The 128,724-nt window shown below is 39.5% G+C and overlaps 3 protein-coding genes across 13 annotated transcripts in view; 2 read left to right on the top strand and 1 right to left on the bottom strand.

Annotated features, from left to right (window-relative positions):
• The first annotated feature begins 25,020 nt into the window (after window positions 1-25,020).
• Window positions 25,021-44,372, top strand: znf618 (zinc finger protein 618). 10 transcript variants are annotated; one of them, XM_056746058.1, is made up of 13 exons: window positions 25,021-25,462; window positions 27,730-27,815; window positions 32,489-32,658; window positions 33,745-33,822; window positions 33,946-33,993; window positions 34,119-34,208; window positions 34,303-34,374; window positions 34,573-34,662; window positions 35,985-36,077; window positions 37,906-37,950; window positions 38,250-38,327; window positions 38,952-39,074; window positions 40,803-44,372. In XM_056746058.1, exons 3-13 carry the CDS (start codon window positions 32,514-32,516, stop codon window positions 42,335-42,337), a joined length of 2,397 nt encoding a protein of 798 aa, XP_056602036.1. In that variant the 5' UTR covers window positions 25,021-25,462; window positions 27,730-27,815; window positions 32,489-32,513; the 3' UTR covers window positions 42,338-44,372. The 10 variants fall into 10 exon arrangements, with proteins under 10 accessions (XP_056602036.1, XP_056602027.1, XP_056602031.1 ...); XM_056746049.1 differs by having other exon boundaries at window positions 25,022-25,351; window positions 32,489-32,754; XM_056746053.1 differs by having other exon boundaries at window positions 25,022-25,462; window positions 32,489-32,754; window positions 38,955-39,074.
• Window positions 44,373-53,063: 8,691 nt separating this feature from the next.
• Window positions 53,064-118,967, top strand: pappaa (pregnancy-associated plasma protein A, pappalysin 1a). Of its 2 annotated transcripts, XM_056747136.1 has the most exons (23): window positions 53,064-54,075; window positions 58,286-58,578; window positions 60,041-60,810; window positions 65,384-65,529; window positions 65,736-66,029; window positions 67,622-67,814; window positions 69,301-69,422; window positions 74,237-74,735; window positions 82,789-82,917; window positions 83,076-83,167; window positions 86,542-86,738; window positions 91,948-92,055; window positions 92,615-92,750; window positions 92,872-93,085; window positions 94,837-95,005; window positions 101,456-101,639; window positions 102,401-102,602; window positions 102,745-102,940; window positions 103,152-103,299; window positions 103,384-103,499; window positions 107,605-107,676; window positions 108,909-109,007; window positions 114,410-118,967. In XM_056747136.1, the coding sequence occupies exons 1-23, from the start codon at window positions 53,688-53,690 to the stop codon at window positions 114,512-114,514; spliced, it is 4,872 nt and encodes a 1,623-aa protein (XP_056603114.1). In that variant the 5' UTR covers window positions 53,064-53,687; the 3' UTR covers window positions 114,515-118,967. The 2 variants fall into 2 exon arrangements, with proteins under 2 accessions (XP_056603114.1, XP_056603115.1); XM_056747137.1 differs by lacking the exons at window positions 107,605-107,676; window positions 108,909-109,007.
• Window positions 118,968-121,150: 2,183 nt separating this feature from the next.
• LOC130418786 (astrotactin-2-like) overlaps window positions 121,151-128,724 on the bottom strand; it is a 238,938-nt gene continuing 231,364 nt past the window's right edge. Inside the window, exons 21-23 of the mRNA XM_056744877.1 lie at window positions 123,533-123,633; window positions 122,479-122,662; window positions 121,151-122,128 (exon numbers count right to left, since the gene is read on the bottom strand). Coding sequence (XP_056600855.1) covers window positions 121,891-122,128; window positions 122,479-122,662; window positions 123,533-123,633 — 523 coding nt within the window. The 3' untranslated portion in view covers window positions 121,151-121,890. The remainder of the gene's footprint in view (window positions 122,129-122,478; window positions 122,663-123,532; window positions 123,634-128,724) is intronic.

Below are 128,724 nucleotides of genomic sequence, written 5' to 3'. Positions count from 1 at the left end.
TTTGAAGCTGCACTGAAACTGTAACTTTGACCTTCAAACGTTTGGAGTCCATTGAAGTCATTATATGGAGAAAAATCCTGGAATGTTTTCATCAAAAACCTTTATTTCTTTTCCAGTAAAGAAACAAATACATAAACATTTTGGAAGACAACAGGGGTGAGTAAATCATCATGAAAAACTATTCTGAAGGTGAACTACTCCTTTAGTGAGTAAGAGTGCTCGACCGTCTCATGTCCAAAAAGTAGAAAGATTTTTGAGAGAAAACACTTTACATTAAGGTTCCCTTATGAAGCATTTATAAATGTGTTCATTAACAAAAAATAAGTCGTTTACAAATGCATTTTAAAACAGTTATAAAAGCGTGAATAAAAAGAGGGATTCTATCAAAATACCTGCCAAACAGTGAGCAGGAAATATAACACAACACTCTTCAGTCTCCCGTCTGACAGCCTATTTTGCAAACAACATTAAGATAATAAAGAAACTGCTTTCGAGTCAAATAAATAATGAATAAATACATTTCTTAGGCAGTTATAACATGTGAGGTACAATTTGGCAGGTATTCGTTAGAATCCCTCTTTTTATTCATACTTTTATAACTGCTTTATAATGCATTTGTAAATGACTTCTTAATCATAAATGAACACATTTATAAATGCTTTACACAGGGAACAGTAATGTTCAGTGTATCCAATCTTTTTATCAGTGAACTGACACACATTACTATTTCTGGAAAAATGTAATAGTAAATTATTGATCAAATACACTGAATAATGTAAACAGAGACCCGCAGGCCACAACTCATCTGAACTTTGATGTTTTGTTTTTAGGTCACAGACAGAATGATGGTGTACTGAGATGTTAAACAGAAGATCTAGCGTCCGGCCCGTTCACCAGCTGTGCTGTCTGATCTCTCCTCAAGCGTTATATCAGCCGCGGGTGAATAATGTGTAAACCGCACATGAGCAGAATGACTTTACTGCTAGACACTAAAAGAACACTTCTGCACTTCATACTTCTATTGATAACAAACATGAATGATTATATATTTATTGGTAAAGGCCTTGTGGACAGTGCTCCAACACATCACACGATGTTATTATTATTATTATCTTTTTTAAATATATAAGCCATTTAATACAATGTACTCTATAGTGTAGGGATCCTTGGACCCCCCGGGGGTCTTCAGAACAGCTCAGAGAAATAAACAACATTCTCAAGTCTACTGAACATTATTACTGTTAATGAAAATCCCTACAGGACAAATAGATTTGAATGGAAAATGTTTTTGTTCAGATTCATACATCCAACATTACACTTTTTTCAGCCAATTATATGTTTTGTCTTTATAATACATATAATATAAAAAATGTCTTTGTAATATCACACTTATTATTTAACTAACACAGCTTAAATGTTTTTTTAGACAAAAAATATACGGATGTAGAGAAAGATGGATGTGTAATTTACGAAGGGGGTCCTCACATATGGGGGTCCCTGGCATGTTAAAGTTTGAAAACCCCTGCTGAAGTGTATGAACTGTATGGTATTTTACAGTAGTTGACATGTTTTGTCCATCCCAAAAACATTCAATTTAAACTTAACAAAACATCAAGTTATACATTTACAAGTCCCTTAAATTCTATTTTAACAGACCACCGAGTATATTTACATATTCATTTATAATCATAAGAAGGATTGGAAATACATTTTAAATATAATACTCGTGATGACTGTAAAGAATCAAGCTGGAGTTCATTGTGCAGTCAATGGAAGTTAGTAAGACGGGACATTTGTCATGTTTAATACGGCCTATAATTAACTTTATTAGTCTGGCCACATATGTTCAGGGAGGATCTGAATATGGCCTCAATTGTGTTCTTGTAAAGAATTTACAAAGAAATGAATCTTACTCGTCCCTTCAGACTGTATTTACACTGCAGTTTTTCCCTCTCAAGGGCAATTTTTATCTTAAAATGAAACAACCGACATTCACACACACGGTTAATGAGAACACAGAATGTCATTGGAATGTGAACTAGATTTAGTTCTGTGATAAAAAGTTGCTGTTGTTGAGTTATCTGATCTCACATGAACTTGAAGGTTTCCTGTAAAATTACTTTTACATACGCTAATTTATTTTAACTTGTGTATCATCATTTAAATGAGCATTTTTCATTCTAAAGTATAAAAGATAAATCATTTAATAATAATAATAATAAATAAACGGTGTCTTTAAAGTTTGTAAATCTGGCGTGTTTTTAGCAGAATCTATTTTTGAATAAAAAATCAAATTTAGGAACGGGTGCTTGCGTCACGAGGAAGCTGTAATAGAGACTGTCTTCATTAAACCATATTTGACTTCACTTAATTCCATTAACCAGCCAGATGACATCAGCGTGAGTCATCGACTGCAAACTCAACACTTTGTAAAGAAAGCATATAGACAGAAATATCCCGTGTAAGGCACATGTCAACATCTGCAATAAACAAAACAAAGTGTTTAAAGACTGCGCATTGGAAAAACTTGGCAGATTATAAAATAAAATATTTAACATCTAAGAAATCCACATTTGTACTGTCTGTACGTCATACAATCTTCTGTTTAAATACTGGATTCTGATTGGCTGGAAGGTGTGCATTACAACCGTTTAATGCACAGCTAGTTCCAGTCAGGCTAGCCGTGCATTAATGGGCTTTAATGCACAATGTGTAGGCGAAGAACCACCCGACGCGAAGTGGAGTTGCCTCGGCTAGCTGTGGATTATGATTGGAGCTACCTGTGCTTTAATGGCTTTTAATGCACACCTTCCAGCCAATCAGAATCCTGTATTCAAACAGACCATTGTATAAAGAATTTGAATGCACTTCGCGTCTGGTGGTTCTTGGCCTCCACGTCGTGCTTTAAAATCATCTAACGCATGGCTAGCCGTGGATTAGTCCTTACGTATTTAATTTATGGGCATTCATACAAAAACATATTTACAGGGAAGCATGGTTTGTCTCAATAAAAACTACTTTTTAAGATCTGGATTAAATTTAGAGATGATCTTTTTATATCCTCATCTGTAAAAACATCACAGTTGTGTTGTGTTTTGTCTTTCATGTCATATTCATCGGTTTGTGCTTCTTTTTCTCCGTGCTGTGTGTCTTTTAATTGGTCAAGATGATTAATATTCTGTTATTCATTAGTTAATTTGCATGAGTTATTTGCCTTTTTGTTGATCAGTCCTAATATCTTTCCATGTATAGCCTCATGTTTCTTGCATACTCAAAAAAATCCTTCTCTACTTGTTTAATATAAGTGTTTTAACTATTTTCCATACACATAAATGAAATGAATTGGAGTGTAAATGAAAACTCATGTCTATCATGTCAGATGTTTCTCCTGAGAAAAAGAGTCAGAAATGTGTCTGTCATGAGAGTTTGAGAAGAGATGTCAACGATGTGTCAAACTGAGCTCAGATTCGTCAAGTCTTGAATCAAAAGTCAATACTATGAAGATCCTCAAACATATTTCATCCAATTTACCCCAATCCACATTATTTCACCTCCACAATCTACATTCATTTACACCTCCAGACTCTTCATGTGTTTACACAATCACACTCTCATTTCACTCTCTTTTTTATTTTAGTAGAAATATATAAGCTACGAACATCTGAGTTATAATATTGTCCTCTGGTTTTTTTCTAGAATCTATGATTGGTGAAATGGGTTTGAGGAAGCAGGAGGGGTTGTGGGTGTTATATTGCTGAAAATAAGAGGACATTTCCAACCGGTTGATGTGGGATGTTTCATTTAGTTTTAGACTATAGGAGGATGTTTTTATAACACAATGACTTCATACACACTCAGTACTGTATATGTGTGACTCAAGAGCTGAAGATGTTATGATGGATCTTAGCAACTAACTTCACAAACATTGTATTCTGAGTTACTTTATGGGCTTAGATGGTCTCATGCGTCATAGAAAATGAGTATGAGCATCATGATGTCATTTTATGCCACTTTCCATGAGTCACTATTGCGGATCTGTTCATCATACTGAATATGGAGCAGGAATCGCCTGCAGGAGAGCCCGAGGGTAGAATGTTGTCTTTAACACATACACACGAAAAAATACTATAGTAAACTACAGGGTAAACTGCACTATACTATAGGCTTAACTGTAGTAAACAGATGGACTGTTCAGTATTGTAGTGTGGTAAGGTTCAAAAATACTATAGTCTCTAGAAATGATACTACAGTTATCTGTAGATAGTACAATAGGACTAGTTTGTTCTGTATCACAGCGAGGACTTTTCTATTGACGTCTTTATCTTTAAACTGATATTTTTTTCTCCTCCAGATCTGACACTTACCAAATGCATTTTAGATTATTTATCGTGGTTATTAAAATGGTTCTTAACTAATGGACAGTGTTGGGTAAGATACTATGAAAAAGTGATTCATTACTAGTTATTAATGACATATTCAATAGTGTCATTTGATTACTGTACAAATAACTCTCTCCAAAAATTATTTAATTACTGATTACTAATGACTTTTTATATGCCATTACCACCTTAATTAGTTCAGTGATTCAAGGATAGACATGAAACGACTCTTTTCATTCATTCAAATAAATAATATAAAACTGCATCTGCCGTATTATTAACTGACCAGAGTATTACAAATATGAGAATTGTACATTAAAGCATGGATTTGCATACACATATATTACACAAAGTATTTAGTTTAATTACATCAAAAGTAACTAATTCAATTAAAGAAAAAATAAGAGTAATCCCTTACTTTACTTTTTCAAGGGAAAAGTAATTAAATGACAGTAATTAATTACTTAGTAAGTTACACCTAACACTGGGTAATATTCATATTGTGCTGCTGACCTCAGAGATCACATGGACAGATACTCCTGCCACACTTTGTTATTATATTTGGGAACTGCTTCTACACATTGATTTGATAATGCTGTATCGATTGTTCATGGTAATGTCTAACCTCAGTGGTACTTTGCAGGTCCTGCTCCATGTCTCCTCCCAATGTCTTCTTGTCTACTTGACACTGTACTATGTCATTAATTTAGTACAGTGTAAAGTATAACTTAAAAAAAGGATTGTATTGCAATAATGCATTAAACATTTCTTGATCATTGCATTCATTAACTCTGTACAGGACATTTCTGTAAAGCTGCAGATTCCTCACAGATTTTCCCCAGTTCACTCCATGTTGTTACGTTTTGACAGAAAAAACACAACGCAGGCATTTTAAAAGCTGTTGTACATGTGCAGGTTTAAATATAGCCTAGCTCTTTGGCATAAAACTAAAGACGCTGCCCACAAACACAAAACATCTGCTCGTGATAAACCAATCCGGTTCTGGAGAATACACTACCAGATGTGCTCAAAATCATCTGAAGTTTATCCTCTTCTCCTGCAACCCAGAGACTCTTTAAGCTGTCAGCGTGAGACTTATACATGAAACCTTGTGTTCACTGCCAATAAGCATTTAGTGCAAATGGGCTAAAAGATTTTCATTTCCAGTGAGCAGAAATAGTCGGATGACATTCATCACAAACAGTCTCCATGGTTCATGTGATGGGGTAAATTGAAAAAAAAAAACAATTGATATTAAGCTGAATTCAATAGACATCTGCAGAAATGACTGATGCGTGCTGTTGACATCAATTGTAATATTTGGTTATATATCAGGACAAAAGTCACAGAAACAAAAAACATTTCACTGTTTTCAACCGGTGTCATATTTTCCCCACTATTTTGACATCTATATACCCTCAACTGTGTGCAGGGAACTAGGGCACTCACTGGAGAACTGAGACTTAACAGACGATTCATGTCAGCTCTTTGACACATTCAGATCCTTATATACTTGATCTTTGATAGTTTGTACAATGTACAATGATCTACAACAATCTATAGTGATCCATAGTGATCTACAATGATCCATAGTGATCTACAATGATCGTCAGTGATCTATAATAATCCATAATGATATATAGTGATCCATAGTGATCTACAATGATCCATAGGGATCTACAGTTATCTAAAGTGATCCATAGTGATCTACAATGAGCCATAGTGATCTACAGTTATCTAATGTGATCCATAGTGATCTATAGAGATTCTTTCAGTGATCTATGGTGATCCATAGTGATCTACAATCATCCATAGTGATCTTCATTGATCTACAGTATAGTATTCTATAGTGATCTATAGTGATCTACTGTGATCCATAGTGATCTACAGTGATCCATGGTGATCCATAGTGATCTTCATTGATCTACAGTATAGTATTCTATAGTGATCTATAGTGATCTACAGTGATCCATAGTGATCTACAGTGATCCATGGTGATCCATAGTGATCTTCATTGATCTACAGTATAGTATTCTATAGTGATCTATAGTGATCTACAGTGATCCATAGTGATCTACAGTGATCCATGGTGATCCATAGTGATCTTCATTGATCTACAGTATAGTATTCTATAGTGATCTATAGTGATCTACAGTGATCCATAGTGATCTACAGTGATCCATGGTGATCCATAGTGATCTTCATTGATCTACAGTATATTATTCTATAGTGATCTATAGTGATCTACTGTGATCCATAGTGATCTACAGTGATCCATGGTGATCTATAATGATCTTCATTGATCTACAGTATAGTGATCTATAACGATCTATAGTGATCTACAGTATAGTGATCTATAGCGATCCTGTCAGGATTCCATCACCATCTCACTCTACTCATTCCCTCACTCCGCCCACTCAGTCATTCACACGCTCATTGTCACCCGATTACTAATCACTATCACCTGGACCTCATCAGCAGTGCACCCATTTATACCACAGACCAACATTCACTCATTGTCTGATCTCGTCTACACATGACACAGACTCTATACCATACATACCTGAATTCCTACCTACTATCCCGATCTTCTCTGCGAATCTTCTTCCCGCCTGCAAAGGAATTCATCATCAGCTTTATCATCAAGATAAAGAGAGAGACTTGGTTACACTACGGATAAGTTTCCATCTGTTTTGTCATCTTACCGGATATTCACCTATTTCGTTGTACCGATCCATTCTGCAAATTAAACTTATAAACTTACCATTCTGGGGGCACGGTGGCTTAGTGGTTAGCACGTTCGCCTCACACCTCCAGGGTTGTGGGTTCGATTCCAGCTTCCGACTTGTGTGTGTGGAGTTTGCATGTTCTCCCCGTGCCCCTTTCCTCCGGGTACTCCGGTTTCCTCCCCTGGTCCAAAGACATGCATGGTAGATTGATTGGCATCTCTGGAAAAATTGTCCGTAGAGTGTGAGTGAGTGCGTGAGTGAATGAGTGAGTGTGTGTGCCCTGCGATGGGTTGGCACTCCATCCAGGGTGTATCCTGCCTTGATGCCCGATGACTCCTGAGATAGGAGTCATCTACTACCTCCCCGTGACCCGAGGTAGTTCGGATAAGCGGTAGAAAATGGATGGATGGATGGACTTACCATTCTGTCTGTTTCGTCTCTGCCAAAACCTGACAGATCCATAGTGATCTATAGTGATCTCCAGCGATCTATAGGGAGCTACAGTGATCTATAGTTATATACAGTGATCTATAGTTATCCACAGCGATCTATAAGGATCTACAGTGATCCATAGTTATCTATAGTGAGCTACCGTTATCTACAATTATCTATAGTGATATACATTGATCTACAGTGATCTGTAGCTACCTGTAGGGATCTACAGAGATCAATAGTGATCTACAGTGATCTATAGTGACACACATAGGGATAACATGTATGCATGAATGCATTAAGGGTGCTTTGGTTAAATCTACATTAAAAACAGATACTCACTTTCTTTGTTGCAGATGAAGTGTATTACTTTAATAAACCTGCGATTCACTATTTTGCTCTTCTGATAAAATCTGTCTCCACCATCCATCTTTGGTTGAATAATGAGAGATATATGATTAAATTCAGACCTTGAGTCACCATAATGGAAAGATTAAAAAATCACATCTCCAAGAATAGATTAAAGTGAATGATGGAGAAATGTTTTGTAAAGTTGATGGTTAAGCTTAATGGACTCGTTATCTTTTCAAAAAAGTTCAGTTTGGTTCGTGTGCATTTGTGTGTGTTGTACAACAGCAGTCTCATGGGGGTTCTCATCTGCAGAGGAGAAAGAGCAAACAAAGCCATCTGATGAACAATTTCTCCAGAGTCCCCAAACCAGACGCTCTTGGCAGAAGCCTGACAGAGCAGAAACCCTCCATTATTTCATCCTCTGAGGGCATAACATTACTCTTTACATAATTCCGAATCACATATCTCAACTATGACCGTCTACTATCTGTGTGACTAAATAAAAGATAAAAAAATAAAAGATGATCTGAAAGGGAAACATAGAACAACTATGGGAGCGACAGACGTCTGTTGTTTGCCCTAGTTATATATCTCTTCTTTATTGGTGATATCCATTCAATCTCTCCAAAACACGATCTTATGTTTTGGATGGAATAATCATTGCTGTCTTTCCAGAGCTTCCGATCGGCCTAATTCTAGTGAAATTGTGCTAAAAACGTAAACAAAATCCTCTCCATCAGTGACAAAAATTGTTTTAAATCATCCAAAAGGAACCAGCCATCAAAACAAACTCACCAGAATATTCTACATTTTAAAGTCTGATGTGTTATACAATATATTCAGACAATCAAGAAAATACTATGAAATATAATTTATTATGAAAAATAAAATGCAAGTTTATATGAATTGAATGGTTCTGTCAGCTGAACACAATGTTGCACTGGAAGTCTCTGAGATTTTAATGAAAGAGGTTTCAGGGCTTTGTTCTTTCTACATCAGCAGACCATTCTTTTAATCTTTTCACCATGAATTTTTTATTTTAAAATCTTTTAAATTCTTCTATACATTTTTACATTATTTTCAAATATTATTTGTGCGTGGCATTATTCAGACACTATATAGTATAGAGTATCCAAGAGTATAGTATATAGTATATAGTATAGTATAGTATCCAAGCAACTTTCATTTGTATCATACAAAATGTAAAAAATATATATAAAAAATAGAGAAACACACTTTGTTTTCTGTCTTTCTTTGAGTTTCAGCCAAATGGCACTGTGTCGTTTCGTCATAAGTGAGAACTCCTCTGAGGTTTGCTTCTGCGTTCATTTCCAGGTTTCTTTTGTAACTTGTTGTAAAAAATTTGTAAAGTTCAAAGAGTGAACTGATATTAGTAATTCCCAGCGGTCTGGCTGGTGAATTGAGGTTTGTGTGGATGCCACTTCTGCACAAGGAGAAACACTTGCATAATGAAGAAGTGGGTCAGCAGTCATCCAACCGCCCTAGGAAGTAAACTTCCATTAGCATTGATAAAAACTCTGTGGCTCTGTCATTCATTTAAATTCATTCATCACAGGATCTGCAGACACTGAGAGACTTTAGAGTCAGACTGCTGATCTGTTTCACCAATAGATCCTTCAAAACCAAAGAGTCTTTCATCTCGCTGTATAAATACACATTTCAGTCTTTACACTTGAATAAATGACAGAAGTTGATTCTGGAGAGGATTATTTCTCACGTTACTGCCTCTTTAAATGAAACGCCTTTAAATGAACGAATGCAAATATTCAAGGATGTGCTAAGGAATAGAATTCATCAGATGGTTGGAAACAGATCAGGTTCTGTAGGTTTTGTTCTCTTTCAAGGTCTCTCTGAGATTATCAGAGTCCCGGTGGGCAAAGAGTGCATTCTTCTGACACCCTCGTGCTCTTTTCCTTCTGGCCGTCCTATTAAAATAAACCTACATTCCTCCATGGGTTCATGCGGTCAGAGAAGGAGCAAACCGTCAGACGCGTCAGAGCTAAATATAGCCACTTGTTCATGATTGTGGTCTTGTTCTTCATCCCTAGACGTTTGTCAGCAGACCGATGACATCACAGACCAGACAATAATCAGCGGCTTTGTTTCTCTCTTGTTTTAATCAAATGGTATAACCTCCCTAAGCTTTAAACAATAATAATCTCTGTATTCACCACTTGACATATAAACACTCGTTGTTAATGAAAACGTTCGATATATATCACTATACAGTTGTATATTTACATCACTATTTGTGTACTGTTTATATAATACAGTGAGCAGAAAATGTCCATGTTAGGATGATATAAACCTTAGAGAAAAGGTCTTCTAAGGAGATTTTGTGTTTCTTAGATTCCTTCTTTAGTCCAACCTGTCACTGAAACCTTTCTGTTTCTAACACAATTTTGTTGTTAAAATAAACGTTTTTAAATATAGAGCACACATGGCGTCCTTTATAAAACAATCAGCGAATCCAAGAATCTTCAGACGGGAAAGTAACGGTCACATATCTTCACTTATCATTCACTGAACCGCAAATGAGTGAACGGAACAATGTTTATTATATTTAAGTGTTTAAGTGCTGCTACTCATTGTCCACTTAAGATCATGTTCGATGTTCAACATACAGAGGCACAGATGTACAAAGCACTTACTTATAAATCACCTAAAACAGACTAAACATGAAACACGTCATATTTTAGCTGATCTGTATGTTGCCATGGATACACAACATACCCTGATAGCACACTCCATCTGGTTTAATTCTATTTGACAATCATCTGCAATACGTCTCAGAGACGTCAGACATCATGTAGACATCCATAAGATTTCTGTAAGATGTTTATGACTTAGAACGGATATAAAACTGCTCTTTCTAAGATGTTTAGCAGATGTTTTTACACAGCAGATGTTTTCCAGATCTTTAGCAGACGTATTACAGACGTCTCCGAGACGTGAGCCAGATGAAGTGTTCTATCTGGTTAGCGGTTGCTGAATCAGCTCATTTCACTTCAGTAAACGTTTGGCAACCCTTGGAGTCATCTGGATTACTGTAGTGATGGATCTTTGTGTTTTAAGAGTATAATAAGAGAACAGTTGAATACGAAATGATTCATTTGTGTTCAGCTGAGGTAGAAAAAAACAAAAACCTGACATGACATCAGAGTTAATAATCGGGTGAACTGTTCCTTTAATATTAAATATGAGAATGTGTGAAGTGCCCTGAACTTTCCTTCATCAGAATCTGGCCGTATAGAGATTCCCATCGACTGATTTAAAGCTCTAACAGTGTCAACACAGATGGGATGGATACAGGATTTAAAGCAAATGTGTTTTTCTGTTAATCCTGCAGACTCGAATGAATGAAGCTTAAAGAAACTGATAATCAAACAACACTGAACCCCATTGACCTTCTCCAAATATCTCTTGCGTGTTCCGCTGAAGAATCGAGCCGTGGATTGGAAACATGTTAATGATAATTTGAAGAAATGACTTCACCACATATTGAGTTCATTTTAAATTTTTAATCTAATCTTGTTATAGTCATTGAATCCCATGAGCAACTCAATGATGTATGAAAGCGTTCATTAATGTGTTGTGTGTTGCTGGTCGGCAGACTCGGCGCAGAACGCCGGCTCTGTGTTCTGCGGCAGGATGACTCATCTCACTTCAGCATTCTCTACACACACATCCGATGAGACCGCTCTGCACAACAAGACCGCAGAAAATCCACAAGACTCCATGCTGCTATAAATAGATTCCGTATAACACACACACACTCCAGTCTGGAGGTGTAAAATGAATGTATTGTTACGTATTGAATGTATGTAAAATCTTCTGGATTTGAGTAATTATGTTTAGAAATGTTTCAGTTGATTTTGAGATCTTCAATAATATTGACTTCATATGCAGACTAGACAAATTTGAGCTCATTTTGACACATTGAGATCTCTCCTCAGAGTCTAATGACAGACACATTTGTGACATTTCTGACAGATTTTCTCAGGAGAAATAATGAGACGAAGATGATGACGCAAGTTTCCATTGCCCTTCATGCCTTCTGATGTCTCGGAGAAATCCTTTTCATCTGTGATCTTCGTGTTGTCTACGTATAAATGTGTTTACCGAGCTGTGTAGATTGTGTACATTAGAGATTTGTCACGTAACACGTTCACTCTATAATCTCCGTCTCTGACATCCCAGCTCTCTCATCTTCACTTTAGATGATGGTTTTCAAACAGCGTGCCGATGGCGAGGGTGATTAAGCCGATGCTTTCTGTGTGATTATTTGGACTCACAGATAGATTAATGATCTTTCACCAGGATTTTAGAGCTAAATATAGTCTGACATTTTGAAATAGCGCAAAATATACAATCCTTACTCTTTTTAGTGCATCATAGCTAAACTACAAATAGAAATGCAAATTCTGTTATCTTGATTCACTTTCATGTCCTGTCAAAGCTGCGTGAGTTTCTTTTTTCTGCAGAACACGAAACAAGTTAGTTTGTAGAATGTCGATAACCAAACAACACTGACTCTATTGACTTCCGTTGTATGAACACAAAACCACTGAGACATTTCTCAAACTATCTTCTTTTGTTTTCCGCTGAAGCAGCAGTCACGGGTTTACAAAAACACATGAGCGAGAATAACAATTTCAGAATTGATATGTTGGGATGAACTGTCCCGTTCCTCTCCGAGACACAACACAGCTGAAGTCCCAGGAACCTGTCTGACCTTGACACAACACAAGTGAGAAATGAGAGCAGAGAGTCTTTGTGCTCACATGTTTCAGTCTCTCCTTCAAGCCCTGAAAGCATCGTCGCTCGCCGTCGAGGGGTAAATATAGTCTGTGAGTGTTTGGGGGTCTCTGCAGTGCAGGGCTTTATTTAGATGTAAGTAGGGCAGTTTCACATCTTGGAAAGATAAATGAAGGTGTGCTACATTACACGTGTTAGTCACTCCAGGTGCAGTTTGTCAGAGGTTATTGGTCCAGACGGACGAACGTTTAGGACTCTGAGATGAAGACACACAGACATAAAAATCGACAAATAAAGCATGTCTTTTATTGGATAACAAGATTTTAAGTCTAAGAGCTCGTTCACACCGGATGATAATCGCATGCGCTTACCACCATCGTTTTTCGAGATGTTTTTCGGCATTCGTACCCAAAGGATTTTCACTTGCGATGAGCCGAGTGAACGTGCAAATTCACTCCCTGACATAGATGGTCTTTAAAGGCGGGGGGTCCGATTTCCAAATTACGCTTGTTTAGACAAAGTCGGGCCGTGAACCAAAACAACCTTGTAGCCAATCAACAGTGAGGTGCACAGTGCATAGGATGGACATTAGTCAAGCCGAGCGCTGACGAAAGTGAAAGATGGGGGTAGTGGTGTGTCTGTTTTGGTGATTTAAACATCAACAACAGCTATGAGAAATCGGACATCCTGCCTTTAATGAAAAAACAGAAACATCCCGGTACACAAGGTGGCGCTGCGCAACTTTATGCTTCTGACACTCACTTCTTACACAGAAGAAGAATTTATCTTGCTTTCTCTTCGTCAATGTGTGCTTGAGCGCCACCAAGTGGTGTTTTACTGTAACTTCAGCAGCTCCAGGCACGTAAACAAAAGCGTCGATCTCATTGGTTGGCCAGATTTTAACCCAAAAAACAAGCCCCAAGGCGTTTAAATAAAATACGCCTGCCATTTTGCGCGTCTGTGTGCACTCTCACATTGGCGCCCTTTGTTTACTCACAAGGCGTTAAATGTTGCTGATAAACGCGTGCCATTATGGTCCCAGTGTGGATAAGCCCTAAGTTTGATAGACATCGTGGGTGTAAATTACAGAAACATCACATGAGACAGAGTGATGTTATGTCCGATCCCTGCACCATCAAAATCATAGAAAGCAGAAATTCTAATGGATTTAATGTGTCAAATGGGAATTATGGTTTAGATGAAAATTGTTGGTCAAAAATGACTTTGTATAAGTGTCAGATGTTCACTCGCCTGAAGTAACACAAATGTTCAGTTGCTGTTAGCTTTACATTCTCCAGCCAAAGCTCGAGAAACACACGCTTACGTAACCCCTCCGTGTAAATAACACAAACGCTCCATCCTTTCATTGTCATCTTTCAGGACTATTCATACCTCAAGACGTGGAAGACTTTAAAGGTGGATGTTCTTCTCAGAGTGACCCGTGGAAGCAAATGTGCGGTCAGTATTGATGGAAAACTATAAGGTCTCAGTATTAATGGTTTTGAGTCAACAGTGATGTATAAGCACGGTTCACTCCAGCTCTACCCCTGTGAACTCTTACAAATTATTTTTTCTTTTTCTATTATAGCCTACATCATGAATCAGGTCACCAGGTTTCTTAAATTGTCACTGTGGAAGGGTTAGAGATTTAAATCAACCCAAAACCTGAAGTATTGAGGTCGGTGACAACACAATCATTCCTAAAAAGAGAGAGTGAGTAAAAGAGCGGCTTGCGTGTTGTTTATGTCTTGACTTTATTTGTGATGTTCAGGTAGATAAGATAAAACTTCACTTCATGCATTCAGGGAGAGCATGTTGTGTGTTAAATATTCTGTGCATGGAGAGCACACGCACAACACATGATCTCATGAAGTTCTGCTACACACTCCATTATTCCTTTGATGTTGATGATTATTCAATCATTTACCAGAAGACTTTACATTTTATACCTACTCTTGAGATCCTTCGGGAATATTGAACAAACAAAAGGTCTTAAACAGAGAATAAAAGTAAAGCACTCTCCTTTTAAGATTGAAGATTTTATTTGTCACACACAAAACAAATTGCACACAGTCTCAATATATAACTGTGTTTGTGAATCTTGAATCCTGAAAGTAGATTGCATGTAGTGCAATAGATTTATTTAGATTGTTTCATGTATTATAATAATTCATTTGAAACTTTTTAAGTCATTAAAACTAAATTAAATAAACAAATGTGTGATTCTCTGTACTTCTGTTTGAGTCCATAAGTGTCCTTCATGTGTTTAGAGACAGAATCAAGTTTTCATGTGTTTTGAGTGGAAGTAGAGCATATTCCTCATTTATCCCCTCCAAGCCAGGATATCATTTCACTGACTACTGGATGACGCACATCCCGAGCAGAATTCCGTTCTGCACCCCCACCCTTTAAATCCAATAGAGATGATATTTTTCCAAAGAGAATGTGGCTGTCTGTCGACTGGCTCTTCACCGTGACTTCTCTCTCACAAAGGACCTTTACCATGAGATGTTGTTTGTTTTAAATATAGCTTCTCACCACTCAGTTTTCTTCTTCCATGTTCAGCGCTTCTCTCCTAATTCTTCGTGTCATGGCAGTAATGCATTAAAGAGTGGCTTGCGTCACTGGCGGGCTAAAAAAGGAAAAAGGATTTGATGTGCGGCCATGGACCCATCCTAAATCCTATTAAACGCATTCAGCACATTTGCTCTTGATATGTGTGATGTGTCGAGCGTGAACATTGAGAAAATACTTTTACACGCCGAGCTTCTATACCTGCAGACGGTTACAACCTAAAATACTAGAATGAATAGAAAAAAAATTATGCATTATGGATAAAAAACGTCTGTCAAACGTGTAAACGCACAGGTTCTTTTACAGGTCAGGTAAAGAAATCACCGAAAGCCTGATGAAATCACATTTCAAAGTCAACATTCCTCGGCTTGAATATCTGTATTTGATCTTAATGTTAAACTCTCTCTCCCTGTCTACACTGAAACAAATTACTTGTGGATTTCACTTATTAAAATCCTCTTAACAATTTGCATGATTCTTTTTTTATTACATTTTTTAAGCAGAATTAAGTAACTTAAATACATTTTGTTTTTGTTAAAATATCAAGTAACTGTTACTACAAGTAACGACAAAAATGACACTGAACAAAAACATGTATCTAATTCAAACTTCATTGATCACTTACCTTCATATTGAAATATATATTTTTTTTTCAAGATACTGTTCAGAAAGTGAAATCACATACTTCATGAAATCACATACTAACATTGTGCCTCCCTCAGCCGAGGCACAAGCACCGCTCTTCTGAACAACGGTAACAACTTAAAAAACCCAATACCAAAACAGTCAAAGATAAATCAACAAAAAACAGGAACAAGTCTTTCTTTTAACTGAAAAACACTTAAAATGACAGTTAATCTTGAAAATGAATCTCCTAATGCAGTCAGATGCAAAGCATGCTGGGAACTACAGATAAACTGCCAAGGTAGTTATATCTACAAAAATGATTTATGTAGTCTCAACACAAAATAAATAAGTAATCTTAATTTGACCAATTTAAATGGGTTTAACATAATACAATTTTGTTTGATTTACTTCATAATTTTTACAATTAAAATTACTCAAAGAAAATAATTAACCTAACAACCAAAATTAGTAAAGTTATTTTTACTTAATTTTTTGTTAAAAACAGGAAAATACTTATATTAAGTATATTTTAATAAAAAAATTCATTAAATCTACCAAGGCACATAATCTTTTTTTTCACAGACTCCTGAAGACGTTGACGGTCATTAATAATGTTCAAAGGGCATCTGTCCGTGAAGATTCAACGTGAGACACATATTTGATGACAAAACATCATCTCTCATTCTGTGTACTTGAGTAGTTTTACTGAATGATTCAGTTTCCTGTGAATCCTCCTCTGCTAAGTATGATGTTTTTGCTTTGTTTTCATTATTTTTGTGTTTCGGGCTCTTTTATCAGAAGTGATGATGACTCACGATGCTGCGGCCGTAAGAGCTGTTACCTCTGTGGTTTAAATTAGAAAGATTACACATCTCTTCTATTGATGATCAAAACTCTAAAGCCCGCTGACTTTCTCCTGACACACAGGGATATAAAGGTGCAGTTTGTAAAACCACTAGGCCAGTGTTATATAGTTTGTTCAGTTTAGCACTTACACTATCTCAAATGTTTCCACCTATTTGGAAATCATGAGCAAATGGTCATTTTAACGTGCCGTGTCTGACAGTCGATGGCGTCATATACACGTTACCAATGACACTAGATGGAAAGCCTGCAACCTTCAGCTGAATGCTGGAAAGCCGTCTAGATGCTGTTATATGATTGGCTGTTTTTTATGAATCTAATTCCTTATGTAAGGTATAATATACAGACAGCCAGTTTGTTAACACAGAGACAATCCCTGACATTGTGATTCATCACACTGGGTGGGTTTATTTCGCGATAACAGCCGACTGCTTGTACATTATTCTGCTTATTACACGAATACTTGCCACATGAGAAAAAACTGGACATGAAATGTGAATCTGAAATATTTTATTAGCTCTTTTTTACCGAACGCAGACCTTCCGCGAGGGAAAGCCGTTTACTTTCTGTTTTAAGGTATAAGAGACGATGTCACAAACAGGCAATTTGGTTTAATCATTTGTAAATATAAATATGTGTTAAAAAATATAAAAATAAATGTTATGGAAAGATTTATATTTCCTTTTTTTTTTTTACTCAAGCTACGCTGTTGTTGTAGTTTTGAACATATCTGTTTTGAAACTGCGCCTTTAAGTCTGCTCACTGGAAAATCATGCAGATGTAAATATGCATTATACACACCTTAAACAGCGTGTGCAGCATGCAATTGCGAACTTGTCATTAAATTATCACCTTTAGCGATATAATTAATAGACAAAGATTGTTTTAATCGTATATTTATCAATTTATATTTTTTATCAATATTTAGTATTTATATGGCACAAGACAAAGAGTTTCAGAAGGAGAAATGAACGGATACTTAAATCCCACATGATAAAAAATACTATTGATGATTTCATTGGACGCACGCGTTGGTCCAAATCACAGTCTGTGTTTGGTAAAAAAATAACAATTTATTTTAGATTTGATTCAAAATATTATTAATTTACAGGAATATTTTTTGTATATTAATTTAATTTAATTCAATTAAAACTACTCAACAGTTTTGATTGTTTGCAGACGTTTGTTTATGTCGTTGCCATTGAAACCATATATAGTGTGCTATTTACTATAATTAACTATATATTATAGGAATTACTATACAGTACTGTATATTATTATTGTCTAGAGTAATTTCATAAACTGTATTCAATACTGTAGTCGTGTACAATAGTATTTACTATAGTAAAGTTTAAAAACTCTGTAGTATCTATAGGATCTTCTAAAGAAAAATTCAGTACTAAAGTATTTTATAAAAGGGTTTGTTCTGGCCCTTGATTCCGGTAACCCGCTGCTTCGTGGGGTTTATTGCTTTATTTTATTTGGGATAAAATAACATAGTTACATGATTAATGAATCCAATTGACATCAATAGAAATTAAAAAGGATCTGATGTCTGTATAAAAGATCTTTGAAATGAAAATACTGTACACTTTATTATTTCTCTTTACAAAAACGTGTCACACTACAAATGCTTTTTCAGTTTTTAATTGAAACAAGTTAAATACACACCTTTAGACGCATAACACAACTTGACTTTTGAATTAGCATTTATTTTTTAGCACAACAATATGAAAAAATATAGTCTGTCAAACAAGCTACTTTGAAATCAGACTGTGTGACGGATGCTTAGTTATATTTACATCTTAAAGCTTGCCTGAAGTGTACGGCAGCCGGCAGGTCAGACAGATGGGAAAGTGTGTGTTTTTATGCGTGTCGTGTGTCTGCAGGTGCTTGTAGAGATGAAAGTGAGTGAAACAGCTGAATGCAGATGTGTGTTGCTCTTCAGAGACTGTGAATAATGATGAACTGCAGTGTTTCAACAACACACACACACATAAAGCTGACATGGATTATTCAGACAATCAAATCGAATCGAAGACCGGCATCAGAAAACTGTCCACATGCTATTTAGTACACTTTAAAGTAAACTTCATATAAAGTATACATTTCTCTCATTCTTTGAGGTAACTGGCTTTACGTCGCTGAAGTCACAGGGGTCACGTTCTTCTGTACATTCCGCTAATGGGATTCCAATTATAGTTCCATCATTTGGAATATGTCAACGTTCCATTTCTTTGTCAACCCTCGCAGGAGTCAATTCCTGACGGATGAATTAAATTCACTCTCACCTGATGAGACTTGCTTTTAATCAGACCAATCCCAGCACTTTCTTCATGGGGTTTCTTCGACCCAGAAACTAAACATCGTGACATTGAAGGACTTTTATGTACTTTTTACTTGAGAAAAATCTGAAATAGCTCAATCAGGTCAAAGCAGCATAACATTATTCATGGCAGGTGGCAGACGGAACTATAGGACCCATTCAACAAATTGTTTATTTAATAAAATGAACATAAAACAAAATTAAAAAACATTCATTTAATACAACTATCATACAATAAAAAAATAATATCAATGAATATGAACACAAATTAAATAACATATAAATAGTTATGTAATTCGAAACTAGCCAAACACAGACCGGAAGTATACCGCAGTCCCGGTGCGCGCGTCCGATAAAACGGTTTAGATTTTACTACATCAATATTAAAATGATCTATAACTGAGTTTGTTTGAACTGTTTTCTGAAAGGAGGCAGAACATTTAAATATTGTTTCAGTTTGCAAACATGATGTGATTGATGATGTGCACTGTGTGCTTTATGATGCCTGAAACAGAAAACAGGACTTCTGATGTTATACTGTAATGAAGAGACAGATTTACTTTAAAGATGATGTAACACACACAACTCAAGTTGACCATGTTGAGCATGAGAAGACAGCACGTTTAACAGTGTAAAGAAGTCAAAATGCATGAAATAGCATGTGACACCACCTTTAATGAGATTTTGTTTCGTCGCAAGATACAAGAACACCTTGATGATTTTCTATTAGATCGATTCCAGAAGTTGTTTCCTTACATAACTGCATCTCTCTCTCTCTCTCTCTCTCTCTCTCTCTCTCTCTGTGTGCATATACAGACATGGCCATTAAATGCCATTAAATGCTTAATCTATGATAAGAAGTCATGCTTTATGTGAGCAGTATTCTGTTTCCCTCTAGTGGTCTGGTTTTGTTACTGCAGGCAGAACTATTACAGAAATAGTTTACACAAAAATAAAGATTCTGTCATTTCCTCCCTCCACCTGCTAAAATAAAGCCATGAGTTATTGAGATTCTTTTGGCTATGTTTAACTAAAGAATCTGTGGGAGTCAAAATAAACCGAGGGCAAATCTCACACTTGTAAGACGAAATGAACACACAGTCAGATGTGACAGCTTCTCACCGCCATACTGACACACAGACTATTCTCTTTACACAACCTTTCACACAATTTAAACATTGTGAGTTCAGTTACTCAAGAGTTGCAAACATTTTGGAATGATAATGTTCTTTTAACAAAGGAATTCTGTCACAAGTTTCTCTTGTTCTAAACTCATATAAATCAACTTTCCTGACGTCACTCCTTCAGCCCAATGCCACCTCATATCTAGTCATTTCTGCTTTTAAAGTGACAGTACACCCAAAATAACAATTCTGTCATAGTTTATTTATCATCACATCATTTCAAACCTGCAGAACACAAAAGAAGGTATTTTGAAGAATGTTGGCTGTCATAAACAAGAAAATTAAAAACATTATTATAAAAAAATAATAGAAAATGAATCACATTATCAGAGATGGTTTAATGGCAATTGAACATGCTGCCATAGTTTTGGAGAGGTGTGTTATTCTATTTATATGTGGTTCTATTCATATACATTTTATTAAAATAATTCTTGTATTCCATGGTTGGTTTAGATAATTCGATGATAAGCAGGTTATATCTGGTTAGATGTTTTGGAGGAATCTTTCTTCCAAAAAAGTTACATGTATTCTATTTTTAAACAGGTGCTTACAGTCTTTAACTGCTGATTTTGTCTCGAGAACATGAACGTCTCTCTCTAAGAACACGGTACAGACCACATAAACACCTGATGATGATGATGATGATGATGGGCCCAATTGACTCTCATTTGTAAAGAACACAGGGTTCTCATGGGACACAGAACACAAAAGATTTTAGCTCTACTGACAGATCACAAAGGATCGAGGAACAAGACAAAATGTTCTGAAACCCTTCTATTCTGGACAGACACCCGTGAAAAAGAGTCTTTTTAAAGATTTATAATAGGACACAATATGGGACATTACAGGTCATTTTAATTTGACAATAAAGTCAAGGAAGAATTGAAAACCATTGTGAGAAGTGCTGTGTGTGTTTTATACGGATGTTAAGAGGTGTTCATGTTTTATCTTTATATTCAAGTTATTAGAAGTTAATTCATCGTCATTGCAATTAAAGTGTGAAATTGCCAGCTTCTATGACTTTTGTTTTAGTATTTTAATCTGGTAAGCATCACTTCTGTATTTTATTGGTGAATGTATTTGCAAATACACTTAATATGTAGATTTGGAATGAAAAAATACTTCTTCTTTGTCTTTAAAATAGGGGGTATTAAGAAGTTTCTGGTCTACTGACAGAAGTCAAACAAACATTATAGGAGTGTTAATAAAATTCTGTATTGAATGGTCATGCTTGAACAGATATCGAGGTGCCGGTTGTTCAAAAAGATGAATCTGGATAAGAATTATCTGGATTTTTAAGTCCCATATTTTGCTTTCCAGGATCAGACAATCCATTTGACTTTTGTGCAGTTTCTAAAAGCAAAACTGGATTGGATAACCCTGATCCAGATACACACTTTTCAGATTACCAAACTGGTTTACTAGTGCTCTACGGAAGCCCTAAAGGGACATGGCGATGGAAAAAATATGAGATGGGAAACAAGAAATATTTGTATATGTCAATTGTGTTTTTTGAAGAGAAAATGTCATTGTGTTCACCCAAGAGACTTTGCACTCACCCACAGGGAATTCATTTTGGTTTGTTCATCACTAATGTTTACAAACAGTGATAAAAATATTTTAAATTGGGATTATTTTATCATACCAAAATCTTTTCTTTACTTTCGGCTACTGAAAAGCTTAATAGGGAGCCTAATGTATATTTTTCATTTTTACTTTAACAGTCACACTTATCAAGAAAATAATTAAAATATAATGTCTGTGTTTACATTACATGATAGAAATGTTGTATTTATGTCCAGTTTTTAACGGGATTTTTTACATTTTTTTGAACGTGAAATCCACCCTTCTGCTGGGATCAGTATAATCCTGTTTTTTCAATCAAAGGTATCCCGATCTTACTGAAAGATTTTATAGAACACAAACTGACAATTTCATCCAGATCAAAACCTAGATTTTGATTTTGTGATCAAATCAAATTCTTGATCCATATTTTGCTTTTGAACCCATTTTTTATGATTTGATCCAATCCGATAGCTGAAGTCCAATCGGTTTACTTTTGAACAACCGGCCACTGATGATGCTTTCCTTCTCAGACCAAGATTAAATAAATAAATAAAATAAATAATTAAATAATCCTTTGTCCCTGAGTATTTCCAAATATTCTAATAACTAAAATAAAGTAATTTGCTTATGCAAAAAATTCATAGGAACATCTTTATGAATCCATAATCTTACTCCAATTCAAGATCTTCGCTCATTTTGAGTTATTTTAATTTCAAAAGGAAAAAAAGAAACTCAATAAAATAGAAACAAATGTTGAGTGAGCACTTGTTTAAGTGTTTATATGCTTGAGATATAACTCTTTAGCTTCAATGAGATGCCTCAAAACTCTATCCAAACTTTATTGTTCCAGTTTATATTGACACATAAATTCACAGGGAACAAGTTTTTTCTTTTTCTGAACTGGAAAAGTCTCTCGACTAAAGCATGACTGAATGAGCTATTCTTGATATCATTTTGCTTTCTGTCAACACCCAGTGGACAGAGATGCTGAAGCGGTAAACTTCTCTTTCTCTGTGTATCTCATCTGTGGGTCGGTGTGGAGGAGGCTGATGTCATCATCATCACTCACCACAGCAGTCCAATAATCTGACAGACAAAAACAACTCAACATGAAGACTCAGAACAACCGGAAATACCAACTTGGAGCCTTTTTTGGAAAACAAGTTTTTTTGAAAACTTGGTAAACTTGATCTTCCCATACTTCTTGTTATTCTTTATATCACCTTATTTAACAATACAATAACATAATGATTCGCCCAAATCACAACACACGATACAATAATATCACAATCTTTTCAACAACATCTAAATAAAGAAAATGAAATTCCAAAAATGGTTAACATCATTTTTGTTGAATATACAACTTTAAATAGACAACATTTATGTTTTTAATTGAATCTTCTTTATGTGAATGATGATTTAATATATAATCAATTGATAACAGCTGCGTAAAAAAATTGCAAGACAAAGGTTATCTTTCGCAGCTCAGCTGGATATATTATTCGGCTTCACATTTTGTGAGAAAACACCTGCTATTCATATCTCTGAGACATTTGATGTTCATGTGTTCATATACTGTCCTCTGCTGGACTTCATGTGAACAGCAGGTCATCTTCTGGAATATTTACAGCTACACCGCATGCTGTTTCAAGACACCATATCTTCCAGCTCGTAAACTCTGATTGAAAAAAATAGACCTGATAGCTCAAGATCTCACTGTCTATAACTGAAGCATAAAGATAAAAACAGCCTTGGCACTGTGGAATAAACAGTTTCCATATCTGACACAACAGCATGACAGGTTAATACATCTTGTTAAACTGAAGGTCCAGATTTATTAGTACATAAACTCTCTCACCAGGTGCAGTATGTAAGGATATTTGTCTCCAAACACTAGACACAAATCAGTTTGTCTTTTGTCCCGTTTCAAACAAACAATCAGAAGCATAAATAAATAGGGAATCCCTGGTTAACACTGCCATCTTTTTGCTGCCTTAAATCTTGAATCATAATCAAAAGCTGCTTTACAAATACTTATTTTTTTACATTTCTAGATGTTTTAAATAACTTGAATGTTAACTCACTTTAAGATACTTTTATAAAACTTTAAATTGTTTTTACAGTGAGGCCGTTGCACTTGCATTTAATGCAATTTATTAATACATAAATGCACTTTAATGTAAAATTATAAGGAATATATTCATAATGTGAATTCCCTGCTAATCAAAGCTATGATAATGGCATTGCTAATGTAATACTAGGAAAATGATTATTTGTAATTGCCATCATCTTTTAAATATGATTTAAATGGAATGTATAATGTTTTGCCATGTTGTCATTTTCAGTTGTGTTCCCCATGAAACACACACACTGTTTGTAAATGTATACCTTGTCACTCGTGATATAAAGGTGTCTGTATATGTGTAAGTGTAAATTAGACAAATCTGCCTATAAACAAAAAGTTAATTCATTAAATGGAACTTCTAAATACAATGTTTACATTTTTTTACAAATAAAGACCCGTGTCTGTAGCCAGCAGGTAAACGTTTGCTATCAAGTTGTTTTAAGACCTGTATCTTGCATTTGTTTAGGCAATAATGGAGTTAATGTTTAATAGATGTGTGTGTAAAGGTTTTTGCCATACAGAACTTGATAAGATACATTCACAAATGTTCAACAAAAAAAATCTAATCACAATTCAATAAGAATACAGCACAATATATTGCGTGAAACGTAGATACGTTCGGATTATCGTGCTTGTTTTGAAATTCGAATTTTAATTTCAAGTCAAATTTCATGAATTGCACTTTTTTGCATATAAAAAACACAAGTGGCCGCTAGAGGCGCGCGTGAGACGGAACACACGTGTACAGAGAACACATGACGGTAAATATAAAAGTCCTTGGATTGAAGAAAATTCACTTGAAATTTGTAATTTAAAATCGGTGGAACACAAATTTACTGCTAATATACCAAACATTTCCCCCTAAATTTAGATATGTATATGTTTGACATATGTTTGTGCTGTTATCCCTGTCTGTATGTTATGAGAATAAACCAAAGAATCTTCCTTCTGTAAAGAATTTCAGATTTTTGTACCCCTTTTTTATTTACAGAGCGAGTGAAACTTCTCTGTTTAGCAAAATAGTTTCCTCCGTGTAAGCATAAATGCAAACCTGCTGTTCTGCATGGGCACGTTTTCTATTGCACGACAGGCTGCAGTGCACTGCTTTTACACATGTAACCTACACGAGGGACCAGCCGACGTGAAATGAGCTCCATATAGAGGCATTGAGTGAAATTAATGCATTTGCAAATTGAGAAGCTGCCCTCGCATGATGGCGGATAAACGTGTCCGTGGGGCAGATCGCGACATTCACAAAACCCACCGACGGTGATGCTTCGGGAGGAGAGAAAATACAAATTCAGTGAAATCACATCAGGAACTCTGTTTCTGGAAAGTATGCCCCGGAAAGAGCCGCTCGTTTCGTCATTTTGAGATACGGAGGGGAGGAAAATTTCTCCGCATCATTTTGGGAGGTAACAAAGTAGCTTTGCTCGCGCGCAAACGACACAATGTAACAGCTTCGAGCCGCGGCGCTTTTATCTCGATCATCCGGAGCTCGTGCGTGCGCGGTAACATCACACCCGGTAAGATCACAGCCGAAATCTCTCCGATGTGTGTTGAACGTGTCGTGCAGATCTGTTGAATTTCTGCGGATGTGTTTTCAGAATAAAGTTTTGCGGCGAGTTTTTGTTGCGGTTGTTGCGTTCGCTCTCTGCGCGCGTTTGGATGTGTAAAGGACCCGAAGCTTTGGTGGGAAATTCTGAGCGGACTTGAATTCAGACGGGTCGAGTACAATCTGAAAACAAAAAGCACCAGCAGCAGCAGCCATGTTTGCCGAATTTTCTTCTGAATTTCACTCTTGCGTGGCGATGGGAAGCATGTTTGGACTCGATGCGCTCGCTGATTTATCAGACAACTTTGTGAGTCTGTGTGAGTTTAAGTGCAAATGTGATGAAACTGCGATTACAGACAGATGAGTTTATATTCGATTAAATTAGACCGCAAATGTCGTTTGAGGTTTTCGGAGAGAAATTGGCGCCCCCTGTCGGCAGATATTTAAAAAAAATTAGGAAATTACAATTTATTTTGCTTCTAGGGATGTTTTTCTTTCAGATGAGCTCGTTTTCCAGTTTATGCGTTTGCGTGCTTTTAAATATATGGCTTTTGTGTGATTTAGATTTGTGAATCTGATGAAAATAAAAGACCATTTAGAATTCTGACATTATGACAGTCGTTTATTGAGATTTTCAGCTCAACCTCAGATATTATACTGATCAATCACAGCTGACAGCTCGGGGAAAATAAATGCTGTTTTGTGTGTTTTGGACAGAAATTGAAGCAGTCATCATGTGTAAATGTGTCTGAATGAGGGAAGTGAGATGAGGTTCTTCCCAAATAACTGTAAATCATCTCTAGTGCTGTTGCATACTAACATACTACTCTTTTCTGTTCCTGCAGTGGCTAGTGTGTACTGTGCCCAGTAAGCAAATGTTGTGTATGTGAAGCTACCCGGATGACATTTTCTTAAGTGTGCAGTGTATAACAGAGCTCACTGCATGAAACTCTTCCTCCGTTTAATTTCAAGTGTGATAAATTCACGGCAAGTAAATACAGCTGGATTATTTCAGCCGAACGCCAACTGTTCACACATTTTCTCCCAATGAGAAAGAACTATTACAGAAATCATAACAACTGGATTTTACATACGTGAAGTGGGATGAGGTGATATAGTCTGCTATGCATTAATTTTTTTTAGCACATACACTAGTGCTTTACCTCGCATATAAAATCTGACAGTGTTTGTTATTCAATAAGTAGATAAAAGGGACTGAGAATATTTTGTGATGAAAGAAAAGATAAAAGCAGAGTGATCTCATCTGTTTACCTTCAGTCTTGTTTAGCTCCTCTGGGCAGGCGGAGGTGCATCAGCACAGAGACGATGACCGCTTTTGCAATTTTTATGCTGACCTTTACATTTATCTGAATTTCAGTGGCCGAAAATTTGACGACAGCTCTTTTTAATCTGATCAAGTCCAGCGAGGTCTGGAAAATCAATTCGGTGCTGTGAATAAATGTTTATGTATGGTTGTGTAAACGCCTGAGAGCAAGAATTATATTCGCTATAGATGCTTTGACATTAATTATTAGAAATTGCCAATCGCAGTCATTTACTTCTTGTGTAATTGTGTTTGAAAACCGTGTTTCTCATGCCCTACACACAGTGTTTCATTAGCAATGATATCATCAGCACAGCAAATTGAATGGAAAGGTCAATTGAAGCGTTTACGAATTTCAGAGTGTTTTCTGTATTTTGCTGTGATGACAGGAGCACTCGAGTAGAGTTAGCATGAACCTGATGACCCGTGCTATCCCAGCATGCTTTGAGAAAATAAAGCATTTGGTGCGCTTCAGTGGAGGCAAGAAAATCTGACCTTTCAGAATAGAAGTGATCGCTGACCGCTTCATTAGTGACTTAAAAAATGCTGCAGAATCTTAAATATGAAGTGTTTTTTTATATCTTAAAACAGAAAAGCTGTTCTCTTCATGATGAGCATCACTGAGATTTTGTCAAAGCAGTAGCTCAAATATGTTTTTGATGTTGGCAGTTTCACATTTAGATCTTTTTCTCGGTCAGGGCTGTTCTGTCCAAACACAACCCCCTCAGTGTTCCTGTCTATAATCCAAAAGTAGAATTTTCATGGAAATTTTCAAAAGCTCACCTTTTGTGTAATAAATTTGGGGATTTTCCATGCGAGGGGTCCGGATCGGGTCTGTAATTTTCCACTGCATTTCATAGTCAGCCGATTTAACAGGAGGCTAATTTTTAACCCGTTGACCTTCTTGGTTTCAGGACGGACTCTTGTTCGGCTGTTTTTAGAGAAGGATTCGGGGAGGGAGAGAAGATTTGAAGACAGCGGTTGAGCTCTGCACCGGGAGGTAAAACTGCTTTAAAATCTCACACCACGTGAACTGAAGTGGTATAGTTAACCAAATGAAAATTCTGTCATTCGCGCTCATGAAGCCGCAAAAAATACATATTTCTATTACAAGAATATTCTTGTTTATTAATAATGTATGTATGTGTATTACTTTTCCTTTGCATAACTTGGTTTATAGATTTTTGCATTTCAGATGATTCAAGTCATTTATTTGTGTCTGCCGTGCTCAGACTGTGTGTTTGTTCTGGCATGAGTGTGAATAGACCGACAGAATTTTCAGTTTTGTGTGAACTGATCCTTTGAATTCTTCTTAAAAGTGGGACAAACAAACTGCAACATTAGCTTAAATTAGCACAGATGTTGTTTGCCAGATGCAGTGTTCTCCTTTAAACCTCTTGAAAATGACATCAATGTCCCAACAAGCAGTGAATACAAATACGAAGATGGACTTTATCCCAGTACCGTGTGATGTGGTACTGAACCAAATTTCTGACACTGGTTGTACTTTTCAAACTCTCTAAGAGCCCAGATTTCATATCGTGCAACTTTGACTTCATACAAAACCGAACCCGAGTTGTGATTTTGCTTCAGTCTGAGGGTATTCTGATATTGAAACTACTTTAAAACGTTATCTTGAAAAAACAGAGTATTCATGGCTCATTGTGCTGCTTTGCGCCCGTGTGACTAGTTGGAATCTGGTATTTTAATGTGGTTGTTAGGAATTCTGTTATTAAAGGTCAAGTGTGCTTGAGAAAGCTGATAAATCACCTGCTGACCTCTTCACATGTGACTTTATTGTAGTTGCTCTTCTTTCTGTTTGGAACTTGAAAAAGCAGTAAAAACATGACAGTGTGATCACAAAGTGGATGATTCAGTTGATTATAGAACAGAAATGTTACTCTATATCAGCAAATATTACTTCACTGCAAGTGAGAAATGAGTTGATTTTAGTTGATATCATTCTTGATTTTTAAACAAAATACGAAAACTTACAGTAAAACATTTGAAGATTTCATTGAGTAAGCCATATTTGAATATGTGAAATGGACAGAGGACGTTGTGCACATGTCAAAGTTTTATATGAAGCAGCACACTTTAAAACCCACTGAGTGATTTAAGAGGCATTAACCTAAAATGAAAACTCCAAACCTCAAACTCAGTCCATTTGTTCAATGACTTAATTGAAGTTCATTGATTGCACATTTTTTGCTGTTTTGGTCTTTTTGAGCATAAGCTTTTTAAAAACACACATTTAAAAAAAAACGAGTCATTTGGTGTAAACTAAACTAACATCTAAAAAATTTCAAGCTAAAACTGATAATGAAACTCAAAATATTTAACGTCATGGTTGTGTATTTTATGAGTTATCCAGTAAAGCTTAACATGACAATTTTCACCTAAAATAAAACAGAGGGTAAAAATGACTTTTTTTGCGGAAACTGATGGCATTCTGTTTCTTGTTGAATAAATTGTCTATGTTGACAGCAGTGAGGGACCCTATTGGTCCGCTTCACATGTTTTCAGCAAAATAGGTCCCAAAAAGGACATTAACATGCCGGAAAACTCATGAACGTTTGCACACGTGTCAAAAGTTGAGAAAATGCATGTGGGTTTTAGAAATAGGGAAGTCTGGCAATGTTGCTCCATAGCCCTCATGCTACCTTTCATGCACATGTATGAAATTCTGTAGGTTCATGTAATATTCCATCAGTCTCTGCCAGGCCCTGAACTCAGCCGATCTTTAATTTCCTCTACAGTTTTCTGAGTTTCTGCCATGTCGAGGCATTGTGCTTTAATGAACTTCTATAATCAAGTTTTAGGCGGATCAACATTATATTTGGTGCATCTAATCTAGACCCCTCTGCAATCCAAATGAAATGAATATACTGCTCCAGCAAACTGCAATGTTGCTTTTATTCTTAAGAAAGGTACATAAAACACATTTTTGGATTTTTCTTTAATTACAGTAAATATCAGGTTTATGCAAAGTGATCCACATTTTGTTGTTGACCTATGAAAATGGGCACAGCTGTCCAATTTGCATATGGAGCCATATTGAGATTCTCATATCGTGGGATTGTGCCATAAAGGACCTCATAAATGTCAATGACTAAAGACAAGTTTATTAAGAACCAGAATCTAAAAGGATATTAACATGTCTTTAAAAAAAGCCCCTTTTATGTTCTTTTTCCAACGTTTGAACTGTTGTCATTGACATGCAATGCATCAAGAACGATTTAAGACAACAGATCTACAGATTTCTGTGTAAAATGAAAATAATGATGCTGTCATCTTTATAAAGTTATTTTCATCCCCTGTTATTTGGCTCCAAACATAAGGTGAAATTGACAAACAGTGGATAATTCAGTAAAGATTCATCCATGACATTTCATATTTTGGCGAATGTTTTAATTTTAGCGCTTTGTTGAATTTCATGTCTCTCTTTATTATTGTCACGTACTTGTTCAAACTCTCAAAACTGATGTGTTATTTTAGTGTATTTCTTTTATTTAAGTGATGTCAGACAATCCATCACATTTGTCAGTGTTAGATCACATTCGTCTTGAATAATAAAGTCTTTTTCATTGGGAATCTGACCTTTCATACAATTATCACGCTCAGTGTCACACATTTACTTGGAGACCTTGAATCTAAAATAAGTTTTGTGTTGGCCTTGAGATGATCTACGTTAGGCATGTGACCGAATTATTTTGTAATCAAGTTTGTTGCTTTTTTCCCTGGATACGTTGAATTAAAAATATCTCCTTAAAGCCTGTTTTTTTTTAACTAGTTGTGAGTGCGTGTGTCCTATTTATATTTTATACAGAATTTAAATTGACGCATTAGTAGACGCTTTCATTCAAAGTGACTTAAAAGTGCATCACAAGCATTCAAGTAATTTATGCGCACCAAACCCAACTGCATACTTCAATGTAGTGTGTCATCCAGACTTCACATAATATACGTTTAAACACAGGCTGTCCACAGTTTGTGTGATTGGATTGTGTTTTGTGTGTTTGTATGGATTTTGCTTTGTGTTGATGTATGCGCTTTAACTAGAATTGATTTCATAGGTTTATAATGGTTTTTGTGCGAGTAGATGTATTCACGTTTTAAGAGAAACCTCGCTGTAGTTTGTTTCCTTGTTGAAACGGGTTCAGTCTCTTCATCTCCAGCTCGCGGTGCAATTTTGATTTCCATCAGAAAATGCAATCTGGAGTGTTTAAGGGCTCAGTGCTGGCCTGAATTTCTAATTTTAGTCCATTCTTTCAGGATTTATTTTTTGCGTAATTCAAGTATGCTTTGCAATATCTCCCAGTTATTAAATTTTAATTCAGGCGTCATTAGCATATAAATTGAAAAGGCTTTATTGAGTTGCCCACTCGTTCGGATGAAATTTAAGAGGTGATATTTCTGTTTTTACTGCTTTCTCCTAAATGTGAAAAAGGAAAAAAAAACACTAGAAAGAGAGTGGTTTTTCAGAATTAAAACGCCGTTTTGTTGTTCCGTGTGTCCTGTTCGGAGAGACCGTGCCTGTCAGCCTAATCTTTTCCAGTCATCTCCTGAAATAGCCCAACAGTGATAAATTCTCATTACATGACCGAGTTGAAATAAATGCTTCTGTCCTCACAGTTTCCGTCCCTGCAAATCTGATGCTTTTCAAAACGCATGTGTGTAGATTTGACCTGTGCCGTGAGAAATCCTCCTGGTGGACGTAATGATGAAGATGTTGTGACATCATCCTTAAAATCCTCATTCACACCAACGGCTGCATAATTGATCTGTTTTTGGTCGTACATGGAGAAATATGCCCAAATTTAAGAATGCTGCTCTGCAATGTTCCTTCCCAGATATATCAGGTCACCATATGGAATATTTGGAATACAGTTAAAGTATCTTTCTTCAGAACACAAAAGAAGATATTTAAAAGAATGTTGATAATCGAACAACACCGAACTCCATTGCACGAACGCAAAACCACCGAGACATTTCTCAAAATACCTACTTTTTGTGTTCCAAAGAGTCATACAGGATTTCAACTACATGAAGGTGAATACATGATAACGGAACATTTTATGGTGAACTATCCCTTTAAGGGAGTAACACAGCAATAAAGTGTTGAAAAATACAACTAAAATACAATTACAGACTTGTGTATTAAAAAAACTCATAATAACTCCGAATCATGAATTTGAACTGATTTGTTTAAAAAAGGATTCCAGTTATGCAAATATATTCTTGTAAGTTTGGGGTCTTGGAGTATTACTGTAGATGTTTCCACACAAAATCATACACGATCTATACGTAAGAGAAATCTCATCTGTTCTCGTGTTATATAAGCATCTCTCACACATGAATCTTGGAAACTTCTGCATTACAGTATTCAAAGTTAAATCGCATTAGGCTGTTGTATAGAGTTTCCGGTTTTGTTTTGATTGTTCCAGTTCTTGTAACATTGTTCTTATTGTTCTTTAATGGTTTGCAAGACATGAATTGCCCTAAATTGGTTGTAGGAGCTTTGGAGCAGAAAAAGTGGCCTACATTCAGAGAAGCCAGATAGCACCACGTGCAGGGTACACAACATTTGTGCTTTTCCCCCTTAAGGGCCGACAGCACCTCTATTACTTATTTTCCTGAAATTTACCCGCTTGGTGTTTTTGTGTCTTGTAGTTGATTTTGCTCTTGCCGAGCAGTCATGAGCTGTCAGGAGGTGCCCAACCCGAGTCAGGAGCCGAAGGATGCGCCCGTGGCGTCCACAGAGGCGGGAGCCACACAAGCTGTGCCAACGACCTCCCCAAAACCTCAGACGGTGACGGTGAAGACTGAGGTGGTGTCTCCCGGTGAGTCCCTGGCCAGTAATGGCAAAGCCAGTGACGGAAACCTGCCTGCTGAAATCTGTGTGGTTTTAGGAAGCTCGCGCAACTCGCAAACTCAAGGTACAACTTTCTCTGTGGAAACTCTGCCCATCAATCCGTGATTCTGATTTCCAACTGTGTTGATATAGAGACTTTCAAGAACCTGATATTCAGTGATGGGTGTGACTAGTTACAAAGTTATTAGTTACTGTAATTTTATTACTTTCCCCTTGAAAATGTTAAGTAAGGGATAACTCGTATTTTCTTCTGTAATTAAATGACAGTTACTTCTGATATAATTGAATTAAAACTTTAAAATGTATGCTCTTATCCATCCTCACATTTGTATAGTTTGGTCAGTTAATAGGAGTAACTTATGTTGTCATTTATTATTTATTTGAATGAATTAAAAGAGCCGTTTTAAGTCTGTCCTTGAATCAATTCTAATCAAGGTTGATGTAGGATATAGAATGTACTTCGTTGTAAGTCACTAAAAACTTTTTGGAGAGAGTAATTTATAGAGTAATCTAATTACTCCATTAAATATGTAATTAGTAACTAGTAATCAAATACTTTTTCAGAGTAACTTACCCAACACTGCTGATATGGATGTGCATTTTTGGCCTGTCTTCAACCCTGTTTCTAACTTCCTCTGTAGATTTGTGTTAGCATTCTTAAAAAGGTCCTATGACTCTAGGTTGTCTGTAAACCCTGTTAAATGTATGGTTTTTAAATGAAATTAATTATGTTTAAACATTGTCAGCAACTGACATCATTCTTTCTGGAAGTGAGCTGTTCAAGGACTCAGTTAAAGTCTCAGTTTTCAGTACAAATATATTTGTTATATTTTGCAAAAATGTCCACACTGTTACCATGTTTTGTTCTCTTAAATATATTTTTCTGGACAAATAAGGTCATTAACTTGAGCCTGAGCCAAAATATAAAATTGTCAACCCTGTTACCTTTCTATAATATATAAAACTGCGACTGTTTCATAGAGTGAGACAAAATATATTTGCTGTAAGTCTATTCCTGATGTCAGCCGGTCTAACTGTCTTGTTCCTCTTGTAGGTTCTTATATTTGTGGAGTCTGTGGAAAGAAGTACAAATACTACAACTGCTTTCAGACGCATGTACGAGCTCACTCAGGTGCCTGTTCTTTCATTGGCTGTAAACCAAAAACTGTGTGGGACTCATTACCGATGCTGTTTATTTCACAACATGTCGTCAGTGTGTGTTCATGTATATCTGGTTTTGTTTCTTGCTGTTTAGAGACGGAGGGGACGGCGTCAGGCGAGGGAGTGCCAATAGGGATCAATAGTGAGTAAATCTTCTAAATAAACTTGGCAACATTTAAAAGATCATTCGACTAGAGATCTTAAAAAAGGTAGAATACAGTGATGTGTCACATATGTGTTCAGAGGTGTCTCGGTTTTGTCATCCAGGTTCTTTTCGCTATACGTGTGATGTATGTGGGAAAAAATACAAGTACTACAGCTGTTTTCAAGAGCACAGAGACCTCCACGCTGTTGATGGTGAGTGATTTGGAGTTCTAGATGTTCTTCACCGTGAGAAGACAAACCTTCTCTGTCTCCTAACTTTGTGTCCTCCTCTCGTTATCTTGACCAGATCCATACGATCATGTCATCCCCGTGGAAGATCTTAAAGAGGAGACGGAAACTTTCCAGAAAATGGGACCAAGTAAGAAAGTTCCTGCTGGTTCTTCTGGTGATGAAACGAGATGCTGTAGTTATTTTAAAGAGAATGTAAATGTGGGATGATGCTTGTGAAATCACAGTCGATGTGATACTAACAGACTATCTTCAAGAAAAGAAATGAATATCAGTGTTTGTTTGTCAGTGATGTTTATGTCTAATATCTGTGTTTTGTGCTCTACAGAAACGGGAAGTTATACATGCGAGTATTGTGGAAAACAGTACAAGTACTTCAACCCGTATCAGGAACACGTGGCTCTTCACGCTCCCATGAGTGAGTCCTGGCATCATTACCGACCGTTTGTATTGACTCGAGAGATTCTCTGAGATTTTACATTCAGACGTGAATGCTCATTTTTTGATAGCGTGTTATTAGCTGAAACTAACAGTAATGTGTCTGCAGTGTACCATACATTCTCACTTTGATATTTCACTTCTGTAACCTGCAGACGTGTTCGCTGTTAAATGGCTTTTGTTATCTTTGTCCTTCGGATCTCCTCTGGTTTATCTCTTTAGTCCTGGATATGCACAGGACTTTGACATTGAAAGCTATTTAAAGTGTGCTGGAAATATAGAAATGGGTCAGAGAGTGTAGCGATGCTAACAGAATTAAATTTCAATTTGCTTGAAAATGACAGATTGTTCCTTATGAGCTTTTGAAATCTGGAGTTGTTGTGCTGGGAGATTGTAAAGTGTGTTTGTGATTGGTTGATCATGTGTTTATGTTGGTAATGACATTCATTTCAATGACAAACATATAAGGCAAGCGATTGATTTTTTATCTCTGCTGTTGGCTAAGATGACTGTTTTGGCGATATAATTTTTAAAAAGCAAAATGTATAAAAAAATGCTACCCTGTTTTCCACTCCTAAATCTATGGCAGCTCGTAGAAGCGCTTGCAAAATACTCATTCAATTTGGCAAGAAGATAGAGGCCAGATGGAACTGTTATCGTAGTAAATTTTGAGTGTTTATCGTAAACCTTCTAGCGCCAACAGTTCCAACTTTCACTTATGTTTAACTTTTTCAAAATTAAATTGACGTGGGCCGATTCGAATGGTTGCGTCCCGCGCATGAACGATGTGAATGAAGCAAATCGGGAGGTGCGGTTGCCACGGACGCAAGAGTTGAACAACTTCAACTCAAGCGAGAAATTCGAGGTCTTTGATATTTTCTGCAAAAATAACAAACCTTTCCCGCAAGTAATAATGAGAAAGGAACCCCATTGTTCGCGTGTGAACCCAGCATTAGAAATCACAACGGTGACTTGAGGGTACAGGCACAGTTTCACCACAGTGCCATCTACAGGTCAAAAGATATGACAATTTTGCCATTCTGGGCATCAACCTTTATGAATTTAATGTAAAATCCTGTATATCCTGAGTGTGACACCCTTTGGCGTGTTGTGTTAAATTAATGAAAGTACTTTAATTTCCTGTATTATATTATGTCTCCTTGGCTTACGAATGAACACTCAACCTCGCTGAATGAAAGTAAATTTCCTCCCTTTTCTCTAATTTTGTTAGCAGCTATGCAGATGTTTTTTGTCAGAATAAATGGCTACTATTAAAACTTGATATCATTTTTGCCTTTGCAGAGGGAACTTTTGGCCTTAAACTGGAAGGGAAGTTATCTGGACAGTCCGGCCAATCTAGTCGTGCAGACATCAACAATTCTCAGAACTCTAGTGGTAAGTGACATTGATATGGGATCTGAAGTAGGCTTTGGGATTTTGCAACGTGAAATTGTTTAACTTTGGCATATTTGAACTGAAAGAATGCGGCCTTTGCTTTCGGTAATATTTTACTGTCATGGTCAAAGGTTTGTAGAACCTTAGCATGAGTTAGTATAGTTTACTTAAGTCATTTGTGTTCATTGAAATCAGACAAGATAAAGGCCTTAATATTATTCAAACATTTTTTTAAGAATGATAAATTGTAAATAAATAAATAATAAATTACAAATACACAGTATGTATAAAAGAAATAAAAAAATTAATGGTGGGCATAGATTATTATTTTTTAATATAGATTAATCTAGATTAAAATGGCTCATTTGAATTCTGACGAAGGCTTTCAGAATATGTGTGCTACCCAAATAATGACTAAAAGTAAGTCTTTGAGAACGGGTTTCTCAAGCCAGGTGGCGCATTAGACCAGGGGCTCATCTCCTGTTTCCAAAATGCATCACAAACTGCTTGAGAAAGCTGTTCTACTATGATAATTGGTGATGAAAATAAATTATGTTCAATAAGATGTACTTGTGTTTACTTCCGCATTAGCTAAGGGATGATTTGCGTTTAGGTGGTACTTGAGACTGGAAGAGCTCCTACAGTACATTTACATTTAGTCATTTAGCAGACGCTTTTATCCAAAGCGACTTACAAAGAGTGAGGGAGCAACAAGCGATATGTCATACAGGAGCCATAATACATTAGATCTCAATACAAAGTTACTGGTTTCAACTAAAGTTAGACCACTACCTGTTGAGAGAAAGTGTTTTTTTTAAACCAATTCCGCATTGCACAAGGTGCCAACAACCTTAGTCTTGTCGATGTTTCCATTGGGAAGCTTATTAAAAATAAATTTTCCCTGAAGCAACCCGGCGGCTTCATAGCTGCATCCATGTTAGCACGTCACGTTTGATGTGGTAATTTCACAGTAACGTTATGTTGTGTTCAGACCAAACGCGAATGGCGCGTCAAGCGCGAGTGATTTACATGTTAAGTCAATGCAAAGAGGCGAATGAAGCCCTGGTCATGAGATGATGAGGCGGCGCGACTGACGCGAATTGCGCGAATCACGCGAGTTGAAAAATCTCGTTCTCGCCCCGTACAGTGCAGTTAAGCTGGTATACATCCGCGCTAAAATATCAAGGTGAAAGTCATCATAGCTTGCGTAGTATAGACCCAGCTCCCAACCCAACTTTGAGAATAGATTAACGGCGACATTTTTTTTATCGCGCGATAAAACGCGAGTCTCACGTTAACGCAGCACGTTAACGCCGTTAACGGCCCACCAATAAAAAAAAGGCAAACGTAACTCAGGAGTGGAGTCATTTATTTTCTTTGCTTGAGGTGTTTTTGACAAAATATGAATTTAAAATGAAATGAAGAGTTTGGTCCCAATTTAGTTTTTCTTTTTTCAAAAATCATGTCGTGTTTTTATTGTGTTAGTAAGCTGTATTTTATTTATTTATTGTGGCTAAAATCTAAACAAACCAACTGCAGTTTGATGGATATTAATTGAATGAACATGATGAAAAAAACATGATCTTTGAATATTTTTTAAAGCAGATCTCATTTTGGACTCCATTTTTGCAATTCTGTGCTGAAATGAAATGCTTCACTTTAAAATTATTTTATTTACACTTTATAAAACGATTGGTAACTTTCAAATCAGCGATGGGTTTGAATGGGGTTTTAAAAAAAATATATAAAGTTTTCTTATACATGTTGAAATGAGTTTTGTCTAAATTGAAGTCTGCACATGATGGACAAACGATTATTTGTCTTTCAGATACTCCAACCAGCCGGGTGTACAGCTCACTATCCAGCCCTCAGAGTATGTGCTTTTGGAAATCCAGCGGTTTTCTCTTTTCATTTGATATCATTCTTCATTTCATGTTGATTTGACTCACGACAGACCTCACTCATTGCCCATCTGTGTGCCATTGCATGACGTTCCATCATTACCGATTGATAATCTTTAAGTTATAAAGCGTTTGCCTGTGCCTGAGCTGAAGTGTGAGCAGTGCAGTATGTGTACTGAAAGCGTGTAATGTGGAGGGCTCGCTAGCTCTCGGCATTCTGCTTTGAGAACATTACTGTGTTCTGAGAGAGAAACTGGACCTTTTGTTCCAGAAACCTACACGTGTGGAGCCTGTGGAATTCAGTTCCAGTTCTACAACAACCTTCTGGAGCACATGCAGTCCCACGCCGGTGAGTGAGCCCCCAAACCCCCAAAAACCTTCGAGCTTTTGCAAATCCGGACTCGCTAGTCTCTGTTTTGTTTACATCGTATCTTTACATCAGCACGTGGCTGAGCGTTTCACGCACAGATGGGCGAGATGTGAGCGCCGCGTATCAACTTTCTTTTTTCCATCTATGCTCTTCTGATCAGTAAATGATTTTCACATCTTTGCTGCTTGTTTATTTTTAGGCCTTCATGTCATCTGCACTGGACTGTATTTTAGAATTGAATTGGCCGCCGTTTCGTTCCGGTTCTTCCTGTCGCCCGCGCGGGAAATCTTCAAATTGTGTTGTCCATGACTAATAAAAAAACTGAAGTCAATGTTACGTTTTCTTATTATTTTTATTGGTCTCTCTAAAAATAAAGTCATTTTATTTAAACCAAATCATCTGGGAAAAGTGTTTTTTACGCTTCGCTCTGTTTAATACATTTCCCGCAGAAAACATGTGCAGATTTCATGAAGGTCTTTTGATTCATACATCTCATTTGTCATATTCCTCATGTGTCTGTGCAGTTGTTTTCTTTTTTTTTAAGCAATTGTCCATTGACCGTAGATAAAAGGGATTTTATTTCATTTGTGTTTTTTCTTGTAGCAGACAATGAGAACCATGTCAAAGAAGATTCTCCTAAACCCTGCCAGACATCCACAGTCACACAAGAGCAGATGTGGAAATCTCCTCCGCCGGCACAGCCCAGAAACCACGTCCCCTCATTCCGTGAGTCATCCAGACGTCTCGGGCTAAAATGTTACTTTTGTTGGTTCTTTTCTGGAGAATGAAATTTGGTTCAAGAATTTACTCCTGAGTTTTGTTGCGGAAATTAAAGATCGAAAATTTGAGACAAATAACTAGATGAAAAATAAAAGATCTGCAAGATCGAAAAGTTTGTTCTTTCCCCAGTTTGCCTGCCTGTATCTTGCGTGTAAGGAGTATATCTTAATATCCTTTTCGATTGTGGGTTTTAATGACCTTCTCTTTTGCTTTCTACACGTATAAGGCCCTGAATTGTACAATTCGAGAGAAATGAGGATCTAAGTGCGGTTCAAGGTGTGCAAATTGTAGAATTTTTAATAGTTGAAAAGCAAATGTGGGTCACTGGTGACATTTATTGTATTGAAGGAAGAATGTGTGAAGAATAAATAATGTTGAAATGTTCCTTCATTTATTCACATAAAAGCAATATTGGTAATATCTGGGTTTTATACTTTTATTAGGAATATGAAAAACATTGGTGTTTAACTGGAGCAGTACATTTATTTCACTTTCCGGCCTTTAGAAATATACACCTACAAAGCACTGAAAGGTTTCATTTGTCATTTTAATGTCATCGTCGTTTTCAAAGTGAATCTGTCTGGCTGTGATACTTAAAGGCACAGAAATATGACAACCAATCACCACATCCTGACCACTTGGACAATTTAGATGAATCAAGTGTTACAAATATGAGACTCTGTGAAAATGAGACTCAAAGTCTTAAAATCTAAATTTGAGATGACCAGCATCAACGTTTGATTTCAAGCATCTATTTCAACATAATTTTGATCTTTGACATGGTCTTATTTAATATTGGTATCATAATTTAAGGTATCATGATTATATTTTCACAGAATATTTTTTACATTATGTAGGATGATTTTATGTAGAAAATGGTCAAAAAAAATTGTCTTGAAATCTAAGGTTAAGTCATTGGATATATATCTATATATATTAATAGTTTCGTTCCAAAATGAGAATGAAATCTTTTTTTAAAATTCCAAAAAATCCTGTTTTTTTGTGTCATTATGGCTTAAATAAAAACAAAACAACTGCAGTTTTATTGATATTAATTAAAATGCACAGTAAAAAACATGATTTATTGAAACAAACTCTTAATATATATATAAAAGATATATTAGTTCTTGAGTTACAGACTGGCAAACTTTGCTTTTTCTCATTTTTATTTGGCTCCAAATTCTAGGGGAAAATTGTAATTTTAACCCTACTGTTAGAAAACTGTTTACACAGTAAATATAAATTTGTCATTTTAAATTTTACCTTTCATTAATCTATTCTATTATTCTAAGTTTCAAGTTGACTCTATTTACTGGAGGACAATGAAGTTATCTGTAAATGTTAAAACTCTACATGTGATGTAACATGTCACCTAAATAGTTGACAACTGACCCCTGACCAGCCTTACGAAAAGTTTCATCAAAATGATTTGCCGATTTTCAGGGTTTTACTCAAACGTGGTCATGAAGAGTTTAAACTCGAATTTATATAAATTGAAAATGGAAGACATAAAAAATTGCACCGTAGCGTGTGAAATTAATTGAATATAGGCTTCAACAGGGACCATCCATACAACCATGAAAAGACTGAAAGCTTGTGTCATGCTTTGTCATTTTAATGAACGAATATTTTGCAAACATACCTTGTTGATTCATGACTCTTCATGTCTTTCAGCAGAAACCAGATTAATCCCAGAAAAAGAGAGGCAACAGGTGGCAGAGCGCTTGCTTAGAGTCATGTGCGTGGACCTCGGACTGCTTGGTGTTCTCAGCAGTAAAGACTTCCTCAAACTGGCTCAGACCCTGGTGGACACCGGATCCCGCAACGGCGCCTACTCCATCCGCGAAGCCCTGGGAGACATGAGCTCGCTGGCTCTAAAGCAGCTTCCCCGTATGTACAATCAGGTCAAAGTGAAAGTCACCTGTGCCCTGGGCTCCAACTCTTCGCTGGGCATCGCTGTAACCTGTCATTCGCAGACCGTAGGACCCGACTGTTGCTATCTGCTAACGGCGTATCAAGTGGAGGGTGTGCGACTGCGGCGCTACGTGCTGGGACTGAAAGAGGCCTCTCTGAGGGAGGGTCCCGAGCAGATACACCACTGGGTCCAGAACGTTCTGTCCGAGTTCGTCATGTCGGAAATTCGCACAGTCTACGTTACGGAGCCGCGCCTGTCTTCGCTAGCCTTCTGCAGTCGCAGCGGAGTGAGCCTCCGGTGCACGGGTTGCTCTCTGACGGTCACGGTTCAGGCCGTTCTTGGCCGCCGAAGCCTGCAAGCGCGAGGGCTCCACGAACTAGGTGAGCTGCTGGCTACGTGCCGCGACATCGCCGCGACTACCAGCTTTACCCGCGAGGGGAAACCCGCAGAGGAAGCGTCTGCTCCGCCCTGCTGGGATCCGGTCGCAGAGGCCCTGCTCAAGGTTCACGAAAACTTTGAGGCCACCTGCGAAGCGTATGGCCGGTCCAAGAGCACGGTGCTGCTCCTGCAGGGCCTCAACAAGCACCTCCTCGGCACGCTCGCGTGTCTGCTCGCGCCGCTACGACAGGCGGCTCTAGAGCTCAGTGCGGAACGCTGCCCCACGCTGCAGCTCGTACTTCCCGTCTACCTCCGTCTAGAAAAACTTTTCACCTCGAAAGCCGGCGAAGCCGGCGCCGGCAGTAAGCTGTGTCACTACTTCCTTGAGGCCCTGAAGGAGAACTTCAAAGTGGAGCGTGTCCATCAAGTGGCTATGATTCTGGACCCTCAACTGAAGCTTCGGTCGGTCCCGGCGTATCAGCACGAGGACATCATCTCGCGGGTGTGCGACATGGCCGCCAATATGAGGGAAGCAGGAGGCGGCGGATCTGGAGGGGCGGCCGTGGACGAACGGGACTCCGACGGACCTTCGGCGCCTAAGCGCGGACGCGTGGACTGCGGGTTGGAGAGGCCGTCGTGCAGCCCCGAAGAGCCTCAGGTACGAAAAGAGCTTTTCCAGTACCTCGGCGAACCACTGTTCAATGGCACGGGTGACCTGCTGCAGTACTGGAGTTCGGTCATGGACCGGTACCCGAGGCTGTCGAAGCTGGCGCTGTGGCTGCTGGCCGTACCGGCTGTGGCCGTGCACGGAGAATGCATGAACATCTGCGAGCAGACCTTAGCCATGAAGAGGAAGCAGCAGGTCAGCGCGGAGGAGATGAACAAACTGGTCTTCCTCAAGAGTAACTTTGCTTGAGGCGACTCAGGGCTTTCCGTTATTGGCACCATAGACTGTTTGAAATGAAATCCGGTTCCGTTTTAAACCGGACGGTCATTCATCCCTTCCAAAAATCCTACCGATGGGTCACACGATAGACGTTCACGAAGAAAGACACGGTGACAATTGATCGACAAATGTCTAGCTTGGCATGGTGACACCATGAAAAATCTCTCTGCTCCCACAGATGCAGACCTGTGGTGTTAACGTGTCCACGTACATGAAAGAAAGCCAATAGTTTGCTGTTCGTCCATCCCTCATAAATTGCAGTCATTGAATTGTTTATCAATGAAAACTTCATTAAGCCAAGGTAAAAATGGGGCACATCGAAAAAGCCATTTTTTTCGTTCGGTTTTGCAACTACGCCTTTACGAAAATCACAAAAACAGTGCTTGTTGTGACAGCTGGAATACCTCTCGTCAGCGGTTTAGCAGCGGGCAGACTGTATGTGAGCCCCTTGCGCCCTGATCCACTGATCTCAGTTAACCTCTTTCATTGTGGTGAACCTTCAGAAGAACTCTGCTTTCCAATAATTTATTATACAGTACGTTTCTTTCGTCTTCACAATAGCGTTGCAATAACGTGTTGCGTAGCACAGGTTACACTTTCAAGAAAAAACACCTCACACCTTTTGTAGCAGCCCGTGTTTTACATTTCAGCTCCTTCTGCAATACCTATCAGCTACTGGTTTTGATCTTCATTAATATTGGCTTTGAGAAGTGTACTGATTTCTGAAGGTGTGCGGAGTTCGGGTCATGTTGATATGAAAATGATCTCATGTCTCTCTTTCTGAAAAAGTGGCAATAGGCTCTGAAGTGTTGAAGTGGTCTCTCACTGTACAAACCTCGGTGAACAGAGGAAGCTTACTGCAGAGTTGAACTTTGAGAATCTACTATTTCATTATTTATGCACTGGATTTCTCTTATCAGTATTTTCCTCATTTATCAGCAGCTGTTTGTTCCATTAGAGTTTAGGACCAAAGTGTCTTGTGAATAATCGGCAGATTTGTAAAGTTATTACACGCTATTCCTGCTTCTTCATGAATGTTTGGGCCACGTGTGTTCCCTCCGCCCTCAAACAACGGACATTTCCCATCTTCTCCTCCGCTATCCAAGAAGTGATCTATTTTCCAGTAGTTTTTCTGAGGAAAGATGTGATTAGTATTATATAGTTTGTCTTGTAATGCCTTGAACATCGTTGTGTGATTATACCGATATGCATGCAGACAATATAAGAGTTTATATCTTTACTGAAGCGAGATGCTGACAGGAATCTACGGAAGAAACTGCTGAAGAACTCGACGCAGAAGCTGTCTTGAGGACGCATGAGGTCGGATGTGCTTTCTCACAGCCGGGAAAATAATAAAACCGATGACGACGATCCCGGTTAGCATGTGCAGAAATGTTCGTATGTAAAAAAAGGCGTTGCTAAATCAGGCTCAGAGACAGCTACTGTTGAATATTGTTGTATTTCTTTCAAACCACAAGAGGGCAGAAGTATCTCAGAAATCTCCAAACATCTTACCTCTGTTTTCTATTCAGGCATTTCAGATATTTTGATAAACTCAGTCTATGAATATGACAGACTTCACGAAGGCTTTGACTTTATTTTCCTTTCCTGGACGAACGCGCATTTGTCTTTCGCAGAACGCAAATGCAGCAGTTTGTGTCGACAAATACTAATCTGAAAGTATAAAACACTGTTTCAATCGCAATTATTTATGGATACAACACGGTTGTTAATATTCCTCCTTCTGTTCGGTTGAGATGGGTTTTTTTCTTCCTGTTTCCGTCTTGTCTGTGTTTGTCTTTGACAGGCATTTTTCTGATTTTGTGTATTGAGTTGTTTCAGCTGTAGGTCTAATTTATACTTTTTTAACGACACTATTTTTATAAACATATGACTGATGATAGAGTTTTCTCTGCTTATCAACTGTCAGTAGGACACTGCGCTCTTCTGAGAATCTATTTACTCCTGTAGTATGTGCTGTGAGAATAAAGATCTTCAAACATGACTTTGTCTCTTCGTGCTTCATATTGCACTTATATGGATGGGTAAATCATGACTATAACTATTAATAGACTTATTGACTCAAAAGAAAGAGTTTATCTTATAACTGAAAATTCTGACGTTACGCCATCAAGTTTGGTTCAGAAAACCCCAAAACAATGAAATCAAATGATTATGATTATTGATGTTTAATATATGGGTCCCATACAATGCCTTAAGACCAGGCTCTTCATCTGTGAGGACTCCTGTTACTACTGGGCCCTGTGAATACACTGTAAAAATGATATGATCAAGTCATGGCAACATGTGTTACTTTAACTTATTAAATTAAGGTAGACATGTTTCCAATTTTATTTTTCAAATACAATAATCAACATGATGTTTTAAGCCACTACAATGTAGAGCAAATTGAAATTACTTGTAAATTTGAGTCCTTGTAAGGCAGCAACTTATTTTTGCAAGTATTCTTGCGCACACACGCAAGTGTCAAATCTTACACCCTTTAATACAGTTAGCTGTAAGTCTATAAAAAACCCTCTTCAAAGATAAACGCATAGCCATTTCAATTGTTTTTTTATTCATGTGAATATTTGACAGTTAATTAAGGATGTGCTTCTCATATGCCTTAATTCACCTCATTGTTGATTTTGAGAAAACAATATATAATAAAAAATATTCGAAAATGTTATTTCTATAGCTTGATTCTGTCAACATTGTACAGATTATTTTGGCAACACTTTAGTATAGGGACCAATTCTCACTATTAACTAGTTGCTTATTAGATGTCTATTTTTTAGCATATTGGCTGTTATATTAGTATTTAAAAAGCACATATTCAACATGACCATATTCTACTTCCATAATCCTATCTATAACCTAAACCTAACAACTACCTTACTAACTATTAATAAGTTACAAATTAGAAGTTTACAGAGGCAAAAGTCTTAGTTAATGGTTTATTAATACTGAGAATTAGACCTTAAAATAAAGTGTGACCATTATTTTATGCATAAAGTGCATGCATTTGACGCAGAGCGATAATGCTTTGAATATTTACGATCATCTTCACTTTCTATAACTGTGAATGTGCAGCTAAGGGAAAGAACAGGAAAAACAGTTGAAGGGGGGCCCCTTTGAGGTAACTGGCCCCGGGGCCCTTTGAAGTCATAATCCATCTCTTGTTCTTAAGAGCAAGACATGAGTAAGAATGAAGCTTGTAGAAACACACAATAAAAGTTAACATTCAACGGAAATTAGAATCATGAGAAAAACAATATAGAAATTAAACTAATTATTGACAAAACCGGAAAATTCTAAAATAGAATGACAGAATTTTCAAATGATCTAATTTAATATTTGTCAATTTGTCAATTTATTGTGTGTGTGTTCCTGGTTTAGCTATTTGTGAGTTCCCAATGGTCATAATACAGGTCCTCATTAAATAAAAAGGCTCATTAATCATGTTTTTTTCACATGTTTGTGTGATGTTTAGGGTTAGTAAATAAAATATATCCTTGGCCTGATATTAAATCAATTGAAGTAATGTAATGTCCTCACAAGTACAGTAAAACATGTTCATTAACACGTGTGTGTTTGTTCCAAGATAAAAGCAGAAAGTCATATAAAATGTATAAACAAATAGAATAAATACAAATAAACAGAGTAAGATGTAAAGGGAGAAAATCACAAATTTAACTTTGCATTCGTGTTTAGTTCCAGTGCACTTGTGTATTTTATACTATGTCTAATCTTTCTGCAAAACATGCACAGACACAAACGGGCGACCGTCAGTCGGTTCTCGCTTCGACATATCACATATCACGATCTGGGCGGGGACGATCTGTGGTAAAAACCCAATCAATAAATCTACCAACATGCCGATGAGCTCAGAATACAAACCAAACATACCATTACCCAGTTTTACAGCACGTTTTGAGGGAAGATGCGAATCAATCCCACAATGCACATCGACGCTGGAGTTCCGTTGATATAAAGCGCGCACGCTCACCTCATGAAAACGCGTTTGTGTGTGACGACACTCTGTATGGTAAGCCACGGTTAACGTTTTCGTTAGAATCGTTTTAATTGGGTGATAAAAGTCAAACGCTTTCATCATGTGTTTGACCTTAGCTTGTTTGTTGACAGAGTTGATTCTTTACAGTGAATGCTTTTACTATCATTATAAAAGTTTGAAGAATTTAAAAAATATGTTTAATGACAGTGGCTCGTGTCATAACGTTGTGGAGGAACTCGTTCTTATTATTTCGAGACGGTCCTCACTGCAGAACACGACATCCAGGATGCGTGATTGGATCCAGATCCGACTCCTCCCACTTTATATACTCATAGCCGCAATTTGGAGAGTTAAATTGAGTTTGCTCTTAAGTCTTATCAATCGAACAATATTTTAGTGAAACCCTAAACCTAAAATAAAATACGTTATTAAAAGTACCCTAAATCTAATAAAATATGTTATTCAAAACACGTTTATAAATAAAGTTGGTCTTCAGCAAGTTTGGTTTTCTGTCAAATTAATAACCTTGGTTACGACTTAATGCGGAAACGTCAGAGCAAACATGAGTATCACGTGTGTTGTGGCATAACTGCTCTCAGAAATCTGTCGACCAATCCAGGCGCAGTGGGGAGGAGACTGGATCCATTGTCAACTAATCACAATGCAATGGGAGGAGACTGGATTTGGATCAAACCCTGCCCCTGTGTTTCGCGATCTGCAGTGTGGAGCTACTGATTATTTCAAAACGTCAAAATTGTTTAAAAACGTCCCGGTGTTCTGTCCATTAATGCCGCCCATCAGAACACCGGCCTCGTTATAAAGGAAATGTGATTAGTTAATTGGTCTGCAAAACATAGGTTATCAACTGATTGGCTGGAGTAGACGGTGGGTGGAGTCCACCTGAATGTGAAACTGTGCATTTAATGCAGCTAAAAAAATAATAAAGTTTACAAGTAACCTTTTAAAATGGCTTAACATGAGTGAAGTGAACGTTTCAGGTCCAGTTTCTTGAAAACGAACATTACATCGTCTAATCACTATAAGCATTTTGTACTTTTAATGTAATGTACTTTTCAAAGGTTGCTGGTTCGATCCCAGCAGCCACCACCAGTGTGTCCTTGAGCAAGACACTTTACTCCATGTTGCTCCAGAGGGATTGTCCCTGTAATAAGTGCACTGTAAGTCACTTTGGATAAAAGCGTCTGCCAAATGACTAAATGTAAATGTAATGCCGATAATGGTATTTGTAATTTTTTGGTCAATAAAATCCTAAGGCACGGGCAGCAGAAGAGAGAAGACCGGATGTGCATTTAATGCAGTAAGCTCAGTAGACAGCAGGTGGCAGTCGAATCTTTGTAGTTGATCTCTCTCATGAGCTGTCAAACATGTGTTTCAATTTTTCTCTGTCCAGCTGTTTGTTGAAAACAGGAAACAGAAGACTAGCCGTCTTTATTGCTTCTTCTCTTTTTCAGTCTGATTCTGCACCGAAAAGGAATGTGGATATATCGTGACGGTTATTTTCAGCTCCTATTTTAAAAGAAAATGTGTGTTTGTACCATACAAAATTGTAAATATTCTGCTATGATTTTATACTTTCATGTATTATACTCCACCAGGACAATAAGATAAACGTGATGTTTGGCTGTCGGGCTGAATTCAGCCCTGTGTTTTGGTTCACATTGTACAAACAGAGTTGACTTAAAATGAGCATACTGGGCGGGAGACGCCCAGTGAAGATTACACACAGTTTTGTGTACTTTTTGGAGTTCAGTATTGCCCATTAGTGATAAAAACAGCACTTTTATACAACTGATGAACGCTTGCTAATTGTATTTAATGGGGATTCTGGATGAGTTGCATCATGCTTGTAGAAATCAGCTGTTGTGATCGTGATGTCTTTAATAAACTGTGCAGGATTGAGATGTCCAACCACCCTCGGCTGTCAAGACTGTTTAACTCATACCCATAAGCTCAAAAACAACACACACGACAAACACCGGCCTGATTATTTCTGTCTTTGGAGGTCAACATGAAGGAAGCATTCTTTGGAAAGGTCGAATGGTTCATGAATGTAGCCGGGATGGAGATCACATTGTGTGTTGGCAAGGTACTGAGAAAGTGGCAGGAGATCACAGGACATTTGTTTTCTCTGACATCATTTGTAAAGCAGGAGTGGAATGAAGTATTGGAAACGTCTCGCTTCTGAATTTTTCACCTGTCATCACTGTCGTTTCAGAATGGAAGAAATTTCATGTGTTTTCAGTATGATGGACTTTTGTCTGCAGGCGTTTAAATCTGTTGCTCTGTTCTTTGGGCCAGAAGTTATTTGTGATTTACGGAGGTAATGTTTGGTCTTAATGTAAATTTGAAGAGTTTGGTTCCAAAATGTTGAAAATCATGTCTTTTTATTGTGGGTTCCAATTAAAAGCAATGAAGCAGCGGTTGGTTTGTTTTGATTGAAGCCATAAGAATACAACAAACGAAAAACATTATAACATAATAAAAAACATGATTTATCTCATTTTGGAACCAAACTCTTCATATGTTTTCGAAAACATGGTTTTGAGAGCGGTTTCATAATTCAGAGCGGCTCGTGACCTGTTACATCACCAAAACATATCATCTCACAACCTCAGCCCCAGAAAGTCATTCAGAAGATTTTGTGTGAAATCAAATTTATTTGAAGCCAAACTAACTTCACTTATAATTCGCCACAGCTCTCAGGACAGATATGCCGCTTTGGACATCACAGCCTGTAGACATCCAGCTCGATTTTGCTTTCGTTCTCCCAGTTTGTTTATGAGACAAGTGTTACTAGACGGAAGTTGACGGCACTTGTAATCTTTATTGACTCCTGTTAGATATTTTGAAGAATGTCAATACCCAAACAACACTGAACCCCATTGACTTCCATTGTATGAACACAAAACCCCTGACACATTTCTCAAAATATCTTCTTTCGTGTTCCACTGTAAAAAAAACTCACATACGGATTTACAAGCACATGAGAAGAATAAATGTCAGATCAAATACACTTATTAAGCCATTATTTTGCCTTCGTTTTACTTATCAGAAAACTGCTCTGCAGCTATTAAAAACATCTGTAATGTTTTAAAGGCATTCTGTTTTTGATCCTTTTCCACAGACTGTAAGCTTTCTGCTCCTTGAAGCGTTCGTATTAGTGTTAAGGGCAGACGTAAAATTGACATTAAAGTTGTGCTGTGTTACAACGCTTGAGATTTACAAGGATATAAGACACTTTGGTGACCCTTTTACCCAACATGGAGGTTTATTGCAAAAATTGAATGTGCGTCTGAATTGGACGGCACAATTGCTTTTCATTGGCTCCAATGCATTACAGGTGTGGTGTCTGGGATTTTGTACATTTTACAGCTCCACATAACAGAAAGTTGAACCTGCCGCCACATTAAAGGAAGTGACATCACACCGAGGTTAAATAAAGGTTTCATTTAAATACTCAAGTGCATCAGACTTCTCAGGGGTGTTTGTGTTACTGTCCTGAGACAGCAGATCTGCAGTGTAGCCGCAGGGTGATGCTATAAAGCTTTTGGTTCTGCCAATTCATCACTGCGTGTCTTTATAGTAGCACATCACTGTAAGTGCTTAACACAAACCGGCTAATGAGACCTTTAACCACCTCCATATGCACAAGAGCAAACCGCCATTACATCACGTGTTATCTTTGACCGCCGTCACGGCGTGTGGTGGTGCTTCAGGTTGCCAAATTTCATTCATCTCTCGCTAAAGAGGTCAAGAGAGTGGGGTTCAGTTTAGATACAAGATGGATAGAGACACCGAGAGAGATTGGGAAAACCTTTCTAACTTCAGTGTTATTTGAAGGTCTGTCGAAGACTTCACGTTGAGATCTTGGCCGGATTGGAGGATGACATCATGCTCAGAGGACACGGACGGGCTTCGCATCATCTCTGTGTCGTGCTGGAGATTAGACTGAATGTCGAGACACCAACTGCTCGCGCTTGTGATTCTAATAAAGCGCCTGTTCGTGACGTCAGGGGGTTTATGAAGGGCTTTCGGCCCGAATGACACATCACTTTCATGTCTGGAGATGACAAGAAAAACCCATCCGGTGGCACGTATATGAGAGGGGGAAAACTGTGATGTCACGTTCTAGTCACATTGACCAAACATTCTAGATTATTTTAGAAAAAAAAATATTTAAAGGGATAGCTCACCAAGTCAGATAGTTCTATCAACATTTACATTTACAAACCTGAGTTCAATGATATTTGGAAAATGTTTGCAAGCAAACAAATCTCATTTTTGGGTGAACTATCCCTTTAAAGCTTTAAATTCTGATGTGAAGCTTCTAAAGGTTGAGCGTCAACTTTTAAAATATAAAAATCTAGAAATCTGAAAAAATGTAGTACATTCCAGTCAGAAAACATGGCAAAACTTGATCAGTGAACCTGGAGGACATGATATTTTCACATCAAAATCTTGATTTAAGAAAATCTTCAAGTGCCATTACGCTGCAAAAAATCTGCCAATGTGGTAAGAAAAATAGTCTTGAATTGAGTGACTAAAAAAAAGGTAAACCTTAATTTAAGATTATTTTTCTTGCCTCATTGGCAGATTTTTTTGCTGGTTTTAAGCACAAAATTACAGAAATCTCATATTTTTACTGGAAAACAAGACGGAAAGACTAAGTAAGAAGACATTTTTTGCAGTGTAATGGCACTTGAACATTTTGTTGTGTAATATTTTTCTCTCTCTTCAGTGGCTCATCCTCAGATCCTCAGATCTTCAGTTGGAGAGCTGTGCATTTAGGGTTTAGCCGCTCCAAAGTGACAGATTAATGTGCATTAATGGATTAAACTCCAGTGTTTCGCCGTCTCAGAAATCAGCACAGAGAGTGACGTCCGGAGGATTATCATGTAATTCTCCTCTGAATGTTATTCTCTGAGTTTCGCTTCACTTGTTGTTGGCACAGGTTTGATGATGAATTCAAGACTCTTTTTAAGGGTTATGGAGTTTTGCCCAATCAGTGTTTAATGTTCTTGTATATGGCCATGCGCATCCGTTTTGAACCCCTCTGATATCTGAAAAAAACAGAATTTGTGTGGCGTTAGAGTTTAAAGTGGCTTGAATTGAAGTGAAGAATAACTGGTTGTAAATGTTTTCAAGCACGCTGCGACAGTTGAGATTGACTCGAGCAATTCAGAGTGTTTGATGTAAGTGAAAACGTTGAAAGTGCTTCACCCTCACGTTGTTACGTAAGGAGACGGGATGTGACGGGGGTGTAAATGATGAGAGGAAGTTTCATTTTTGGGGAAGTTTAAAGCAAAACGGCCATTAGGAAGCTGCTCTTGACTTAATTATTACTTGTTCTTAATGAAGTTAATTCTGCTGCAGTGTGACTCATCTCGGACGTCGGCTTTCAAGCGCTTCACAAAGCAATCTGCTGTCTGTCGTATCATTTAGCATCTCTCTGAAGGATGCGGCTGTCATGAATACCAGCACAGCCGAGGGTCCTAATGGAATCGGCTGCAACGAATCCTGAGAATCAAACGTACGACATCTGGACCGATTACGGTAATGAATATTCGCAAATAATGAATAGAATTTAACATCGCACAAACAGTAATGGTCCTCTTGGTAATACCAACAGACTTCCTTTACTTTATTTATCCAGACATCAATGGGACAGTTTACGCAAAAGTACAAAATGATTTCATCATGTCAAACCTTTACAACAGGCAGAACGCGGAAGAAGATATTTTGAGGAATGTTGATAAGCAAACAACACTGAACCCAAAAAAAAGACTGTGACATTTCTCGAAATATCTTCTTTTGTGTTCCACTGAAGAAACACTCGCACACAGGTTTACTACCACAATTAATTGATAAATAGTGACACCAGTGACACCTTAATGAATCCAATAATGAAGTGTCACACATTCTGAGAGTTTCCTCCGAGAGCCTGTCTTTCAGTCAGTCGGGGTGACGTGACCGCTGTGACCCGTGTCATTCCTCCGTGCTGTCTGGACAAAGGGAAAAATGTGCCCTCGCCACTGCAATGTGACAAAGCCGAGACAAATATTTAACTCGGTTTGGCCCTGGTTTATGGTAGGTAGCAATTTTCTGCTGTCTGCGTGTTCGTTTACACCAAACAAACAGAGAACAAAAGATCCTGTGGCATTCCACAGCGGCTCTGTCTCCACGCTCCACACAGATGGTCTGCCATACAAAGGTGGACCACCTCAAAGAACTGAGGAAATAAACTCTCGGACAATTTAATGGAGAATAGCACAGATTCCAGGTCTTTCCCTGTTCGAGCGGGACACATGCCGGCCGAGGGCCAGTGTGAAGTTCTAAATTGCTTGTAAGTAGAACGTAATGTTTCATTGTTTTGTGTCACGGTTTTCTCTTGAGTATGTGTATTATACGTTATGAGCATAGAGAAACATTTCTTGTGTTTTATTGTGTAATGTATGAGTTTGGAGGTTTTTACATTAAAGATAAGGAAAACACACAAACACGCACAACCGTGCAGAGCTCTCCGCCTGAAAACTTTCAAATGATTGAGATTATTTGAATTGTAGCCACTAGAGGGATACGCAAACACGGACACATACACATACACACACAGCAGTTTTCAACTCTGGAAACACTATCCGGCACTTGGAGGAGTGTGCGTGGAAATGTGCGTGCGCGCTTTACCTGTGACTTCAGCTCAGCACAATAGGAGGATCGCAGGGAAACTCTTGTAGGACTGAAACATGGGCTGTTCTGCTCTCGTGCGAGGATCACTCTCACTCATATAGGACTAAAGGATCTCCTCCAGCGCTCATACAGCACATCCATGACGAGACGCGATGCTCTGGACACCTCCGAACCTCCTGCAGACCATCTCATCCAACTTCAGCACACGCACTGATACTGTGCCATCCTCACATGTGACAGCTCGGCATGTTTGGACGGGACGTCTTTCTTAAACATTGTTTCGCGAGTTGAACAGAAGACGGGAGCGCATTCGTTGTGAATGAAGAACATTATCGATTAGCGATCGATCGGCGGATCGCGTCAATGAGCCAAACCTGACGATTCGCTTTTACCTTCGGAAACGTAGGCTACTTTAGAAACAGAAGAAAGCCTTTTTGTGTTCGTGTATCTAGAACTTTCGTGCTTGACAAGCGATTGTGAAATAAGACGACAAACAACAACAACAAGTGGGGGGACTTTGGAGTGCAAGAGCGCGTACGTGCGCATTTCTCCTGGACATTATTCTATCCATCGGCATCATCATCTCTAGTGTTGAATAAAATGAAAGTTTGGACTTTTCTTCAGTGTCTGGCCGTCCTGCTCATCCTGTGTGTGGGATCAGACTGCGGGACTGTCCGGAGAAAGGCACGCTCCAAGCGCGAACTGGTGAAGATGAGGGAAGCCAAAGCGGTCTTCCCGGGGGCTTGTGCCACCCGGCTGCCCCGGGGCAAGCGCTCTCTCCCCACGATGGACCGCCGGCTTCCCCGCCAGCGCCGCCGCTCATCTCCGGTGGAGGACGCGAGCTCCCATCGGGGTAAAGCAGTTTATTTCACGGGCAGAGGGGATCAGCTGAGACTCAAACCCGGCGTGGAGATACCGAGGGGGAACTTTACTCTCCAGATGTGGGTCAAGCCGGAGGGTGGTCAGCGCTCCCCCACCGTTATAGCTGGTATGGATAGATTTATGTTCAAGTTTTATGCATGAATGCATGTTTTGTGCCATAATAGTGCATGTAAATTACGCATTTAAACTGGGTGGTGTTGACAACACGAGAATCGTGCATAACTTGTACAAAATCGATTATCTCGATCAATGAAGTTTAAATGTCATGACATTGATCCCGAAGCAATCGAAACGATTAAACGAAACGCGCTGCATGTAATGTGGAGACGCGGCGCGTAAAATTGATGACGGAAACGCACGTTGCTGCATTTCTGCTTAAAGCTTTAGGCAGTACAGAGTTGCACTTACACATCACGTTTGCATTGGGCAGTTTATTGATTCAGTCGCACATAAAACTCTGGTTTGTTGTACTATGCACCTTTATTTTCCCAAAAGTCTTCTACTGTCAGAACGGCGTGAACTGATCCGCTCACATAGATATAAAACAGGCGGACAGCACTGTTGACTTTTCTAGGGTTTTCCCTCCCCGCGCCTTTGCGCGTCTGGAGAGCCACACGAACCCGCCCCTCTCTAAAACCACACGACCCTCAAATCCCCGAAAGACCCTAAATCCCACACGCACCACATCTCCGTCCGGGCAGGAGGAGAAAAGGGGGGAAAGTGAGGCAGCTTCCATATTGCAGATGTTCGAAGCGTACGCATCGACTCCGCGGAGCACCATATATCGCGCGTTGCGTTTGCGTTCTGTCAGCAAGCACCGAATCTGAGTTTGCAATTATACCCGTGCGCACGTTGGTTTTTGAATGAGCAAGCATTACACCATCTCCGACAGAGAGCGCAAACGGCACGAAATATTCCGCCTGTGAGACGTTTGCTTTTTACGCAGTCACGCAGAACTTCCACTACTGATTTACATCCGATGCCAGTGCACCCCCATCCAGCTTCCCACCACAGCGATGACATCATCTGTTTCAGGCTTGCAGTGGGTTAGCTGGTGAGTTTGCATGAATGCCTGAAAAAAAGGCTTTTACATCTCATGCAGTAGATCTATAAATCCCTGCGTAATGAGAGAATTTATACAGCATCAACATGTGCAGTGGAGTCCAAAAGTCATGATGTCAAGCTGAGAATACATGCTTGTAATTTAATAATATTTTGCTGAGATTAGAAAATTGCAAATCATGTCTGACGTTTGAACCCCACTTTAATGAAATATCAGAATCTCTTAAAAATCATGTGTGATGTGAAATTTGATTAGATCATTGATAGTGTGCTTGTGGTACAGTATGGCTTTTAAGTGCATTGGGTTCTCCTGAGGCAATTCCTTTAAAATATATTGACGTTTGCATCATTTTCCGAGACATCTGTATAAACTTTGGCTCCAGATATTTGCCCCCTGTCTGAATTCTGTGGATTTGATCTGTAGTGTTTGCTCTGCTGTGTGGTATTAAAAACATTCTGAAGTGATTGAAGGGCACTTTGGCAGATGTGCTCATGCTTAATCTTTTAAATCTAAGAATGGAAACATACGGCAGTTGTGTTGTTTTGAGGGAGGCCGGTGTTTATTTTCCAGCATTTGTTTGTCATCAACATTGTTGTTTTTGCACGGCAAATGATGTTTTTGTCTTGGTGTGGTGTCATGTTTTCATTCCATAATACCGTGGGGTTATATAGTATGGTTTAAAACGTATATCGGATTATATTGCCTTTGACAAAAGAGGGAAAACACAAAGAAAATGTAACATGTCCTGCCAGTGAGAGTAAATTCAGCACCCTGAACAGCGCAGTCTCAGACGGCCGGATTTGGACGAGCGCTCTATAGTTTATGAATATTATTTCGAGCGATGATTTCATCGGTGTTGCTGTAGATTGTTGACTTCGAGCATTGGAAACGATACAGGAAAAACCACATTGTCTTGTGATTTCGAGCAAACCTGATGAGATGATTTGCACTTTCCATCTGCTCGTGCGTCTGGAGCAGCAGAAAGTGCTTATCTGACACTCGTCTTCCATAACGCTGAGATAGGAACCCACTGAGACAGCAGATCTGATGTCTGATACTATGCCAGTTTGACCTGTTATGAAACATCAAAGCGTGTTTGGGTTTAAGGAGGCACTTAAAGTAGAGGCCAGAAAAAAAGGATTTATCCAACAAATCCTGACAAAACATGAGCAACTGCCTGTCTGCCTGACTGTTTGTGTTTCTGTGAGTGTAGGTGTCTGTCTATAAACAACTCTATTTGCGTCTGAATGTCTGTTTGCATGTCTCTCTCTCTTTATCTGTCTGTCTGTCAATCTACGTGTCTGTCTGTCCGTTCGTCCGACTGTCTGCTTTTGTCTGCATGTGTCTGTCTGGATGCATGTCTCACTCTCTCTATCTGTCTGTCTATCGCGTGTCTGTATGTCTGTCCGTCCATCAGTCAGTCCATCTGTCTGTCTGTCTGTCCGTCCGTCCGTCCGTCTCTCTGCATGTGTCTGTCTCCCTCTGTCTGTCTGTCTGTCTGTCTGTCTGTCTGTCTGTCTGTCTCTCTGCATGTGTCTGTCTGAATGCATGTCTTACTCTCTCTATCTGTCGCTCTTTCCGTGTGTCTGTTTGTCTGTCCGTCTGTTTGCATTTTTGTTTGCATGCATATCTCCTGCTATCTGTCTTCCTGTCTGCTTCTGTCTGTCTGCATGTCTCCCTCTGTCTGTCTGCATGTGTTTGTCTGTCTCCCTCTGTCTGTCTGTTTGTTTGCAGGTGTCTGTCTGTCTGTCTGTCTGCATGTATGTCTTCCTGTGTCTGTCTGTCTGTCTATCTGCATGTCTCCCTCTGTCTGTCTGCATGTGTTTGTCTGTCTCCCTCTTTCTGTCCTTCTGTCTGCATGTATGTCTTCCTGTGTCTGTCTGTCTGTCTGTCTATCTGCATGTGTCTGTCTACATGTCTGTCCCCCTCTCTCTGTATGCATGCACGTCTTCTCCTGTCTGTCTTTATGTCTGCATCTGTCTATCTTTCTTTCTGCATACATGTCTCCCCGTGTCTGACTGCCCGTCCGTCTGTCTGCATGCATGTCTCCCTGTGTCTGTCTGTCTGTCGCATATATCTGTCTGTCTACATCTGTCTGTCTGTCTGTCTGTCTGTCTATCTGCATATGTCTGTTTGTCTGTCTGTCTATCTGCATGCATATCTCCCTCTGTCTGTCTTTCAGTCAGTCTGTCCGTCTGCCTGTCTATCAGCATGTCTGTCTATCAGTTTGTCTGTCTTCCCGTCTGTCTGTATGTGTCTTTCTCTATGTGTGCATCTCTCATCTCTGTCTCCCTGTCTATCTGCAAGTGTCATTCTGTGTGTGTGTGTGTGTTTGTCTCTCTGTCTTTCTGTCTGTAAGGTCTGTAGACACTTTGAAAGGTTTTAAAACAAACAGACAGTTCTAACTCCACGTACGACGCTGCTTGTGTTTCTCTGTGTATTGATGTAATTAATATTTTTTCATAGAGGAATTAACTTCATGGATTTTAAGTCATGTGCAGTATCATTGAACATGATTTCACTTCATTGAACGTTTGATTTTGAAATGATGGCAGTCTTTACACGCTTGTCTAGTTGAATGTTTGTCTTCCTCTGGTTCTGAAGGAGAGACTGCTCTGAACGCCTCCACCTCTGCTTTTCATCACGCTGAAAGGCTTTTCCCCCTTAATTATGTATCGAATATGTTTTCCTAACGAAAGACAAATGGCAAGTGTAAAGTGAGTTTCCTTTGAACCCGAGACGTTTTGCACGGTTTTGTTTGTATGCAAATTCCTGTGCGTGTGTGTGTCTGTGTGTGTTGTTGGAGAGAGTGTGTGTTTAACTGCACCGCACGGTTCGTCTGGAAAAATGTAATGTGTTAGATTAATTGAGCGTGTCAGACCTCTGACAGCTGTTTACATAATAGACCCTTCAGGCATTTAAGCACACCTTTTACTTTGAGAGCGTATGTTGACAGATGGCAGAGATTTCTGATGGTGTCATGACTAGCCCATAATGTTTAACAGGGCTGACCCCTCTTACGTCCCCCACCAGCTTCACCGTTCAATGTTGACCCGGAGGGTCTGAGTATATTCCTGTTGTCAGAAGTCAAGCTTGACTAACATATGCAAACGTTTGCTTTTCTTGCCTTTCGGATGTTGATGTGCCCTGTTGATCTGCTTAATATGAACAAATATACCTTTAGATTACATAATCACCTGATCTCATATCACAACTTTGACCTGACATATTTATTCTGCGTCCTCAATCGCAGGTCTCTTCGACAAATGCTTCTACGCCTCCAGCGATCGCGGATGGCTGTTGGGGATCAATGCTGTGAGCGAACAGGGAAACCGAGACCCGCGTTTGTTCTTCTCCCTAAAGACGGACCGAGCGCACAAAGTGACCTCCGTTTACTCGAACGCCCGCTACACACCCGGCCAGTGGGCGCATGTGGCCGTGACTTACAACGGCCTCTATATGAAGCTTTATGTCAATGGTGCTCAGACAGCGGTCAGCAGAGAACAGTCAGGTGATGTCTTCAGCCCTCTAACTAAAAAGTGTAAGGTAAGTTTAATTCTTTTCACTTTTAACAATTTACCCAGAGGAAAATCTGAGATTTGAGATCTCTTTTTTTTTGTTTTAAGAAACCAACTTGTTTCTCAAAAAATTACTAAGAAAAACAGACACAAATGAAATTAATGTGGAGTTTAAAGGTCAAATATTCTGGATTTGAGCCAATTTGAGCAGAAATGTTTGGTTTCAATTTGAGATCTTATAATATTGTCAATAATATTGACTTTCGATTGCAGATTGAGAAACCTGAGCTCAGTTTGACACATTGTTGACATCTCTTCTCAAACTCTCATGACATTTCTGACTCTTTGTTTAGACTTAAATTAAAGTTCCCATTTGTTCTACATTTAATCTCATTGATGTCTAGAAGAAATATTTGAGATTTTTTCTTGTAAGTATTTTCTATGCAACATTTTGGACATTCAAGATTCATGCCATCTGTAGAAAAGTCCCAGTGAACAAAAAAAAAGACAATTCTTTTTTTTCATGAAATATTGCAGCGTCTACAGTAAATAGTTTATCAATGTGGGTCATTTTCTTGTTAAAATTCATGTGCCCTCATGATCTTCAAATCTGAAAATACACTTCAGTCCGGTAATGACTATCAATCTCAAATGACGTAAATTAGACGGCTTGGACGGATCATCTGTTAACTCCTCCCCTTCAACCGCCAGTCTGCTGCCAGTTTCATTTCAAAATCTATGAGCTGTTTTTCACATCCAATCAATTCACAGAGTAAAACGCAAGCCACGCCCACTAATGTTCTCAGTTGAAATTCCTTTTCACTCGGAAATGTGTCAGAATACGGAAGTAAAAATAATGCAACTTCCGGTTCACTGGGACTTTAAATGTGTCATTTTAAAGTCTTTTTTGTACTCAACAGTGCCTGCATTTTAAAGTCCAATAGAAAAAAATAATATTTCGTATTTTGCTCAGAATATACACTTCTATCTCAGAATACAATGTAACACATTCTTTTAAAGTTGTGTTGCGCTTTTAGTTTTTCTTTATAAAGTTTAATATGCTGAATACGAGCATCACATTCTTACCATTTATGGTACTCATAAAAAAACTATGAAATATTTGTACACATTTTGGTATTATTTCTCGTAAGCAGAAATGACAAGGACCTGGAATGTAGTGCTAGAGATAAATACATTTTTCAATTTGTGAACTTTTTTTATTTGCAATATACCCATATATCGTCATTATGATATGAACTCAAAATTGACTTGAGCTAAATATACACTAAAACACTAATGCTACATTCAAAGTAATAATACCACAATAATTAACACCACAAAATTGTACAAGTAATATAAAAAATATTAAACCCAAAAAATGTATGTTAACACACAGACACACACACACACACACACACACACACACACACACACACACACACACAGTTATTTTGATAAATGTAACCCATTGATCTGATCTGAACCGGCAGGTACTGATGGTGGGTGGAAATGCTTTAAATCATAACTACAGAGGCTCGGTGGAGCGTGTGGGTCTGTGGCAGCAGGCTGCGTCTCAGCGTCAGATCATCAGGGACATGCACAGATGGGAAGACCCAGAGGACCTGTTTGACCTGGTGATCCGCGAGACCTTCGAGCACCCGGCGCGCAAGTGGCTCCCGGTGAAGGATGGCAGTTTCCCGACGCCAGACGCGGGTCCCCGTGCCGGCCTGGGCTCGCTGGACACCACCTTGGAGCCTCCGGCCTGCGGGCAGACAGTGTGCGATAACACGGCAGTGGCGCGCAACTACAATCACTTCTGGAGCTTCCGGCGTCCCAAAACGGTGCGGTACCGGGTCGTCAACGTGTTCGACGATCTTCAGCGCAAACCCACGGTCACAGACCAGCAGATTCACCTGCAGCATCAGCATCTGAACGAGGCCTTCAGCATGTACAACATCACCTGGGAGCTGAGCGTGCACAACGTGAGCAACACGTCTCTGTTCAGCCGCCTGGTGCTCGCCAACTGCGACATCAGCAAGGTGGGCGATGAAGATTGTGACCCGGAGTGCAACCACACCCTGACCGGCTTTGATGCCGGTTATTGCAAACCCAGGACCCGCTGTCCTGACCATAAACAGGGCAACGGCGTCTGTGACACGGAATGCAACAACGAGAACTATGGGTATGATAGTGGCGACTGCTGCAACCCCGGCGTCACCGACGTGACCAAGACCTGCTTCAATCCAGCTTCTCATCTGAGGTGAGATGTCTTCAGATTGTCTTGTTTAAACATGTTACAATATTTCAAAATGATGTTAGTTGGGTTGCCACAGCAAATCCTTTTGGATGCTTGAAAAGGTTTCGGAGAATCAATGTTTTCTTTCCTCAAGCAGAATGTGAAAGATGAATGTTGGCTCAATATATTTGAACAATATTTAAATAGATTTTAGTAGAAACTTAAAACATAATCGCATCACATTGTTTACCATTTTTCTTCAATATCGCGCAGCCCTTATGAATAGTGAGACAAACCTTTTTGCTGAGATGTGTAACCTCTTCTATTCTCTCGTCTCATTTCAATGCAACTTTCTTCCAAATCTCCAAATCTGTCTGCTCAGGAAGCACTAAAGGTTTATGAAAAGGTAGCGATTGAAGAAACCACGGAGCGTCTCTAAAGGCTGATGATGGTTCTCTCTCTCTCGTGTCTCTCTCAAGCCCTCGGTTATTACAGCCAGATCTCGTCTTGAGAAATCTTCTTTCCCTGTGAGAGGAACTGTTTACTGACTGCTGTACCGTGATCTGCTCGCAGTTTAAACATAAGCGCTGGAGCCGAAAAGATAAAAAGGAAATTGGATTTCTAAATCCAAGTACCTGAGGCTGCCGCGGAGAAACACAACATGTTTACAGAATAGAAAGACGCTCTGAGATCGGGAAAGTAGAAGCGTTGGTTTGATTTACAACAATAAGAACAGCCCGAGGACTCGCAGAATCGTCCACTTAAGATACGAGATGTTTGCTTTCTGGAGGTTTTGTTGTATTGAACTAAATAAGTGTTTTCTTTTAGTTGGGAAAAACACAAAACTACGAAGTAAAAACGTTTCAAGAAAGCTTATTTGGTTTGTGTTTAGACCCGTGTCCGCGCAACAGTTTTGTTTTCGGATGCAAGTCATGAAGTTTTGTTTAGAAAAGCGCACGCAGGGTTCATGGGAAACCTTTCAACAGAGAAAAGAGTGAATGAATCGATAAGTGACTTAATCTGGATGAATCATCGCAGTATTCCAGGAATCCACTTTCTTGTGCCGATTGATTGAGTTTCTCTTTCTAGGAAAAGTAAATGTTTTCTACAAGCTGTTTGAAAAACCCTCCGGACCATTAAAACACATCCATGTTTCTCGGGTTTTCGAACGTCGTAGTGTGCGGCCTACGCCGAGACATCAGTCATGAATAACAAGCAGGTGGTTTTTTGCAAATATTGTCCCGTTGCAATCATCGGGAGATAATTCATCAGCGGATATTCCAGAAATCAGCCACAGCTGAGTTTTTGGAGGACATATTGCGATGAGTGGATGAAAGACGAGAGTGTTAGAGAGTGAGAACAGAAGAAGAGTCTTGAGATAAGAACCCCGAGCGGTTGTTTATTTTTCTTTGATTGTGACGACCGCGCCGTAAACCTGCCTCGACATTCCTGCTTAATTGAGAAAATTCTGCAAGAACGGCGCGCCGCGTGCGTGGCGCAACAGCGGCTGTGTGGTCTGAGGTTTATTTTTGTAGACCCGGAGCCTGTTACCACTTTGTTTGTTTAGGAATCCAGCAAACTGAAGACCACACCAGCCTGAGTGCTCTCGCGTGTGCTTTAAGCTCGTACGAATACCTTTTTACTTTTGTTTCAAAAAGTATATTCGTCAGTGTGCCTACAAGTGTTCTTCATTGAGGTTTGAGATCTTTGTCACCACCTAGTGAAGACAGCACTCCTGTACTCTTGAGCGGTCTTATTCTTTTAGTCTGGTTAAAATGTGTTGTAGCTGTGCAATCTCGCTGTATCTTTGAGTCTTTGATCATTTATTTCTGTTAGTTATGTGTTTGAGACAAATTTGTATTATATAGAAAACGTACATTCAAGCTATTGACACTTTTCTTTTAATTGAAAACAAATGAAAGATAGGCCTGAATGTTGAGGCACTTAAATTATTGACTGAAAGCTGAAATAAAACAAAATTATAGAGCAAAGTAAAAATGAATCAAAAAACAATTCAATGACAAAGGCACATAACAAAATTGCATAAAATGACACTAAAATTAATAGTGAATACTAAAAATCTATTTTTAAAGAAAATAAAAAAAATTGAAACGATATTAATCCAAACAACAAAAACCACAAAAAATGTATAATAAATATTATTTCGTTTTTTACCTTAGATTTTATGTTTTATTATCTAAATATTGTTATAATTTATTACTGTGTTTGATTATTTTATTTTGTGTTTTACTATATATAGTTTTTTTTAGTAATATTTATTACTTTATTTATTGTATTTATTGTTTTACTAGTTATAATGTACTACTTCTTTTTATTATTTTATTCTATACCGTATGTTATGTTTTACTATATAAACATTATTATAGCTATAATTGATCATTTATTTCATCATTTGTTATTTTATTATAGCACTTCTGCTGCTTCTTAACTCAAACGTTAAATGTTGGACGCATAAAATGAACTGAATATATACTCATCCCTGTCGGTAAACACGCTGTTGACGTGAAACATAAAAAATAAAAAATGTGTATTTGTCATGATTTGGTCATATGTGAATGGTGATACTGTGTAGTCACGCACCGCTTTCTTCCGTGTCGTGTGCTGGGGTCATTGTTGAATGGATGGTGTCACAGGGGTCATCTCGTGGAGGTCCAGACTCCTATACTTCACAGTTGAGTGCTGGAGTCCACAAACAGAACGTACGTTAATGGCTTTGCCCTTCTGGTGTGACATGGTTTCTCTCATTAAAGCACCTGTCTCTGGAAAAACACTTACACGCGCGTGCACATCTGCCGCCACTAAAGGTCAACGCGGACCAGACTGAGGAAAGACAGAAGAAAGAAGGTTGGCATTCTGATTGACGGCGTTCCGGGATTGGGATGATCTGAGCTTGTATATCAGGAAGGTTTTGGATGTCTCTGAATCTTTTTATTGTGGAAATCTCTCTCATAGCAACGGCTCAACAGCGTGATACACACTAGACAGCTGCTCTTTTCCTCTCCTCGCGTCTCTCTTTGACGTAGTGTGTCATCTCAACCCGAAGGGGTTGCGAACTCGGCAGTTTTCCAGCGGGGTTGTCTTGAGGGGAAGATTCAGGGAGGTTGAAGAATGATATCCCTGATATTTAAAGCACTCTTGTCTCTCGTGTCTGTTCTAATGTGACACATTTTGAAACAAGGTGTTGTCATATTTTAGAAGTGAAGGGTTTGTCACACAAATGTTAGAGCGGAAGGTGTGCGAGGAGGAAATTCCTCATCTCTGTGATGTGTTGTCTCACGGGAAACGCTCAGGTTCAGGTCAACTGAACACAGAGAATCTCATCTCGCTTCAGGAGCTTTACAGCTTTAACAGGGGCGCTGTAACCTTTTTAAAACAAAATAATTGATGATTGAAATCATGCTCAGCTCATGATTCTATACATTACACGAGACAGTGTTCAGTAATAGATAGTATCTCATTATTCTAAACAAAAGTTGATGAGACTTAAATACCAGATTTATTGATTTGTGCTGAAATAGTGGGATTATAACACCTAGTCATATTAAGTGAATCAAAACATTTGTCAGCAACATTTTTTGTTTTACACAGAGTTTGTTTTACAAATGGAACAAATCCAAGTTTTAACTGAGATTTCAAATATAAAATCTAATTTTAAGAAGGGTTTAGATAGCGGTAAAAGCACAGATTATCGTATTAAAAAACATCAAAACATTATATACAGTTGATGTGGGCAGCTCAACCGATAGGATTGAACAGATGTTTTGTATCTAAAAAATCCCAGAGCACTATGATGCACATCTTTAATTTGGAATTTTTCAATTTTCCACGTGTGGGAATCTCTTCTACAGAAGAAATAAAGTCATACGAGTTTGATCAGAGAGAGCAAACTATATAATTTTCATTTTTTGGCCCTTAAAAATCCCCCACCGTAATGCTTCTACATTATGTTGAGTACAAGCATTACAACAACTCTTTCACTTATTCGAGATGTTGATATTTATCATGTGATAATTAATAAATATTGTATAAAACACGTCCATTTCTTTGATACTTGTCTCCCGTCTCAACTGTCGAATGAGAAGCTTTTGTTTATTTGGAGGCGTTTCATCGGTCGCACACTCCAGGCCTTAAGTTAACTTCCTGTCCGTGTTTTGCTACAGTATAACTGTTCATATTATATTTAATTAAAATAAATATTCATTGACTATCAGTTGTGTTAAATTTAATTAAAACTATTGAATGGTTATCTATTCTTTGTGGAGGTCTACGGAAAGTTTTGTTTGATCCACAAAACGTTTATGTTGTTGCCGCTGAAACCGTCTGTACACACTTTATTTCACACACCTGAATCCGTTCTGATCACTCAGATGAGAATATCTCATTACGTAACGTCTGACGTTGTTTTCTACAAGCAGATAGCTGTGTGTGTTGAATAATCGTTTGTGATACAAGCCCACGACGGCACGCAGACAGGAATGGATGGGAAATGTGTGTTTACCAGACATAATGCAAGTCTTGACCTCTCTTCCTCTGTCAGATTTCTTTAGCTTTGCCTTCTGTTTTTTTCTGGCTACAGGGCTTATCTGGACGTGAAAGAGCTAAAAGAGATCCTCAATGTGGACGGCTCCACACACCTCAACATCTTCTTCGCCAATTCCTCAGATGAAGACCTGGCTGGAGTCGCCACCTGGCCGTGGGACAAGGAGGCGCTGACGCATCTAGGTACAGAGAAATGACTGCACGAACGCGCTCCACGCCAAAGATTTGAAGTGCGTTCGTGCAGTTTTTTCACGCTGACTCAGGATTTGTGGTGTGCACACTGTGTTCAGATGCTGTGTTTTATGGCCGGCACAACTGATTTAGTTTATCAAGTCGTGTGCCAACGCTTTGAATGAAATATCGAACCACACTCTTCTTTCCCGTCACAGGTGGAATTGTTCTGAATCCATCTTTCTACGGGACCTTCGGTCACACTCACACCATGATCCATGAGATCGGTCACAGTCTGGGTCTGTATCACGTGTTCCGGGGAGTCTCCGAGATTGAGTCCTGTAATGATGCCTGTATGGAGACCGAACCTTCGCTGGAAACCGGAGATCTGTGCGCCGACACCAACCCTACACCCAAATACAAGCACTGCAGAGACCCTGAGCCCGGGAACGAGACGTGTGGACATCAAAACTTTGTTCACACTCCGTTTAACAATTACATGAGCTACGCAGGTATGTTAATACAAATATTCATGAATGCCCAGTTAACACAGTTACATTGTGATGAGCAGTGTTGGGTAAATTACTCTGGAAAAGTAATTAATTACTAGTTACTAATGACATATTCAATAGTGTAATTAGATTACTGTACAAGTTACTCTCTCCAAAAAAGTATTTAGTTACTTATTACTAATTACTTTCTATAAATATATAAGTGATTCAAGGATAGACATCAAACAGCTTATTTAATTCATTCAAATAAAAGTAGTATTTTTAACTGACCAAAGTATTACAAATGTGAGAATTATACATTAAAGCACAGATTTTTAAGTTATACTTTGAATTTTGATGTCAATTCCACTATTACACACACATACATTACACTAAGTATTTAGTTTAACCACATCCAAAGTAACTGCAATTAAATTACAGAAAAAACAAGAGTAATCCCGTTCTTACAATTACAGTAACAAAATACTTAGTAACTAGTTGCACCCAACACTGGTGATGATGTACCTGGACCGGACCATATTCATCACCACGACGTTCCAGCGACATTACTTTGTGATTCCCATATTTGTCATGACAATGTAACATTGGACGTTTCTTGTACGTTGCGATTGCCTTCTAAAATCATTCGTCCATACTCGTCACAGAGAGGTACCAAATAACGTTTCTGGGACGTGACGAGTACGTCCCAACGACCAAACAAGCACGTTGTTAAAATGGTTATTATAATTGTATTCAAAACCCATCGTCTCATGGAGGATCAAATTAATTTGTGATTTAATCATTTGCGTTAACTATTCAATTGTTTGCATTTTCTGTTCAAATATGTAGCAAAGTCTAAAGATTAATGAAACTCAACACAGCACAGAAGACCACAGTATACTGAATACCAGTACACAACATTTCTGCAACGTTCTTCACGGGATTAATGCTGCGTTACCTCAATCCCGGATGTAAACGTCTGAAACGACAAACGAAGTAATTATCCGACCTCGGAGCAGACCGATGAACCCCAACTTCGGCGAGACCCGTCATTTGATGTCATGGACAAAATGGGACTAGCCCTTCGCAACCTTATGTGAACTGTAAACAAAAACATTTAAAACACAGAATATTTAAGAACATGTACGATAATAAATTTAGAAATATTTGAATAGCTACCATATAATGATATCATAGACCCCTGTTACGCTCTCTCTGCATTTCATAGTGACATCACAAGTGACGCATGCCTGACTGGAACGTATTGAGGTCGGAAGTGTTTTTTTTACATTTAGCCATTACATCACATAGCCGTTGCTTTTAACATCCGAAATCCGTCTGGAACGCAGCATCAGTACGGCGTTATTTGGGGACGTTGCTACAACGTTTCTGGAACGTTAGCAATAATTCTAAGAAATGGAACTTTGCCAAATGAAGACGAACTGGCGACGTCGTCAGAATGTACTGTGTTTGCTGGGTAAGCATAACAATTTTCTGTGCAAACACAGCATTTATTCAAATCCAAAATGTATTCAATTTCGTGTTCACCAATATATCTATTCAAATGTTGTCGTTGAATGTCTGAAGTCAATCTCTCTCATCTCACTCCACAGATGACGACTGCACTGATTCTTTCTCACTGAATCAGGTGGCTCGTATGCATTGTTACCTGGATCTCATCTACCAGACCTGGCAACCCCACTTCCGGCCCCCTCCGGTCCCCCTGGCACCTCAAGTGGTGGCACAGAATCGGGACTCCATTACTCTGGAGTGGTTTCCGCCCATCTCTGGTCACTTTTATGACAGGTGAACTGAGGCTGCAGTGACTACAGATATATTGGCTTGCCTGTAGTAAAATACTGGCAGGCATGTGATCCGCTCTCCGGGGGAGATGCCGCGGAACATACGCATAGTTGAAATACTGGACGGCAGAATATAAATATTGACGTGAGGCGAGAGGGGAGGTGTTCCAAACGTGTTCTGTTTGGCAAATATTGAAGGTGGAGACATTTGGTAAATAGTTTGTGTTGGGTACGGTGACAGAATAGATGGGAGGACATGTGGAAAAGCGAGCAAAAACAACCCAGAATTCTCAGCGTCTGCCAAACAGACACTTTCTTCAATTACCCACACATGCTGTCAATTATTAGCGCCGGTTCCAACCTGTGTTGTAGATACTTTGGAATTTGTTCAGCATCGTCCGGTTGGCGATAAACGTTTAGTGACTCAGAGGTCAGGCTTATTTTGCATCTGTTTATGAATCAGAGGTATATTGCAGTCATATTTCAGAGAGCCGTTATGTGAGAAACAGGTGGAATTGACTGAAGCGAGCGGCAGGGAAACTGCTCGATGAGACATGTCCAGACATGTACGCTCGCATTTGTTTACATGCAGACAACATTGAAACAACATGACAGCCCAAATGATTCGTCCAAAAACTGATCATGCTGTTATCATCATGCTCATTCAACTGATTCGTTTTATTCTCATAACAAACCTGCTTTTTTCCGGGACAAAAACGACATCTAAAAATGTATCAATCAAGATACATTTACCTGAGAAGCAAATGTTAAATCTGAAAAATCTATATTAATTCAAATGAATTGAGATATACTTAAAAATATGAAAAAACACACCCCAAAGGGGTAGTAAAAACATGATGTTTTACCTCTTTATTAAGTACTCAATTCATTTATTTTTCTAAGATTTTCATAAAGAAATCTTCATGAATCTTAAAGAATCTATTTTTGAAGATTATTAAAGAATGTTAACATATTTAATTTTCTCATTGTATAACAAGATGCCAACACTTTCCTCTCACTTATGTATCGTTGTGAAGTCTGTTCATTTATGGAAGTAATTCAAGATTCAATGAATCAAGTCTTTAGTGAATCAAAATCTGTGCATTGCGTTCCTTTAATTCAAGTTTTTATTAAAGTGAAATTTAATTTTAAATTGATTTTTATTTGTATTACCACCATTTTACTACAAACACCTTGGTTCAGCTGTGTTTACTGAAGTAGAATCATTGTTAGTCTCATTTTCAATCTCTTTAGGAGAATTAAAGATGGTTTTATTTTCAATTGGAACACTGTAAGTACTGTGGGAGACCATAAATGTTTGGATACTATGAGTTTGCCAATAAGAAAACAAATTATAATTACTATAGAATCAACCATGGTGTACTTTGGTGGGATAATACGTCTTATTGTTAAGAGTGACGTCATAATGTTTCATGACTCTATTCTCAAATCTCTAAGTTGTATTCTGTCTCTCTGTGTTGGTTTCCTAGAGAAGTGGGATCAGTATGTGATAAATGTGCCGAGGGTCGCGTCCTCCTGCAGTACGCCTGCAATTCGTCGTCCCCTCGCCCCTGCTCGCCATCCGGCCACTGGAGTCCCAGAGAAGCCGAGGGTGAGTAGGTTCACCTGACACCATCGCTCATCAAATCATTTCTTGATGCTTTTATGGAGAACAGTCATACTGTTGACTGCATAGCGGATGTATGTTGTGTCTAAGACGCCGGTGCCAAAAGCGCTTGAATATTACACATTTTTCACCCAACCTGATATAGAGAATGTGTCATAGTGATGATTTAACGGTCTGCTTTCTGAACTTCAAGCGAGGTCTTGAGAAAATATTCAGGATACTGCAACCTGCAACTAAAATAGAAACCGTCATTATTGCCACGTTCCTCTGTGAGGGATATGTGCTCAAAGAGTCACATTCACGCTCTCCAGATCATTGGCATGTGTCTGCCGAAGTGTCACGAGTCCCTGACGACGGCGTCCCACTGGAGATGTTTGTTTTCTGCTGCCATGGCAAAAGTGACTTGGTCCCCATGAGTAAGATTCTCTTTTCGTATTATGGGATGTCTAAATCTTCACAGTCTGGTTTTAAGTTCTAGGGCATTTAGAGATGGGTCGAGATTTGGCAGGTGTTATTTTGACAAAGAAAATAGTGATGCTTTGCAAACAGGTTTCCCTCCTCTGCTATTGGTCAGCCAGACAAATAGTCCCGCCCCCAATCTGTGTGAATCTCCAACAAACAGATCTATGTGCTGTAAGAGCATCCCGAAACGCACTCTTCCTCACACACGTCTTTTCTTCTCGGTATGTCTTCCACTTGCTCTCAGAGTATGTGCGAAGTGATGTGTGATGTGGAATCTTTTCTTTTATAAATAGTCGACACAGCTGCCTCCCGACAGCTGCTTTATTAATTATCGTTTGTGAGCGTGGCTGGCATAAAATAGCCGTGCGTCTGTTAGTTCCAGTCACATCTTGGAGGAATGTTCTTATGCTGCAAATCAGAGCTTTCCGCGTTCCTCTGGGATTTTTTGAGCGGTGATATATGGCCGGCGTATATGTTTTTGTGGTCGGTGTCTGCGTTTGGGAATGACTGCATCCATTTGTGAGCAGTGCATGGTTTTTGCCAATCGAAAGGCTTCTCACGGTCGGTATAGTGAAAAATCTAAAGTACTTCAAAACATACTATTTCGAATGTTGTCCTAGTGGTGAGTTGCTGTAACTTCTTAAAATAAGTTGAAATTGTTAACTTATTTTGATGAGTTGCAATAATGTCAAAACATTTAACATTCTTTTAATAGTCATTTCAAATGACACGTAAAGCCAATTAAATTGCACTTGTACTTGATTTGAGCCTCCAGCACATCATTTGGATAATGAACCCTTGGAAAAGGTGACGGGTACAGGTCAAAGATCGCTTAACCTTATTTTTCAAAAGCCATCATTCCCCTAGTCACTCTATAGATGGAGATAGACCGCTCTTCATGACCCGTCAGGCAGCGAGAGCTCACCCCTCTCATGAAAACAAAAACACGCTCCCTCGCTCTAACAGCAGCACATGCTGCGCTCAGCACTTGTTGCCGGGCGATGCAGAGACATGCCTGGGCTTGCCGCTGTTTGAAACGCTTCCCTGCCCCTTGAACGCGCCCCTCTTGCGCCAGTGTTTTTCCTGAGCGAAGACCCCGGCACAGCTGCTTGGCTCTCTGTTTGTTTGTGCTCCTTGGCCAGGGACTGCTTTGCTGTGGCCACCCTCCCACAAAACTCCCTCTTCTGCTGCCGAGAGCGGGCATCCACTTGGCACGGGTGCTCCACCTGTAGGCCACAGGGTTCATGGGGTTTTCGCCTCCCGTCAATTGAAGGGAAAGCTGAATTCTATCATTATGTATTCATCCTCATGTCATGTGAAACCTGTACGAGTACGAGAACACAAAAGAAGATATTTTGAAGAATGTTGATAATGTTGATGTCCATGAACAAAAGACCACTTTTGGGTGACTCCTCTTCATATTCACCCGGAGAACCCCTCGAATAAATCTTCTTCCGTTGCAGAAAACGAGCAAGAGAATAAAACAGGACACGAAGCATGATAGTAAAATAATATGAGAGAAAAAGCGCACATGGGGGAAACCGTAGAAAATCACATGTGGTGTGTGACGTGCAAGCAGCGGATGCTCGGCGCTGATTGAAAGCAGTCGACCGCAGGCCGATCAGAGATTGAACAGCAATGGGACGGAATGAAAAGCTGGATCTCTCGATGAGAATCTGGCAAGTGGTCCATGTGTGTCTAAATGTACATTGTGGAACACATTGAGCAGATGTTCAGTCCGAGTTCCTTTGAACAGCAGACTTTTCCTCCGTCTGGGAGGGAGGTTGATAAACTTCTCTTCCCGGAACATCGGTCCTGACATAACACAGTACAAACGCTTGCACGCGTTTTAATAATGTATTTGTACGTCTGGAGCTGTGTCACACAAACATTTCATCTTATCTGTTAAGTATCCATGGCAATATCAAATAGGACGTTGCACTTAACTTACATTTAACTTTCAAAAGACCAGTAACAGTATTCTACTTCACCAAAAATAACTGTAAATACAGTCCATAATTGAACGTGCTAGTTTAGATACGATATGTATCATAGAGCTACAGTATGCCAATTTTTTTAGTGGCGAGTTGTATCAACACATATAAGGCCAGATATCCTAACAGCTTGTGGCAGCGTAAATGCCTCTTTGGCGTAAAAAAACGTTATTTACTAAAGACACGCATTGAAAATTAGCGTTTGAAAATGCGTTGGCATAGCTGTTTTTGCGACTGATCTTATTGCATATGCTTTTGTAGGAGTTTCCTCTTCAGACGCAAACTTTAGGTATTTATTAATCACGCAACGTGATTTGCTAAGGATGGGCTCGTCATTGTAATGGTATTTGTAGCTTTATTTGACGCCCCCACAAATGCACGTCTTAGATTTTTGCACTGGTATTGGTAGATTGGGTAGGTCATTATGGGAATGAGATATTGCGCCTGCGTTTTTTATGTGTGTCTGTTAGTAAATCACACGCAGAAATGTCCACTCCCATCCGCGCTGTTTTTAATTTGAGCTCTCACACTATTTTGTCCATAATGCTCTTTACTTTTTTTAACGTTTTTTTCTGCTATAATAAGTTCTCTCATACAGCTTTTTTATTTCCGTTTCTAATTTTGATTTAATATTTAAGCATTATGTTTTTTCTAAATTTTTTAACAGACCAATTTAATTGTATTAATTTCCATTTGGAATGTTCAGTTAAACCTTAAATGTTGTCACTTCTATGACATATACATACTTATGTACAAGAAAACAGTTCATGTTTTGGTTTTATATTTAAAAAAATACTGTGACGCTGTCGTATCTTGAATTTTGTCTAATTGTATGCTAGAATATCGAGTAACGATTGGCTCTTTTAACTAACTTTATTTCATTCTTCAGTTCTCAAAATCCAATCTTACTGCAGTTACTTTAAGAAGGACCCAATAGTTTATTATAGTAAAAGTGTAGTATTTGTGTTTTTGGCATGTTGCTTACCATGTATATGTAACCAAAGTTTCACTACAAACACCATGGTACAGATTCATTGCTGACTTGTCAGGCCAACGATGCTGATGCGGCCAAACCCTGACTCGCATCACTCACTCGGGACAGGGTTACTAGTACACCACGACTCATTGGGGTAAACGATGACAGCGTGTCATCAATTGACATGACTACCATCATGAACAAATTATAACGTACAGTTATTTTAAAATATTTTCACATTGCCACTAGAAGAAATACAACCCAGTCAAACATAGCGAGGTGGACCGTGAGCGTACCCGTACCGTATCGAAGGCGTTTGTATCTTAAGTTTACTTCTATTCTGGCCACACACATACTCGCAATAACAAACGTGTTGAGATGATGTGGCCTGGAAAGCCGGTTGATTAAACATTGGAATTTTGCTGGAATTACTGCCCAGAAATGAGGTTAGCAAATGGCTTTGGCTGTTGCCAGTTTGGATTTGCACAAAGGAAAAGCAGTAGAATACTGTCTGCAGCGCCCTGACTTCTCCCCACATATGATGAATGTTGGTGGACGTCACTCCCTGTCAGACGAGTTCTGTTCAATCCAAATATGGCTGGACTGCAGAACACGAGATGTAATTCCCGGGCTGAAATCAAAAGCCTCACGCGGGCCTCAGCGCGGGGTCGCCTCGCTTTCTGGTGTTAGCCACGGTAACCAAAACCAACATAAGGGAAAGCTGGATTTACTGCGACGACTCCACACATCAAACGTGTGACGGACAAATTCTCTGTACCTTTAATTAAGTTGTTTCTGCTTCAGTGGAACACAAAAAAAGATATTTGAGAAATGTCTCAGTGGTTTTGATTTCATACAATGGAAGTTTGAGTTCCGTTTTCTTCAAAACATCTTGTTTTTTGTTCTGCAGAAGAGAGAAACTCAAACAGGTTTGACATGAGCATGAGTAAATAATGAAAGAATGTTTATTTTTGGCTGAACCATCTCTTTAAGTAGAGTCCTCTTGAAGAAATTTATGTGTCTAGATAGCAGACCGAGAATAGAATCTGTTTGCTAAGCGTAATGTTCTACAGAACAATGGCCTGGATGCGGTTGAGTTATATTTCTTCGTTTGAAATAGGAACCAAATCTGCTCCATATCCTACGCTCAACAAGATAAATTGTAGAGGAATCTGCAGGCCTAAAGCTAGCTACAAGATCAAAGTGTTTTCATTTTTTCATTTTTCACTATCGTAAACCCTTGCTTTTATAGTTGTCCTGCCACTAACTGATATATATTCAAAGGGAAACAACATCTCATAAATGAAAAAAAAACCTGAATGTTTGCCTAAAAATGTGGATGTGATGTTATTGATGTCAACTCGCAGGACCCCCAGATGTGGAGCAGGCGTGTGAGCCCAGCGTCCGCACGTGGAGTCCACACAACGGGATAGATATGGGCATGGTGCCGCCTCCCTGCCCCCTGCAAGGCTGCATGCTACAGCTGGAGTTTACGCACGCCGTGGTCCCCGACTCCCTCACCGTGTGGGTGACCTTCTCTTCCCCGGAGGAGACGGTTCTGCCCGCCATCCACAACATCATCCTGCTGACGGTGGCCGGCAACAACCTGTCACTGGGTCCTAGCGATTTGTTCTGCGACACTCCGCTGACCATCAAGCTGGCTGTGCAGGAAAAGGTGTACGGCGTGCAGTTCTTCACCATGGAGCAGCATTTGGAAATCGACGCCACTCTGCTCACTTCCAAACCCGACTGCGAGCTGTGTTGGGCGTGTGAACCGCTGCACTATCGACTCCTCAGGCAGCCGTCGTTTACTCACGCACCGCAGGGCATCAGGCTGGTCGACTCAGCAAGAAGATACGTGGACAGGTGAGTGCTCTTGATGTCCAATAATGTCTAATGATAAGTTAGGTTAATCTCTTTTGTGTCGATTAGCGAACTTGGTCTGGTTAGCATCATGTTATAAAACATGTTTGCACAACGGGTTTTCGTTTCACCATCACATCCCTGTTGCATTAGATCATGCGTGCTAGTTAATGCCTTCACATGTTTGCTCTTATTAGATGTTTCTAGTTCCTGGCTGTTACCGAAGCATTTGTATTTAGATGCTCCTCTCACGCCAGTAAAAACAGTACTGCGCACGGAATCGTGTTGTCTTTGGAAGCCGTCATCAATTTAGCGAACCGGTTCACCACAGAACAAAACTAACGTAATTCAATCAAAGCTGGGAGTGTGAAATGTGCCCGGTCAGCATCTTGCGCAGCTCAAATCTCGCCGTGTTCCTCCTTCTCGATTCTCAAACCGAGCCAAAGGCAACAGAAAGAGGCAGGCAGCTGCCGGTTGACTTCTCTCCAGCCCATGGCATCTGAACGACAGGCCTCGGCTCGGCACCCTGGCTTTGGGCAGTAATACCTCCCCACTTGAGGCCAGGTACTGGGTCTGTACTGGACCTAATCGTTCTTGTTTTCATCCCATCCACCCAGAAAAAGGCCTTGGGGGACGGTTCCAATAGAAACAAGGTTGTGTCAAAACGCAGCTCCCGGTCTGTTGTGAAAATGAGTGGACGTGGTCAGTACTGGTCACTTGAGCACCGAATGTATCTGCATGTGAAAACAATGTGTCTTGCCACCCACCGATTTGGCAACCCATGGTTGCCGTGATTCGTCCAGTCAAATGTGCGGCTCAGATTTGTTTACGTCAGAACCACTGATTCGCTTCGCACAGATAATAATCGTGGCAACGGTGACCCGTGACGCTGTAACAGACTTAATTTTTTTTGCGTGTGCTGGTCACGTCGAGTCTGGTTAGGCAGACGTGGTTTTGATCCTATCTGAGGCTTTTGGCGGAAAGTAAACCGCGGTCAGCTCACGGTTGGATTTAAGGGGTTGTTGTTGAGTGACTCCAAGATCGTCTAAATGAATTATAATCAATTGCCCGCAACGTTTTGTGAGGTCCCGTGATGAATACCTTCATTACCTCAGCTCTCAATCAGGAATGATAGGGATCTTTGGTAAATGCGTTCTGACACCTCGGCCTAATTTGGGTCAACCCTGTTGCTCTTAAATATGGCTCCGTTGTAGGTCTCCCCCGCTCATTTGAATGGAGGGTTATGGGTAAATTATGCAACCTTTAGTTCTGTTTAGAAACATGAGAGCACATTGGGTTGAAGCTCTGAAACGTGGAAGTCAATCGCAGAGGGTGGCGAGTGACTCCGGCCATCTGCTATTCATCTCCCTGACCCTGGCCTTCTCTCCTGTGTTGGCTTCAAAGGGCACCCCTGCTTTGACCTGACAGGACCCCCCTGCCGAGGATAGAGCGAGGCCAAAACAACTGGGCAACTCGAGCACTTTAGGGGCCCCGGCCTCCTTGATCCCATTCCTGCTCTCTCTCACCTCTGTTATGTCAAGTCCATTGGTAGATTTCTTAATGCTTGACTACTGTGAAGAAAATTTCAAAGAATGATGAAAGCCAAATGTAAATTGTACCAACAGAGCCCATGTTACAGTTATGGGAAACTAAGTTGCTGTTTTTGCAAACTGGAATGAACGTTTGACAGTTTGTTGGGGCTTGAAGTCTTCTCACATAGATTTTAGACCAAGTTGATTTCACAAGTACTTGTGTAGGCTAGTTTTCTCTTTCCTCTATCATCTCCTAATAGAAAGCACATTTCTGAAGTGGCAGTACCCTCCAGTCTGGGATGTTGTGGTTGTTTGGCATGTAGCATCACGCTGGCTGTTCTCCATTCAAGAAATTGTCATCCAGATTTCCAAGAAAGCTTGATTTCGTTTCAGACCCCAAACGCACCAGGATTTAGACAAGATTACACGTAAACCGATGGAGGTTGCGTGCTACTGTGCGCTGCTGTAAAGCCCTGACCCCTCTCGCTGAGCTTTGGGCTTCAGACGTCATCGCAAACCACAGTAATCCCTCTTTACCAGAACTCACATTCAGGAGGAAGATTTGCACCGTGGAAACGTCGGAGAGTTACTATAAGTCAACGCTATGAGTTGATCCTTTTTACTTATGTTTGATTGACACAAGTTCTCAAGCAGAGCCGCTGGGGATGACCCGGTCGATGATTTATCACCGTGTTCGCTGTGTTAATGCAACATCATCGTTCCCAGAGGAATTCTTCAGAATACAAGAAAAAACAAAATGTGCTGTGGTTATGGAAATCTGACAACGTGTGGGAACTGGTTATGCTGGAATCCTCCAAATGAGGATATTTAGAAATACTGACGGTCGTCAGAGATGTTGGCTTCTTATAGCCATCATTTGTCCAGAAAACAACTCAGCGTTGTGCTGTTTATTGTCTCTTGTCTTCAAGCACATCACAATTGCGCTGTATGTCTCCAAATTAAGTTTTGCAATTGTCTTAATTCATGAAAAGCGTTCAAAAATCTCAGCCAAAGGTTGAAATGTAATTGAAAATGTTTTATGGCCGTGAATTCTGCTCTATTAACATTGTGTCTTTACAGCGTGTGACTTTAGCACGGTTCTATATGTTCACATCTGTTAACAGATGACGCCTCACACATTAAACTCCGCCAGCGTTTGATCGATGAGCCGCCAGAGCAATTCTGATGACACATTACCTCATATTATGACAATTTGTCAAGATGTATGCCATTCGTGTATCGCTGATCTGTCAGAGCGTCTGGAGCGGGCCGGACTGATGACATCATGTGACATGTCATCAGCCGCACGGGCTCACAGCAGCCATGCAGATGATACTGTGAATGGCCGGATGCTGCTGAGCAGACGACGATGGAAAACTCTTTGACAGCCTTCTTCAACACCTTAACGTATGTGCGAGATAAAGAGCGTCTGGAGGTCTTAATGATGTCATAGAAAGTGCTTGATCGGGTTTTTAATCTCAAAACATGTGGACAGCTAGGACTGAGAGTCACGTTTGCGATGGGACAATGCTGTAAAAGCGTCTTTTCGTTCCCCTTGTCTGAGGCCTGCTTAGAGCAATTTGAAAATCTGTTTTCTGTTCCTGTTTACTTCATCCTTTCCCTCTGGTTTGTATTCACTCTCTCCCTTCATGGCTCACACACTCTTGTGTGTTTGTTCCAGGATTAGGGCATTTTTATAATGTCAGGCTGAATGGACGTGTTGGTCTTGGCAGACGTTATGAAGGAAGCCTCATGTGAACTTTTGCTCTGGAATGAGGTGCATTGTAAAATGGCCTGAGTTTTGACACGCGCTGAGCTCTCGGTTGTGGCGGTTAGACTCCCGTTGTTCGGCTGGCTCGACCCAATAAAACGACAGACACATTTCACACTTCTGCTCTCAAACATATAGATGTTCTATAGTGGTCTAAACAGGCTTGAAAAGTGGGAAATGTCTGCCTCTGAATTGATGTTTTTTTAAGTCTGATGATGTGATTTACTGTAACTTAATGCAATAAATCTAAAGTCCCTTTGCGTAAATCATGTTTGCAATGCCTCTGGACAGCTATTTACGTCATAGCAAGTCCACAGTCCTGTCTGATTGAACGAGGGAAGGCAGATATTTTTTAAATTGCTGACAATTAAACAGCTTATTTCCGATAAATAATTAAACATGACATGACCTGTATCATAACTTTGGTTTGCTAAGCTTAAAGGAGATATTCGCCGGAAATACGTGTTTTTCTTTGGTGTGTTATAAGTTGCCAATGCATGTATTAGACACGTAAAATTGCAAAAATGAAAGCGTCGGAACAAAAGATGTATTTTATCTAGAAGCAAATGCTCACCCAGACCTGCCTGAAACGCCTTGTGTGACCACACCCCGGCGAATCTACGTCAGTTCGGAATACGATTTGACTAAGACCGCCCAAATGTATACGTAAGGATTTTTTATTTGCAGTACTCGACCAATCACTACACTGAACTGAACTGGCCAATCATAGCACACCTCGCTTTTCAGAGCGATGAGCTTTGTAAAATATCAGCACGTTTCAGAGAGGCGGAGCAAAGAGGAGATACAAACATTCACGGTGTGTGAAAAATACAGCGTCTTAAATCGTGTATACACATTGTATTACATCTAAAGCAAACAATAATATTTGTTTTAGCCAATTCAAATGACCCCTTTAAATTGCGCAAAAAATCAGCTTCTTCCGTGTTGCACAGGCCTCACCAGAGCTCCGCCCCCGAAAATCCACAGACTTCATTGATTAACAATTGGCTGGTTTTACTGGAAGGCGGGACTTCCTTCTCTATAGCGGCCATATTGAGCGTTGCGTTCCTCGCCATTCATTGTCGCGGCAGTGGCGCATCTTGTTAATATTAATATCTACAGTTACTTGTAAGCTCCTTGTAAGCTCCTACATTTATTATAATTTTACACTATATTACATTTGTATGAGCAAATTTAAGCAAAAATGTTTTATTTTACATCATTTTTTAATCAGTTATCACATTATGGCACTAATATAAAAAAGTAGCTAATTCTTGGTTTTAAAACAGGCGATTCAAGATCAGTAATTTGGTACACAAAATTTTTTATTTTGTCCATGGGCATGATGAGAAAGACATATAAATGTACATATGATGTAACATAAATTAGTGAAATAATAGAAATAAACACACAATCCATCCATCCATCCATTTTCTACCGCTTCTCCGAACTACCTCGGGTCACGGGGAGCCTGCGCCTATCTCAGGATTCATCGGGCATCAAGGCAGGATACACCCTGGATGGAGTGCCAACCCATCGCAGGGCACACACACTCACTCATTCACACACTCACACCCTACGGACAATTTTTCCAGAGATGCCAATCAACCTACCATGCATGTCTTTGGACCAGGGGAGGAAACCGGAGTACCCGGAGGAAACCCCCGAGGCACGGGGAGAACATGCAAACTCCACACACACAAGTCGGAAGCGGGAATCGAACCCCCAACCTTGGAGGTGTGAGGCGAACGTGCTAACCACTAAGCCACCGTGCCTAAACACACAATATACAGTATAAATAAGAGAAGCAAATCTCAATTAAAAGCACTACTATAAGTAGGCCCTACTGGTGTATATACTAAAATAACAAATAATAATATAACGTGAGCGTTCTAGAGACGATCGAACACTGACCTCAGCCAGTGATAATGCTTGATAATGTAGTTAAGTTAGTAGCTTTCTGTCTTTTTGTTACACCATTACACTGGATACCAGTTGAGCCCCAGTAACAACAGCCCAGTGATAATGGATCTTTATTTGAAATAAATGAATTATCAGTTCAATGAATGTATGGAGGACTTTAGTAATGGTCCATTAATCCACCTTGTAAAAAAGCTTTCACACATGTGTCACTGTTGCTGTTTCACTCTGTACTGGCACACGGTCCCAATGCTTCACCCATTCAATTAACAGCCAGCGGAGGAGACGCTCACACGCTGCCAACAATAAAGAACAGCGTGTGATGTGGAGGAAGCTGAAGGCTCGTGTGCGACCTGACAGCTGCGCCCGTAGAGTCTGTGGGAAAAAAACCCTCCAGTGAGATCTCCTCCAGATCCCAAGAGTTTTTCTTACAAATTCCATCAAACAATTTAGTATTTTATTGCAAAATTTAGTTTAAAATCCATTTGAGTCAATTTTGCATTTCTAGTTAAATAAAAAAAAAAAACTTATACTTAGGTGACATACAGTCTCAAAAAAAAAACGAAGAGACCACCACAGTTTTGTCATTTTTGTCATTTCGGCATGTTTTGTCCAATGTTTGTTAAATTTCAACAGAAACAAACCTCAGGAATGACAGAAAGTCAACCACAGCAATGTGAAAGACTGAAAGAATGCAGAGACGCAATGAATCAGCCTTATTCCATCATAAATTCATTTTTGTAACGATCCTAAATTACACGTAAACACATAAGTCACTTGTTTTTTAAACACACAAACTTGTTTTTGCGGTGTTCAAGATCTGCAAACATTGCATTTTAAGCCAGTTTCTCCTGTTTTCTTATAAAAATAAATACTTGCTCAGTTAAAGTCAAGTTAAAGTCCCCATGAACCGGAAGTTGTGATCGTTTTTACTTCCATAATTGTACACAATTCCGTGCAAAAAGGAATTTCGAATGAGAACATTAGTGGGCGTGGCTTGCTCTTGTCACTGCGAATTGATTGGATATGTAAAAACAGCTCAGCTGACTGACAGTTGACGGGAGATGTTGACGGATGCCCCGCCCATGCCGTCTACTTTCCATCATTTGAGATGAATAGTCATTACAGGGATGATTATGAGGGTAAAACAAACGTACTGGCAGAAAATTACCAAAACATTTTCTTCTATTTCCTTTTCCAGAAAATAGGCTTCAAAACATTATTTTCTTTTATTTATTTCCACGTTTAAATGTAGAATTTTTGAATCCCGTTAGCAAAGCGGATGCTCCCGTATGTGCTGTATTAATGATATCTCACATGAGCTTGAGAAAGTCACACGTGTGTGTGTGTGTTTCCCTTTGGAGAGGAAGAAAAGACCCAACACGTCATGTTTAAAAACCCAGACGTTCAAAAGCGTTTTCCTGCTGTAAATCCTCAGACACATACTAACGTCTGAGCTTTATATGTTTGTGTCCACATGTGTGCGTGTTTCTTGTGTGAAAGCTTATTTGTGTTGTTCTTGTTTGGTTTTATAGCGCTTCCTCAGTTGTTTTTGTTCCGCTTGTTCAAAAACACGGACATATTGCTGCGTAAACCTCTCACCGGCATCATTCACATCAAGTGTTAATTTGAGTGATTTATTTCATCTTCTAATAAACATCATTACATCAGACACCTTCTGAACGTTTCTTGTGTTTGAGGTGTTTGTGTTTTCCTCGGGGACGGAGGCCAGCGTAATTGAAAATAATGAAGGCTTTGTGTGTTTTTTCTGTCGGCTCATTCATGGTATGTGTGCGTCTGTGTTTGTTATAGTTTGGAGATTGTTGACATTTCCAGGAAAGAATTCTCAAAGCAGATAAACATGTTTACTGTTGTGTTTAAGATGCTGCGTGTGAACAGATATTGAATTCCAGCGTGGTCTTCTCTCTTCTGGATTATCTTTAACCGGTGGCTCTCCAGTTGTTTATCTAAAACGCAATGCGAAACGCCATGACGCAATAACCCTTCAAACACCTGCTCTCCACAACCCAACACATCTATTTGGAGGCTCTTCTTTTGATTTTTCCGTCATGTGTTTGAGTCGGCAGCTTCTTTACGGTCAGCTCTGTTTGTTTATGGCCAATGGAGCGCCGTGACCCTTCTTTCAGAGCGCAGCGCTCGTCGAGGGCTTTCGGTTACATCGTCTCAGCACAACATCCAGCGCAGGACCGCAGCGAGCGTAACAGGAACCCCCCTCACGGCATCTCGTGTGGTTCAGTCTGCAGACCTCGGGCCCGTACGGCATCAGGTGTCGCTTATCACGCGCGTGATCTAAACTGACACTAGACGAGTGTGATGCATAAAATCATCTTTATTTTATATTGTACTATGTTTGCTAGACCACCAACAAACCAGCATCCACTGTAAAAAAAGACACTGATATTAACTAAAAAGTATTTTGTGCTTTATTGATACCATGATTTTTTAAAGTACATTAAATATCCATGAATAAATCAAGAAAAATTTTGAGAACGTCGCATGATATTCTTAAAAAAATCAAGAAGAACCCACCACAAAATAATTAAGCAAATATCCTTTGTACAAGTTTAAGTTGGTTGAACATGATAAATTAAGTTGAATTCACTCAATCATTTGTGCATTTAGAATTCAGAAATTTTTCCAATAATTTAAATTTACATTTTGGTAAAAAATAACAAGAACACAATTGTATCAAGTAAAGATGACTCATTTCATGAAATCTACTATGATGCAGAATCCCTTTTAACAGTGCAGAGACCAGGACCAGGTCCATTAAATGCTCTAGTATAATGGTTTAGTTTTTCTTCCTTCTCAGGGCCGTTGAGTACAATGGGGTGTACACCTACCAGATCCAAACCATCTCGAGTGGAAGCGAGAGCGAGCCTTCTCCTCCATTGACCCACCGCCTGGGAGCTCCGTACTGTGGAGACGGTCTCATCCAGAGGTGTGTTCCTATTCTCTTCAGTGGATAATCCCATTAACCCCACATGTTTGTGCGCTTTTAGCATCACAGAAACACAGAGAGAACATCAGTAAGTCACTTTAATGGTGTGAAAACATCCGTGTGTTGTAGACGATGATGTATTTATTGGTTTATTTCAGATCTCACGGAGAGGATTGTGATGATATGAACTCGATAAATGGGGACGGATGTTCCAGTCACTGTAAGAAGGAACCCTTCTTCAACTGTATTGGTAAGTGTCGGCTGACAGGTTTGTGAGAAGAGTTTCTTTATGGTGCCACATGAACAAAACCTCACATCACATCAGAACTCCAGAGCCAAAGCTGTTGTTTATCTTGAGCATGTGAAATCTGGACGACATTTTAATCCAAAAACAGATTCATGAAAGATGTCCTGGCATACGATTAGTAATAAAACAGAGCAACAGACCAGGAACAGTCGAGTTTGATGAACATCTATCTATCGAATACTTCGCAGACCTTCACATGAGAAGCACATTCACACTTTTCAGTTGACACAAAAGAGTTTGAATGACACATTCTTTTGAAAATTAACCATGGTTTGTATTTTAAAATAAAAGTGTAAAGTAAAGTAATAGGGTATCATTGGGTTATTATAGTAAAAGTGTGGTAAAGCTGAAGCAAAATAATTTATATCAAGGTTTAACTATAGCGACCATGTGTTTTGTTTTATTTGTTGTCGATTTTGTAAGGATAGGACTCAAATTTAATCTTTTTGCTCATTTCCAAAGATTAGTTTATATAAAAAAGAACTCTTTAAAAAAAAACGTCCTCCATCGTACTAGAGCTCTGTTTATTAAAAGTAAACTACAAAAAAGCATTGCTTGACCTTGTGATGTCACAACGATACGTTAACACATTTAATCCCATTGCAAATTCGCGTCTGAAATTTCCACACGTTAAAAATAAATAAGACCTCACATTTGGTCAATTACATTTACACACTGCATCAGATATTTTCGTCCATCATAAAATGCGTTCGATTTTCTGCGTTTTTTGCATCCGTCAAGCATTTTGCGTGGCCTTTTTAACAATTCAGAGACACCAAACGAGAGTCAAATACGAAAAAAACACATTTGTGAATAACCTTTACGCATCGTCTATTGATGTTATGAAAAGCCGGTGAACTGACATTAAGAGCTGACAAATAAGAGACAGGCCAATCATAGCAGACATCGGTCTTAAAGGTACAGTCTCATGTACCCTCAGGGTCAGCGAGAGGGTAAACATTTAAAATTTGTTTAAATTGACGTTTAACATAATATAACAAATGTGTCTTGAGTCAAATACAGTGTACAACTTTGTTTCGACTGCTGGTAGGGAGAGTTCAGGCGTGTTTGGATGGTTTCGTTTTGCATCTTTCTGTGTGTTTGTAATGGAGTTTATTTCTACCATGTGCTGAAGGAGTCACATCTGTGTGGCAGCTTTAAATATTTGTGTTTTCCTGTGGAAATCAGGCACCCGTCATGAATACAGCGTTTGTGTTTCTCACTCTCCATCTTTTATAGCTGCCCTGTGCTGACCCACAAGATCATTTTTGGTGTTCCTTATCGCAAAATTGCGTTATTGTTCTTAATGACAGAAGCGTTAGAATTACATCATGCCCGTAGACGGATAAATGCACGTCTCATGGTTTCCGGGAAACGTCAGGGTACCGCTGCCGTGTGTGAGGGGATGTAAAGCATAGGTGTGGGTGTGTAAAGGAGCTGCGTGTGTGCCGACCCCCTCGACAGCCCCTCGTTTCAACATCAGCAGAGCCGAGGGGAGCGTTGGAATTTGCGCGGAGGCGCGAGCCAACTTGGCACTGCATGCCTCCGTCCCCCTTACTGGAACCCCTTACACTGAGAGAGTGATAGAGAGACAGAGAGAAAGAGAGAGATTAGGATTGAATGGAGACACACAATGTGAGAAAGAGAGACAAGGAGGAATTTGAAAAAGAAAAGAAAGACAGATGAAGTAAGAGAGAGAGAGTATATATGAAGAACAGTAGCTCATGGATCTGGAAAACTCATCGGACGTATCCAAGGACTCTGCTGTCTTTCACTCACCTTCCTGTCTGAAATAGATCTAAATCCAATGTTTGCATAACATTCAGTCTACCAAGACACCTTCATCTGGCCAGTTTTTTAAAGTCTGTTCCTGGTCCAGGAGGAACGAGTGGCAAAAGCCAAATCTAGGTTATAAGAGGCCTTGGCAAGCCCTTCAAAAGTTCAGGATAACTTGACTGACAAAAATATAAATGTGAAAACGTAACTTCTCTCATTAGAGAAGTGAAATTGATTTGTTTTAGTTTTCTGTAGTCACAACATAATTCTGCGCTATTGTATTGATGCGTTCTTTATTAGTCTGCTATCTAGAAAAAGGTGATCCTAAACTTTTGAACGGTGGTGAAGTACAGTTTTATGAATAATGAAAGAAAATCGAATAAAGTTACTCATCCTCTAAAACTGATTTAAGCCATCAGATATGTCAGGGATAATCCATAGCTAGCCGTGCTTTGAAGGGTTTTATAGCACGACATGAAGGTCTCTGTGAAGTGCATTTAAAAAAATAACTCATAGCTAACTGTGGATTATCCTGCTTATAGCATGGTCATTTGCCAAGTTAACGCTTTTATTGGTTTCCACAGTGTCGTTTCAGATCAAACAGTTGAAAATAACAGTTGTTTTATCATTTCATTTTAAACGTAATCAAACCGTGCGTTAAAGGGTTTTAATGCACACCGTCCAGCCTATCACAATCCAGTATTCAAACAGACCATGGTATAACAAAATTGAAATCCGACTCGCAATTACAGACATCAAAACATCCCAGGTCACATTTATATCAGAGGTTTAAATCTCAAGATCGGAAACCTGAACTTTATTTATGTTTTCTTTGCTTTCTTTTATCAGGCAGCGCAGAAATGTTCAAGACCGTAAACATGTGCCAGATTCCGACATTAAATAAACCACAATGCCAGAATTCGGATTTCACAAACTTGGCCTCAAATTTCTTTTTAAATGGCATTGAAAATATTATAATGAGTTTCACTTCTTTCATCTCAGAACTGACTTGGGTAAGTCATGTAATAGTTGTTTGGTTATCTCTAAACCTCAATTAAGTTTGGTGTAGATCATCAGATCAGATGTTATGATGCCAAACACAAATCTATTTTCCGTCTGCCTTTCATGCACATATTTCTCTAAAGTTTGTGTCTGAAATAAAGCGCCATTGAGATGAGATGCATGAGGATGGGAATCGTGATCCCACAGAGGTTTTCATTCATTCTGTCTATGAAATGCAGCTTCGTTGTGTCAATGAGTTCAGATTGTCCACCCCTCTTTGATATAACAGGACGTGAGGTTTAAAAATTTTAAATACCTTTAGCAAATATACACGACTATATACATCTGTGTTAGCGTTTGTTATAATATGAGATTTCACATCCCGACCAACATTCTCAGGTACATTTTTAAACATGCAAATGAAACGTGACTGTATGCAGTGATGAGAAAAGCTCAATACACATGTGTTACATTACTGTTCACATTAGATGTAAATGACGTAACGATGCGATTTCTTTCTCAAACACACGTGTTTACAGACGAGCCCAGCATGTGTTATTACTATGACGGTGACGGTGTGTGTGAAGACTTCGAGAGGGAGACGAGCGTGAAGGACTGCGGTCTGTACACACCCAACGGTTTTCTGGACCAGTGGGCCACAACGGTGGAAGTTTCTCATGAAGAGAGGCTCTACTGCCCGGCCGATGTGGCTGCCGGATACCCTGCTGTTACTAAGGTAACCGCCTCACCAGCAGCCGCTCGCTGTACTGTTTCCATTTGTGTCGTCCGGTGAAAGATCGTCTTGTGGGAAAATCGTCATTTTATGTCGAGCCCTGTGAAACATGGGTTCTATCAGATTTCTGCTGTGAAGAACGTGCAGTCCGGGCGGGCCGATCTAGTGTCGCCATTTGGTCTCCACACAGTGGAGCAGAGAGTACCAGATAAAATTACAAGCCGTGTCGAGCTGATTTGGTCTGTGTTGAAACAGAATTATGGCTTCATTGTGTTTGTTTTACATCATTAAATGTTATGTGCGCACAGCTCCTTTAATTTAGAGATCATGACATGAGGGGTCGACTCAAAGACGGTTCTTTGAAGAACTTGAGTGCTTTGGTTTCTTCTGAAGATAACATCTCCGGAGAGGACAGTAAAGATGTCTGCGATTTACACACTGACCTCAGCGTCAAACGCCTCTGGTGCACGATGTCCTGGCCCGTTTCCCTCACAGACAGAGCAGACGGGCTTCTACTTCCTTTTTAAGAGCGGTTCACACAACACTACTGCACATCTACATCACTCCAGAGGACAAAAGCATAACACAAACACCTGCACAGTACAGTTACGACAGTGAGTTTGTGTTCCAAGATCAAGAAAAAGCTGTTCGGCACATTTCAAGAACACATCTGGGTTATAGATTTGACCTTAAAGTCCATTTTTGATCTCTTTGGAAGATTTTGATTTGGGGCTATCATGTTTTTACTCACCATCAGTGTAGCCAAAAGTATTCACCTTCACATTATCTATTGAAATTAGAGCTGTCAAACGATAAGTTTGTATATACATATGTGAGCCAGGACCACAAAACCAGTCTGCACGGGAACATTAGTAATTATTGCCAAAAATACATAGTATGGGTCAAAACCATCGTTTTTCTTTTGTGCCCAAAATCATTAGAATAGTTAGTATCATGTTTCATGATTTGCAAATTTTCCACCGCAAACATAAGAAAGCTTAGTGAGTAATATACTATGAAAGGACTTCATTTGGGCGACTTTACAGGCGATTTTCTCAATATTCGAATTCCTGATTTTCTAATAGTTGCATCTCGACAAGACTTAAGACTGGTTTTGTTGCCCAGGGTCACATATGCTTGTGTTCTGTGCCTAATAGTTTTGTGTTTATAAACGCGTACACATACATGAATACAGATTTAGAAAATATTTACACCTGTTTATTTATATTTACCAATGATGTAAATGTTTAGCCATTTTTATATTTTTGTTAATTATATGCATGTATGTGTTCAAAAAAATGTTTATATGCACACTACACAGACACATTTAAACACAAACTTTCATTCTGGATGCGATCAATGGTGATCAATCGTTTGACAGGACTAATTGAAATACATCAATTATTCATTTTTAATGTTTTTTTACGCATTTAATTTTCTATTCTTTTGGTTAATGAATCAAACTCAAAAGACAGAAAGAGAGTTTGTTACTTTTAACAAACGATGAAGCACATACTTGCCATCAAGTTCTCATTACTGTAAAAATCACATTATTCAAATGTATTGTACAACCTTAAATTGCTTTTATATGTAAATGAGGTTGAATTAAATAAATAATGTGAATTTAATGAGAATTAGATCACCTTTGAGTACAATGAGAATTATCAAAGTAAAAAGAGAAAAAACTCAACGGAGCATCTGGACACGGTAATGACCCATTTTTTCTTCTGCTGTGACACTTCATTACATTTTCCGGAGAAATTAAGGAAGAAAAGAAGTTCTGAGTGTGTTTTCCTGACGTCGCCATCCGGGTCATTGACTAAATGAGAACAGCCTTCATTCATGTCCCACACGCGACGCGTGTTATCTGTTTCTGAGGTTGTGCGCATCGGTTGAAGCGGCCCTGAGGTAAAGTCGTCATATCAGGGCCATCTGATGAGCTCCGGACCGCTCGTGCCTTTGAAATACTGTTGTTTTGTGTTCTTCGGTTTATTTGTCGTGTCCCCTTCAAAGCCTCCGGGCACGCCGCAAACCTTCAAAGAGCCCGGTGTAAACAAGCGTGGCCGATAGTGATCTGGTGTTAAGACGCATGAAAAGATTCGGGGGAGATGGAGCGAGCGACAGGGCGGTCCAGAATGAGCTGCCAGTGGGCCCTGAGCCACGGCTTCAAGCTATTTGCCGTGAAGAACGAGTCGGTCTTCAGGTCATGAGGGCAGATTTTCATGAATGTGAACTGTCATGTCTCCTCTCAGCACCTGACGTTTTAAAGACCCGAGAGAACAGAATGTCTCTCCTCTGAATGTGTGGCCTGGATGAGATGCTGCTGATGTGGGTCATTCGCTGTAACACAGGCCAGTTTTCATCTGTTGGACTCCTGAACACGGTTGGATTACACAGTTATATCGATCTCTCATAGATGACCACAGGCTTGGGTTTAGATGTAGGAATGGACGATACCTTCATCTCAGAGACGCAACCGCACGCTGGAGAATGTGGAAGCTCGGAGCAGCAGGAACGTTTAGAGGTCTTGAAGGTCAAATAATCTGGATTTGAGTCAATTTGATGCGAAATGTTTGAGTTTATATCCAGATCTTCAATAATCTTGACCTTCGATTGTGGACTTGACAAATCTGAGCTCAGTTTGACACGTTGTTGACATCTCTTCTCAAACCCTCATGACAGACACATTTGTCAGATCTCATCTGTAATGTCTGAAGTCTTCTGTTTCACTTATGGATCATCTGGTTTTCCTTTAAGAGACTGGACTTTAGATGAACCTTCATGTACATCGTTGGCTGTTAACACGTCAGGGTTTTTGGAAGCGTGAACGGTGTGTGCCTGCAGAAACAGAGGTGTTTATGTGATGTGGAGGACAGAGCGCCCTCGGAAAGCCATCTGAGATTACATTCTAAAACCTTCAAACATCTTGGAGTCGGTCTGCATGTCTTTAAGTTTAGGGAACGTTACCTCACACCGCAAACGTTCTTCGTGTCGTGTGGTGATGTGAATCTCGCTAAGGTCGAGCAAATATCTCACAGATGTCGGGTTAGTTGGCAAATCCCTGTCTTGTTTGTCCCGGTTTTGCTGGAAAAACAAATTCAAGTTTATCCAACGCGGGCAGCGAAAATAAACAAACAAATTTGCAAATATATTCCAAATAAGAAACAGTTTCTCTCTTGAAGCTCTCTGTTTATGCAGAGAAAAGTCATTTAACAACAAAAGAGTTTAAAGACTTCGGGCTGAAAAACAGAGCCGACTGAAAGAAGACAGGTCACAGGGCTGAATGACAGATGAATATATCAAATCTTAATTTATCTATTGTATTGATTCATATTTTAGTTTTTAGTAAACTAATCCAAATGAAAGAATGCAATGCTCATTTTTGTTTGCTTAAAATAAAGAAAATGCAGTCGTCATTCATTCTTCCTTGTGTGTTTTCAAACCTGCATGTGAGCCTTTCTTCAGTGGAACAAAGCAGAAGATATTTTGAGAAATGTCTCAGCGGTTTTGTGTTCATACGATGGAGGTCAATGGAGTTTAGTGTTGATTCTTCAAAAGATCATCTTTTGTGTTCTGCAGAAGAAAGAAACTCACAAAGGTTTGACATGACGCAAGAGTTTTTTGGGTGAAGTATTTCTGTTTTGGTTCGTCTGTTGATGCTCGTGACCTCGACCCAGCGTCTGAATCTCTTCCAGGTCGCCAGAGCATTTTGTGGACACGTGGGTTCCCCCTAGAACCCTGAAGTTTTTCTCCACAGACCTAAATCAAGACAACGGAAAGGAATTTTGTTCTGTATACTTCGCTTCATAACTGCCTACTTGGTCCTAGACTTGTTTTTTCTCATTTGTTCTGTTGTTTTCACTGACAGAAATAACGACTGTGATTCTTTGGTATTTTAGTCTGTCTGTATTGGGGGGTTCACACACCTCTTCACATGGACACCTCTTAAAGATTCATGTCCATTTGTCTTTTATCTCGAGCAGTGATTCACAAACAAAGTGGAGTCTCGCCATCGGCTGTGTTTCTGTGTATGTGTGTGTTGTAGTGTGCGGGGGTCCCCATGAACGGCACACAGCTGGTCTGCATTAGGTTTTGGACGCAGTCTTCAAACCATCCCGGGCTTTGTTTTCAGGAGTGAGTGCTCAAGGTTATTTGCTTGTGATGAACTTCATGTCCAACCGCCCGGTGATTTCCAGTCGCCTGCATTCGAGGAAAAACTTGAATGGCGAATTTCGGTGGACGGGCTTTCTCTGCGGTCGAGTGCACTCGTCCGACGCCGTGAGATCTTCATCAAGGTCGCAGCGCCGCAAAGGATATCTAAAAGTTTCATCTGGATTGAAAACTTCCATGGCTTCTGCAATTTACAGCCCATGCTCACATTCCAGAAACCTGTGGTTTGAGTCAAAACGCTGTAGATCATTGGTTTTATTGGTTTATTTCACCCCTCACGCTGGGCTGTTGGTCTTATGGTTTAAGAGTGATGTCATCGCCCGTTATGTGTCTGCCGGAGACTTCCAGCACAAGCCGATAGGTAGCGGCTCCTGAGAACGGTTAATTTGTCCTCATCAAATACGTTGAGTTTCGCGAGTTTGTCACGTCTTCTGTGTCTCGTACAGTTTGTCAACTGAGTTTAAGACCGTTTGCCGTGAATTTCCACTAAAAGCCACCTGCGGTCGCGCTGCTTGGAAGTGCAAGATTAGCTTTGTTCCCTTGATGGAGCAGATTATACCGAACACATCAACAGATCTCTTGCTCTGATACTACGCTTTGCTCGGTGTACTTTCCGTGCCTTCTCTCATTACATATATCATATTTCATACCATCAGTAGAAACACCGTGTCCTTGACGAATGTCATGGTGTGTAAAGCTCTTTTTATGAGCTCGGTGAGGTTTTATAAAATCAATTCAGGGTTAATGTCTTAAAGGGACAGTTCGTCCAAGAATACAAATTCTGCCATCGTTCATTTGCCCCATGACTCTTTCTTTAGTGGAACACGAACAAAGATATTATGAGAATTAGGTTCAAAATATCATTCTTCAAAATATCTTCTTTTGTGTTCTGCTGAAGAAAGACAGTCACACAGGTTTGACACGACACGAGGATGAATCAATTATTTCGTATCTATTTGAAGCGAGCTAATGACTCATTCTTAACATCAGAGGGGTAGGATTATCAAAGTTTAATGGATTTGTCATATGTTTTCTGTTACAGACGTGTCAGTCCAAAGTGTTTGATTTGTCCGATGGAGTTTCTCAGTACGCCTGGTTTCCATGTCGCGAGGCTCAGGGCATCACCTGGTATCCCCAATACTGGCTGAAGGTGAGATTTCAATGTCCTTCATCAGACCTTTGTGACTTAAGATCAGAAGATAAACTCTTTGACAAACGTCAGAATCATTTAATCATCTTCATTAGGATATGTTAAAAACAATTGCCATCTCTTTGATGAATTAAATGGCATGTTGTGTAAATACATTGAAAAGTTTTAAAATTGTTCACTTACAAATGTTGCTTTCTTTCAATTTACGGTCAAATACGGATAATTGGTTTAAATGTCCATATTTTCAATATCTAATCATTTTGGGGTCACAAAATGCAAGATCAAACAGGTCAAAGATTTGAAGAGTTTTGTTCCGTTTTTAAAAATCATTTTATTATGTAATCATGTTTTTATTGTGTTAGTTAGCTGTTTTTTGAGTTATCATGGCCTGAATCAAAACAGTTTGATTGATGTTCGTTTGAATGCACCATTAAAAAATGTGATTTTTTTTAAACAGAGTTATCTCATTCAGTCATCTTCATTTGTCATGCAAATTGCTAAATCTGATTCAGTGATCTAAAGAGAAAAGCAGTAGCACATGTGATCTGATCTCCTGCAGGCGTATTTCTCTCACCCGATGGTCGCGGCAGCCGTCATCATTCATTTGGCCGCAGATGGAACCAGCTACATCGACCAAACCCAGTGCAACATCACCGTCCAACTCATCGACACCAAAGAGGCCGTTCACAGCCTAGGTGAGTGCACCCGATGGTTAAGTTTGTTGCGAACCAAAGCCAGCTTTGCAATCTTTCTTTTAAGTTTCTAAAACCGCTGGTTTCATGATGCCTCTGTCCGTCTCGTCTCTGAAACTTCCAGGTGACTGGCGTCTGAGCTGCCGTTCCAATCCGCTGGTGATCCCGGTGAATCACGACCTCAGCGTGGCCTTCTACCACACCAAAGCCATCCTCCTCATGTTCCGCTCGGACCTGGTGGCCATCTCCGGCATCGGCCTGCGCACGTTCCAGTTCTTCGACCCCATAACCATCAGCGGCTGCCAGAGCGATGAGATCTACAACCCCATGGGCCAAAGGTGAGCGACATGTTTCATCGCGGATCATCTCACAACACCTGTGCAGTCTGTGACACATCTCAGTCTCGAACATGAACTTGTTACTTTCTGGTTTTGATTCTCATTAAACACAAATACAGTGCGGTAAGAACAAAGCATCCGCCGAACACACACACAAATGTTCTACGCCGCCTAATATTCAGACCTCGGGACTTTGTGTCTTCTGTGGAATCGTCTGTGGAGGCCTTTGACCGCCGGCAAAATGTTTCCCGTAATACTGCCCCATCTACAAAACACCACGTCCCCAATTCCCAGCCTTGTTAACAACGGGGGCCATTAACATGGCTGGGGTTTATGTTCTCTCCACTTTTTCAGGACTGTATGCCACTTCAGCAGGAGTTGAATGTGTTTTATTCCTGCTCTCACTGCATTGGCATCAGGTTTTGGCTCAGACGCGCATAGAACGCAATAACAGTAAACGAGGGCAGATATTAACAACGGTGAAGCAAAAACATCATGTAATCATTTCTTATGAGCGACTTCATAAACAACACTATAGACATGTTTATGGTTTTAGTTACAATATAATGATGGGTGTATGAATCATAACAATCATTTTTTTGTATATAGCCTAACAATTATTACGAGGTCATATAAACCGCATTTAATGAATAATATTGTTTAATAGAGTTTTGGATCATTGACAGTTTATTGCACGTCACATCTCGTTATGCGAAACAGTTTGAACCAACAGAACACAATAATAGAGCGTGACGTGCGTCAAGATGGCATTGAAACATCCAGATGGTTTCCAAGCGCTGGACAGAAGCTTCTTTTCACATCCACCCGCGTGTGGCTGAAACCTAAAACCGCATTTCTTCATTTCTCGCATGCGTACAGAAGAGAGCCGCGGCCAGATCTGCCAGGATTCTACTTGCTCAGCTATGAGTCGAAAAATGCCAACTCTGCGTTTTCAAATCGGTTTCTTTTTCCTGCCACTCGCTGATTCTTCTTCTTCTGTGTGAACTAAGTTCAGTTCGACCTGTATCGTTCATTTGCCCACACCAAATAACTCTGTATTTAACAAACAGCATGTTACAAATGTTTCAAACGCTCGAGACCAAAAAATCTGCTTCAGGTCTTACATGGATTCCAACTGGTTTAGGTGGTTTAGCACCTGTTTGAACTGGTTCAGCGCCTTGAGCCGACATGTTCTGTTTTTCTTCTTTATTTCATGCAGTGCGTGTCATGTCTGATTGAAAAAGACTTTTGGTTGCTGTTAGAAACTCTTGTTTGTTTAGCTCCAGCGATGGAAACAGAAACACATTTATAATATCTATATGTAATCCAGCTCACAGTCTAATGAAGAGAAATGATCATGGAGAGAGAGTTGAGAGAGAGAGAGAGAGAGCGAAAGAAAGAATGTGACGCTTAAGTTAGGTGTTCTCCAGAGAAGATGATGCTCATCCATGGCTCACATCACATCTCAGTGGTTTCCATCTCGCAGATATCTCGTCTAAAATGTGACGGTGTTGCTTATGAATGGAGTTGTTTTCAAAACTGTGATTAAAGACCTCAGTGTAAATATACGATTTGGAATTGTGGCCCTTGGACCTAATGATACTTTACTTATAGCCCTTGAACCTTTCAAAGCAAGTAAACTTGTGTTTGGATCAGAAATTAAGAATAGAAATGAGAAATGTTGTAGACTAGAATCCCGTCCAACACGGTTCTCTCTCTCTCTCTCTCTCTCTCATTCCCTCCGTGTGCAGTTGTGTCCATTATTCCTGTGAAGCCATCGATTGCCAGGAGCCATTGATCCGGAATGCCGAGGTGAAGTGCAGCGACGGCGAATATTTCAACGGAGCGCGCTGCACCGTCACATGCAACTGCGGCTACGTCCTGCAAATCCACAGGGACGATGACATCATCAAGAGTCAGGTACTGAGCACAATGACCTCCACTGAGTGAACACAAACATTTCTATACATTTAAAAAAAAAAAATTATTTTTAGGTGAACAAGCCTTTAAAGAGACGGTAGCGAAATTCCAACTATAAATAATGGGGGGAAACACTTCTTTCCAATTTTAGAAAAGTTTCCCAAGTTGAGTTGGCTCTTGGCCTTGTTTCTGTCAGTCTTCTGGTTTGTGCTGATATGAGCTGGTCATGAGCTGGTTTTAGCTGGTCATGTGCCAGTTTAAGCTGGTCATGAGCTGGTTTAAGATGGTCATGTGCTGGTTTAAGATGGTCATGAGCTGGTTTAAGATGGTCATTAGCTGGTGTAAGATGGTCATGAGCTGGTTTAAGATGGTCATGAGCTGGTGTAAGATGGTCATGAGCTGGTTTAAGATGGTCATGAGCTGGTGTAAGATGGTCATGAGCTGGTTTAAGCTGGTCATGAGTTGTTTTAAGATGGTCATGTGCTGGTTTAAGATGGTCATGAGCTGGTTTAAGATGGTCATTAGCTGGTGTAAGATGGTCATGAGCTGGTTTAAGATGGTCATGAGCTGGTGTAAGATGGTCATGAGCTGGTGTAAGATGGTCATGAGCTGGTTTAAGCTGGTCATGAGTTGTTTTAAGATGGTCATGTGCTGGTTTAAGATGGTCTTGTGGTGGTTTAAGCTGGTCATGAGCTGGTTTAAGATGATCATGTGCTGGTTTAAGATGGTCATGAGTTGTTTTAAGATGGTCATGTGCTGGTTTAAGATGGTCATGTGCTGGTTTAAACTGGTCATGAGCTGGTGTAAGCTGGTCATGAGCTGGTTTAAGATGGTCATGTGCTGGTTTAAGATGGTCATGAGCTGGTTTAAGATGGTCATGAGCTGGTGTAAGCTAGTCATGAGCTGGTTTAAACTGGTCATGAGTTGTTTTAAGATGGTCATGTGCTGGTTTAAGATGGTCTTGTGCTGGTTTAAGCTGGTCATGAGCTGGTTTAAGATGATCATGTGCTGGTTTAAGATGGTCATGAGTTGTTTTAAGATGGTCATGTGCTGGTTTAAGATGGTCATGTGCTGGTTTAACCTGGTCATGAGTTGTTTTAAGATGGTCATGTGCTGGTTTAAGATGGTCATGTGCTGGTTTAAACTGGTCATGAGCTGTTTTAAGATGGTCATGTGCTGGTTTAAGATGGTCATGTGCTGGTTTAAACTGGTCATGAGCTGGTTTAAGATGGTCATGTGCTGGTTTAAACTGGTCATTAGCTGGTTTTAGCTGGTCATGAGCTGGTTTAAGATGGTCATGAGCTGGTTTAAGATGGTCATGAGCTGGTGTAAGCTGGTCATGAGTTGTTTTAAGATGGTCATGTGCAGGTTTAAGATGGTCATGTGCTGGTTTAAGATGGTCATGTGCTGGTTTAAAATGGTCATGTGCTGGTTTAAGATGGTCATGTGCTGGTTTAAGATGGTCATGTGCTGGTTTAAGCACAAAACAGACTTACAAAAGGCTTCACATTCTCTAAACACAAGTTGAAATGTCTTAAGAAGTGTTGCTTCTCAGGGACATTTGTCATGTTTTATGCATTTTCTGATATCTTCACTGGAATATTTCCTGCTTGTAAAGAGAGGCTTTTCTTCAGAAACATCCAGGTTCTCTCGATCTGTCCTCTTTAAAGCTGAGGTTGTCATCTCTGTGATGTAACGCTTTAATCGAGTGTTGCTTTCGGCGATGCGATCACACCCTCTCATTTGATTTCTTCATTTTCCGACTCAGTACAGCATGTGTCTGAGGAAACACAAGGATAATAGAGTCGAGTTGCATCTTGTCGAGCTTTAATAGAAAGTTTGCCATGTCACACGGCTTCCAAGAAATCTGCCTGAGATGATGCCATTGTTAAAATGATTAGTGTGTGTGCGCGTGTCCTTGTTTGTTAAATCATGCATGTTTAATGGATAACCAATGGAAACCATCGGAGCGACTCGCAGGGACCCATGACCCATTTCATCCCGCATGAAGCTTCCAGTAGCTACAAGCCATCGATCACTCATGAAACGTGATCTGATATTTATCAATGTCAGGATTATATACAAACACAATTTGATGTAATTTGTTTTGAGAATCATGTAGTTCTTCATAGAGCAGACTGGAAACAGTAAATTGTGGATCCTCTTGTAGCTCCAGCAAATGTTTTCTGTTGCTGCTTATAAGAGTTTCATAACCGTTTGGATCATTTCTTTGGGTTGATCAATATTTCTGGCTTGTCTGTCGTTTCGGGGCAGTGTGAGCACAGCATTTGTTTCCCAATATTCCCCAAAGCTCATTTCTGTGTGTGTTGGTTTTTGTTGGCAATTGCCTTTAGACTTCAAATTTGAAATACAACACAATCAGTGAATGAAATTAATGAAACCGTCTATAAAGTCCAGAACTGAAATGCAACGAAAGGATGCTCTGAAGCTCTTATTTGAATTTGAAACTTTGTGAAATTTGTGAAAATTGTGAAATTTAGTAATCACAGTATAGTGTCATAAAGTACAATGTCATAAAGTAAAGTGTTGCCTGGTAATGTACAGTAAAGTACAGTATGGCAAAATATAGTATAATAAAGTGGGATATAGTACAGTGCACTATGGTACTGTGAAGTGAAGTACAGTACAGTGTTGCACAGTAGAGCATTATATTAAAGCAATAAGCCCCGCGAAGCCGTGGGTTACAGTGCATTTTATAACAGCTAAGGGGCATTGTTAGGCACGACGCGAAGCGGAGTTATATTATGCAAATATTACAGCAAATATTATGTAATTATTTTAATAGAAATATATTCTTCCACCAAACAAAGTAGTTCCTCAGAAACAGGTGTGGCTACAACAGTGCGGTTGCCAAGCAACGCAGACGCAGCAAAGAACACAATGAAAAGTATGCTTAAAGACTGTGGTGTTTATCTATTAACATTAACATGTATCTATTTTTATACATGAACATTTGTGTTTAAGTGTGGATCAAATATGCTTGGAAGCATGCTTAAATGTGTTTATTAAAATTAATCTGGATATCGCCATAAATTGTGCATTCTTTGAAAGACAGTGTTGCATACTTCTGCCCGTTTTCGTCATTGCAAATAATAAATGATTCGGGCTTCAGTTGACGATTACCTTCTTTAGCTCTGCGTCCTATTGCAGCTGCACGTCAAACCAGACTTTATTGACGAGACCCTCTGGTGTATTTGGATTTAGTGCCGGAGAGTGGGTGATTTTCTCAAAGTCTGCCACCGTTAATGCGGGATGGTGGGATGATTTGTCAAGTCCTTCTCGGCGAAGTTATTTCACTGTTGTTTTAAAGTCAATAAACATACCTTTTTCGGCACACCAGGACCGAAAACAACGAACAGACCACATAGTCTGCTTATGAGTATTCACCTCATTTCTAGACTTTTCGATGTCTTCACTTTCGCTTTCATTAATTTCTCCGTGTCGTCTTTGTTGTTGGTCTAATTTGTCTGTCAGGTCAATCTCTTCCCACCACTCATTCATGCTTTGCCCACCAAATAAATCAAAGTTCACAACAAAATCGGACATTTTGACAATAATTTTGCTGTACGTAGCAAGAGTGGCGCAGTGATTCTAGGTAAAGCGGTCAGCCGTTATATATCGGGGTATTTTATAACGGCTTAGATCTCCGCTCAACCAATCAGAATCAAGGACCAGAACTGACCGTGTTATAATGAACAGTATAGTATAGTAAAGAACATACAATAGTATGGGGGCACGTATTAAAGAACAGTACAGTGCCATGGTGCCGTGTAATGTAGTAAAGTACAGTATAGTATCTTACATTACGGTATAGTAAAGTGCAGTACAGTACAGTATAGTACATAGTAGTATGGCGCCCTGTATTCAATTAACGTATAGTGTAGGACTGTAGTGTAGTACAGTCTGAGACAGTATACTGCATAACAGTGCAGTACAGTATAGTATTTTACTGTAGTGTTTTATGTGTGTTTTACCTGCATGTTTGTGGGTCTGATCTCTCCTCCTGACATTGACTGACCGCACCAACCCTCCAGCAGTCACTGGATCTTCTTCCGAAGGACTCTTAGATACATCTGAGCAGATCATGTGAACATGAGAGTGTGTGAACCGCACGCACACTGTCACGGCGGATGTCATGTGCAGTAATATTGATAAAGTCATATTTTAACCCATGGGGAGATACGGTGTTGTGGTTCGTCTGATGCACGTGCGGTCGCATTTCCTCGTCTGTCTTTTACACCATTGATCTTGTCTAATGTGATCACTCGCTTCAGCCCCGAACGTTTCGGGAATTCTTCGCAGATATTCCAAACATATAGATCGGCTTTAGCATGTGGAAAACGCATGTTGTCTTACACAGAGAAATGCAAAAGTGACTTACGAGTACGTAAGGAGATATCGTTATGGCATGACAGATGATACGATAAACGACTGAAACGTACAAAACGGGAAGGAAATATGCCAGAGTTCATCGATAACATCAATAAAGCACAGCTGTTTCCTCTGCCGCCGAAACCAAACTCAACTTCTGTGTTTCATGATGAATGTATTTTCCTGTATTAGTGCTGGTTATTATTACTGTAACTCGTTGTGTTAAAGTGCTATATGGCAGCGGCTCGTTTGACTTCGATGAGATGAATTTGATGAATTTGATGAGAAATCTTTGAGTTCATGTTGAGATGTTCAATAATATCGACTTTTGACTTGACAAACCTGAGCTCAGTTTGCCACATTGTTGACATCGCTTCTCAAACTCTAAAGACATTAGGGAGATTTCTGACTCTTTTTCTCAGGAGAAATCTCAGAGACGCAAATGCAAATCTGCTCTCTATTGATTTCTAGGGGAAATAATATAGATATTAAATAGATTTATTTTACGGCCCGAGATCTCTGTTTATTACTGTCATTTGTAATTTTTTTAATTTAGATAGTTCTGGCATGAAACTCTAGATGTCGCAGTCCTAAAGTCTAAACCAATCTGACATTATAAATTTGCTACACAGCGCAGCTGATTGGTTCCTTCCGGATCAACAGGCAATGAGCTTGCTGCTCTGCGCTTAAATCTCGGCTAGTGATTGTCGTAGCAGTGAAGCGCTTTTCAGAACCCACCTCCTTCCCCAGCTTCACCAGAATACATCTGCTACAAAGGGATCACGTAAGCCAGGGGTTTTGAAACTGGGGTCCGGGGACGCCCAGGGCGCCTCCAGAAGGTTGCAAGGGGTCCCCCAGAAAAATGATAAAAATCCACAGTGGTTATCTGTGTTGTTATGCTATTGATAGGTTCCAGAATTATTTATATCTGTTGTCTTTATAATATCCTATTAACTATGTATCTAACAAATTTAAAACGTTGCTTTACGCCGAAGAGATATAGATAGATATATATTTTCAAACCCCTGACGTGAACTATACAGGGTTATTCATATATGTTATATGCTCACAGAAGCAAGTTATTGAAGTCTCTGTACTTGCTCTGCCGCCACAGCAGCATCAGCATCAGATCTATTCCTCCAAGACCAAATACATGCATATGTCCTGCACACCACCATGCTAAACCCTCCGTGAGTTGTCACGACAGAATTGATGATTAGAAACTTGACCTCAAATGATCAATATTTTCCTCTTGAAGCTTTAGTCTTGCCCACTTTCTTTTCAAGAGCTCTTTGTCTCCTTCCATGAATTGACCAATATGGGAAAGAGAAGCAGAATGCGGCTTTATTGTCATATTTGCATGACTTGTTTGCAAACAGAAAAGCTTTTAAAAGGCTGTGTTATATTAAAGTCAGATTACATGAGATAATCTCCAGGTACACAAGATGAGAAACGATGGTTTAAGATGTCTGGAACACTGTCAGGATGTTTCAGTGCTATTTTTAGAACAAAACTGTTTTATTTCTCACAGAGTGACATCTCTATGACACACATTGTTCTCTTGAGATCAACACACAGCACACGTCATAGACTTATTATTATTTAATATAATTCATTATGGGATTGTTTTCTATTTCCTATGATACTGTCTTTAAATACGTAAAGTACAGTTATTCACCATTTGAATAGTTTAAGAGTCAACAATTTCACTCTTCATCAGGATTACATTAGTGGCTTGACTTAAAGGGATAGTTCTCTCATCACTTTCCGCCCTCAGATTGTCCTAAATCTGTACAAGTGTCTTTGTTCTGCCGAACACGAAGGAAGAAGATATTTGGAAGAATGTTAGGAACAGATCTCATCCCCGTTCACTGCCAAAGTAGGGAAAATAAATACCATAGGAGTCAAAGAGGAATGAGATCTGTTTGATTAGTGACATTTTTCTAAATATCTTCCTTTATTTATGCAGGTCTGGGACACTCTGTGGTTGACAGAATTTTCATTTTTGGGGCAAGTATCCCTTATAAACGGTTATGTGTCTCTCTTGTTTCTCTCCAGACGGACTCGACTGTAACTATAACCTGTGCTGATAGGAAATGGAACAAGCAAGTGTCATGTGAGCCGGTGGACTGCGGCCTGCCGGATAAATACCACGTTCACCCCGCCCACTTTGACTTCCCAGAAGGCACCACGTACGGCAAGAAGAGCACATTTCAATGCAAAGAGCCCGCTCAGCTCGTGGGTAAGTTACCCCAAACATCTCAACACTCTGAAGGGAACGAGGGGTTTTCAGGCGCTGCGTCCTGTCGAATAGTCTAGTATTTACTATAGTAAACTGTAGTATGCTCTATGGTATCATTATTTTTTAAAGTTTCAGGGGCTTTTATGAGACAAGGACTGTCGAGATGAGAATAGATTTGATCTACACTCTTACAAATAAAGATGCTTAAAAGGCTGTTCACAGCGATGCCATAGAAGAACCACTTTTGGTTCCACAAGGAACCATTCAGCCAAAGGTTCTTTGAAGTCCATCTCTTTCTTACTTTTTATAATCTGAAGAACCATTTTTCGCCACAAAGAACCGTCAGATGTTAAAGTTTCTTTATGGAACCAAAAGGATCTTCTACAACATTGAACATTGAATCACCTTTTCTTAAGAGTGTATCCGCACCGACATGCTGTGGTATTAAAGTAATTTACCGCTGCAAAGTAAAAATATTATATTATTTTGTAGTTTTAAGTTGAATTTAGTAAACCCATCAATACTGTAGTGTATTTGATATTATACTATAGTAATACTATGGTTAGGGGGTTGTGGATAATATAACACATGACTGTATCTAGAAGTCATAGTATTTTTCATGTGGTTTAAAAAAGAGATATATAATGAAATATTAATCCTATAAAATCGTAGTTTTTGTCAAAGATATTTATAAACGGAAAGCTAACAGACATGGAGTAAAAGACAAGCGTTCACACTTTGACATCCTGTTCTAATAACAGGCACTAACAACAGTCTGACATGTATGGAGGACGGTCTGTGGTCGTTCCCGGAGGCTTTGTGCGAGCTGCGCTGTCCGGTGCCGCCTCCCGTGCCCAACGCCATGCTTCAGACCAAACGCTGCAATGACACGGGGCTTAAAGTGGGAACCCTGTGCAAATACAAATGCAGACCTGGATACCACGTGGCAAACAAGCCGAAGAGGTCTGCACCCAAAAAAATCACAAATCATATTGACATCCGTCCCTTAAAACCTTTACAGAAGTGTTAGTTGAAACTCCGATTTCAAATGAAATATGAATTGACAGTAGTGACGTTTTTGCTTGCGACCGCTCTTTTGTTACAGGAGAGCCTTTAAGCGTCAGTGTACAGAAGACGGCCGCTGGCTGGAGGGATCGTGTGAACCCATCACCTGTCCTCCTCCTCCGTCCGTCTTTCATGGCATGTATCAGTGCACTGACGGCTTCAGGTTCGACAGCACCTGCTGGATCCACTGCGACAGGGCAAACCGCACGGTGACACATCCTCCGGCATGCAAACAGGTCTGTCTGTGCTTTCACATTTCTCAAAATATCTTCTTTCGGGTTGCTCATAAGAAAGAGCCACACGCAGATTTACAAGCACTTGAGGGTGAATAAATGGATATTTCTGGGTGAACCGTCTCTTAAAATATAACTGCGATGTCAAACGTTGCTGTTTATTGGCAGTCAGATGAAGGATCTGAGAGTCACGCGTGTCTTTCTCTCGCCACAGGGGCTCACCTCAAACGTCATCCGCTGCCGGAAGGACGGAAACTGGACCGGAAGCTTCCGCTTGTGCCCGCAGCTGAAGGGTCAGTGCTCTTTACCTCAGAACCTGCATCCCAGTATCCGCATCAGCTGCAGGAGGGGATACGGCATCGGTGAGATTTCTCAATATTTGAGATTACCTCATTGTTTTATTTTTCATTGTGTGTAAATACTCACCGTCTGTCTGGTTGTGTCAGGTGAAGAGTGTGAGCTGTCATGCAGGGACAGTTACAATGATGCCGTGATCCTGCCGAGCAACATGACGGCCAGCACAATTCTGGATCATCACTGGATGAACCCTCCCAAAGTCAAGGTGTGTGTTTATCATTGAGGATGACGCCTGTGTCCAGTCCTGACTCTTTGAGAGAGAGATTGTTTACAGCAGGGGTTTTCAAACTGGGATCTGGGGACCCCCAGGGGGCCTCCAGAAGATTTCGAGGGGTCCCCCAGAAATTTTATAGGAAAAAACGATAAAAGTCCAGTGTTTATCTGCCTTTTGCTATGGATAATTTCCAGAATTGTTTATATATCTAGCACATTTTAAACATTTCTTTATACACATAAATACATAGATTGATACATATTTTAGAAACGGGGGTCCCTCAAAAAAGTTTAATCATGTTTAGGGGTCCTTGGCATCATAAAGTTTGAAAACCCCTGGTCTTAAGGAAATGCATCTCCAAAGCGAAAATAAATGCAGCGGATTTTAACGCATGTCTAATCTGGACTATTAAATTGCTGCTGTTTTCATGGAAGTAAATCCACATTGGAATCGTCTCTGATATCAGGTGGATCTCAGCATGAGTAATATTACACGGTATTGAGCGTTTTTGAGGTGCTTTAACACGGCGGTGAGATGAAGGATTGACTGTGTGACTGGAAATGAAGAGATTTGCAGTCGTATGTGAGTTTGTCAGTACAGGGCTATTACAGATTACTGCGATTAAAAGTGTTTAAACATTAACTGAAATCAAATAAACTATTGGCATTAATTTGAACAACATATTTCATTTTTTGCTATGATGGCATTTCTACCTTTTTCTTAGTAAAGTTGCTCGCTAAAAAGTTCATCTGAAAATATATCATGCCTGAAGTGCACTAGAGCTGAAATAATAGAATTGCAACCTATAGTATACAGCCGAAGAAAATAAATAATAATGCTAATCTAAAAATGAACAAAAAGAAAATAAAGTTTTTGCAAAAAATTTAAATAAAATGAACACGAATAATAACGTTAAAAAAATTGCTCAATTTAAATATTAATGAAACTTCAATATAAAAAACTATAATAGCTACGATGTTTATTTGAAATACAGGTTTTACCGGATGCACGCGTCTGGTCCGAAGTTAACACCCGGTCTGCTAGTGGCTAGTAATATAACAATTATTATTTATTAATTTATACGAATATTCTATTGTATATTAAAACCAGTAAACTATTTAACATTTATAGATTCTTCGGGGAAGTCTACCGGAAGTTTAGTTTCTGCCACAAAACGTTTGTTTATGTCGTTGCCGCTGAAAGCGTCTCCATACCAAAATACCACAGTAATATAATAAGGTCGTATAAGGGCCAGTGCAACAATAATTGTTTATCTCTAACATTTTAACCGGCCCGTAGAAGTAATGAAGGTGTGTTTTAATGTTAAGCTTACTAGGCAAACACATGTGATGTTTTTCAACTTTGGAGCCGACCGCCGTCACCCCATTACTGTTCATTAGCCACAAACTCAGGCATGCATGGCTTTCCCAATTACCTGGCGTGAGCAAAACGCTGCGATTACAGTAATCTCCGAACCCGTTTGAACCGCAGCGAGGCGGGGGCCAAGTCATAAACGCTAAAACGCCGTCTGTAATGACTATGATTAAAAAAACGAGCCAATTACAGACACCAGAACCAGAACAGCTTGATATAAATTTACCTGTCAGGAGCACCCCAGACGATTAACCGCGACTGCGGGAGGCCGAGATGACACACGTGCACGACGAGAGATTGTTGCGGGCGTTTAGATTTGTGTCAAGTCAGGCGGTTTTCGGGAGAGAACTGAAACAAGGCGTTCGTGATTGATTGATGTAATTGATATGATCTTCACCGGGCGGTAATCTGAATCTGGAGACAGAACGCCAGGGGAAGAGGAGGCGGAATCGATGAGGCTGAAATGTTCCAGGGGGGTTGGATGAGGTGAGATCGATGGCGTTCTGTTCTCTCAGTCGCCCGCTGTCGATCGATGCTGTTTGAATTCCACAGCACCTGTTCCCTTCTGCTGGCCACGCAAGGGCACCGTCCGTCCCGTAAGCACGCCGACGCTCTGAACTTATATGATCCTATAAATTTGCACCGGCCGAGGCATCAACGGAGGTGTGAGGGTAGAAGCGGAAAGCCCCCGGGTTGACCTTTGGTTGACTCTCACCGGAACCTTCAGAAAGCACAGCATCGTCCTTCCAGCTCTTACTCTTACGCATTTGTTCTTTGTGTTGTTTTTCATGCTGACTCGGGCGCTTGGCCACGTGAATCTGTTATTATGACGGATCGCCCGTTTCCAGTTTCGCTGCTGACCTACTAAGAGTCCTCTCTTATTTTCTCGCTTATTAGCTTTCCTGACGTCAGCGGAATTACAGAGCACACTGCTGATGTTCGGCACACCGTGGTCTTTACACCGGTGGCAGTGGATTGTTCACGGCGGAGTACTAATATTAACCTCTTATTAATAACCCAAACCTTTATTAAAAGTGCTGAGAGCTAGATGTGATCTGGGGAGCGCTCCGGGAGGCGAGACCGTGCCTGATGTAATTTCATAAAGACTTGATACGATGACGGCATAATGGTGGGGTGAACAGAGATACGGACACGTATGCTGAAATGTATCAGTATTATCAGTCAGTATCCCTGCTGACCCACCCTGCTGTCACTACATATCAAAGTTGTAGCTAAAATGTAAAAAACAGGTTCAATAAAGGTTACATAGGTTTGGCACGATATGTTAGGAAGATGAGTTTTCGCCCACAAAAACATCTGTTCCCGTATTATGCCACGACACACGTGTGCATCAGCAAACTGAAATGCTTTTCTGTCATTTTCCACCGCCTTTAATTCTCTGTTTGGCATTGATTTGCTGACTGTCATGAAATGACACCTGAGTTTGCAGCGGCTGGTGCAGCTCCAGAGAAGCCCGGCATGTGTGTGTGTGTGTGTGGAGGTCAGACGTAACGTACCGTCAGCCAGTGTTCCGTCATACAGACCTGAGCTTTTAGTCACAACATCACGTGGGGATGAACACATCTTTATCTCTACTGCACCTTTAATTTGACTTCAAAACTTTTGTTTCAGATATCCTGGAAACATTTCTTCATGTGATTGCACATGTTTTGAAAATTCTTCCGTTTCGCAAGCCGTTGGGTTTGGATCAGATACTTTGTTGGCTAGAGCTGAGACAAAGGAAAACATTCCTATTTGGGCTTTTTGTTTGGTATAAACTGAACATCAGCTGTACTCTAAACCTGCTCTCAGACACTTCACATACTGCTCGTATGTTAAATGCATGAAAAGTGTGCATCGCACACAGTGTCCCTCGAGTGTTTTAATACAGCTCGAAATCACCGCAACATTGCTGCATCGCAAAAATTGCTTGAATTGTCAATTCGCTGAAAAATAAATCACAAACAAATTCTAACAATTTATACATTTTCCGTAATTTAATTGTAAATCGTAAGATGTTTCACGTCGTTTTTAAGAAGATACAGACAGACATTTAAAGAAGCAGTACCAAAGCTATACTGCAGCTTGTAGTTTAACTAACTGTGGTAACTGTATTTCTGTCAGGTTGACTACAGTCAAAATGATTGACAATAAGCCTACAGATTAGATTGGCGGGAAGGTTCTGTTCTGGGCAAAAACTCCATCCATCTAGCATGAATAAGAGCAGTGAGCGCAGCAACAGCAGAATAATCCCCTCCCGCATGGAAAACGCAAGCCGCTTTCTCTCTCTTTCTCTACAAATTGACCAATTTCCATCACAGTGCGGCGCTGCATGCGCGTCGCTACCGCGTCGCCCCCTCTTTGCCCTCGCCCGACTATAGCATCACATTTCTAAAGGCAGATGAGGATCAGCTGATGCGAACTTGACTCACGTGACCTTCGATTTTTCTGCTGTATTTATTTTGTACAATCGTCATTTATTGTTTTTTTAAACATATATTTATTGACTATTTCATTACTTGTGAATTTTAAATGAGGCATGTATTTAAGGTTTCCTAATTGTAAAAACTTCTTTAAAAACTTCTGGATTTTGAATCAAACAAAAATGCCCAATGGGACTGATTTGCATGAGGCGACCGCGGAACATCAGCTGTTTTTTTGATGAATCTGTGGTGACAATTGTTTTTCTTTCTGAAATCTCATGTTTTTCGTCTCCTGACAGCACATCGTGTGTACTATGGGTCTGAAGTGGTATCCTCACCCAGAAGATCTTCACTGCATTAAAGGATGTGAGGTAAGAGACACAGACACCAGTCCAATCTGTCCACTACTCTTGCCTCGACCTCAATTTAGCGAAGCCCAAGAAGAGAAATGAAGATTATGAAGATGTACAGTACATGAACTTTAGGCTAAAGTCAGTACATGTGACCGTGATCTCATGATGGTGTCGTCGAAAAAGCTGCTCTCTTTATGTCTCGGTCCGTTCTTTCTCTGTGCTCCCTGCAGACGCTTTCACATTGACACGCACATGCTCTGACTCGTCTCCGGTCCTGGAGAGAATGAGACACACGTCGTTGTGTGAGTTTGTAAAAAAAGAATATCCTCAGATGAAAAAGAAGCCAGAAAATCACTTGCTTACATCAAGACATTTAGAAAAGATGTCAGAGTAGAAGCCATTTGTCCAAATGAAAATGAGGCTTTCTGTTCAATATATTCTGTCCAATACACTGTAGGGTCTTAAGGACATCAAGTGCCTTGTTTCCATCTAAAGTTGGGAATATTGCATTAAAACACTAGATGGAAACACCAAGATTCGCATCCATTTTTAATGCGCCTAGTAAAGTCTGATTAAGAAAATACATTAAACTAATACATACAGTAAACTATGATGGAAACACATTTACCAAACATATTCCTTAAAGTGCATTATATTTTGTATTTTTTTGTTATGAAATTTATTTATTAAATATATAAAAAACACGTACAGTGATATCTCCTTATGCAGAAACATCTGTTTTCCCCTATAATATCTGTCGTCAGTTTTTTTTAAGATGTTACGATTGGATTGAAACTTGGGCTTGTTCACAAATGTGCTTTGAGTTATTTCAATTTTTGCGTAAGTTTTGATGAAAGTGTAGCCGCTATGACCTGTCGAACACACCGTATATCTGCTGGAAGATTCGTGTACACATTTGTTATTGATGCTTCTGATAGTTTTGTTTAAATCTGCTGTCTGTGCTGATCATAGGCGAGATACATTTTTCTTTCAAAATTTGCGTCAGAAATGTACACACGTAAAAAATAAATACAACCTCACATTGTGTCAATCGCATTTACACACTGCCTCCGATATTTTCGTCTGTCATAAAAAAAACGGACAGGGTTAGATTTTCAGCGATTTTCGCATCCGTTGCAAACATTTTGGGAGTACAAACAAGCATAAAATATGAGAATACGGATACGGACATTTCAGACTGTATGTGCAAAGTCTTCACTCTGAGTTTTTCTGTCTCTGTCTCATCGTAGCCGTTCATGGGTGATAACTACTGCGATGCCATCAACAACAGAGCTTACTGCAACTACGATGGAGGAGACTGCTGTCATTCCACCGTCAAGACTAAAAAGGTACAAAGCATCGAGCCTTTTCATGTACCCAACATGCATTTCTGTAGTTAAATACATTTATATTGTTTTGGGTGAACTTTCCCTTTGTGGAAAGGTTGAAAGCCTCGTAAAAAATTAACTAAAACAATTGACTGTGCAAATACATAAAAATCAGCAATGAAAGCCTAATGACGGTTTCAGCGACAACGACATAAACATACACCCTGTGATCCAAACCCAACTGCCCGTAGACCTCCACAAAGAATCTATAACTGTTGGGTCATTTTATTTTTAATTGATATACAATAAAATATTTATATAAATCAATATAAATATATATTAAATATATAATAAATGCCTTTATCATCACCAATCATAGACCGGAAGCTAACTTTGGATCAGCGCATGCGGGATCAAGCTTTCAGGGATAGTTTTGTGGGAAATGTCAGAGTGTCATCATTATAGATAACAGCCAGATATCTGTGACTGTAATTGTTGTAAATGCAAATGATTTCACATCCTGTAATTGTCTTTGGTGTTTACAGCACAAAACAGCGCTAGAGTCGAGCAAATGGTGAAATGTGTAGTTGATCTTCAGAAAGAGATAGTGAAGTGTGATGTTTGTGTGGTTGAGTCTGTTCATTTGAAGACAGCGGAACGTCAACGTCTCCAGACGGCTCAGAGCTCTTCTCTTCTCATCTTTTGCACCGTCATAGTGGAAAACGCTTGGCAGACGTTCAGAGCGCGACTGTGCAAATGGCCACGATTCATTACACTCTGTCTGCAAGAGCGTTGTGTTTGAGGATTTCACAATGGTGCGGTCAACGTCATCGAGCAGACAGACATGTTCACTGAAGTTGAGCGTGTGCCGGTGTTGATAGAAGGTGAAATTCTTCGCCAGACTGCTGGAGCCTGATAGTACGTCACAGCGCCGGCAGACCAGATAAATCCTGCCATGAGCTCCATACTTTTCCCTTGTTTCTAACAGTATCGCTCAGTATAAGTTCAGTCAAAGATAGAGTACGTCATCATGCGCGATACGTCACGTAGATAACTTTTAAGGCTTACTCTTCCGTTTGCTGTGGTTCCAGGATCAGTCTTTCTGAACACAGTGCATGCTCAGCAGTAGGGTATAGAAAACTTGACGTATTGCAGAAACATTTTCTAAACCTCTGGGATTTACCTTGAGTCAGGAAAACAACAAACAGATTAAGTGTGACTGGCCGAGCGGTAACGGATACCACAATCATCTCACATCCTCATGACTCAAACCCGGCCTGTGCAAAACCTCTTCAGTCTGGAATTAGCCGTGTTTTTAGGGAACCTTTAGGAAAAATAAGTGCACTTTTTCATCTTATCAAGTATGCTTAAAGGGATAGTTTATCCAAAAATAAAAATTCTGTCATTGTTTACTCACCCTCAGGTTGTTTCAAACCTGTAAAATATCTTTGTTCCAATGAACACGGAGAAAGATATTTGGAAGAATGTGAGCAATTTTCAGTTCTGGGATATCATTCACTACCATAGTAAGGGGAATTTCTTTATTTTTTTGTTCTGTTGAACACATAATGAGATATTTTGAAGAATTTAATTGTTCCTACTATGGTAGTAAACAATGTTGCAGAACTGAAAATGACAAACATTCTTCCAGATATCTTCTTCTTTGTTCATCGGAAACAAAGTAAATTATACATTTATGAAATAACAGGAGCGTGAGTAGATGATGACATAATTTTAATTTTTGGATGAACTGTCCCTTTTAGAAAATTTCAAGTACTTTTAAGTGTACTTTAAATGTATTTATTAAGTGTGCTATATCGGATTACTTAGTTTATACGGTAGAAGTGTACTTTTAAGTATACTCAAAGTGTAACAGTCGCTAGCTTTGCGTACACATATTTTACACATATCTTTTAGTCAATGAAAGCAGACTTTGAAGTATACTTGGTAAACTACTAGTTTAGTAGTTTTTACACTGCAAGTATGCTCTATTTGTCTTTGAACAAACTTAACATCATACTTTTAGTTTACTATTTACATGTGATACTTTCAGATTAAAACAACCCAAGGAAAAAAAGGCAGTATAATATACTTAACTTTACCTTAAGTGTCCTACTTCTGCTTAATAACTTTGTACTTAAAATATCAAAAGTTATTTTCATTAAATCTTAATATAACTTAAGAATATCCAACCTCAACTGTGCTATTTTAAGACACCACAATAGACGCACAAAAACTATATTTTTTGTATATTAAGTACAACATTTATGCATGGCAATATAAGTACATTATGGAATTGTACTTAAATAAACTGTACTTTGTGCATTTTTATGTAGCCTACTAATAGGACACTTCTTTGTTTGTAAGGGAAGATGACTGAGATGGTGAGATGGTTCTCATTCATTCGTTACCTCCATCAGCATCATGATGTCTGTTTGTTCTCAATGTGTGCTATATTTTCGTCTCTTTATCTTTTCTTAATGAACTTCCCAAACTCATTCATACATGTCCCAGTCTGGTCCACAGACACAGATCAGTCAGATCAGAAGAGTGGTGTTCATGCATTAGTGCTCGGATAAGCTGCGGTCGGACTGGTTATGATCTTCTGAATTCAAAAGACTCTTAACTTCTCTCAGAGTGTCCAGATAGCATGAGACCCTTTATTATCTCTCGAAATTTGCTTCTAGTCATCCTGACAAAAGACATTTATTCAAAACACTTGTGACCTCACCACCTGATTTCCATGTACATCCAGAACAGATGGGGAACCAGAACACAGCTGAAATGTTTTGGGAGCAGCGCTGACTTAATGAAAGAGCTTTTTGTCCACCACACATCATCAGACGACTGTTAGGAAGTGAAGTTATTCATCATTTTTAATAGGTTTAACTCGCCCACCCTGACATGAAGCCAGGACGTGCCGTGAAGCACGAGTCTTCAAACCAGTATGGCAGAGACATGAGTTTGACATGTCTGCTTGTATAGAAGCTCATCATGCAGGCAAGAGATGATTTTAAACATTCATAGCAACCACAACATGTAAATGTGTTTTTGCTGACGAATGTCATGAAAATAGGTTTTCCGCATGAAAACTGGCCTACATGGTAAAGACCCTATCATAACTGAAAAAACTGAACTGACAAAATAAAAACACAAAGATGAAAATAAACGCAGACATGAATCCTTGAATCTCAGGATATTCAGTGTGAATCAGGAGGCTCTGGCAGTGTTCAGATGTTGTTTAGTCTCACTTAACCCCGGACACCATGGCTCTTCCCTGCTGCTCATGGGTTATTTCACCTTGCCATGCACATTTGATCCCAGCTCCATGTTTTCAGTCAGATTTGTGTATTAAGGTGTTGTGGATGACTGGTTGGTTATTGTTCCTCTCGGCGACTTTGAAGGTGTGAGTGGAACTGCATGTAAGGTCAGTGAGGGATGCTTCACTAATCATTACAAGCTGTTGGCATGACGCTGCTGGGCACAGAGAGAGAGAGAGAGACTCCGCCCCTTCACTTCTCTTTAGGAGGAATGCCTATTTAGAAGGAGCTGGGATGTGTTTCAAGTTATTTTTAATTGTAAGCTGTCGAGGTGGGAGAGAAGCTGTTTTTATCGTACTTTCACTGTGGCTCTCACTCAGGGGCAGAAGTTGTGTTCTGTGTACTACCTCAGTTGAAGTGTGATGTTTTGTAAATGATCGAACTTCGTCCAGATTAAGATATCCATCTATACATTTAATTAATCTATATGTTTATTGATTTATATGAGATATTGATCTATAGGTGAAATTTTACCTATAACTGATATAGATCTGTACGTTATATTCTTCCATATGTGGTATTCATCTATATGCGACATTGGTCTATATGATATATGTTTATCTATACGGTATGTGTTATAGATCTGTATGTTATATTATTATATAAGTGCAATCACCTATATGTGCTATTGATCTATAGGTGATATTCTTCTATGTGTGATATTCATCTATATGTGCTATTGATCTATATTATATATATTTATCATATGCTGTCTTTATGTGATATTGATATAGGATATATAAATGTATACAATTTGTACATGCATTATATGAATCCATAAGTGATATTTATTTATGCATCATAACATAAAACAAAATGATGAAGTCAACGAGTCTGAACAAGCTAGCTAGGCGTCTCAATGACTTTTTAAGACATGTGAGAGCGAACCTGGATCCATTAGGTTCTTGTTTGCATTCCTAACACCCATTTCACTGCCAAAACCGTAAAGCAGAGCGGGGAAATACCAGCCTGTGATTGTGGCGGGCAGAAAACATGCTTCTCTTACCTTTTTATAAGACATGATTAACACCGTATGTCAGACTTGCCACGCTATGTTTATGGCCATTAAACCTCATCTCCAAATGAGCTTTTCAGTTTTCCAGATACTTAGCTTTAATCCTGGCTGTTAAGGGGAACAATGTAGATGAGGTGCCAGCTGTGCAAAATAAAGACGAGGATGGAAAAACATGAGGGTGAGAGTTTTGTGAAAGCAGGTTTCCCCTATCACTGAGACTGACAGTGATGACGGCTCCTGACTCCTTTATTGATTGAAACTTAACTTAAACATATGGAGAGTTCCCATGGACCTCTTCTTAACCAGACAGATTATACTTGCTTTTACGAAAGCCTATGACAAGGTCTATATGAGCCCGTAGTAGACCCACATTAGGCTGCGGTTTGCTGTGGAATGGTCTGGTCCTCCTTCGATTTCCCCTCAGCGCAGTCTGACACACGCATTCAAAAGCGGGGGGTCACAGGCCGTGACGTACATGCACTGTCAGAGAGCTTTCATGTGCGCTGGACTGGCCTCTACCCCACGCTGACATTCCCCGACGCCCTCGGGCTGCCCTCGATGAGCCCCAGATGTGGCAGCTGGCCGGGCCACCCCAGAGGTCAAGGGCAAAGGAAACCATGTCAAATTTACCACCCACTGTCCCACTGCCGTGGCCACATCGAGAGCTTCATAAGTGTGTGAGACGTGAAGGAGGGAAGCAAAAGGAAAAATGATCTTATCTAGGTGCTTTTAATAACACGAAATAAAGACAAGTGTTAAAAGAAAAAGAAGATTGGTTTTAGTTCAGGTTTATTGTGTAGTGATGCAGATTTGCTAAGTATCACACGAGGTAACGTTGGATTATTTCACATCACGATGGGTTAAGTCTCTTCAGCACATATGGTCTCGCTTCCGAGCGACCGTGAGAAGCAGCTGAGTCCTCGAGGGGATGCCACACAGCTGCAGCTGGACTCCGTGACATCAGCCGTGACGTCAAGTGTCAAACAACATTCAAATGTTCTTTTAAATCCCTTCCAACCCGTTGACAGTGTCTGACAGTTGGGTTGTGTTTAACATTAAGCCATCTTGTGTTTCTCTTCTCCTTCCAGGTCATCCCTTTCCCCATGTCCTGTGATATCCGGGAAGACTGCTCTTGTCGGGACCCCGACGCCCTGGAGAACCGGAGAGAGGATCACCTGCATTCGCTGGGTTGAGACGTCACGACGACACATTCTGCTGCTGCTGCTTCACAGGTGTACCTCTTACATCATCGCTCTTCATCATTTCCAAACTCCAATCTACCTGCTTCTCACTCATCCGGACCCCCGGGAAGGACCAAAGTGGGCGAAGATTCTCTCATCGACAACCATCTCTCCCCCCCTTAAGAACATGAAGCATGTGAACGCTCCAGAATCACTCGCCCTGCGTCCACCAGAGAGAGAACGCTTCTGTTGAATGCAGTTTGTTTTTTCTTTTTCGCATTAAGACCAAAGGCAGAAAATGTGACATGATGACATGTCACATTTGATGAAAACTCCATGTGACATGATGACAGAGAGCAGAAGAGTTGCCATAAGAAACACCCGCCCCAAACGCTAGAGTTTTGTGTTTTAGGTGATTGTTGTCTTTCCAGAGAGACGGTCATGTTGCGGTCTCCTGCAGAAGGTCGTGGAACACGGTTGAGGGACGATATGAAGACGGATCATAACAGACAGAAACACACTTCATGCGAAGTACGCAGACGTGTCCTGTTTATCATGCTTAGCATGTGCTCAAGACGCCTGAAGAGTTCATGTTCATGTTTGTGTCGTTACGCCGGTTGTGAACTGTCAGTCGAGAAACTTTCGTTGTGATCAGACACGACTCCATTTCATTTCAAATCAGACACGTTTGCGTTCACACTCGCGTGCGGTGTGTTTCAAACCTGGCAAACGGGCGAAGAGCGTTCTGAAGCGAGGGCAATGGTGGACATTAGCGCGGCTGCTGTTGTTGCTGCTACGATCGCTGCTATTTAGTCAAACAACAGACAGCACGAATCTACAGTCGCAATGGAGCTCCACGCCCGTCTGCCTAAACACTTACCTCCGATCCAAACTCACGGTACACCTCTGATCCGTCAGAAATCATCACGCTAATGATTGTATGTCCTGTCAACACAAACTCTGAATGTAGAAGAAGTTTAAATGAAGTGTTCTGTCGTCATTCGCTCACCCTCGAGTTACTTGATGCAACTCTTTGCCTAACATAAACGGTTTATAGCGACCACGACTGTCACGGGTTTCCCAGTGTCTCATTTAAGGCTCAACTCAGTCTCAAACTGACAAATGTGAGTGTAGATACACATGAAGAGTCTGGAGGTGTAAATGAGTGAAGATTGTGGAGATTAGACAAATCTGAGCTCGGTTTGACATGTTGTTGACATCTCTTCTCAAACTCTAATGATACATTTGTGACATTTCTCTTTTACTCAGGAGAAACATCTGAGACACAGATGAGATTTGAGCGAACGCCTTCAATTCCACTTCTAATCTCATTATTGACAGTCGTGCTCGCTATGAATGCCACTGTTGTATGACAAAAGTGACATAAGAGTGAGTCAAAAATGGCAGAACGTCTTTTAAAATGTCTTTCTTTCTATCAGTGTGACTGAATGAAAGTATGAGAGGTTTGTGAAGTGAGCGTGTTCAATGGGGACGGCGTATTGTAAAAGCGTCAATCTAACATCAGAGAAAGTTTCATGATCTCAGTGAATTTATTGCCAGTCAGAAACACGTTTCTTTCCTTGTATCATCGTCCATGTGCCAACTTGTCGACCACCTTTAGTGTTTCTGGCCCTTTCCAAACTTAACTTAAAATGCTTTGGGTGTCCCAGAGCTGCCAAAAAAACGTTTCTCTCATCGACTCGCTTTGAAAACAAACACACCGCTTCAGAATAACCACAAGGACTTGATATAAATATATATATATATATGTGTGTGTGTATGTAGACAAAATCATAATCAAAAAACTGTACTCATTATACTTAATGGACATCAAAAACAACCAAGAAATATTTTCACTCCGATATTTGGCTACTAACTGTGAACATTCGTCTTCATCGAACTTCTTCCCCGAGGCCTTTAATCTCACAAACTGCACATCTCCGAGGCTTGCAGAAAACACACAATGCCATCGGCCCACGTGAATGAGATGTTGGGGAGCGATGCCAAAACCTATGCCATGTTGTTCAGAACAACTCAACGTGTCTCACGGCGTGGGTCCTGACGGCCTAACGCTGGAGAAAATGTTTAGCAAATCAAGCCAGAAAACAGCTTTCGCGGTGGTTTTAATGGCATGTAGGCATTAAAGATTGTTTGCCGAAGATTTGAAAAGGCTTCACTTTGTGCAATCATAGATGGATGATAGTTCAATATAAAGACGTTATCAAGAAAAAAGATCACACGTCCATATCATGTCGTATAAAGGTAGTACATCTCTATTGTGCTTGTTGTGTCAAAGGTGCATTTCTGTCATTTATATTTCTAGAAAATAATGGTAGACAAAAAAAACCCACACACGCCACATCTGATGTACCAGTAAGCAGTGTTTGTGTTCTTGACCTCAGTTGTGCACTTTTGAGTGGCCCGTTAAAGATCGCTGCTATCGTACGACAGGAATATTTAGAGGGAAATATTAATAATGTATTTGGTTTCATTTTTTACTGTTTGATGACATATTCCTCTGTGATTATTGTGATCCCACTCGCTGGTTTTATCGCGCCAAACAGAGTAGATGTCAAATATCTTTATTGGATTCAAACTGTATGCCTCGTATGTTCAACACTTTGGGATCATAGAAACTGGCTTTAATATTTATGTTATCCGGTGTGAAACGGATCGGTTTTATGTATGTTGTGTTTATTTTCTAATGCAGTTGTTTTTTGACTTATGCGTGTATTTTCGAGTTTGGTTGAAGTTTTATTGTTGTTATTAATATTATGATGAAGGAATCCAAAAAAGAAAGGGAAGAACAAATGTTTTATGAGCGTGCACGAGAGAACAAGACATTTTGTTTGTTATATATTCCTGGGAGAACAAATGTATTTTGTTGCTATCACATCAATCTATGTAAAGGTTTATTGCCTAAAGGACCGAAGGAGAGAGAGAGATCAGCATCCGTGTGTTGCCAAATGAGCATCGACCTCACGTTAACTTGCCAACGAATTGAAACTGCTTGTGATTGACAGGCCTGTCAGCCAATTCTTCCTTCCCTTTCCTCTATGTCCCGCCCACAAATGGCTTGAGAAATGTACTGCCTGAGTCTTATTTTCATGTTTGTGTTCATCTTTCCTCGACCTCTTATTTCATCCACAATCCACTTCAATGACACTAAAAGCGTCAGTCAACCAAAGCGTTCAGGTGTAAATCTGTTGGACGTTTGAAGCTCTACTGTATTCTTCTTGCTGTACCTCATACGCCTGTAATATTTGCTGCTTCCATATTTGGGTGTTTTATTGTTCCGCGTCTATTAGCAACATATAACGGTGTACATAGTAGAACTATTTATTGAGAGTGTTATACTTTTTTAAGTTATATTTTTATTGTTCATGTAAGTTATTTGTGCAATGGTGTTATACATGTTGAAAAGAAGTGATTCTTTGGTTATGGGGGCTCTTACGTTCTTTATCTGTTATTGCTGAAGCATTCAAGGGCACAAACACGTCATCAGTCAAAATTCAACAATTTAAATCGTTACAATTGTTACAATAGAAATAGTAAAACACTTCAATTGGCGTCTTGCTGCACATGAAGGAACGAAATCTGTCCCAGCTAGCACACGTACGTCTGTAATACGCCTGCTAAAGATCTGGAAACAACTGATGTGTAAGAACATCTTAGAAGTAGCAGTTTTACATCCGTTCTCGATCATAAACATTTTACAGACATCTCCAAGATTTCTATATGATGTCTGACAGCACACGTCCTGAGACGTATTCAAATAGACGTCTGCCAGATCCAGTGTGCCATCAGGGGTCCCGTTTTGGGAACTTTGGACAGGTGTCAGAATATGAAGCAAATATTTGAGAGTTTCTGGTCGTTTCTGTTATGGCGTTTTATATCAGAATGAATTCTGAAGCAGTTCATCAGAAGTATGATGATGTATAAATAATAACGTGATCATATCATATCTTGTACATTTACAGAGTTTCATCTTTGACAGTGATTTAATTAACGCTCGGCGGTCATCAGCATTACTACAGTATCATGACATCAGCATTTCTTCAAGTGTCCTTTACTTATAGAAACACATATTAGCCGCGTTTGTGCCTGTTAAACACTTGTGTTGCTCGATTTCACAACACGACCAAAGTCCAGTAGCCTATATACTGTATATGTTGTGTCCCGCGCTCAGTTCAGACAGCATTTACTTTGTACTGTATTAAACAACCTCACTTCAATCCAGTATTCATCCGTTGGCTTTCTCGCACTGAATCAACGCCGTCTTCATTCTGGTCAGGCCTTCACCATGATGAACTTTGGGGCACATATACTACACTTGTGTTTTATAACAGTTTGTTCTTTTGTTGTTGTCGGTCATATTTATACGTGCTCTGGAATATTGCAAGCGTACCTGATGTATCATGATTTGAAAGATGCTGAATGAGTAACTTTATTTCTCTACCATGTATCGTGCATTAATAAACACTGGTAATGTTTAACACTTACAGGTCTGATGCCTTGCTTTCACTTTAGAATGATTTTGAATGACTGCTGAAATATTTGGCTTTCGTAAAGCTATTTCACTCATGGAATGACAAAAAGAAATGCTTCATTTAATTATTTGTTTTACTCAATGTAGTATACCAATAGCAATGTACCAGCAGTCTACCTATGTGTACTTTTTTAATACTGCTTGGGACCAACATGGCCAACCTTGCAGTTTATACGTGTAACTGCAGTAAACTTTGTGTGCACATCTTGTTTAGAACTGCTTTTCATTTGCACTGCAACTATACTACAAGTGAATCTAAAGCAATATTCAATTTAAGTTCACTAAGCCTATAAACTTACCAAACCAAATACACACAAGAACCAAAATTTCTCTAAGATCTGAGAAGTGAGGTGAACGGGTGATGTTCAGGAAACATCAAATTCTCAGTCTCTCAAACAAAGCTATCAGATGGCATCATAACTGTACATGTATAGGTTGATTGCATTTTTATATTGTGGTGTGATCAGGGTTGGTAAACACCCGTCTGTGTTTTTTAAACATTCACACATTGACAGAATCCTCCAGCTATGAGTCAACACTTTGATGTCACCTACAGTATGAACATCTCACAATTCATTTCATATAAGAAAATCTTGTAGATTTTACTAAAAATGGTCAAATTTGCTGCTGTAAGTACAATTCACTAACCAGGATTAAGTAATTTCTATTTATTTAATACATTTAGATTTGGTTAAAATATCAAGTAAATTAAAGTAAACAAAAAACAAAAACTGAACAAAAACATGTGTTTCTCAAACTTCATGGATCACTTACTTTCATATTAAAAATTTTAAATCAAATTACAAGATAGATGGTCAAGTGAGAAAAGATTAGTTTTCTCTGTTCTGGCATTAGCACACAAGCACCGCTCTTCTGAACAACGGTAACCTAAAGAACCCAAACTTAAAAATAATACCAAATCTCTCGTAAATCTCAAAGATAAATCAACAAAAACACAAACAAGTCTTTCGTTTTACTGAAAAACACTTCCAATGAGTTCATCTGAAAAACAAATCTTCTAATGCAGTCGGATACAAAGCATGCTGGGAACGACAGATCAACTGCCAAGGTAGTTATATCTACAAAAATATTTATTTATTTTGTGTTGAGACTACACAAGTAAACTTAATTTAAACCAGTTTAAACAGGTTTTACATTATAAAATTAAGTTGGATTTGCTAGTTCAGCCAAAAACTCCAATTTGTTGTTTATTTACTCACCCTCAGGCCATCCAAGATGTAGGTGACATTTTTTCTTGGGTAGAACCATAAAGAAGATTGTTTGGTAAATCCCCAGCCCTCTCTGCTTCATATAATGGGACTCTATGGGGTCCACCTGTCTAAGAGTTCCTAAAGCACATCATTCCATAAAGCGGCTCCTGGCGGCATGTTGACGTTTCGTGAAGCGAATCGTTTGATATTTTCATAAAACTGAACGTCATTTTTAATAATATTAGTCATACTGTGCAGCCTCTGCACACAATCACAATCTTCTTCTTGTAGTATTTGGTGGCTGATGCAGAAAGGGAGTGTTGAGGCTGTACATTAGTTTTGAGTTTTTTTCAAGAGAAGACACACTTTGGGATAGGAAGCAATTTTAAGGGCAAATTGTGATAATTTCAAATATAAAACAGAAGCTGAGCTGTGGATTTAAAGATAAGAAATAATCCAGAAGCAATCCTTTTGCTCAGATGTTTCTCTTTCATTGCTCAGGAGAGTTGATGGAATTCTCAGTTGTGTTTCATTTGAGTATCAACTTATTCTGCGTGGTATCTCCTAAATTGCATAGAAGTAAAAACAGAATTGAAATGAATTGAATGTGTAAACACATGAAGAGTCTGGAGGTCTAAATGAATTTAGATTGTAGAGGTTAAATAGTCTGGATTTGAGTAAATTTGATGAGAAATGTTTCAGGATCTTTTATAATATTGACTTTTGATTGCAGACTTAACACATCTGAGCTCAGTTTGACACATTTCTGACTCTTTAATTCCAAAATAAAGTGATTTTGATGTTTTTTCTGTGTGTTTTGTGTTACATTATCGTAATTTTGTTTGTATCGATTTGTTTGATCTCTTTACATATCAGAAAGAAAGACTCTTGAGATTGTATATACATATTTATTAGACCCCCTCCATCCCCAGCCCCCCAAAAACAATCATATTGACGTAATATTACACACTGCATTTACAATTGTATTTACAATAGAATAATGAATATAATATGAATGATTCAAATGACTGAAAACGATGTGTTGAGACTTGCTGTTCAATTCTTTTCAACAACACACACTCTTCTTCCTACATCATCATCCTGTACAGAACAATGTTTTCTCATTTTTCCCAGTGCCAAACACATCACACCATTCGCTTTGGTGAAATCTACCGGTCTCATCGGCCAACAACAGCTGCTTTTATAACATTCTTCTGACTAAAGATTATATGCGTTATAGTTCTTAAAAACATTTCCTGTGAGCTCGATGAAATTCATAAGTTGGTGAAAAATGCAAAAACAAGAGCAGACGTGACGTCCAGAAAGGTTGAATAAAAAAGAAGGCAAACCAGCTATCATGTCCTCGTCTTGGCTAGATATTCCCGAGAGATATGTTTTCAAATGAAGGGTTGATAAAATCCTGGTTTGGAGTTCTGCAGCACCATCATGCAGTTAAATTCTTACATTCAGTCTGGAAAAGCTCAGCTGAGATCGACGAGAGAAATCAGTGGAGAAAACCTTCCTCTCCGGATGGAGAACACATCTCTCGAAGTCATTCCTTTGGATTTAGAAAAAGAACAGCCGAGCCGGAGAGCGCCGAGAAGTCCCAGTCCCGACGTCCCCTCGTCTCATCGCAGCTTAGACTTGCCGTAGATGTTGCGTTGGACTGTTATGAGTTTCTCCAGGCAGACGAGTCGGCTCTCGTGAAGAGAACTGTGCCATAACGCACCGGCAGACCTGGAGTCCTCGCTGCGGCACAACATGTACGACACGCTCTCGGTCCGGCTCTGGATGAAGCCGCTGCGGAGCAGAGATCTGCAGAACAGACTGATCCGATCCGTTCGTCTCAGGATTAAATGGGCCTTCCTGTGAAAGAAGAAGAAAGAGAGAGGGGCGTTGTTTTAGAGTCACACCCTGAATGTTTTCATGTTTTCATTTTATACGATTCATGTGGATTTCCGTAGGGTTTGGACCACTAAGTTTATTCGTACACTCCTAGATTTATTTCATCATTTTAAGTCAAGTGTCTTTTGTTTACATTCTACCTCATTTCTTATCACCTCCATAAAATAAAATCAGCTATTTCAATTTCAGCAAATTACATTTTAGATTTGGATTTTGGAAATATATTTTGATGAAGTTTGGTTGGATGGAGATGAGGGAATGGGTACAGATGGGATGGTGATCCTATCTCTCTCTCTCTCTCTCTCACTCACCTGGGACCGAGCTCATCCTCGCTTCTCCACACGAAATCCCCAAACTTCTCATAGTGAGAATTATAGTGATGTTGCGCCCGATAGAGCAGAGGAGGAGAGATCTCCATCAGTGTGTTATACGCCGTCTGCTGCTCTTTTCCGCTCGTGTAGCCGTTGTACAGATTGTAGACTTTATCTGCGATCTCTGTTGGAAAAAAAAAAACATAAATGTTCAACATCCATATGCTTGATCACAGAACTGTCATTTTTATATTTTTTCTGGTTTATTTATTGTTATAAAATGTACAGTAAGTGTATCAAGTTTTCTCAGTAGAAATATGTCAACATCAAGACAAATTTACTTAAGAAGCAAAAGGACTTAAGATTTTGAAAAATTAAGCGAAATTAAAGGGGTCATATGGCGCAAACATGTGATTTTATGTTTTTTTGGTGTGTTATAAGTAAAATTGGAACAAAAGATGTATTCTATCTTAAACCGAATGCTCACACAGACCTGCCTGATGGTGTACCTGTGGTGTACCTGTCAGTATAATTGAAGAGGAACCTGATGTTCCAAATATGGTCAGAGGCGTTACATTTCTGTCACACGCTTGCAGTATTCCACCAATCACTACACACTGGTGATCAGAGCACACCTCGCTTTTCAGAGACAAGAGCTTTGTTAAAAATCGGAGCGTTTCAGAGGAGATACAAACATGTACGGTATGTGGAAAATACAGCGTTTTTGAACCTTAAATCGTACATACACATTGCATTACATCTAAAACAAACCATAATATTATTTTTGGCCGTGTCATATGACCCCTTTAAATATTGTTTTCTGAAAAATTATGCAAAATGAAGTGTCTCAAACAAGAAGAGAAGTAGTATGACAAATTAGTTTGATTTAAAGTGAAAATAATATAATTTTTCTCGCCTCCTCTGCAGATATTTTTCTTATTTAAGCAAAAACCTTTTTTTTTTAAATTAATTTGTATAAATGTTCTTCTGATGCGATGTTGAGCGCAGGGAGACCCAGTTCACTTCATTTCTAAACACATATGAAGATTAACACCTTCCGCTTTGCTGTCGTCCACCATCGGACATGACGTGCGGACCGTCACAGAACTCGCATCTGACCGACTGCCACGACTGTCCACAGCATACAGAGTAAACCTAAAGAATCAGGAGAGAGAACGGCAGAAAACATCTCTGTGGGTTCTTTTCCGTGCACAGACACATATAAATTAGATATAAGCTTAAATAAAAACATGATATACAATGGAATGGTCACACACTGGATTTGTGTAAGGGCCGAATGGAGTCACAGTAATAAGTCATTTGTAAACCTCCTCAAACATCTTTCTGTAGCCAGTGTGAAATATCACTCTCAGGTTGTTTATTCGACACTAAAACACTTAAATGCCAAATAAAGCAGAAAGACAGAGAAACAGCACAGATCTTGGATCTTAGCAAACAGTCTCAGCACACGTGAATGTCAGCAGGGTTATTAAAAGCACTTTTGCTTTATAAGCTTAACGTCCCAGCATGCAGCAGGAGAGCGCGGGGATTCGGTTACGTGTGGAAATTGCGTGCGCGGCGAGCGGAGAAAAAAAGCAACAGCTATTACGGCTAATAGCACTTTAAATGGGACTCCCACTTCCTCTAATGACGGAGTTCCGCTTGGCAAATACAAAACACATTAAAGCTACAGCTCAGCGTTTTCACAGACCACCCAGACCACCCCGCTGCTCTGCAAAACAGCGCTGGCTCCATTTAATCACAACCCCCCCGTCAGCGCTCGGGTCACTGATGTCACAACCACTTTTACAACTTTTACAATGTCCAGTTGTTTTATTGAGAATACAAACTGTATCAGGAGTGTTGAAAAATGTGAACTACGAAGCACTCGATATAAGTCAATATAACTGCAATCCAAAACTTTTGCGTTTATGTTAGAGGTGCAAAACTGTCCCATGTCAAATCCATCTTTACTTTTTATTCTTTGTTTTCTCTTTTTTGGTCAATGAACCACACTGACAATATGAGTGTAGGAATGTGGAGAGAGGGAGAGAGAGAGAGAGAGAGAGAGAGAGAGATTATGTAGTTATTGTGACTTATTTATGACATTAAGATATGTTTAGAATTAACTACATTTTCAAAATCATGATTTTTTTTAGCACGGTTGATATCTGTATTTTGTGACACTTCTAATCCACAATTACGATAAGACCACAAAAAAAACAATAACACATATATTTAACATCTTGTGTAAGGAATAATGTACAGGCAGCAGGTTGTTATCACAGAAATAATCCCAAACAGTGTGATCAGGACATGAAGCGGAGGGTCTTGTGTCACACTGAAGGGGATTATTTGATGCCTTACAGTGATGTCTAAAGAATATCAGTGATATATGAAATCCTTTACTAGCGGCAAGATGACTTATATTTGCAAAAACCTGTGGCTGAGCACTTTTCCACGTCAAAAAGGGTTTTTATAAATATGAACAATGCAGTGGATTTTTGTGTACGCACGCTTTACCATCAAAAGTACAGTTGTGTTCACACATGTTTGTGTGTTCTGTAGTGTTGTTGTGTTTCGAGTCGGTGTTACAGTAGGCAGCGTCTCCTCGTGCTATCGCTCGATGACAAACACGATGTGTTGAACCGCAAGAATTCAGATGTTTATATGATAACGGAGCGGCGCTCTATCTGAGCAAAGTTTACCATCAAATTTAACCTATAAGCATTTTGGGAATATTTATTTAAATTCCGGAAACGCTGTTGTGCATTCATACCGTCCAGATCATTTCAGCTTGACTTTCTGATAAACCTCACTGCGTTCCGACGAAATCCATCCGCTTGTGGCTACACGTCACACAACCAACCCACGCCAGAACTGTTCTTCCCGCTTCCAGGAGACGTTCATCACACGGCATGCTTTTGACACTTCCACTCTTTCTTTGTTTGGAAATGTGTGTTTCAATAACCACCAGCTGATTGTTTTGTTTGTAATTCGCTGTGTTTATACATGACTCGCATAGTTCTCCTCCTATTGTTATTCATCCAAGGAGCATGGCATTCTTTTCTTAAACCTCATCGAAAGACATCCTTTCAAATCCAGCGTCCTCTGCCAACACCATCACAACAATCACATTGTTTGAATTATGTGGTCGTGCAATGTTTGTGTGTGTGTGTGTGTGTGCTTTTATATCAGACAATTTGTCGTTGGGTTGAGCTCTTTGGGTCGTTGAGGGAATTGGCAGAGATGCCGAAGATTCTATTCATCATGTGTCTTGTGTTTGTTTTGTTTCCTCCTCAGAATATTTTCTGTGTGTTGTTCTGGATGTTATGTTACTGTATACGTGTGAGTCTGAGGAACTCAGTTGGCAGTGATAAACATCAGTCATACGAGAAGAAAAGCTAAAAGTGGTCTGGCTCATCGATGGGAATGTAAAAACACCCGCCGGCCCCCCACAAACCACCTCTCTCCCTCTCTCCCTCTCTCTCTCTCTCTCTCTCTCTCTGTCTGGCTGACACGTCTTGGTTTTCCTGAATTTTTTCAGTCTTGGTAACTTCTCAATGTTCTATATTCACTTTCACATCGTCTGTCGCTGGACTCTTTTGATCTCAGTCAGCAGGTTTACCAAAGCAGAAATTGATGATGATGTCAAGTGTGAACACAGTTTGAGACCAGGTCTCTGAAACTCTAGAGACCTTGAGAAATTGCTGGAGAAACAAGAGACATCATGAAAAATGCATTCGACCTCACTGGTGTGGCCAGATATTAGAGAGATCTCATTCGTGATTTGAGCTTTTGTCAGTTACAAGTCTGAGCAATCAAAATGACATTTATATGTGGTGTGAACAAAGCTGTTAAAAGGCATTTTCTCGTCTCCTCAACAGGCTCTGAAACAAACAGAGAAGTTTGGCAAAGTGGAGAATGTTATTGCTCAGATTTTGCTCTTTCATAGCTCAGCCCTGTTGAAAAAACTGCATTTGCTGGGTTAGAACATGATCATTTTAAACCAGAACATGACCAGTTTAAACAAGAACATGACCATTTTAAACCAGAACATGACCAGTTTAAACAAGAACATGACCATTTTAAACCAGCACAAACCAGCACATGACCATTTTAAACCAGAACATGACCAGTTTAAACAAGAACATGACCAGTTTAAACAAGAACATGACCAGTTTAAACCAGAACATGACCAGTTTAAACAAGAATATGACCAGTTTAAACAAGAACATGACCAGTTTAAACAAGAACATGACCAGTTTAAACAAGAACATGACCATTTTAAACCAGCACAAACCAGCACATGACCATTTTAAACCAGAACATGACCAGTTTAAACCAGAACATGACCAGTTTAAACAAGAACATGACCAATTTAAACCAGCACAAACCAGCACATGACCATTTTAAACCAGAACATGACCAGTTTAAACAAGAACATGACCAGTTTAAACAAGAACATGACCAGTTTAAACAAGAACATGACCATTTTAAACCAGCACAAACCAGCACATGACCATTTTAAACCAGAACATGACCAGTTTAAACCAGAACATGACCAGTTTAAACAAGAACATGACCAATTTAAACCAGCACAAACCAGCACATGACCATTTTAAACCAGAACATGACCAGTTTAAACAAGAACATGACCAATTTAAACTAGCACAAACCAGCACATGACCATTTTAAAAACCAGAACATTACCATGTTAAACCAGAACATGACCACTTCAAACCAGCACATGACCAGTTTAAACCAGAACATGACCAGTTTAAACCAGAACATGACCAGTTTAAACCAGAACATGACCAGTTCAAACCAGAACATGACCAGTTTAAACCAGATCATGACCTGTTTAATCCAGCACATGACCATTTTTAACCAGCACAAACCAGCAAACCAGCATCGAAACATACAAAACATGCATAAGCTGTTTTTTTCATTTGAGTAAATGTGATGAGAAATGTTTGAGTTGATATCACCATCTTCAATGATATTGACTTTTGATGCAGACGAGACAAATCTGTGCTCACTTTGACAGATTGAGATCTCTTCTGAAACTCTAATGACATTTGTGAGAATTTGACTCTGAGACATGAGATTTAGGCAAAAATTTTCATCTGCTCTCTATTTAATCTCATTGATGTCTAGGAGAAATAATTGCGATATTAAAGAGAACTCATCTGTGATTTTCTTTCTCATGGGCAGTAGTGACGGCTACAGGAGGTCGTGATGATAATGCAGACGGAGACAGAGACTCTCTGGATGTCTCGTGTTTGTTTGATGAAGAAATAGACGCTAATGTGCTCATAATTCCTGTAAAGCGTTTCTTATCTGTTTTCCACAGTAAGCTCTGCTGGGCGTACGGCTTTCAACTTAAAAATCTGTCTCGAGACCATGAAATCACCGAACATCAACTGAGCAAAGCAGCAGAAAGAGAAGTGAAGTTCTTTGAGGCTCCGACATGCTGAAAAATAGCTGCTTGTGTGGCCTTTCTGAAGTGCGGATACATGTAAGAAAATACTGTCGCTGTACCTCATCGGTATGTTGATCTGAATTTCAGGCATTTAGGAAACAGGAATCAGGTTTAGTGGAAAAATGTAAAGATCTTGTCAATCCGTCCAACTTTCAGACATTGAGAGATGGATCTGTGCTCGACTAATACTGGAGTTCTTCTATTTGAAGATTGATAGCAAACACAAATGCATTGTTTTGGCCCAAAAAAGGAGCAAGAGCTAATCACAGATTTGGCTCCTTAAACTCAGAGAGATATGAATAATTCAGACATCCCATATTTCACAGCACAGTGTGTGTGGAATATCAGGTTTATCATGTCTCACTGCTTCACGGACCGTGATTTATTGAGCAAAGTTCTCTCAGGTCAAAACTTCCTCACGTGACTCGACGGTGTTTTGTCTTTGACTGATACCCGGCTCATTTATGTCACTATGAAAGACATTTCCAGAATGTTTGGGAAAATTTTCCTGTTGGTCCTGTTGACTTGATGAAAAGATGGATTACGCTACATGACTAACACACAGATGGTCAGCATGTGATGCTGTGGAGTGAACATATGAAAGTTCATGTAAAGTTCAATCAAAATATCAAACATGTAGATGTGTTTAAATTGGTCGAGTAGCATTTTTATTTATCAAATAATAATGCATCTAGTTGGTGTTGGCGGTAGATGTTACACCATCTTGTTCGCTCTTCACCTCTTCAGATGTCATCTTCTCT

The sequence above is a fragment of the Triplophysa dalaica genome, chromosome 4 (assembly GCF_015846415.1).
Source record: "Triplophysa dalaica isolate WHDGS20190420 chromosome 4, ASM1584641v1, whole genome shotgun sequence".
Taxonomy (NCBI): domain Eukaryota; kingdom Metazoa; phylum Chordata; class Actinopteri; order Cypriniformes; family Nemacheilidae; genus Triplophysa; species Triplophysa dalaica.
The sequence above is the reverse complement of the archived record's forward strand: the minus strand, read 5'-3'. Positions and strand labels throughout refer to the sequence as shown.

Excerpts from the sequence above, each read along its gene's own strand:
- znf618 (XM_056746049.1), top strand. The coding sequence starts at position 32,514 with ATGAGCTGTCAGGAGGTGCCCAACCCGAGTCAGGAGCCGAAGGATGCG. Across the intron at positions 34,209-34,302 it reads AGACCTCCACGCTGTTGATG|ATCCATACGATCATGTCATC; the intron begins GTGAGTGATTTG and ends TATCTTGACCAG. Across the intron at positions 37,951-38,249 it reads CTCACTATCCAGCCCTCAGA|AAACCTACACGTGTGGAGCC; the intron begins GTATGTGCTTTT and ends CTTTTGTTCCAG.
- pappaa (XM_056747136.1), top strand. The coding sequence starts at position 53,688 with ATGAAAGTTTGGACTTTTCTTCAGTGTCTGGCCGTCCTGCTCATCCTG. Across the intron at positions 60,811-65,383 it reads AATCCAGCTTCTCATCTGAG|GGCTTATCTGGACGTGAAAG; the intron begins GTGAGATGTCTT and ends TTCTGGCTACAG. Across the intron at positions 69,423-74,236 it reads GAGTCCCAGAGAAGCCGAGG|GACCCCCAGATGTGGAGCAG; the intron begins GTGAGTAGGTTC and ends GTCAACTCGCAG.